General features: G+C 43.7%; 3 protein-coding genes across 15 annotated transcripts in view; 2 read left to right on the forward strand and 1 right to left on the reverse strand.

The window, feature by feature from the left end:
• The first annotated feature begins 34,950 nt into the window (after nucleotides 1-34,950).
• Nucleotides 34,951-121,340, forward strand: PMFBP1 (polyamine modulated factor 1 binding protein 1). 7 transcript variants are annotated; one of them, XM_058441163.1, is made up of 24 exons: nucleotides 34,951-34,997; nucleotides 53,429-53,551; nucleotides 61,330-61,477; nucleotides 62,038-62,131; nucleotides 64,129-64,200; nucleotides 70,472-70,621; nucleotides 81,032-81,280; nucleotides 84,949-85,170; nucleotides 95,180-95,350; nucleotides 96,362-96,472; nucleotides 98,963-99,089; nucleotides 99,177-99,334; nucleotides 102,805-103,048; nucleotides 105,062-105,251; nucleotides 105,421-105,565; nucleotides 106,543-106,710; nucleotides 106,976-107,113; nucleotides 111,260-111,424; nucleotides 111,987-112,154; nucleotides 112,454-112,621; nucleotides 113,745-113,848; nucleotides 114,407-114,481; nucleotides 117,302-117,540; nucleotides 118,034-118,278. In XM_058441163.1, the coding sequence occupies exons 5-24, from the start codon at nucleotides 64,189-64,191 to the stop codon at nucleotides 118,048-118,050; spliced, it is 3,021 nt and encodes a 1,006-aa protein (XP_058297146.1). In that variant the 5' UTR covers nucleotides 34,951-34,997; nucleotides 53,429-53,551; nucleotides 61,330-61,477; nucleotides 62,038-62,131; nucleotides 64,129-64,188; the 3' UTR covers nucleotides 118,051-118,278. The 7 variants fall into 7 exon arrangements, 5 of the variants coding, with proteins under 5 accessions (XP_058297146.1, XP_058297148.1, XP_058297149.1 ...); XM_058441165.1 differs by lacking the exon at nucleotides 34,951-34,997 and adding an exon at nucleotides 42,039-42,109 and having other exon boundaries at nucleotides 53,488-53,551; XR_009214241.1 differs by lacking the exons at nucleotides 34,951-34,997; nucleotides 53,429-53,551; nucleotides 61,330-61,477; nucleotides 62,038-62,131 and adding exons at nucleotides 63,565-63,665; nucleotides 120,347-121,340 and having other exon boundaries at nucleotides 118,034-118,102.
• A 3,080-nt stretch (nucleotides 121,341-124,420) lies between these two features.
• Nucleotides 124,421-143,533, reverse strand: DHX38 (DEAH-box helicase 38). Of its 3 annotated transcripts, XM_058441167.1 has the most exons (28): nucleotides 143,278-143,533; nucleotides 140,874-141,215; nucleotides 140,347-140,534; nucleotides 139,575-139,679; nucleotides 138,573-138,720; nucleotides 138,320-138,438; nucleotides 138,086-138,162; nucleotides 137,489-137,644; nucleotides 136,778-136,939; nucleotides 136,179-136,286; nucleotides 135,757-135,869; nucleotides 134,166-134,303; nucleotides 133,589-133,775; nucleotides 133,246-133,431; nucleotides 132,751-132,891; nucleotides 132,241-132,351; nucleotides 132,030-132,146; nucleotides 131,754-131,861; nucleotides 131,262-131,374; nucleotides 129,820-130,028; nucleotides 129,569-129,723; nucleotides 128,985-129,140; nucleotides 128,760-128,894; nucleotides 128,440-128,565; nucleotides 127,853-127,948; nucleotides 126,291-126,412; nucleotides 124,812-124,928; nucleotides 124,431-124,716 (listed from the first exon to the last, which is right to left on the reverse strand). In XM_058441167.1, the coding sequence occupies exons 2-27, from the start codon at nucleotides 141,194-141,196 to the stop codon at nucleotides 124,844-124,846; spliced, it is 3,684 nt and encodes a 1,227-aa protein (XP_058297150.1). In that variant the 5' UTR covers nucleotides 141,197-141,215; nucleotides 143,278-143,533; the 3' UTR covers nucleotides 124,431-124,716; nucleotides 124,812-124,843. The 3 variants fall into 3 exon arrangements, with proteins under 3 accessions (XP_032013687.1, XP_058297150.1, XP_032013688.1); XM_032157796.2 differs by having other exon boundaries at nucleotides 124,421-124,928; XM_032157797.2 differs by lacking the exon at nucleotides 128,440-128,565 and having other exon boundaries at nucleotides 124,431-124,928.
• TXNL4B (thioredoxin like 4B) overlaps nucleotides 142,892-144,179 on the forward strand; it is a 67,166-nt gene continuing 65,878 nt past the window's right edge. For 3 of the 5 annotated variants that reach the window (XM_032157805.2, XM_032157806.2, XM_058441170.1), the window contains exon 1: nucleotides 143,696-143,965. The gene's annotated coding sequence lies outside the window, so the exon portion shown is untranslated. The other 2 variants (XM_032157807.2, XM_058441169.1) reach the window with 2 other exon arrangements.

Here is a 144,179-nt window from a genome sequence, read left to right on the forward strand (position 1 = left end):
TATTTATCCTCTTCGTGCACTATATCCATTTTCTTATTTCTAAAGTTACTACTAACCATTATTTCACCACTGGCTATAATGAGAAACAGCCCATGACAGTCATGTTAAATATGTCTTCTAATGGGGTTTCAAGCCACAGTATGAGGACAGCTTATCTGTAAACAAGATTTTAAGTGATAAGAAATAAATACCTCTGTTCATTCTTTCTTTTGACTATCCCTGCTTTACCAACATTTCTTAGCCTTTTTAACCTAAAACAATAGTGGGTCTGAGAAGCTGAGATCTTCCTTCTGATGTTTAAGCACAGACTATGCATGTCTTTTCCAGAGAGAGACAGCTGCCCTTGTATTTAGAATAAGGATAGCAAGAAGCCTGCATATAGCTTGTGCTTGACAGATATTTATTGTTAAGCAAAACCTGCCCCATCACTAGAGTTTCTATCACTGTGGCTATCAGCCTCTCAAATCAGACATCATGATAATTGATTGAGATCTGAAAGGCATGGAGGGACATTCTTTATAGTTGATTGAAAAATCCATCACTAAACAATACAGTGAACATTATAGTCACAGCTTATGTATTCTCTAATGAGGGCTTTTAATCCACGCAACCATTGTTTTTCCAGAGATTGACTTGGAGCTCACTAGTTTGATAGGTATTTTCTCATGAAATGGTGTCAGCTTGGCCTGACCAGAGATTGAAGTTCTCCAAGACCCAAATAGCCAAAATGTTTCCATCTTTGAAGGAAAAATCCAAGAATATCAGTTGACAAATTGGTGTCTTCCCAAAAGTATATCTTTGTGAGGAAAATTTTTCCCACCTATCTTTAATAAATGCTTTAAAACAGTGCTATTCAAAGTGAGGTCCATGGACCAGTTTGTTACTGGTTTGTAATAAAATAAATACAAAAATTAAGAATGAGCACTTAGAAAATTTTGCAGCAGTGTGACAGAGTAATTCTATATCTGTGCAATCCTCATCATTAAATACAGGCCTTGTGTTTTATATTTCTTTGATATTTTATTTTTTAAGATTAACTTTATTGTGTTTTACAAAAATATTAGTCCATAATGTTTGGATATGTTTTAAAAATTGATCTTTAGCACACACAGTTTGAGAATCACTAATCTAAAATACCATGTCTCATCTCTACTTGTTTGCTAGTCATATTTGCCTTATTCCAATTTTCAGGCTTCATTCCATTTTATACTCACTGCCATTTTCTCTAAACATGCGAAACTTAGACTGTTTTCCCTTTAACCTTCAGGCAATGGATGTGTCAAAGGTTTGAGGCACTGGTAGCTTCATCTAAAGCCCCTCATATTTGGGGTTCATTGTGGTCATGAAACTGAAAAAGCCTCCTTTTAGAGACTGTAGTAATGTATTTGTCATTTTGAGAGGAGAAAAGTTTGTTCCTGTTGGTTGTGACTTTGACTCCTGGAATTATCAAGCTATAATAGGCTTTCAGAAATGATCCTCTGCCTGCCACATTCACAAAGACCATGTGGCCCTCAAGACACTGGAGAACTTCACCTTAATCCTCTGTGCCCTTCCAGTGCTACCCCAACATCATCTCTGCACAATCCAATCAATGTCGGTTCTCCATGAGTATTATTTAAAGTGAACTGATATATCATTCATTGTTATATTTCATTTGATTCTCAAGCCAAGCAGTCAACCTGTCTCCAGGAGAACTATGTTTAACTGATTATGTCTTAACCTATGACATCATATTTTTTAAAGAACACGATTTGAAGACATTGATATCTATTGCCGTTTACAGCTCTTTTTCATCCAGATTGATTATATGCTTATGACAGGAATGTAAGTGATGGAATGGAGGGAGCAAGACCAGAATCAGGGAGACCAGTTGGGAGGTCACTGTGTTAATCCAGGCAAGAAATAACGAAGAGCTGATCCAGGGTAGCAACAGTTGAGGAGGAGAAGGGATGGGTGTGAATGATATCTAGGTGTTAGAACATCAGCATTTGGTGACTAATTAGATGTGGGGGTGAGAAGAGGGAAGTGTTGATCATGACTCCCAAGTTTTTGGCTTGGGGTAACAAAATGGGTGGTGATGATATGGGAAATTACAGCAGGAAGAGCAAATTTGGACAGAAATAGTTGGGAGTGGGGATGGATCCAGCTTTGAGCAGGCTGAGTTTGCCATACCTGGACCATCTAGGCAGTTGGATAGATAAGTCAACTCAGGAGAAAGTTCTGGGCTAGAGATTTGGATTTTTGAAGTCATGGGCATATAAGTAATTAAAACCATAGGATTGAGTGTAATAATTTAAAGTGTCTTAGAGTCATCTCAACCTATTCAATTTCCCTTTAAATGTAAGATTTTTATAGTTGTGATTTCTCTATCTTCCATGTGACAAAATGGGATAACCTGGTTTTATCCTAATGGTTTGTGTATGAACACTATGGGATCTTACGAAAAGGGAAGACAATCAGAGAGGTCAGTTTAAATATTTCCTAAACTTGGAACTCTATTATCCTAGTGCCTAGCTCTCCTCCTTACCAGTTAGTAAAAGCACACAAATGAATGTGTTAGGATTCTACGTGTGTTGGCCCATTTGATTCAACTCAGTCATCACATGCTCCCCTACGAGATATTGTTAAACCCATTTACAGATTTGAAAATAGGTTCAGAGAAATTACATGGATGGAAAATGACTAAAGTCACCAGCCTTCAGCAGTGTGTACCTCCAGCCCTCTGGTAATATGTGCTGCTGGACAGTAACATTTTCTAGGGCCTTACTTTGTACTGGTCACCCCAAGCACTGGTACCTCTGTTTAGCTCAACTAAATAGGCACCGCAAAAAAAAATAGCCAAATTTTATGGTTCAAAAATTGGCTTCTTTAGCTGCATTCCCAAACACAAATAGCAAACCCTAACGGACACAGGAGAAACAGTTGTCTTTCAACTAAATGTCTTATAATTTTCTGCAATAAATCTTACCAAGAGTGCATCAAGAAGCCTAGACAAAGGACATGAACAGACACTTCTCAGAAGAAGGCATACACACAGGCAACAAGCATACGAAAAAATACTCAATGTCACTAATCATTAGAGAAAGGCAAATCTAAATCACAATGAGATACCATCTCACACCAGTCAGAATGCCTATTATTAAAAAGAAAAAAGAAAAAAAAACATATTGATGAGGTTCTGGAGAAAAAGGAATGCTTATGCACTGCTGTGGGAATGTAAATTAGTTCAGCCCTTGTGGAAAGCAGTTTGGCAATTTCTCAAAGAACTTAAAACAGAACTACTGTTGAACCCAGCAATCTCATTACTGGTTACATACCCAAAGGAATATAAATTGTTCTACCATAAAGACACATGCACACATACGTTCATGACAGCACTATTCACAATAGCAAAGATATGCAATCAACCTAAATGCCCATCAACGGTGGACTGGATTTTAAAAAGTGTGGTACATATATACCATGGAATATTATGCAGCCATAAATAAGAATAAGATAGTATACTTTACAGCAACATGGATGGAGCTAGAAGTCATTATCCTAAGCAAACTAACACAGGAACAGAAAACTAAATACTGCATGTTCTCACTTATAAGTGAGAGCTAAACACTGAAAACACATGGACATAAAGCAAGGAACAATAGACATTGGGCTTACTTGAGGCTAAAGGGTAGGAAGAGAATGAGGATCAGAAACTACCTATGGGGTGCTGTGCTTATTACAGGTGATGAAATAATCTGTACACCAAACCCCTGTGCTACCCAGTTTACTCATGTAACAATCCTGCACATGTACCCTTGAACCTAAAATAAAGTTGGAAAGTAAAAAAAAAAAAAAGAAAGAAAGAAAAAGAAATATATAAAAAGTATACAAGAAAAATATTGTACTCATCTATAGAGAAGTAAGGAAAAAAATATACAAGAAAGAAAAGAAGACTAAAAGTGGTCATCCTTTTGACCCAGTAATCTGCTTCTGCAAAACTGTCCTAAAGAAATAATCAGAGAGGCACCCCAAATTTATTCAAAAGTTTGTAGATTTAACAAATAGTTTTGGTGAGCATTTAGCAGTACCAGACGTTATGCTGGGGACTGGGAATACAGCTGTCAATGAGATACAGTCTCTGTCCTGTAAGAGCTCACAGTTCAGCTCTGTGTTCCCCACAGTGATGGAGAACTTGACCAAGTATCCTGGAAACAGGGGAGAAGAGTGTCTCAGCAGCCTGGAGCAGGGATGGCTTCCTGGGTGAAGTGATGTGCAGATGGAGTTCGTTGTAGGTGTTAGTTAGCCTTGGGAAGATGGGAGTTAAGGACATTCCAGGCAAAAGCAACAACATAACAAAATCATAAGAGAATAAACTGCATCGGGGTCTTTCAGGAACGAGCAGTTTGGAGGTATCATACACCATACTCAGAACCTTCCTTTTACCCAGTCGGCCAAAGTTCCTCCCAGTGTGTTCAGAGTAGCCTTAGCATTCCTCAGAAATGCTTTAGGGGCCTATGTCAACGACGGTGGGAGAAGGGCTGGGAATTGGTCCAGGCTCTGAACCCCACCCCTGCCACAACCCAAGATGCCTGGGAAGTTTTCCTTAAGATGTTTAACAAAAGGCTTCCACTTCTGAAAAGAAAGTTTGAAAACCTTTGATGGGGAGCTACAGATTTCAAGCACAGGAGTAAGCATAACAGATACACATTTCAGGTAGGTTACCCTGGTGGCTACGGGGAAGATATTTCACTTGGTGTTTAGGTGTTTACTTATAACTGGAAATAACCTAAATGTCCAGTAATAAGAATGTGATAAAATAATAACAGTATATAGCCAAGTGCTTACTGTGTGGGGGCACAATGCTAAGCACATATATATGGCACATCATTTAACCTTGATAGAAACCACATGTGGTGAATATTATCAATATTTTGCAGATGTGAGGACTGAGGCTTAATGAGGATAAGTAGCTGGTTTTGCATCACCTAGCTGTTGGGGGCGGGGGTTGGAATTCTATCCCACGTCTCTCTGACTCTTAAGGGCATACCATTCTGCCTTCTGAGCGATGATAAATCCACATGGAAGAATGTTATACAGCCCTTTGAAATCATATTTTCAAAGACTTTAATAATATGGGGAAATATCAATAGAATAATGTCAATTTTTTTAACTCAAGTACAAAAATATATATGGAATCATCCCAATTTTATTAATCATGCTAAAATGTTAAAAATATTTATCACTAGGTGATGAACTGTAGGTAGTTTTAATTTTCTTTCTTACACTTTTCTTCCAAATGTTCTAGAATAAGCATGTGTCCCTTTAATCATTGGAAGCATAACAAAAAGTTACAAAAAGGATTCAAGGTGAATTGCTGTCATCAGTCATTCTCACCCTAGACTCAAGAGGAAGGATCAGCTCTTTAACACATCTCTCAGAATAACAGTGCAGACTATCCTGTGTGCAAAATGTAAGGGAAATCAGCATGCTAATTATTAGCCATATAACCTTGAAGTTAACGTCTCTGAATCTCAGTTTCTTTTCCTATTAAATGAGGACATTAAGCTAAGTAGTCTTTACAATTCCTAAAAACACTAAATTTTATAGGCTTTTTTTTTTTTTACTAATGAAATCAGGCAGAGGGGCATAAAAGAAATATATTAAATTCTTCTTGGTTTAGTTACATTTTCATGAGCATTTAGGGAGGGTGAGTTTTTTATTAGATCTCAGCTATTTGGTAATATGGTAATATGCTCAGATGCATTTGACATCCAAGCAATGCCAGGTACTTTTCTCATCTCATCTTCACTAAAACCTTTTTAGGTGAGCATTATTATCCTCATTTCTGCTGATGGAGATCAAGGGGTTAAGGAACTTACAAAAGGTCTCTCATGACATGTCTTGGTGAGATTGAAATCCAAATGCTTCTTTGTGAATCTCTAGAATATTGTTAGTTCAGATATGGAATTGTTGTTTGTTTGTTTGTTTTATCATTTCAACCACCTTATGTACCGGGTACCAAATAAAATACAGTTTCTGCCCTCAAATATTTTTTTGTTCTAAGAGAGAGACAAAATTCTTACAAAGAAACAATTCTGAAATTAAAATTAAAAACGGTATATAATGGGGACAAATGGAAGCTTTTGGCAATGTGTCTGTATCCTTTAGTGAGAAGCAAATAAAAGGACATTATTATAAAATTGCAAATGGGGGCAGAAACAGTCACTTGTCATTAGTGTCAGGGTCATTTTAATGAAAATTAACCCTGGAAATGCTTGACTAAGCAGTGGAAGCCTACGCACCACTTGGACCTTGACAGAACCAGGGCAGTTAAATCTTTCCTACCTGCACATGAGCTTAAGAGAATAAATCAGTCCAAAGCTGCTGGCCATGCTAATTGCTCTAATTATTATCACTGGAAAGGCTAGATAATACCTATGAGGTATTGAAAGATAACCACAGCCCAGAATAATCTAGTAACTAAAGAATTCCCAGAGGAATACTCAGACACTGCTCACAAAGCCTGGGCCAGTTGGATTGGATAATAAAGCATACAAATATGTAGCTTGACAGAGAGGATGGATTCCACAGCATAGGGTGTAGTCTTCAGCTGGGGATGACCATGTTCAGTGGGAATAAAGCGCTCATAGGAAGAATTGGGTAGGGAATCTCAGAAAGTAGTGTTTGGTATCTTAGAGACGCTTTGGCTTCTGAAGACTGTTGCTCAGTGTGTGTGTGTATGCGTGTGTGTGTGTGTATGTGTGTGTGTCTGTGCGTATGCATGCATGTGTGTGTGCGTGTACATGCACATGTGATGTCAGGTATAAGAATTAACGGATTTTTCATCTGTGACCTAGATTGGTTTCTTCAAATGTGACTACACACCTAGCATCTATGGGCCATGTGAAAAGGATTATATCTAAATAAGAGCTTCTAGGATTTTGTGAGGCTTTATTATTTATTATTATTATTATTATTATTATTATTATTAGAGACAGTCTCACTCTGTCATCCCGGCTGGAGTGGAGTGACATGATCATAGCTCACTGTAACCTTGAACTCCCAGGTTCAAGTGATCCTCCCACCTCAGCCTCCTGAGTAGCTGAGACTATAGGCATGCATCACCACACCTGGCTAGTTTTTTGTCTTGTTTTGTTTTTGTAGAGACCCCGTGTAAAGACATGGGGTCTCGCTATGTTACCCAGGCTGATCTTGAATTTCTGGGCTCAAGTGATCCTCCCGCCTTGGCCTCCCTAAGTGCTGGGATTATAGGCATAAGCCACTGTGCCAGGCCAGTGGGGTCTATTGACTTCTTAATTTCCCTGCTGTTCTGAGATAAAAGAGTGACCTAAGGTGGTAAGCCTGACCTCGGAGACTAAGTGAAACAGGCATCTTGTGCATGACCAGCACGGATGTGCCTTCTGTGCATTATTTGGGGTGTGGGGAGAGCACACGGTTTCTCCTGCTCAGACATTGTTTCTCTGATAGGCTCTTCTTTCAGGTGGTTAAAGAAGTAACTATTCTGAAGTGTTCTAGTTCTTTGAGGAATGCTGATGTATGGATAAAGTATGGTGGGGCAAAGAACACTGGACCAGAAGTTGGGGAGTGGCCTCAGCTCCACCACTGTGTCTCACTGGTAAATTCATCTACAGGTACCATTAATTCTTCATTATTAAGACAGAACTACATGCTTGTTTATATAAGTAACTCAGAACAAAAAATGTGTCAAAACACATAAAGTTTATTGTTAGTAGAGTATAACTAAATTTAAGAAGCCCTTACTATGTGCAAAGTACAGATTCTGTGTGGGATACAAACAAGGCCTGGTTCGTATCTTTAGGGATCCTGGAATCTTGGGAGGTGACAGCCCAGTGCACGTATTGCAACCAATTGAGGTGTAAGAGACAATATGATAGTTGCTATAAGCAAGTTGATTCAGTCACTCAACAAGTATTCGCAGGCACTGTGTGAACTCTAAAAGCAAATTACTGCTCTCTGAGGCAGGCGAGGCAAGGTCACAGAAGCTTTATGGAACTGAGCATTTGGGCTGGTCTTTGAAGAAGAAGTTAAAATTTGTCAGGCAGAGCAGAAGGGAGGCAGGTGTGACAAAGATCATGTGGGAGTCAAAGGCATGGGAAAGTATAGGGTGTGCTTGGGAAATAGTGAGTGGTTGGGTTGGGCAAGAATCAAAAATGTGTAATTAGAAAAGGAGGAGATGGGGAGAGATATGCCTGAAAAGATCAATTGTGGCCAGATTCCAAGTGGCGACGTTGAGAAGCTTGAACTTTATTCTGTAGACATCAAAGTCTTGGGGCACAGAAGTCACGTGGTTTCATCTATGCTATAAGACAATCTGGCAGTCAACAGAGTAGAGGAGGAGAGACTGGAGGAGGGAAACTCAGGAAGAGGCTCTCGCAAGAGCTCAGACAAGAAAGAGCCAAACTAGGGTGGAGTGGGATGGAAAAGAGAGATGGATGTAGAAGACATGGAGAATGAAGAATCCACAGAACATGACACCGATTTGGACATGAGGCCAAGGAGAGGACAGAGTTGCTGATGAAACTTCTCAAGTATTGCCATCAGCAGCCCAGCCCTGGACAAATTTTTGAAATAGGTTGGCTTTATTTTTTGTTGCTTCGGAGAGCTCAGTGCAGTACCTCTCTTCTGCAGGCCAAGGTCATGTCTGTTTACTTCCTTTCCACTGTCAAATCTGTCATCTGGAAAGGGTGTGAAATTCATCCTGAAGGTAAGAATTTACAATGCTATCCTTCCCAAGTATTTGCCCTTCAGTAGATCTCTGGCCTTTAAGGTATAGATAGGAACCTTTAAGAAGGAAATTTCTCTTCTTAGCTAGTCATTTTCCAATGTGTTTCTCTTCATGTATTACATTCCTTTCAATATAAGCTTGAAGTTTCAGAAGGTAAGTCCTGTAGCCCCATCCTCTGATAGGTTCCTGGTGCCTGTGACCATGCAGCAGCCCTCCTTTGTCATGTCTACTAGTTTTTGTCCTTTTCCTGTTCAGGGTACTCTACTCAGCAGCTCTAGCTTGCTGGCCCTTACTTGTGATTTGGGCAGGTGACCTGCTACCTAGGAAGTCTTTTATTCTCATGCTTCATATATTTCAAACTTTGCCTTGGTCCAGTGTGGTATTCAAAACACTGAATAATTTTACAGCCCAGCCACTGACTTGTCATGAGGAACACTGAGAACACTAACTGTAAACAACTGTTAGGGCCACATCAGAACAGCCAGCCGAGTATCCACTTGGATATTGGCATCTTCTGGGTTACGACAGCCTTGCAATTAAGGATGAACCAACAGACCTATAATCGGGAACTATACCCAGTCTTTTAAAAACGAGATTAAAACAAAATGAAAAATAAAATGCAATCCACTGCACTGTCACTGAATTTCCAAAGATTAGTAATGCCAGTCCACTAATACTGATCCACAACTGTCTCCTAGGCAAGGCAGGAAAGAGCCATGGAAATTCGGTGCTGTGAGACACTCCCTCAACTTTAACCTTTCTTCCTTGTGCAGGGTGGGACTTTCTTTCCCCAGTGCCTTTGAGATGTCCTGGAGAACAGGAAGCAAAACTTCTCCCCGGTTCTTGCCCTGCCACATCCCAATCCCATGCACAGCCTGGGGCAGCATATTCATGACCCAGTGAGGCTGTGTGTTATGACAAGCTGGCTAGCCTTTTATTAATACCCAAGATTATTCAGTCCCCTTTTTATTTGAAAGAGCCAAATAATTTTAAATACCACCCATAAGACTGCAGTTGTCCCCAGAAATGGAATTCTGATTGAATTCCTACTGCTCCTTTAACAGTCAACTTAAATGTCACCTTTAAATAATAACTGCTGACATTTACCCAGAGCTTACTCTAAGCCAGGCACTTTGCTAAGGGCTTCTCATGGATTTCTCATTTCATCCTCAAAAAAGAAAAAAAACAAAAACAAAAAACTCCAAGGTAAGTACTAGTACTATCCCCATTTTACAGATGTGGAAACTGAGAGGTTAAATAACTTACCCAGCATCTCATAGCTGGTAAGTGGGAGAGTCAGCAGTCTAACATCTGGGTCCTCAGCCCCGTTACATAGCAGGTATTCAACAAATGACCAGAGGGATGGGCACAGTCTTTGTTTCCCTTTGTGCTGTGTTCTCTACAGTGGCCCTCACATTTTCAGTGACTTAACCAGCACCTGTCTTCCCAAACTCAGCAAGGCCACTGCTGTATCCCCCCAGACCTGATACCATGCTTGGCATATTGCAAGCATGCAATAAAATATTTGTGGAAATAAGAGATAGAAGGAGGAATGAGGGAAGAACAAAAAGCCTTTCTAGTTTGAGGCTTGGAAAATACAGTGACCTGAAATGAACTTTGGAATGAAAAGAAGCTGAGGGCTGCACTGGTCTTAGGTTTAACATGCCAGGGTTATGCCAGGCATGGTGGTGAGTGCCTTTAACCCAGCTACTTGAGAAGCTGAGGCAGGAAGGTCCCTTGAGACCAGGAATTCAAGACCAGTCTGAGCAACATAGCAAGATCCAGACTCAAAAAAACCCCAACCAAACCAAAAAACCCTACCAGGATTGCAACCCCAACTCTGCCACTTACTGGCCACACGACTCCCATGCATATTGCTTTACTTGGAGCTTCAGTTTCCACATCTTGTAAAATGGTTTTCTTTTTTGGAGTTACGAAAATTAAATGAGATGACGCATATACCTGAGCCCAGCAAAGTCCCTGCTACTCAATAACTGCTGTTAAGTGAGAGATACAGGGAAGAGGTTGGCATATTTCACCTCATATAGAGGAACATGTAGTCATCACTGATATATGAAATATGCAAGAGACCAGTAACTGTTTCGAGTGATTCAACCAAATGACTATATGTCTAAACATTAAAGTATGACATATGAAGTATCAGGAACATCAATTTTATGTCTCAATGCCAGCTTTACTGAGATGTGTAACTGTTTATATTTATAATGCAAATATATTGCACGATTCCTGGTCAGAAGAATTTAAACATCTGTTCTTTTCTCTCCCGCTTCCTCCTTCCCAAGAGTAGGTACTCCTTCCCCACACTCTCCCTCCAGCACCCTTCATCTGCCTGCCACTTTTCAAAGACAAGCTCCTCAGAATGAAATCTCTGCTGTCTTTGTTTTCCTGGTTTCCATTTTGTATCCTAAAATATTCACTCCAAGTTCCGCTTGACAGACGTCCCTAATCTAATCTCCACATCTGCTTTCTAATTTTCACAGTCAGGATAAAACAAATAGGTTGGAGTTAATTGCCGGAGCAGCAGGCCGGAGCGCTGAGCTGTGATTTATGAGCTAAGTGCAGGCGCTCTGCAACGCATTTTTCTTAATTTATTTTTAATGAGTCTCTCAATTAATTTTCTTGGAAACATCTTAATGATGTTGGAGGCGGGTGTTAATGAGGTCTGTACCAGCTCCTAATTTTGCATATTTTAAAGTGCCTAATGTCATCATGCACCCTTTCTTTCCATTTTAAGAAGAGATGTTGGGGGTGGCAAGGAGCGAGGATTATTGTTGAATGGAGAATTTTCACTCTTCGTGCCTCAGTCTTTGCTTAACCTTTCAGACTTTATGGGCTTTTGGTGTTCTCAGCGCAATCACATGCCCCCTGCTCTCCTTCCCCACCCTTGCTCTCTCTAGGTTCACTTAGGCTAAGAAGCTGCAGCAGGAAAGGGAGGGAAAAGGCACAATCCTCAGGAAACTGAGAGTTCTGTGAAGCAGTCAGTGGCCCTAGTGAAGATGTCCAGGGGGTACTTTTGCTAGGTTGATCGACCTTTCCCAAAGTAGAGAGTGATTAGGGAAAAATGCAACTGGAAGAAACAACTCGAGGGATGTGTTCTTACCATCTGGCCATTTGTTCAGAGCCCTGGGTCCCCTCAATGTGTCTGCAGAGCCTGGGGCACCAGATCCACAGGACTGCAGCACTGTCCACCTTGCATCCTGCAAGGCCTGGAGAAAAATGCCTGAGTACTCTCTCTGAGCCCTCTCTCATACCTCCTGTCTCCACTAAGTCTTCATCATTCTTCATTCTGTGTTTGCTCGTTGGAGCTCATTTTCCTGATTAAATAGTCATTAAATGTTTATATAGAAAATCTAGGAAATGCAAAAGAATTTATCAAATGGGGAAAACCAAGCTCTACTGCTTAAAGGCAACCTCTATTCAAATTATGGTATGTTTCCTTCTAGACATTTTTTTCCTATTCATGGGCTTTTGGTTTTTATTTTATGCATTTGTGATGATACTGAATATCCTTTTTTCCATTTAACATTATAACATTAGATAACATACTTCCTTCAAACATTGTTTTTAATGGCTGTTTAATATTCCATCTAGCAGATTTGTCATAATTTACTAAACCACTCCACTGTAGTTGGGCATCTAAACTAATTCTCAAACTGTTATTGCAAATACTTTGTGATGAACATCTTTGTACCAAAAGCTTTTTAAAAAAAATTAGAAATTAGTTTCTTTGCAATAACCTGAGGAATTATTGATTTAAAGAGTATAATTCTTTTTAAGGCTCTTGATATATATTTCCAAGTTACTTTTCAAAGAGTTATGCCAGTTGATTTCCAACTGCCATACATGAGTGTGTCTGTTTCTTCGATCTTGTGATAGTATGGAGTATTACACAATTGTATAAAACGTTTGCTAAGCTGGCATTTTAAGTGTATTTATTTAATTTCTCCACAAGTCCCCTCTTTGAGTAATGTTTCAGTTAAACTGACGGCTGTTTTTGCTAAAGAACTTTCTAGGCCATGAACCCTAACATGGCCAAGACCTGGATTCTTTGGTGCATAGCAGAGTCTAAACAAATGTGTGTTATATTGACTTATCCACAAAATAGAAAATTGAGGACATTATCTCTCCTTTGACTTCCCTGCTTTCCTCTGTGAAGGCTCTCTGCCCTCACTGCCCTTCTGTTGATAATTCCAAACCTGTATCTCATCCCTCTTCTTTTTCTGGAATGCCAGCCTCAAATTTCATACCATCTGGGTGTCCCACCTCCACCTGGATCTGCCAGTGACCTGTCCGGCTCAGCATTTCCAAAACTGAGTACACATCTCCTCACTCATGTTTTCCATCTGGAGCAAACAAGCCCTCCCGCCCACATTGAGCAGCTCCCATAGGCACCAGACATCAGTCTTCTGCCGGGCCCTGTCCTCACAGGCCCCCGACACATGCACATTCAGTCAGTGAGCAAGTCCTGTGGATATACCTGTCCACACCCTCCTGGGTACCTCTTTCCTCCCATCCCTGCAGTCCTGCTTCAGACCCATCTCTCACCTACACTAGTGCAGAAGTTGTCTCCCCGCTGTCTTCTGCCTGCTGTCTTTCCCTATGTGCCTTAGCCCTTCACAGTGCCGGGGCACTGTCTTTCTAACACGAGTAAAAAGCCCTACAGCGATTCTCTCCTCCTTGAATAAAGAATACAGATCACAATCCTCAGTAATATGTCATGGTGACTACAGTTCACAACAATATGTTGTATATTTGAAAATTGCTGAGTCAATTTTAAGTGTTCTCACCACAAAAAAATAAGTATGTGAAGTAATGTATATGTTAAATAACTTGATTTAGCCACTCCTTAATTTTAGCCACAAGGTATACATGTCTCAAAACATCATGTTATATATCATAAATTGATAGTTTTTACTTAATTTAAAATACTTAATTACTTAATTAATTTTTTAAAAATCCACAGTACGTGACGAGGGGCTTTCATACCATTTGTCCCCTCGTGTATTACACATTTTTCAAACATGCCATGCCCTTTGTTGGGGTTACTTCCTAAGCCTGCGATGCCCTTTTTCCCATACTCCATAGAACAATTGCATGCAACCTTTTCCCTGAAGGTTTATTTACCACTGTGGTTTCAACACACCTGGAATATATTTTACACATGGTGGATACCTAGTGAACTTTGGTGAATGAGCGTAGGGATAAGGCATCTGTAGAAATGTGTGTCCTTCAAAGCTGTTACCCACTGTACTTTCTGGAATGTTTTGCACACGAGGTTAGAAGTTGATGTTTGAAATTTTAAAGAGTTTTTCTACTTGAGGATTAGATGTTTATATTTAAAATGTTTAAGTATTAGGCCGGGTGTGGTGGCTCACACCTGTAATCCCAGCACTTTGGGAGGCCGAGGCAGGTGGATCATTTGAGGTCAGGAGTTCAAGACTAGCTTGGCCAACATGGTGAGACCCCCCTGTCTCTACTAAAAATACAAAAATTAGCCAGCGTGGTGGCTGTAATCCCAGCTACTCAGGAGGCTGAGGTAGGAGAATTGCTTGAACCCAGGAGGTGGAGGTTGCAGTGAGCCAAGACCACACCACTGCACTCCAGCCTGGACAACAGAGTGAGACTTGGTCTCAAAAAAAAAAAAAAAAAAAGAAAAGGAAAAAAAAAGCTTAAGTATTAAGAATCCTTCAATCTAGGAAAAATAGTTTTTGAAGGCATTTCTGTTTTCTGGTAGATTCCAGTGATTTTTTTGCTGGACATTTGTTAATTTCCATTAAAGGATCTATTGAGTGTCTCCCACTAATTCCTTGTGCTTAGTGTAAGTATTGTCATAAGGTTCCCTGAGAAAAGAGCACAGATTTTAGCTTTAGGTGCTAATTGGTTCAAATAAGATTCTGTATCCAGATGCAGACCTAAATATCTAGTAGTCTTAGAGTTCAAACAGGATCTTTCAAGCATTATCTTAAAGCTAAAGGATTTTTTTTAAAGCCTCTGACCAAGAGCAACAATTCCATTACAACCGTGTGAGTCTGGCCTTTGGCCTAAACATTTGTCAAATAAATTAATACACTACAAGTGAAACTCTAACATCAGAGGCATTGTTTTGGAGGTATTTTTAAGCCCTGGATTTACACAGAGATCATCAATGGAAGAAAGCAAGATGGGAAGGCAAGGATAATATCAATGGTTTTAGATATTAGGTTGGAAATGACTGGCTTTGGATCTGATACATAGCATTACTATTATTTCTAGTATTGACCATTATGTTTTAGAGTTTTTAAAATAGTGTCATTAAATTCCTTGTTTTATTTTTAATTTTTAAAATTTTCTAGCAAAATATATTGTCATAATAGATTTTGCTGTGACAAATAACCTATTAAAGTCCTGATAGGTTTTGCTATAACAACCTCAAATTTCAGAGACTTAACATGACAAAAGTTTATTTCTTGCTCACACCAAGTTTAAGGTAGACAATTTTAGTAGGATGGCATTTCCGGGCCTCTCCCTGGTGACCCAGGGATCCAGGCTCTGCTTTCCCCTATGGCAATCTTGGTGCCTTCTGCTGGATCCTCTGTGGTGCGCTGGCCAGTGAGTGAAGGGAGAGTTTATGAAGGGCTATCCTGCAGACCTCAGGGGCCAGCCATGGAAGTGGCATACTTCATCTTAGTGGTATGCCAGAGCTCACTCATTACAACTCTCAAGAGTCACTTGTTAAATTTTGCAAGCTGGTTTTGAAACATAGGCATTATTACAAATTAAATTATATAAATATACATTAAGTAAAAAAATTAAATGAAAAACAAAGGTAATAGAGTTTGAGTATCCCTTATCTGAAATGATTGGGACCAGAAGTGTTTCAGATTTCAGATTTTTTTCAAATTTTGGAATTTTTGCATATGCATCAGGAAATATCTTGAGGAGTGGGCCCAAGTCTAAACATGAATTTATTCCTTTATGTTTCCTATATACCCTATACACATAGCCTGGACGTAATTTTATATAATAATTTTAGTAATTTTGTGCATGAAACAAAGCTCGTGTACATTGAACTATCAGAAAGCAAAGGTGTCACTATCTTGGCCACCCATGTGGACAGTCTGTGGTTGTTTGGCGTCATCATCATTCCTGACTCTGACTTTGTATGCTATTGATAAACAATTGTTGTCTTGCATTCATGCACACACAAGTACTTGACAGTAAAAAATAGGACGTACCACTAATTCTGTGAAAAAATAATGTGTTCAGGGTAACTAAGCAGAATAGTAGCATCCCCAGAATACCTGCATCAGCTCTGAAGCAACAGCAGCAACCAACAATGGCAGGCTTTCCACCTCCACCTATGGTGCTGTGTTTTGATTACAAGGTTACCATGCAGAGTATTTTTTTTTTTTAGGTGAGAAGAAACATCAGAAGTACTTAAGGTACCAGGAAATGTTTCCTATAGGGATGAGGAGGCATTCTGCTGGCTTTTTGAAATGTTTCCTCCAGAGTCATCTGCCTCATTAACAGGGGTTTTTGTCTTAGAAGTCTGTCTTTGACTTTATAAACTGACATGATTTCTTGTTCTGTTATGAATGTACGCTGCTTTAAGTGCTTCAAGAAGCCTATCACACATTTTCACCATGTTGTCTCTAAGCACTTTTTCTGCAGTGTTAACAATGTCATCTTGTCTGGGCACAGTGGCTGAAGCCTGTAATCCCAGCACTTTGGGAAGCTAAGGCAGGTGGATCACTTGAGGTCAGGAGTTCGAGACCAGCCTGGCCAACATGGTGAAACCCCATCTCTATTAAAAATACAAAAATTAGCCAAGTGTGGGGGTGTGCACCTGTAGTCCCAGCTACTCAGGAGGCTGAGGCAGGAGAACTGCTTGAACCCAGGAAGCGGAGGTTGTAGTTCAAATTGTGCCACTCCGTTCCAGCTTCGGTGACAGAGCGAGACTCTATCTCAAAAAAAAAAAAAAAAAACCCACAACAATGTCATATTCAACACTGTGCACCTGTGTTTTAACTGCAACCCATCAAATCAGGTCAGGTGTGGAATTTTCTACTTGTGGCACCATGTCTGTGCTCAAAAAGTTTCAGATTGTGGAGCATTTTGGATTTCAGATTTTCAAATTAAGGATGCTCAACCTGTGACTATTCAAGCGTCATCATTTCCTATTCTACTACATTCAGCTATTATCTACACTTGAGATTATTTAGGCCACTTGTATGGATAAGCAGGAAATACTATATAGCAGTAGCTACTGTGCATTTCTTCCTGACCCCATGTTTGGAGGCATCATATTGATAGTTTGAAATCGACCATGGCGGGGATATTTATACCATGGAAACAGGCAAACACTATAAATCAGCGCTTGACTTACTGTTCTGTTGATTTTCTAGAGACGTTTTGTTTTGTTTTGTTTTGTTTTGTTTTGTTTTGTTTTGGAGACGAACTTTCGCTCTTGTTGCCCAGGCTGATCTTGGCTCACTGCAACCTCTACCTCCCGGATTCAAGCAATTCTCCTGCCTCAGCCTCCCGAGTAGCTGGGATTACAGGTGCACACCACCACACTCGGCTAATTTTTTGTATTTTAAGTAGAGATTGGGTTTCATCATGTTGGCCAGGCTGGTCTTGAACTCTTGATATCAGGTGATCCACCCGTCTTGGCTTCCCAAAGTGTTAGGATTACAGACGTGAGCCACCATACCTGGCCTAGAGACTTTTAAAAGTTATGAAGTAGTGTTAATCCAGATTAACTAAAAGCATGTTGTGTCTGTAGCCATTACATTCTGAATAGCACAAAATATTGAGAGAATATCCTTTCAGTGTTTGAAAACTGTTAACCGATTCAGCAAAGAAGTTACCCACATTACTGATGAAGAAGTAAATTGTGACATACATTAAAATCAACAAAAGCATTCTGAGAGAATCAATCAGCTATATGGAAATTACAACAGAGTACAGTGTATTTTAAAATGTAATTATAGTTAATCACAAATAACTTGCTATGCAACCCTTATATTAGCAAATTTATCATAAATTCAACTACATATGCATATGTTTTTTCTGGAGGGCCAATTGTTAAACCCTTACCGGCATACCCTTTCCTCTTCTTATGCTTCATTGGCCAGAACTCAATCATGTGGTTTCACCTAGATGCACTGACTGGAGAGCAATTAGATTAGCTGTGCGTCCAAGAAAGAGAGAACCATATATAGGACACACTCATCTCTCCTCAGGGAAGACAACACGAAGTCCTATCCAGTCACTTCATTCCAGCTGAGTCCGGGATCTCTGGATGATGCAAAGATCTGTCATATGACTCTTCTTGGCATGGCACCCAATGAACTAAAAGAAGTTATCTTTCCTCCCTTTCTTGCTTCACTGCTACTTATACTGTAGTGAAGCAAGCTGCCTGCAATAATTGCAATTACAAATTCCCTGTCAGAAAAAGAACCAAAAGGGCGTACACTGAAGCCAGTCACTCTTAACAAATGCTGGAATCCTATGGGGCGGATCTCTGCTTGTTTCTCTGGGCCTTTGTCATTTATGCTCTACTGGTAGCAGTAAGTTTTTTCAACCCTTTGACTCTGCAAATGTCTGGACTCTTTGTATTCCCATTTATTTCTGTTTACAAACGTGCTAATTCTCTCCTGAGTTTATCTCCTTAATAGCTTAGCAAAGGCTGCCAATAAAAACCAACACACATTACTAATAGTCTGCTTTCTAGACTCCTTCTCTAGAGCTGCCAGCTTGAGCGGAGACCTTATATCTAGTGTGTTACCACAGGTGACAGTTTTACCACTGCATACTCTGGGCCTTTTCTTTCGATCTGCTGCTGATGGTGTCCTTGTCACTTACTGCCTGACCATTAAACCAATGCCACATATTTTTGGTTTTTATTAGGGCGTTGTTTCACTTCCATTTCTGTATTAATCAAATAGGACAGGCTAAGCTGTGATGACAAAGAAATTCTAGCAGCTTAACACAATAAAATCATTTCTGCCTAATGGAAAGTTCATCCAGATTCTTGTCATAGGGCAACTCTCCTCTAAGTAATGATTCTGGGATAAAGGATTCTTCCACCCAGTAGTTCCATGTCCCCTGGGGTTTCCTCAGAGCCCTCAACACTCAGCTGACCAACAAGCAAAGAAAGAGCAAGGAGGCCCATATGGTGTACTTTAGGGGCCGGGCCTGGGAGGGGTATATCCCACTTCCATCCCATGGGCCATTGGCCATGACTCAGTCACATGATCCCACTTACATGCAAGATAGCATATGTGCTTTTGTAGTGTAGAAAGAAGAGAAAGGAAGAAGAGAGAGATTGGTGAACAGTAGCATCTATATACACCCAAAGGGGGTAAAGGTAGTATATTTATCCTCTTCCTGACGAAAACAAAGATCTTAAAATGCCTGAACTTCCCTCCTGACTTCTTCCACCCATCTTCCCTATTAGGATTTTCTAGTATTGTAGTTTCCCCAACCTTTTGTATGAGCCAAATGAGAGTTTTTTGTTGTTGTTGGATGAGTGAGTGGTTAGTTTTTGTGTGTTTTTACAGGGAGTACTTATTTAGCCAACATGTTTCACCTACTTTGTTCACTGTTGCCTCCTGTGTCCTCTTCTCTTCTGGTATAACTTGCCTTCTTGAAACTATTTCCTCTATTCATTCTTTCTGCAAGGGTCTAAGACAAGTAAACTCTTCATCTTTATATGTCTGGAAATGCCTTATACAACCTCACTTTTGAATTATTATTTAGTTGGGTATAAAATTCAAGATTGTCAATTATTTTCCCTAAGAATTTTGAAGGTTGTTCTATTATCTTCTGATATGATTATTCTGACAAAAGTTAGCTGTCAGACTAATAGCTATTCCTTTGTAAACAATCTTGTTTTTTTTTTTTTTCTCTCTGTCTCTGGAAACATTTATTACCTTACCTTTCTGTTCTTCACTACACTGTGTCTAGGTCTGGATTTCTTTCTCTTTGTTTTGTCACGTTTGGGACTCTGTATGCTTCTTTAATTTAAGGGCTCATGTCCTCCTTCAATTTTGGAACTTCTATTTTCTCAAATATTGGTTCTTCTCCAGTCTCTCGGTTTTCTTTTTCTGGAATTTCTATTAGACATGCATTGGCAGGTTTCATTCTGGGATTTCTCATTACTTCTCTTTCACATTGTACATTTTCCTCACTGTATAGTATTTTTTATTATTTCCTTTGGTCTCTCTTCCAGTTTGCTCATTCTCACTTCAGCCATGTCTAATCTTTTTCACCCACCACTGAAGGTATATCTCAAGGACTGATTTTTATTTCTGGAATTTATAAATTTTTTTCAATGTATATTGGGCCTTACTTTTTTATGATGCCCTAATCTTACCTTAAGTTTTCCATTCCTTTCATTATCTTTTTGAACCTTTTACATACATTGCTAAAGTCCCTTTTATATTCCTCTAATTTCCGTGAGTTCTTTGATATTTCTCCCTTTTGATGTACCTGCTGACATCTCTTATAATGTTGGATTTATTTCTGTGTTTTGTCACATTGTCAGTTAGCCTATTTTGCTAGAAGTTATCTTCTGTGGGGTCCTACACATGCTCTGTATTGTGAATGTGTCTTTATTATGCATTTCCATCATTATGATGGGAACTCTGCAGGATTCAAACATTCCAGACCAATTTTTATGACAGTTCCTAGACACTGAATTTCCATAAAGCGTGATTAGTAATGGAATTTGGCCTCACATACATTAGGAATACTAATTTCTCATCTTTCCTTCTACCCTGTGCCTGGAACAGGCAGCCCATCAGTGCTGCATCCTGAAGCTGACAGAGTTCTTCTGACTGCACCAACTTTTCACTGTTTGCAGAGAGACTCCTAGGTTCCTCTCAGCACCCCCAGATGGATCAAATCCCAGGCCTTAAGGCACATATGGTTTCTGGTTACTTCCATGAGCCATATGACATCATGTGCTGTGAATTATCTTTATTTCTGACTCCTAGAATGTTAATTTTCTTGATTTAAGTTTTGCCTATGTATGCAATATTTAAATTTATATTTATTTTTGCATTTCTTTGTGTTTGCATGTCAGTCTAGATGGTCAAGTTGACATCAAAGTAATATACCCAAAATTAGATATTCAAATAGTATCAAAAACTTATAATGGGCTGGGCGCTGTGGCTCACGCCTGTAATCCCAGCACTTTGGGAAGCTGGGCGGGTGGATCACAAGGTCAGGGGATTGAGACCATCCTGGCTAACATGGTGAAACCCCGTCTCTACTAAAAATACCAAAAATTAGCCGGGTGTGGTGGTGGGCACCTGTAGTCCCAGTTACTCGGGAGGCTGAGGCAGGAGAATGGCGTGAACCCGGGAGGCAGAGCTTGCGATGAGCAGAGATTGTGCCACTGCACTCCAGCCTGGGTGACAGAGCAAGACTCCATCTCAAAAAAAACAAAAAACAAAAAACAAAAAAACTTATGATGAAAAACAAGAGACTCCTTTCTACCTGTCCCCCATGTACTGTCCTAGTTCTGCTCCACAAGGGCAACCACTTTCAACTCTTCTAGCTGTTTTTTCTGATAGTTACCTCCACACTTATGCACAACATATTTAAACTGGTAATTTTTTTGCAATGTTAGAAATTGTTCAGTGACTGCATATTATGATAAATGAGAACATAATTATCTCATTCCACCTATCACTCCTTGTTTCGGTTATATATTCAATATTTACAACAGGATGATCATGTTAATACTGTTCACTGTGGAGCCAAGTAGTGAACTATGATTGCATTTTCTTTCCAGTGCAACTTTGGAATTTTCTGTAAGTTTCCATTTGCTGTTTATGTGTAAAATTTGCTACCGACTAATCCTTGATCTCTTCCCCAAAAGATTCCATCATACCAGTTTTTGCTCAACTTTTTTGTATTAGTTATCTATCACTGTGTGACAAATTATCCCTAAAACGTTGCAGCTTAAAACAGTGGGCATTTATTATCTTACAATTTCTGTGGGAAAAGAATCAGACTTGGATTAGCTGGGTCCTCTAACTCAGGATGTCTCACAAGGATGCGATTAAGGTGTCAGCTAGGACTGTAGTCCTCTCAAGGTTCAACTGGGAGAAGATCTACTTCCAAGCCCACTCCAGTGATTGTTGGCAGGATTAGTTCCTCACAGGCTTTAGCTAGGCCCTCCCTTGGTTTCTTGTCACATGAGCCTCTCCACAGGGCAGCTCACAACCTGACAGCTGGCTTCATCAGAGCAAACAAGTGAGAGAGCAGGATGGAAGCCAGAGTCTTTTTAAACCCTCATGTTGGAAGGAACACCCTATCACTTTTATCATATTCTGTGTATTAGAAGCAAGTCACTAGGTCCAGCTCAAGAGGAGGGGATTATAGAAGAAAGGACTACGGGGAGTCTGAGATCACTAGAAGTCTCTTTAGACGATGCCTACCACACCCTTTCCCCACCCCCCGGGGCTCTTGCTCTAATCTGGACCAGTTAATCTCTAGTGAGAGAGTTTCCTTCACCACTTTCTTAAGTCGATGTCTGTTTCCTGGACCCCATGGTCTCCTTTCTTGGTTTACTCTCTCTTATTTTAGGAGAGCACATCTATAGCAAGTGCTGTCAACTAAAGATACTGTGAAGATAAATGTTCTAAGTCTTTGCAAGTCTGAAATGTCTTTATATTGATGTTCCCTAACATTTGGTTAGATATAAAATTCAAGGGTAAAAATTACTTTCCATCAGAATGGGTAAGGTGTTGCTCCATTTTCTTCTAGCATCAAATGCAGCTATTAAGATGTCTGATTTTTCATTCCTCTCTAAGTGACCGGTTTTTATACCCCCGGAAACTTTCAGGATCTTTTTTTTAACCCCAGATGTTCTGAAATTTTACAGTGATATTAATTGAGTTAAGGCTCAGTCTTCATTTATTGTGCTGGATACCCATTCACCTTTTCAGTCTGAGATTCATGTCCTTACATTTTGGGAATTGTTCTTGTATATTTTCTTTGATAATTTCCTGTGTCCACTTATCTCTTCTCTTTTTCTAGAATTCCTATCTGTTGGATGTTGGACTTGCTAGAACAGGAGCAAGCAAGTTTTTTGGCAAAGGGCCAGAGGGTAAACGTTTTAGGCTTGGTGAGCCACATGTGGTCTGTCACATCTTCTTCCTTTTTTTTGTTTCAATACAACCCGTTACAAATTTTAAAAGCACTCATAGCTTAAAGAACATATAAAAACAGGCCACAGGCTGGATTTGGCACATGTACCATTCATTGCCAACCTCTTCTAGATAGGTTTATCCTCTATATATCTTACCCATTCTCTCTTATTTTCTATTACATCTTGCTATAATTTCTGTGGGAGATTTTCTTGAAGATGTGGTAGGCATCGTCTAAAGAGACTTCTAGTGATCTCAGACTCCCCGTAGTCCTTTCTTCTATAATCCCCTCCTCTCGAGCTGGACCTAGTGACTTGCTTCTAATAAATAAAATATGATAAAAGTGATAGGGTGTTCCTTCCAATATGAGGGTTTAAAAAGACTCTGGCTTCCATCCTGCTTTCTCGCTTGCTTCCTATTTTCTATTATATCTTGCTATAATTTCTGGGAGATTTTCTTGATGTTACCTTCCAACTATTTTACCACTTTTTTTTTATTTTAGAAAAAAAATTTTTTTGATACAAGGTCTCACTGTCTTGCCCAGACTGAAGTGCAGTGGCAGGATCTCAGCTCACTGCAACCTCTGCCTCCCAGGCTCAAGCAGTCCTCCCACTTCAGTCTCTCTAGTAGCTGGGACTACAGGGGCACACCACCACACCCAGCTAATTTTTTTGTATTTTTTGTAGAAACAAAGTTTCACCACATCGTGTACACTGTTCTCGAACTCTTGAGCTCAAGCAATCTAACTACCTTCAGCCTCCCAAATTGCTGGGATTACAGGCATGAGCCATACACCGGGCCCTAGAAATTCTATTTTTAAATTCTAAGAATTCTTTCTTATTCTCCAATTGTTCCCTTTGCATAACATCTTCTCAAATCTCTCTAAAGATATGAACTAGAAGGTTTTTTTTCTTTTTTAAGTTTATTTCCTGTTCTCTGCATTATTTCTCTTTCTATTTTTGTTTGCTTTCATTCAGAGGTTTTCCTCAAAAATCCTTGCCAGTCACTGTATTTAAATGTGAGATTCTAAACAGGGAGCATTTTCTTTGGGAGTGGGAGCAGGGCTTGCCAACTAACAGGCTTCACTTTAAGGTTATTAAGTAGAGAATGTTCGTATGGGGAAGTTTAGTCCTTAGGGCCATCTAGTTTATTCAGAGAAGAAACTTCTGGTTTTCTGCCTGGAGGACAGATGCCTTGCCTCTGGTGTTCTGTGCACTGAGACTGGGAGGTGGGAGGAAGGCCAACTGTTCTGGTCACTGATTTTTATCCAAGCCTTTTGACCATATCACACTCACCACACACATACCTAAGCCCCCAAGCTCCAAGTCTAGTTTGTTTCATAAGACCTAAGTCCCTATGTTGCCATAGGGCCTGACGAAGATAACTTCTCTGAAAGCACCCAGCACACCCTTAAGTGCATTGTAGAATCTCTTTTCCTTCACCTTCCCTTTACTAATCTGTCCTCTAAGGTGATAAAACCATCCCTTGCCACCCTTCACCAACTGTTAAAGAACTTACCTAGCAAAGAATCCACTTGGCAGGGGCCTATTTCTAGCCCCTTCTGGCATATGGTAGATCTTGGTAATCTTGGGCTACAAAAGAGTCAGCTACTGGATCATTTTAGTAAAGGTGGCCATGAGACTAACTTAATGTGTCATTTGTCCTGAGAACCCCTGGCTAGCATCACTCTTACTGTACTAGGGAAGACTTCACCTCCTCAACACCCTATTTTGCTTTGAGTCAACCAGTGGTGACCCAGTAGCCATGGGAGTGAAATTGCCCCCGGTTTCCTCATAGCCTGTCAGTCTCTATGAAATCAGAGAAAGCTGACAAATTGATTCTTTTTTGTCCCTGCCCAAATGTGGCAGCTGTTTAATTTCAATTAGCAAAGCTTGAAAAAGAATATTATGCCAGGAGTAATTAAAGTAGGAGGGAGTTCCTTGCTCACCTGCACTCCATCCTCCTAATTGGGTATCTAAGGTGTCCCCCAGCAGGACTGTGAAGTTTGGGTTCTGGGGAATTCTGGTACCTGGAGCTTTGATGTTGCTCTCTCTTCAAACAAGTGACAGGACAGGAAGCACAAGCCTCCAGGAAGGATTCATTTAACTTTTTAAAGTCTGAAAATTAGCTGTACAGATCAGACTTGTCTACACCAAAATGCCAACTTGTTCACTTCAAGCCCTTGTTTTGCTCTCTATAAGTCATCTGTCTGCTTTCAAAGCTCCTCCTCCTCTCCTGCTGGGGAAGGCCAACTCCTTTCTCCTTTATCAAACAAGTATTTGTTCTGGTTGACACATTCAAATCTTTTCCAACAAGTGAAGCAACCCCCTACCTGTAACTTCCTAAGTTTCACTGCATCTGTCAGAGTCCCAGGAGGAAACAGAATTCACTCCTAATGGTACAGATGGATGGAATTTAAGGAAGGGGCTACTGACAGAGGAATAGACAGGGGTATGAGAACAAGCAAGGAAAAGTACCCAGAGACTAACAACACCAGGAAGCTGTTACTACCCGTAGGGTGAAAGGAACAATGGAAGGACCAAAGCCAGTGAGAGCTGGGGGAATGCCCAGCAGTGGCTATAGTCATAGAAGGATGTGACCTTCCCAGAGAGGCTGAAGCAGGGTAAGAACAGGGAAGACATGCCCTGCTGCCTTTCCATCTTCTGCATGTGCCTCCCATGGCCAAATAGCCAGGAGAGTTCATTGTCACTTCTCCTGTATGGGTCTTGTATCCCAGCTTGTGTGTGGTCAACCTGAAGGTCAATATTATGTCTTGTATTTGTTCTGTATCTCATGGGGCTTAAACTAATACTGAGCGCATGGGTGCTTAATAAATGCTCTGGTTAGATTATTTGAGTATAATTTGTTATTATATTTTAGAAAAAATCGAGAAGATAGATGTCTCCATATATTGTATTTTACATATATTATGATGACAATGTATATTTAAGAATATGATATACAGATATACACATATACAGATAATGCATGCATAATATATACAGATAATATCATATATACAGATATCTATATACAAAATGATATATAGATAACTATATATGATAACAATATATAATAACTGAAAATATATGTGCAGTATCATTGTAAATTAATAAGTGGATCTCAACTGGAAATACAGAGATGACCTTTAAAATAAAAGTAAGAAAACAGTGAAATCAGTGAGAAATGACAGCTAATGGGCATGTTTGGCAGCAACTTACATATCATGCAAAGCCAACCTACCTGGGATGCTTGGAGTAGAGATACAGGCATGCTATGCATGTCACTTTCTGGAAACAAGCACTATTTGAGGGCTATTTGTATGCTCTTCTTTAAGAGACTAAGTGATGGAAGATATGGGGTTTCCAGGAAGAGGGCACCAGGGCTGAGTGCCCAGGCCCGCTGGCTATGTGGGATCGGTCTAAGAGTGGAGATGTGTGGAGAAAAGGGAGCCACACTGGTGAAACATGAAACTAGGATTCTAGCAAACAGTTTGCAAGCTCAAAAAGGATTTCATCACTCTTTACACTTAACATTCTGTAGAGTCTCAAGTCCTCCATTGTGATCATTGCACTGATCAGATGGGGACCAACGCAAGGACATGTCACTTGCCTCAGCCAACTTACCACCTGCCCCAGCTGACACAACTGCAGGTTCTTTAGCTCCTTTCTGACCCATCTCGCACCAATGCCTGAAAGGTGTACTTCCCTGTATTTCTTTTAAGTAAACACTAAGGTGGTCAAGACGCTGACAGGAAACATCCATTCTTCTGCATCAATGTTGAAAAGCCACGAATCACACAGAAAAATTAACTTTGATAATATCTTTGTAAGTGGCATGCATCTTTATCCACAGCACACTTTAGATCATGAACTGGATTATTCCTTTGCCTCAGAGCCCTTCTGAGCCACCTGCTTCTGCCAATAGTTGGAATGCCTGCCAAAAATGCAAACTACTTTAAAGTTACCTTTGGGAAAATATAATTAGAATGGAAAATTATATATTCAATTTAATAACCTGGGGGAAAAGGAATGACAGAACAAATGTCTACATGGATTAGCATAAAAGCATCAAGTCAGAAGGTCTCTTTTATCATGTAAAGAAATGTTGGTTAACTCTGCTGCCCATTCAGATTAGTCTGTGATTTTTCTGCTTCTTTTGGCTGACAGCATTCTCAAGTGGGTGTCTTCCTGCATCCTTTTCCCTACCACACATTTCTTCATTAGCCTTCAACAAGCTAACTTCATGGCACTGTGGTGATGAATTTTATGTATCAGCTTGATTGGACTACAGGGTGCCCAGACATTTGGCCACACATTATCTTGGGTGTGTGTATGAGGGTGTTTGTGGATGAGTTTAGCATTTGAATTGGCGGACTGAGTAAAGCAGATTGTCCTCCCTATTGTGAGTGGGCCTCACCCTATCAGTTGAAGGCCAAAAATTCAGACCAAAAAGGCCAAGAGGGAGCTTCTCCTGCCTGGCTATCTGAGCTGGGACATTGGCTTTTTCTGACCTTTGAGTGTGAACTGAAACATTGGCTCTTCTTAGGTCCTAAGCCCACTAGCTTTTGGACTGAAATTTGTACTATGCTCAGGCATTTGGACTCTCACTGGAATTACACATTGACTCTCCTGGGTCTCCTTCTTGCTGACTGTAGATCTTGGGACTTAGCCTTCATTAATGTGAGCCAATTTCTTATGATACATTTCTTTATATATGTATATGCGTGTGTATATCAATATGCACACACACGTGCACACACACACACACACACACACACACATGCCCTACTGGTTCTCTTTCTCTGGAGAACCTGGACTGTACTCTCAAATGTCACCAGTGGTTTTCCTGCCAGGCTCTATGAGAGGCTCTCCACCTTCACCCTTGTTGATGCTGGAGTTACCTCTTAGTTCTCAGCCCTCCTCTCACAACCTCCTCTAATTCTCAATGCTGCAATTTCCATTTCTCTACTAAACCACAAGCTTGAGTTACTCTCTGTGTCCCAGCACAAGATCTCCTACTACCTATTAGCCTTGCAACTTAGTGCCCCTATCTCTCCTAAAATTCAATGGGTCTGAATCTCGTTTCTCTCAAAACCATCCCTTTTTCTTCTTGATTCTCTTGCTTCTGGCTGAAAACCTCCATGTCTGCTTCGCCCACCCCAGGATCCAATTAATCACAAGCCCTGTGGCTTTTCCTTTCATTTCTGAGGCCATCACCATCTTTTCATTCCCTCTCCTTCAACCCTAGCCCAGCCTCCTCCTTACGTGCAGCAGCCTTCTCATTGGCCTCTCCATCTTCCATCTCCCTTCACCCTGCTCTCTGCACTGTCAGCCTGATTGTAGCAGAACATTCGTTCATCCCATCTGTTTCTGCTTGAAAATCTCCAGTGACTCAGTGCCAAGCCCATACTTCTTTACTGAACCTCTAAGCCTCTCTACCATCGACCCGCCATTCCAGGGTGGCTACCAAGACAAAATGGAGCTCTAGGCCATTGGAGCCACAGGGCTGCCTTCCTCAGAAAGCTTGTATTCCTTCCAACTCTGAAACATATAGTAATGGGAAGGACTCATCTTTTCTAATTTAAAATCCCCTTTCTACAGGCATATTTTTAAAATGTTGAGATCACATGCACTCTGGGTGAAAACATGATTCACATGAAGTTCACTATAAAACTTTTAGGGAGGTAAGCATTTCCTAGCCTCCTTTGCTATTGTTACTTTTAGCTACGGCAATCATTGCCACGTTGAGTTCAGCTAAAAGCAGTGCGCCAGAAAGCGATGATTAACAGTGTGGACTCTCAAACCAAACTACCTGGATTTGAATCCCAGCTATACCACATATAGGCAATATGGCCTTGGGCAAGTCAGTTAACCTCCTGGGGCCTTAGCTCCATCATCTGCAATATGGAACTAACAATAATCACACCCATGGACTGTTGTGAGTTTCCCAGAAAGTGGTTAGATCAATGTAAGTGTGCATTACAAAGGCTGTATGCATTTCAGTGCATTGTTCCTGATGGTGAACTGCCAGCAGTATCAGAATTGACTTATCTGTGGAGCTGCTCTCCTGGAATGCTGATGTCATGGCCATGAGTGAGCATCCCAGTGGTTCCTCCAAATCTTGGCTCACCTACAAAAGTTGTAAAGAGGTGCAGGTCACAGAGGCTCCTGACCAGAAGGTGCCTTTTGTTCTATTTGTCAAACGTTCTATGAGGACTGTCACAGGCATGATCTCATTTCAACTTCTCACCAACCCATAAAATGAAACAGAGGCTCAGAAAGACCAAGAAATTTGCCCAAGGCTCACAGCTAGAATGTGAGCCCAGATCTACCTGTACATTTTAACTCGTGCCTCTGCTTCTGTCCTGTCTCTGCCAGGCCTTCCCAAGTCACTCTCACTCACTTCCCAGACCCCTGGCCCATTTCCCAATAGCAAACAATTATCTAGTCAGGACATTCATTCATTTTCAGTGGGCCCTACGTGAAGCAAAACAAAGCAGTGAGGTTTCTTTCTGGCTCTCTCTGTGTGTGTTTGTTGTATTTGGAGCTTCCACTTTCATAGATGGTGACCCTAGAGCAGTAGAACAGGAAGAGACAGAGGCCCTCAGAACACTTGATGCTTCTAGAACGTACCTGCTTAGGTTATGCCAAGGGCATCAAGGGTGATGGGCAGGGCTGAATTCTGTGGATAAAAATATGAGTGCGCAGCAGAGTGGACCAAAGTGTGGTTGATGATCTCCAAGAACTCTATGAAAGAGATGACTATAAACAAAAGGGCCCTGCATGTGTGCTCTAGGAATCTCATGAAAGGAGGCCGCTCTGCAGCCAGGTGACCACATATGTGCACTAAGTGTGTGTGCCGTGCTCTGTCTTTGCATCATTATCCTAGTTCTGTCCTGGCATCATACCCTTTTGTATGTGTATGGAGAGCTAGCAAAGTGGCCAGGCCTGGAATGTGTTGGGGTCACCCTACCCACAGCAATCCAGGATGCTCACAGGGGTTGTTTGCATTCTTGCTGTCCAGCTGCAATTGGACACACACGTGGTTGCTGTAGGAGATGCCACAGAGCGGGACAGATGTCCTCATGAGAAACTCATTATGCTCTCCAAAAGGAGCTATCCATTCAGGGACAATCGGTAGCAGGAGGCTGCTCAACACAAGGCGAACTGCCCTTCTAGCGACATGCTGCCTCATGCTGCCACAGCACCACACCAACACTTAAGCGCTTTGGAGTGCAAGAAGCAGGCAGATCGCTTTTAGAAATTAGGGAAAAGAGTTTTTGAGCTACTCACCTGTTTTTAAAGCCTCCCCATGAAGCTTCCACATCTCTGTCTTTCTCCTGCACTGTAAGGCCCTGGTCCTGGGCCAGAAAGTCAGAGTCACAACCTAGACACACTGAGGATGGCATCCAGAGTGTCCTGGCCTGTCATCCTGTCCATGGCAGAATGAGTAGTTAGTACATAGGACCTGTGTGCCCGCCAGGCTAGGATGTGATTTGATGGCGCACTGTCCTATATGGCAGCCAGTAACCACAGTGGCTGCTTGGATTTAAATTAATTCAAATTAAATAAAATTTAAAATTCCATTCCTCAGTCACACTAGCCACATTTCAAATGCTCAATAGTCACCCGTGGCTAGGGCTACCTCACTGGACAGATAGAACATCTCCATCATCACAGAAAGTTTTGTTGGGTGGTGCTGCTACTCCAGTGCCATCATTTAAACTGGCATGAGGTCTTTGAAAGGCCCCCAAAATCCACGTGGAGGAAAATGAAAAATGATATATCATTTTTCTACCTGTACATCCTTTCCTCCGCTCATTCATTCGTGTCAGGAATGTCATCGTGTACCTGAATACACAAGGCACACCAGGGTTGACATTCTCAGGACCTGCCAAAATGATCCAGACTCTGCTCCTGCTCTTAAAGGACTGACCTTTTGGTTCAGGGGATAAATGTGCACAATGGCCAGGTGTGGTGGCTCACGCCTGTAATCCCAGCACTTTGGGAGGCCAACGCAGGCAGATTGCTTGAGCCCAGGAGTTTTGAGACCAGCCTGGGCAACATAGTAAAACCCTATCTCCACAAAAAACACACAAAAAACTAGCAAGGTGCGGTGGTGCACGCCCCATCTCTAAAAATAAAGTAAAAGTATTCCCAGCAACTCAAAAGGCTGAGGCAGAAGAATCACTTGAGCCCACGATGTTGAGGCCGCAGTGAGCCAAGATCCTGCCACTGCACTCCAGCCTGGGCAACAGAGCAAGACCCTGTCTCAAAAAAAAAAAATGTGCATGAGTAACAATAACACAAGAAGAAAGTGATCATTTCATCATAAGAGAAGTATGCTGAGTGCTCACAGAGTTCAGATAAGAAAAATCTGCTTCCAGCTTGGGAAAAGGAGTAGCTTTCAAAGGAGAAACGTAGAAGTGGAAGAAAAACTATCCCAAGCAGCAGGAAGGACATGAGCATGGCACAGAGGCAGACAGGGTCATCCCTGGCAGAATGGTGGCTCTCCTCCCTGGGAACATCCAGCCTGAGGCTGAGGAAGGACCCCTGCTGACTGACTGATTACCTCAGTGCACCCTGCTCAGCAGTGGGGGATTAATGTCCTAGCCCAATTGCCCTCTGTTTTGATTAAGGGTCAGTTGTAAGGAAGTCGTAGGAAGTTCACTCTAGCAAGTGAAAGAAGGGTATTAAATGACTTACAAAATTACCAGGAGGGCTGAAGAAACAGACGCTAGATTGAGATTTCAGGAGTGGCTTGAACACCAGGGCACCGAGGAAACTGCCGCCTCGTTGGTGATCAGGAAGCCACCAAGATCAGGAAGTGATATAATTAGAAAGTGGCCACCATCCGTACTTGCCACAGAAGACCCTGACACAACCATGATGGTGCTGCCAGAGAAACAGCAGCCCCAGAAAACATGAGCTCTGACTCACTTCCCCTTCCACATTTCATCTGGGCACATCTGACTGACAGAACTTAAATCACATGCAGAGACCCAGGGACAAATGCATCTGAAAAATAGAAAAGAATATGGAAAACAATGGTTGCTAGTTTTCCAGACTCCAAAGTATAGGAAGGAACATTGGAAAATTGGAAATCCATTTCACCTCCAACCTGCCACACCCTCCTACCCACCAGTGGTGGGGGATTAAGTGACCAGACATACTCCAGGGTGATTAGAGCAACTTTCAAAGGTGAGAAACTGAGATATTTTCTGCTAAAAGCAGAAATCAGGAGACAACACTCATATAAGTGCATTAACAAGAAAGAAAAGTAGAAAATATTTGAAGGAGACTGGGTGCCATTTATAAACCAAAGGTTCCAGAACTGGGCAACCTCTTTGTTTCAATGCAGCCACTGTGATTCCTAGCTTTTTGCAAAGAACTGCAAGAATCAGCAGGGTTTTACAACACCCTAGCCAGCCACACACTGTAGGACTGAGGGAGGCCACGGGTAGGGTGAATTTCCAAGTCTGAAAAATACCAGGGAAGCCAAAGAAACAGACACTAGGTTGAGTTTGCAGGAGTGACTCTGAAAGTTGGCACCCAGCTCTTGGTTTTGTTTGTCATATCAGTCCCTGCTGAGGAAAGCAAACAGCAGGTAACTGTAGAACACACCTGTCTATAGCAGCTGTTTGATGTTAGTAGGCTTTGATTGTCAACCGAGCAATTTGCTTAGGATTTGGAAACAAAGGAAGGAGATTGTCAAAAGCCCGAGGAGCAGGTGACATGCAGCATGCCTATGTGCTCCCAGCAGTCAGGAGGAGGATGCGTGAGCGAGAGATTGGCACCAGAGATAGTGCAGTTTGGGGAAGTGACAGCCTCCTACAGGGCAATAATGGGAACTCTGCAATAATGTGCCAACTTCCTATCTCAATGAATTGTTGATGTCAGCAGAGACCACACTACAGGCAAACGAGTCTAACCAGGGTCGGGGTGGGACCTAGGGAGGAAAATTGCTCAATTCTTAGTATGGTTAGAGAAAAACATCAGGGCCAGGTGCAGTGGCTCACACCTGTAATCCCAGCACATTGGGAGGCCAAGGAGGAAGGATGGCTTGAGCCCAGGTGTTCAAGACCAGCCTGGGCAACAACATAGCAAGACCCCATCTCTAAAAACAAAATAAAATTTTAAAAAGAGATACATCAGTGAGGAGTCCAGGAAGGATGCCAGCCGGAATGATTTATAGGTGATAGTGACTAATCTAGAGTCTATTGTGACTGAGAAGTGAATCAACCCTGCTGATTCTTGCAGTTCTTTAGACACTGAGGAGTGTCTAAACCGACCTGTCCTTTAAGATCCAGCTCCAGTCCCAAGTCGACTCATTCACTCACTGATTCATTCATTCAAGGGTTTCTACTCAGCACCTTTTGTGTACAAGATATACAATGAACCATGCTAGTCATGGTGTCCACAAGGAGATGAATGAAAGTAATTTCTCTCTAATATGATGATAAATGAATGAATAAATAACTCTAGTACAAGGTAGCAGGTAAAATAAAGTAATGTGAAAATTCCAGGATGGGACAGTTACTTCAGTTTGGTGGAGGAAAATGAGAAGGATCTGGGAGGCCTTCCTGGAGGAGGAAGTGGTCTTGGTGAAGGCCTCGTGGAATTTGTCGGTTTTCAATATATCTGATATTTTCATTTATATCTGACTTAAATAATGAGCTTTGAAAGTATTTTTTAGTGAATCAAGATAATGTATATAAAGAAAGGTGTTTAACCATATAGTGGGTAATTAATCAATATTAGCCCTTTTCTGGGATGGAAATGGGCCCATAGGGAAAGGTAAATGTTGTGGTTGAATATAAGCGGGAAATGCACTGCAATGCCTTGATCCGCTTCAATGTTAAAGGATTGTGATTGGCAGCTTTGCTGGAGTTCTTTGTTACTTGTTTTGGAGCCAGGCCCTTCTGTAACCTGGGAAAGTGTTCCTCATCGTATTCTGGAGAATTACTCTGAGCATCTCTATTTGTTTCTAACTATGATATTCAGAGGAGGCATACAGGATTTTAACTGAATTGAAAACAAGACGTAATGTGGGAAGTACTGGAGATATAATAACTGTTGGGAATGACGAAAATGTATAATGAAAATGTGGACATAGTTCCTGTAACTTTTGCACCTCTCAAACTCCAATTGAAATTTAAATCCAAAATGCATTATTCTGAGGATAATTGTTCAGCATAAAATTATGAACTCAAATTAGTATCTCATCACCCTCTCAAAGGAAAGCCTGAGAACCAAGGACATAGAACCAAATTTTAGCTTTCCCATCAGACCCCTCCAGGTCAGTGTTAAAGCATTGCTGGGGGACGGGGGAAGAGCTGGGAAAGCAATGGTGTGGTCACACATTATGCATCTGCACTAGTCTTGAGAGCTCTGCAAATCTGTCCTATAGGTGGTATGGGGACAAGGAGTTATTCAGGCTGCGAAACAATAAATGGAGAAACATTAAGTGGACAGTTGATCAGGCAGAGAGTCATAACCAGGCTAAAGCACCCAGGGACCCCCCCACGGCCAGTCCCTATGGATGTCACCAGCAGCATACACAGCAGGCAACTCCCTTTCTCCCCTGGCAGCACTGGACCAGGTGTCCTAAGATCTAGATCCTGTCCTTACTCTGTGTGATTCTATTCTAACCCCAACCTTTCTAGATCCAAATTTTCTCATCTTTAAAATGCACCCACCTACATCACAGGGTTGCTATGCAGTTGAAATAAGGTAATAGTTATGAAAGTACTTTGAAAAGCTATAAGAATTGTAATAATGTTATTCCTTGACTATAGATTAACGAACATAATAAAATTGCTATTGCAGATATTAGCATAATAGCACAGACTGTCCTTCCCTTTAATGAAATTCATCAGGAATAAAATGCTCCTGCTTTTTCCTGACATTCTCTCACCGTCTTTCCTCTGTAGGAGGCTATGAGGCTCAGTGTTCTCCAGAAATGTACCTCTGTGTGCAGAAATGTTCCAGAAGGCCACACTGTCTACAGGGCCATTGCTTCACTGCAGATTAGATGTCCTCCCAGAACCTTCCAGGGCACTAATTGCCTACACAGCTCTGGTAAGAGGATCAGCAAGTATTTTAGACTAGTAAGTGTGGAAATTCTGCTCCAGTATAAATCAAACCAATTTTGATTAGAAAATATAATCTGTTTCATGAACAGCTGGACAGTTTACTCTGCCAGTTAAAGGACAGTACTTCCCCCATCCTAGCCAGAGGGAGCTTGCGCTGGGTTGAAGTCCCTGATAGGAGTCAGAGGGCTGGCTCTACCTGAGGTCACCCTGTTCCCCTGCTCTGTGGACAGGTGACAGTGGAGTGAGCCTGTTTGGCAAAGGCCCCTCAGAGGCTCCATCCCAGCAGGGCAGGCATAGAGCCTTGTGTGCTACCAACAGCTTGCCATGTAGTTTTCTCCCTGCAGATCCAAATGTCACACTCAAACTGCTGATATAAAATTCACTGCAACGCTTCCCTTCATTTCCTCTCGGGCTGCTTTTCACTCACAGGCTCTATGAAGATTTCCGTAGTTACCAAGCTCTCTATGTAGAGTATAGTTCTGACCACCAGCGGCCCCATCCTAATTCCACGCTGCCATTCCCTGTCTTCTTGACTTCTCTCCACGTTTCCTGTTCCAGTGCAGCATTAGAACAATGGCTTGGAACTAGCTGAGTAAGTGATTTGCAACTACATTCCCCCCTCTATCACTAGAGGAACCGACCTGCTAAAGGAAGTCACTGCAGAAACTACCCTTTTTTTCTGAAAAGGCCTTTCCAATAATCTCCCTACATTTTTTTTTTTTTTTTTTTTTTTGAGACAGAGTCTTGCTCCGTCTCCCAGGCTGGAGTGCAATGGCATGATCTCGGCTCCCTGCAATGCCACCTCCCGGGTTCAAGCGATTCTCCTGCCTCAGCCTCCCAAGTAGCTGGGACTCCAGGAGTGCACCACTATGCCCAGCTAATTTTTGTATTTTTAGTAGAGACAGGATTTCACCATGTTAGCCAGGCTGGTCTTGAACTCCTGACCTCAGGCCATCCGCCCACCTCGGCCTCCCAAAGTACTAGGATTACAGGCATGAGCCACCGCACCCAGCCACATTTTTAATGTTCCTTTTGCATGATCTTCAACATAGACTTTCTGAGGACTGGGCTCTGCATTGTCTTCGTTTAGCTCTTCAAGCAGTCTTACGTCTTCTTAAAAGTGACATTCATAAAGCAGGGTGGTCACTGAAAGGCTAGGGCCATGCAAAGGCTGTCAGCCACGGAAGATGCTGCCCCCTGCATCAGAACACAGGCGGACTGCTGACAACACCTGAACCGACGGGAGAGGTGACCTTGGGTTGGAAACAAAGGGCTAAGCCCGGTAAGCTTGCTTCCTAGTTCCCTGCAACAACACAGCCACTCACCCTAGGCAGCGCAAGAGCACAGGAAACAAAGCCTCATTTGGCATCTCTGATATCATCTTTGGAAGTGAATAAGACAAATAACTTAAAAGGGGCAGGGGAGATCGATGACGCTGCTAACTTGAGACTGTCCATATGAGAGGTTCTGATTTATCAGCCTTCATAGAAGCTGATAAGCTCTTGAAACGAGTGTTCTGTGATCGGCGGCCGTACCTCCTGGTAGTCTGTGTTGCTCTCCTGGTTGGGGTGGGCGGGGGTGGGGGGATGTGACTGTGACAGGGACTGAAAATACACACTGTGATTCCATCATTCACTGATCCATGGGTTTGCCTTATTATGATGGGGCTGTTAATTTTGTCAACCCCAGGTATAGCCCAAAGCTGTTGAGAATTATATTTCAGCACAGGTTTGGGGTGGGGGGAAAAAAACTACTACTAAAAGTAGAGAGCTGTCATTTTTTAATTGGTATTATTATGAAAGCTATGTTGCTTGCATTAGCAGACGGAGCCAGAGAAACCATGCAGCCATTCGGAAAGGAGGAGGGCAGCTCTCCCCAGGGCAGGGGGATGTGCAGGATCCAGCAGGGAGAGGGACGCTATTATTAAAAATACGAATAAGAAAATAGAGCTGTAAACTGGGTGAGTAGCCCTGCTGAATATTGGTGCTGAACAGTGTCTGAGCACTGGCTGGGGCTGCCTGAGTAAGATTAAAATCTGCAGGGAAATTTTGTTCCTTAGCACTGGCAGAAATTAGGAATAAATTCAATTGCATTCTGCACAATAGCTGGAAGCGATTGAGGTTAAGTGGCCTCGCTCTCTGATGTGTTAGTATTACTGAGCACTCTCTGCTCACGTGACTTGGTGTGATCTGCTCTTGGAACACGTTGCCATGGCAACTGATGATTTCTATTACAGTACATTCAAGTTCACATTCTAGGCCTGTCATACGTTTGGAAATTTCCAGTTAAAATATTTATTTATGAAAAAGGCAAAAAGAAAAGAAAAGCCACCCCCAGACTCTTTCAGGGATAGCAAACAAAAAGATGCCCCCAACGAAGAATGATTTATCCGACAACAAGAAGGGAATGCTGCGTTTTCACTCAGCTGTTGCCACTAAACAAAAAATGTCCCATGGGGTGGCCAACTTTGTCAGGGAGGGGACAAGTTGGAAGCTTAGCTGCTGTGGTTTGGTGTGCAGATGTGATGTCGCACTGGATGCAGAATGACAGAAGTAGCCCTAAAAACCTGCAGATCAGAGTCTCCATTTGACCCTCTGAGGCACATTGCTCCAATTTCAGCTTCTCGCTAAGGTTCTGCACTTTATCTTAGTCAATCCTCAGCAGGGAAAGAGCTGCAGTCTCTCCTCAGCCACAAAGAAGGTGTGGAGGGAGCCGTCACTGGGTGGGTCAATATTCTGGGGTCCCTGGGGATTCCAAGGCTGACCCCAGTGGAGGAGGAGGGCAGCCGGGGACATAACGCGGCAGACTGCTCTCTCGAGGAAGCCATAACCTTGCCCATGACAGAGTTCCATGTGGCTTTCTCTGTACTCCTCCCAGACACTGCCCATGGAGCCCCGGGGACCCCCAGCCCTTTTAGGAAGACTACTATTTAAGTGTGTATATGCCCGCTGGCTTCTCCCTGGAGAAAGACAGCCAAAGGTTAAACTAAACCTTTCCTGAGAAAGAAAGCATTATTTCTTGACCATGCATGATGCAGGGTTGCTAACAAGGCCTCCTGGCTTCTCGTACTTTTTTCCCTTAGTCAAGCACATTAAATATGTTAATAAAAGATTCCCCAATGCTTTCTCTATCAGAAGCTTCCAGGTGGCTGCAATGACCATAGGTGCCCAATTACCTGGTGAGGGCATCCCATGACTCACAGATGGTTCTTTCTCTAGCTATTAAAATCTCCATGGTCTTCTTTTGCATTGTGGCTTGTGCTGAGTCTGATTTGACTCACACAATGGTTCGTAGCTGGAACCCACTTTGTACAAAGGGGCAGTGTTTCCTGGACTTGCTTGATCATTAGAGTCACTGGGCTGCTTCTTTAAAATACATATTCCCAGGGGGACCTCAGACCTACTGAGTCAGAGTCTCCAGGGCAGAGACCTGGGAATCTGTATTCTTATAATCAAGCAAATGTAAGTCGCACTGCACTTGGATTGTAGAGCCTATCAGCAATATTAGGTCTATCTTTCAAAAATTGTCTTGCTGACATACTCCTAATGTCTCTCTATAAGGCATTGGGCCAGGGGTCTTCTGGGAAATTCCTAACCATTATTGGTGCAGAATGGGATGAGAGACTGGGCAATATTAAAGAGTAGATTGATGGTTGTGGTCCGGAGATTCCCCAGTGGAGGCACGGATGAATTCAGTCCCGTTAATATGAATGTATTCTCTATGCAACCAAATAGTCATCCCATGTGTAAGAAAATAACTTCTTCAACTCAAATTAACCAATGTGCCTACCCAGCTGCTCCACAACAGGAGTGCCGTGCATGTAGAACAGATACCACTCTTTGGAGTGTGAGTGAAATGGTGGGGTTAGATTTTTAGTCCCACTCAGCAGCTTTTCCTATGAGGATTTACAAGACAGGTGTTATGTTTACTGATGGCTAACTGCACATGTGAGGCTGGGGGAGGCAGCGTCAAAGATGGCAGTGTTAAAGACAGAAATCTGGCCAGGGAAGTGCCGGTTCTGTACTACAGAGAAGACACCAAGCACAGAAGAAGCCCCTGTACCCTGTACTCTATTTGTCTAACACAAATGAGTGTTGCCCGGACACCCAACCCTTTGAAGGAATTCTAGGTAAAGACTTTGGTGTCAGTATCATTTGTATTGATCTTTCTCCCATATTTGGGAGCAGGAGGTGGGGTTGCTGAACTTTCAGTTCTTCTGTGGATCCAAAAGAGCATTCATGTAAGGTGAACTCAGGGGCACCTGCAGAAATTAGAGCAACCAGGGTTAGTTTCTGAATCAGTTCAAGAGTTTTTGAAAACTCCTTCTCTCTCTCTCTTTCTCTGTCTGTCTCTCTCTCTCTCTCTGTCACACACACACACACATTCTGTAAGCTCTGAGAGAGAGAGAGAGAGATTTAACACACTTACAGTCTTTCCCAGAGTCCAGAATCATGAATACAGAAATGACTTTTTCAGATTCTGGAGTGGATTGCAGACCTGCAGGCCCTACTCAGCCAAGGAATGGCAGGACCCCCAGCCCAGGACGCCCTGGCCAAGCCTAGCTCAGGCTGCAGCCTTTGTGTGGGACAGCAGCATCACCTAGTGCTGCTGAGGTTTAAGTACAAGCTTTTCCCTGAGAACGTTCCAATGTGCTCAAACTGTATAACAAGATCAATTATCCACAGTAATGAATGAGAGTAGTAGTATTTACAGCAATCCCAAACTGGAGATAACATCCAGGTCTGTTTTTTACTTAACTTGGAAGGTATTCAGTGACTATGTAGCATTTGAGTTTTCCATAAAGTAACATAAAAGAGTGTATGGCTGAGCTCATGCAGGCAGGATGGATGGGGGAGGCAGGAGGGGTTAGCAAGGTTAAAGCGGGGCTGGGTTCTTGTGTCAGTTCAGGTCCTTCAAGAAGCAGATGCTGAGATGGCGTTAGAAGTGCAAGAGATTTAGTGAAAGATAAAGGGGAGAGGGAGCAGAAGCGGGCAGGGAGAGCCATCAGACTTCAGTGCAGGTCTGACATCTGTGAAAAGGAGAGGGGGAAGGAAGGAAGATGAGGTAGGAGGAGCCTCAGACTGCAGTGCGGCTCGGAGAACAGCTTGACCAGCCCAACAGGACAATCTGGTGCAAAGATCACCTATTGAGGAGTCCTGCATTGGCCAGAAAACATGGGCCCTAGTGCCATTGCTGCACCCAGTCATTGGCCGGAAGCTGCCCTGGAGACATTGACAGCTGGAGGCTGTCCACGAAGTGCACTCCCTGGGGCAAGTTCTCTGTCAAGGGAGACCTGAACAGCAAGCCTCCATGGCTGCTGCAGATTGTAGGGAAGCTGTCTCAAATCACATACTTACCTGCAGATCCCCAGGTCCACAAACTGACAAAAACGGAATGAAGGAACACTATGGATTGATGCATCTAAATTGATGAGTGTAAAATCTAGCACTTGTTCTCATACCATTAACTAATGTAAGCTAGAAAGAGGAACTCCTGAGCAGCCTTTATTAAGCATGGATTTTTAAACAGCAAGTGGCCTGCCTTCTGAGGTGTGTTCTCTGCCCAGGAAACCAAGTTCAATGTCAACAACCTGGAACACCAACAGTGCCTTAGCTTCTTTGTCAAGGATGGATTTGGGTCTGAAAATGTCTATATCCTGCCCAAAGCATGAACAGTGACCTCACATCTCTACTGATTCTCTCCCTCCCATGAATAGTCTTTGATACTATTGACCACAAGATAACACTGCCCAGATGATATGACCTGATTTCCGTATTTAAAAACATTAAGGAACTTGCTCAAGCTCAAAGATTTTCAGAAATCCAATTTGGGTGAATTAAGAAATGCAGATAGCACTACAGGCAAGGGCACAAAGTTTTCAAATCACAGTTAAGCCACAAAGGCCCAGGATGCCTTGAATAAAAAATGCAATGAATCGCTTGACAAAGAATCTTGAAAAGATCTAAGGGTGGAAGAAAGCCCACTACAGAAATAGAGAAACGATGAGGAAGAGCCAAAAAAAAAAGAATGTGCAACTCTTTCTAAGGCTTATGGAGGAAAGAAAGATAAGAGCAGCTGCAGAGAAAGCAGAATGAGTTTTTAAACTGGTCTTTAACAAGAAAAATAAAGGGAGCATAGATAATTAGGAAGTAATGAAGACTTTTAAATATAGATGTTGAAATAAACCAGGTAAGGGAATACTTGAAAACATGGGACAATATGTAAATCAGCCAGTCCAGAGAATGCACATTCCCCAGCCTTAAGAGAATTAGGTAATGAACTTGCTGAACTATTGACCATTGTTTTCAAAGGCTCCAAGAGACCAGGGGACTATAAAATGAAAATATTTGACCAGTCTTTTACCAAATTAAAAAAAAAAAAAGCAGCCTTGATAATTACCATACCTGCCACTATAGACTCTTCCACCTCATGGGGAGGTTGTAATGACAAATGGAACTAGAAATATTAACCCACCCTGTGGAAAACTTGGGGAGGTGTGCTTAGCTAGCAGTGGTACGTGTGCGCCATGCTGATGGACTAGAGCCGGGCACATATGATTGGGGTAATACAGATGTTTGAATTTTTGTTCAATAGAATGCATTTGGGGGTTGTGTAATTGTGTTTCTTTTTTTTTTCCCCACACTGATATAAAGTCAGTTTGCATCCCCAGAGAGCACAGCAAGGGAGAAAAGGTCTTCATGGTAGGTGTCAATCTATGATTTTAAATTTTCCATCCACAGATGGATAATGGACTATACTATAGGTCACATAGAAAATCTCCAAGCTCTCTCTTTAATAAATAGACTAGTACAAGCTATTTTTCATTTTCACAAAATAATACATTAGTCTTCTAGAAAGACAAAAAATACAGATAAGCAATAATGATAATCACCCAAAATCTTGTCCCTGTTTATACAATTTGGTGTTTTTGCATTCACAGTTTTTTTCATACATATAAATTTATTTATTTATTTATTTATTTTTAGAGACAGAATCTCACTGTGTCACTCAGGCTGGAGTGCAGTGGCACCATCATGGCTCACTGCAGCCTCAAACTCATGGGCTCAAGCAATCCTCTCACCTCAGCCTCTTGAGCAGGTAGGACTAGAGGCGTACACCACTACACCGAGTAATTTTTTTTAAATTTTATTGTAGAGACAGAATCTCACTCTGTTGCCCAGGCTGGTCTCAAAGTCCTGGCCTCAAGTGATCCTCCCACTGCAGCCTCCCATAGTGCTGGGATTACAGGCGCAACCTACCATGCTGGCCAGAAGTTATTTCTATAAAAATTAGAGGGTCCTCCATATAGGATGGTCCATATAACTGTTGTTATTATATAATTGTTATGTATTATATAGCTGCTTTTTTCCCACTCAATGTAACATGCACATTCTTTCATCATTTTAAATCACTGCATATTTAACAAATAACTTTTGGACTGTGTCTTCTTCTTTTTTTTTTTTTTTTTTTGAGACAGAGTCTCCCTCTGTCACCCAGGCTGGAGTGCAGTGGCAGGATCTCAGCTCACTGCAACTTTCGCCTCCCAAGTTCAAGCGATTTCCCTGCCTCAGCCTCTTGAGTAGCTGGGACTACAGGCGTGTGACACCACACCTGGCTAATTTTTTGTATTTTGGTAGAGACGGGGTTTCACCATATTGGCCAGGATGGTCTCGATCTCCTGACGTGGGATGGTCTTGATCTCCTGATCTGCCTGCCTCAGCCTCCCAAAGTGCTGAGATTACAGGCACAAGCCACCACACCCGGCCCTACAGTTAACATCCTTAAACAAACATCTTTGCATACTTACTCTATTCTTCCCTTAGAATAAAATCCTGTAAGGGGTATTGCTTGGCCCATTGTATTTTTTTAAGGACTTTAATTCCATCGATATTGCTAAATTACTTTCAAGAAAAAAAGGCAATTAACACTCTACAAACAATACATGAAACTGTCAGTTCCCTTCTATGTGCACCAACTAGATTTAATAACATTTAAAATTTTTCAGTACAATAACATATTTAGCATCCTATAACAGTTGAATTGGGATCATTAGGTGAAACAAAATACCTGAAGAAATGTGTGTGTTTTCTAAAGTGACATTAAACTATTTGAGGGAATTCTGTCTCTCTCTCCTCTCAAATGTGTGTCTCTTCTTCCCTCCCTCCTTCCATCTCTTTCTTTCTTTCTCCTTCCCTCTCTCCTCTTAGGAGGATACATATGTGATAAAAGTATTTTTTTAATCACAGGTAAATAATAAACACAAGATTCAGGATGGTGGAGAGAGGCAGGGGTCAGAGGAATGCCACAAGGAGAAACACTTAGAAGCCACATATTGGTAATGTTTCAGCTTGCAGGGGATCACACACACACATTTGATCATTCTGCTTCATAGCTTATGTATATGCTGTAAGCATCTGAATATATTAGCTACAGAGTGGGGATTATGCATTGCACACTCAGTAGTTAGCAAATTTCATTTTTCAATATGTAAAATCGTGTTCTCATGTCCCCAAAGAGTGGAAGCATTTTTTCACTGCTAAAACCAGACCCGATACTTTACTAGCTGGGTGCCTGCCAGGACGGAGCCTCTCCAGAGGATTCCAGAATTCCCCAGAGAGGTGGCTGTGCCCTCATACCTCAAGTGGAGAACTCCTCCCTGCTGGAGAGCCAGGGATGGAGAAAAATGAACCAGAACGTACAATAGATACAACTTCTCGAGGAATTACCTAAGGCTCAGGGCTATGACCTTACCCATTCTCATGTACGTTTTCGAAAATAGATCCCCAATTCTGGTAAACTATTCAGAGAAAATAGCCTATTTTTAAAGGAGAGCTCCTAAATAGTTAAATCATTTTGCTTAAGCAATGAGCCAAGTCGCTTCTAATGAGGTTGTAGCATTACTGGAAATAAGATATATATAAATAAATAGTCAATACATTGCTCCAATAAATCACTTGAAAAATATTCCCGAATGTACTAAATGTGTTTTTAGTGGCATGTGCCTGACCTTTCTGGAAGAAGAAAGATAATGCTAGAACATTTTGAGAATAAACATTTATCCAAATTAGTAGGCAAGACACTAGTAAAATTGTTTTACATTTTCTTAACACCTTTAACTATACCCTATGCTTCCAAAACAATTTATTTTTCCTACCTTTAATAAAATACAGAATCTGTCTGTAAAGTAGCAGGAATATAGGAGCAGAAAGTTTTTTGATGAGCCAATGAGAAATCCTATAATGGCCCTATTACCTCAAGGCCTCGGGCAGGATGGATGGATGTGTTTGCAACACTTCCTGAAATGACTTGCAGGCCATAAAATTTTCATTTTTTATGACTGTATTTCCAAGTGTTTTAAAATCAGTGCCATGTTCTTTTTTCATCATATTCACAATAAAAATGTAAATAAGACCCATTTATTCATTCAACAAACACACGAAGAACCTTCTCTTTGCCTGGTACTCAGTTAAGGAAGCATAGGTCTTCCCTCAAAGTCCTCACTATCTAAGATGTCCTATAAAGCTTCCTGTATTAAATCTGCAACTGAACCTTTTAATGTTTTGCTTCACTGCCTGGAAGAAATAATAATTACATTGTGCCCCAAAGAGTGTGTGCTCAGATTGAGGTGTGCCAGAGAGAAGTTCTGAGTCTCAGTCTTCTTCATCTGGTCTGCCTCCCCAACCCCACCTCTCTCTCACCTCTGCAACTCTCTGTTCTCCCGCCTGCCTCTGACCCTAAGCTAGGCTCACTCTCTTCCCTTCCATCCCATTTCACTCCCTCTCTGTCTCTCCCTTTCCCTTTCTTTTCTCTCTCTCCCCTCTTCCCTTTATTATAAAACTTCTAGAAAGACATTCACACCACTCTCTCCTCCCATCAGTTCTTCATCAGTAAGTGTAACTGCAGTCCTCTGTTCTACCCACCATGTGTTCACTAAGGTCAGAAGCAAAATTGCCTTTGCAAAGATTATGATAGTGAGAGAAATCAAGCATGGCTGAATCCATCTTGCCTCTAGCTTCACGGGCTGGCTGTCCACACTCATTCCTGGGTATAGGCCAAGTTAACCATGGGAGGAATTTTGTTTATGGTTTAACTTTGAAGCAAGAATGATAATAGTCCATCCCTAAAACTAACCCCCTCCTTGCTCAGAGACTGAATAAAACTAACGAAAGGTAAGGAGATTATGATTATGGGAGGGGCCTGAATTCTACTTAAAATGTAGGCATAATTTCTATAATACCTTACTGCTTAGGAGTCATGTAGCCAAAGGTCACAAGATTTGTGACTTCCCCAATTGCTCCTATAGATAACATTGCTCGTGTAGAACCTAAGATTGGTTTTTTGAGATGTTTTTTCAGACTTTTGCATTGTAGCAACTGACTGACTGCCTGCCAAGACCCTTGACTCATGACTCAACCAGTCCCATGACCCTCACCCAGAGGCAGACTCAGCACACAAGGACCATTTTCCACACCCCTATGATTTTATCCTCAGCTAATCAGCAGCACCCATTCCCTAGCCTCCTACCCACCAAATTATCCATTAAAAACCCTACCCTCTGAGTTATCGGGGAGACTGATTTAAGTAATGTGTCTTCCATGTGACTAGCTTAGCATTAATTAAACTCTTTCTTTACTGCAATACCGTGGTCTCAGTGAATTGGTCTTATCTTTGCAGCAGGCAGGAAAAACCCTTGGGCAATTACAGCAGAGGCTTCTAATCTCCAAAAGAATGGCTTGGTTTTCCTCATCTTACTTGAACTTCTGTAGCAGCTGACACTGTGGACTCTGCCATAATTTATCTTCCTTCTCCTCTTTGGAGAGGCCCCTCCTCTGGTTTTCCTTCTGTGGGCTCCTTCTCAGCCCTCTTTGCCAGTTCCCTTTCACTGCCCATTCCTCCAAGATTGGCGCTCACACCCCAGACAGCATCTCTTCTTATCCCACTGCTCTGACCACTGGATTTCTCCTTGTGGGCCACACGTGGTCACACATCAGTGCCCTTGAACAAGCTAGTCCATTCATCTTCCAGGGACTGGGTTAAAGGGATGGCAGCATGTGGTGGCTGAGGTCATGGACTCTGGAGCAAGACGGTGTGAGTTCAAATCCTCGTTCTGCATTGATGAGCTGTGTAGCCTTGGGAACATTACTTAACCTCTCTGTGCCTTAGTTTCCTCAACTGTAGAATGAAAATAATAATAGTGTCTGCCTCTGGAGGTTATTGGGAGAATTAATGAGTTAATATTTGTAAAGTCCATAGCATGGTGCCTGGCACATCCTAAGTACTGTGTATTTGTTCAAAAAAAAAAAAAAACAGTCAACACTAAAAGTATTTTCCAAATGCCCAAGCTTTTATAGTCATCTCCTACCAACCGTTTGTCACCATGTGTTAGGCTTTTCAGATAAGTGCCTCCCCAGGGCACTCTGCACTCCCTTGGTCAGGGACCCTGTCCTAGTCACCTCTAAATCCTAGCCTGGCACAAGGCAGGTCTCTGAAAATGTTTGCTAAATGAGCAGGAGGTCATAACAGATGGGTTTTCGATGGCCGTCGAGCTTAATAGCAAATTTGGGAGTATGGGCATAGTGTTTTCTTGGGAAGTATTTTGGCAGGGGTGGGGTTGAGGTAATGTTAGGCACCAGCGCTTTCCATTCCCACAACTTCTTCAGACCAGTAAACTGATCAGCTGACAGGAGCCATAATCATGCCAAGCCCAGTTAATCCACACCAGAATGGCACACACTGTACCTTTCTGTATCCCATCAGTTGAGTTTTATTTTCCGTCCTTCATACCTGTTTCCTTCTCTGTGTGTACTTTATGAGCTTTATATGTAAAGCATGAAAAATCCAATAAAACATGAAAACCACAAGTCAACAGTGCTTTGTTCAAGAATATTCCTATTAATCAAGAAACTTTCCCAAGTAATGCGCTCAATCCACCCACCAGGTGCCAGGTGGCAATAGGCACTTAGGGAGAGAGTTAGGGAGCACGTAAGAGAGAAGAACTGTGCCCCCTGGCCTTGGGAAGCTCTCAGTGCTATCTATGATTAGAATACACCATCCCCTTCCTAGGAAAGCATCTTTAGAAATCAAAGGTGTTCATAACCCACTAATGCATCCATACCTTTAATTAGCCCGATCGAGCATATAACTTGGAAAAATCTCTCACCTCTTTTGCTCCTTTCAACTGATTTCTGAACACTTCATTTTCTAGTAAGCTTTCACTACATAACAAGCAGTAATGAAATGACCAATATTAACCCATTGTTATATTAAACAAAGTACATCATTGGCTGATGGCATCCTATAGTCTTGGGGTTTGAAATGGATTCTATCCTATGATGAAAACATTTGGTATTTGCCTAATGAGACCATTCTTGTACCTACAAAGGAAAAGAGACATTGTATTAAAACATTTCATGTTAACGACAGCATGTTCAGCACTTTCTGCTCACAGCCACATCTGTGGGTGAGGCAGGTTTCTCGATATTAAATGCTGCAGTTGGGCCCATATTCTTAGCGAGATGTCTGATTGGCTACTCCCCAAATATAACTTAAATTGGCTTAAAATAGAATAATCACATGCTAACCCGGTAGCATTAGCAACTCTATTAACAGCCAATTTCACATCCACACCAGAGGGAGTAAAAGGTAATTTGCTCATTATCAACACCCTCCGGCAGTGGGAGGAAATGACTGTTCATCAGAAAGTATTTTCCAACATAACAATAGCAGTGCCCATATGTAACCACCTCACTCTCCCTTCCCTTCCACGACTTGAACACCGAAGAACCGCTATAGGAAAAAGACTTTGCAATATAAACAGGTTCGATATAAGAAGTCTCACCACTCCCCCTCCAAAATCAGCCCTACCATCATATCACCTTTGCTCTTTAGGGTTACAAGTGAAATGTTTGGCAAATCACCCTACAGGGTACAGGGTGGATCCCAGTATAATATTATATAATATCATGTAGACATTGTCTAGACCAAAAAGCTTCCCCATCCCTATGACTTGACTAGTACCCCAGACAGCTTTAACCCAATGAGTTGAATGTGGACAGCTCTTGCAGCCCACTGTAACCAAATCTATAATCTGCAGACTTATCTAAGGATGGAAGATACTGGACCATTCAAAATTGTGGTATTGTCCTAATGATTATTTTAAATCTCATCCGCTATCAATCTTTATTTAGTAAATGTTTCTTCAGAAGTTAAGTTTCTTTGTTTGCTTGCTTTTATTATTTAATAAAATATATTTTTATTTTTTTTGAGACAGAGTCTCACTCTGTCACCCAGCCTGGAGTGCAGTGGTGTGATCTTAGCTCATTGCAACCTCCACCTCCCAGATTCAAGTGACTCCCCTGCCTCAGCCTCCTGAGTAGCTGGGATTACAGGCATACGCCACCATGCCCAGCTAAGTTTTGTATTTTTAGTAGAGATGGGGTTTTGCCATGTTGGCCAGGCTTGTCTCGAACCCTTGACCTCAGGTGATCTGCCCACTGAGGCCTGCCAGAGTGCTGGGATTACAGATGTGAGCCACCTCGCCCAGCCTGTTTGCTTGCTTTTAATTGCTGCTTAATAAACTTCTGTAAATGTGTTTATATATTTGAATATAATATACTATTACAGTGACAAATTAAAGAAATAGATTTCACACCTGTCACTGTGCTCAACTGGCTATTTTTATTTGAAAAGAGTCATCTCCTAACTCCTGTCTAGCTTTCTAGGCCTTCTGCTCTGCTTCCTATCTGTGTCTATTCGGTCTCCCACACACAGAGGTCAGGCTAATGTACACGAAGCAATTGTTGATGTGTCTCTCCCCAGCTCGAAAACCTTCATGGCTCCCTGTTGCCTTTAGATACATTTCAGACTCTGAATTCTAGCATCTACAGCTCTTCCCATCCCAGCCTCTCCTTCTCTTCCAGCTTCAGCTTGAAATTTCATTTCTCCTCAACATCTTAGAATATAGCCCATCTTCATCTGTCAGAATCAAAAGTAGGATCAAATGCAGCTATCTCCATAAAATCTTTCTTGATTATTTGAATAGAAAGTGATCCATTGCACCTCTGAATAGCAGAAGCCATTTGGAACATTCTGCAACTTCAAAGTAGATTACGGGGGATCTTCTTCCAGAACTTGAAAATGAGAGAAAGGTTATTCTGGGAGGTACCCAGCGTCACCTTAGAGAGACAGGATAAATCTCAGATTTGCAAAACTTGACTGGACCAGAGTAGTCTATGTAAGAAAGAGCTTATCAATCTCATGATGCAGACAGGGGGAACATATAGTCCCAGAGGGAATGATGGGTGGACCCCTCCTAGCTCTGTCCAGGAGAGAGGGAGCCTTAGCCAACAGACTGATTGTATCAGCCCCAAGATCTTTGCTATCTAAGATAGTTACAAGATGCTGTCCTAGTCAGTTATAATTCAATGTCAGATTATTTCAGTATCCCTTACTTCTGATTCTGTCACCCAAAACTCTCTTTGGCTTCTCATATTGGTCTACCTCTAGAGAGAGTGTGTGCTGGCCATGTGGACTAAAAGTATTCCAATTCTCATGACAGTGATCTCTTACTGTAAATTAGTTACTTTGGCTCTTCATTCTTTCAATAAATATTACTGATCATCTACTATATGCCAGTTATTTCTCTACTCACTTCAGATAAGATGGTGAACAAAAATTTACAATCCCTTGATCTATGGAGTTTGCAGTCTAGAGGGAGATACACACAAGTATGCCCACAATTCTAATATAGTGTGAGGACTGCCCTGGTGGGGACATTCAGATCAGGAAGGGAGCATGTGCTTGGAGGAAGAACCCAAGCTTGGGGATTCAGAGAAGGCTTTGTAGAGGAAATGATATTTACCCTGAGTTCTGAGTTAACCCAAAGATGATGGGAGGAGAGAAATGGAATGATGCACACAGCCGTAGCACAAGCAGAATGGTCCAAGGACTGGGTGTGTGTCCAAGAAACTGAACATAGTTCACTAGAGCTCTGGCGGGAAACATAAAGAAGGGCAGGGAGGAGGGTCAGAAAACAGGACACAAGGCTGTGCGCGGTGGCTCATGCCTATAATCCCAGCACTTTGGGAGGCCAAGCTGGGTGGATCACTTGAGGTCAGGAGTTCAAAACCAGCCTAGGCAACATGGTGAAGCCCCGTATCTACTAAAAATACAAAAATTAGCCAAGCATGATGGTGCACAGCCATAATCCCAGCTACTCAGGAGGCTGAGGCAGGAGAATCACTTGAACCTGGGAGGCAGAGGTTGCAGTGAGCTGAGATTGCACCACTGCACTCCAGCCTAGGTGACACAGCGAGACTCCATCTCAAAAAAAAAAAAAGAAAGAAAGAAAAGAAAATAGGACACAGATCAAGAAAGGCCTCCTAAACCGTTTAAGAGTCTGTACTTTACCTTGAGAGCAATGGATAATTATTAAAAGGCTTTAGGCAAGCAAATGACATGATCATATCTCTAGTTGTTGGAGGAGTGGGCAGTAGTATTGGGGTTGAGGAGAAGAGGACCAATATAGAAGATTAATTGGGAAGATCCAATAGGCAGGACATGGTAAGTGATGGGATGAAGGGTCTGGGAGTTGAAGTGAGTGAGAGAGAAAGACAAAGAAGAATCAAGATGGTGCTTAGATTTCTGGGCTGGAACAAATGAAGTAGATGGCAGTGCCTTCCACTGATGCAGTATATAGTAGTGGTTAAGAACAAATTCCAGAGTTGGGCTACTTGGGTTTGAATTCCACCTTTACCACATGTTACTCTGTGATCTTGGGCAAGTTTATTCACATCTCCGTGCCTTGGTTTCTCATTTACAATAAAAATAACCACAGAACCCCTAGGGCTGTTATGCAGATTACATAAGTTAATAGTGAAGTGCTTGAAATTGTGCCTCTCCTTCTCACACAATAAATGTTATGTAAGTTTGTTACATACCTTAAAAAGGTGATATCAGAGGAGAAGCAGGTTTGGAGTAGAGGCTTACGGATTTAGTGTTGGAGAGACTGAATTGCGGAAGCCTGTGGATCAGTGGAGCACACCTGTGTAGAAGGCAGTTGTTATCCAGATCTGGAGCTCCAGATGGAGAGCTGTGCTGGAGATGTTATTGTAGGAACAACCTGATATGGATGATAACTGAAATCTGACAAGAGAGAACAAGACCAGGGAGGATGTAGAGTGAGAATGGGGAGGACGAGACCAGGAAGACCAGGAAGAACCTGGGACCATTTCAGGAATGGCCAGAAGGAGAGGACTTGCCAAGGAAGCGAAGGAGCCATCAGAAGAGCAGGAGGAAATCTGGGAGAGAGTCTCAGAAACCAAGGACAGAAAGCATTTCTAGAAGGAGAAAGTGCTTCTAGAAAATATTTCTAGAGGTAGCCCCTGATGTCAAGTTTGTGAGATACAATAAGGACCAGAAAGGGCCCCCTGGAGTTGACAACCAAAACTTTGACTTTGGCCATTCAGAGTTGCTGCCACCAGGGTAGGGGTGACAAGGTGAATATGGGGAAAGGGGGATAGAGGAAATATCAAGAGGCAGCAAATGCGAACAATTCATCCATGAAGATGAGAAGTGAGGGGCAGAGAGGAGAGAGAAGATGGTAGCTGGAGGAGGGCAGGAGAGGATTTTTTCCCCAGTATAATAGAAGATACTTGCTCATAGGTAACTACTCTTACGGGTTTAGTTGGGTTGCCTCCACCCCAATTCATGTTAAAATCCTGACCCCCAGAACCTGAGAATGTGAGCTTATTTGGAAACAGCATCATTGCAGATGTAATTAGTTAAGATGAAGTCAACCTGGAATAGGGTGGCCCCCTAATCCAATATGACTGGTGTCCTTATAAAAGGGAAATCTGGAGACAGAGATGCACATAGGGAGAACACCGTGTAAAGATGAAGGCAGAGACTGGGATGATGAGTGTAGAAGCCAAGGAGCACCAAAGATGGCCAGCAACCTGCCAGAAGCTAGCAGAGAGACATGGAACCAATTCTCATCACAGCCCTTAGAGGGAACCAACCCCACCAACACCTTGATCTTGGACTCCCAGCCTCCGGAGCCACCTAGAGTGTGGTATTTTGTTACAGTAGCCCTAGGCAACTAATATGCCTGCAAATGAGACTTCCTGTTATTTACCTTATAAACTAAGATCCCATCAAGAAGCAGATGGCATGCTCGAGCTGAGTAATTTGTGGACTACTTCATAGAGGGACTAGGCATAAAGGTGTGGCCATGGTATAAGGAAGCTACAAGGTGGCATGCAGTGCCCAGGTGTAGTAAGGGTAGGCCTTGACCACCTCCAAGCCTCAGGGGCCAGGGGAGGGAGCAGACCTGAAATGGAGAGTGGAGAAGGCCCCAAGACCCTCTGGGGACCTGGCAGGAAGAATCTGAGGACCCACTCCCCTCCCCCACTGACCTTCCTGCTGATGTTCCACACTGGTCAACCAAGCAGGGGCCAGAAAGCAGAGGGCAAGAGAGCTGGTTGATGCAGCTCATGGGGCACAGAGCGGAGGGGAGAGAGGCAGAGAGTATGTGAGGGGCAAAGGAAAACCCAGCCCAACTCCTTATCACATTTTGAAACCAACAGGACTGTTACATATTCAAATGTTGAAACGTTAGCATGGTAATAAGAAGAACCACTGGAGAGGGAGAGGCTACAGCACAAGGTAGCTCATTATAGGGCACCGGTATTTTTGGAGTTACACTTCTCATGGTACATTTCTGCTTCACCCGATGCATACTGGGTTCTCAGCACTTTTGAATTAATAAGTAAGTTCATATTTATAGTCTCTGTTTCTCCTTTCATCTTTGGAATTAATCATTGAGAGAGACATTTCCTTCTATCCCCTAACCTCTTGGCCTTTTTTTTTTTTTTTTTTTTTTTTGAGAAGGAGTTTCACTCTGTTGCTCAGGCTGGAGTGCAGTGCCATGCTCTCAGCTCACTGCAACCTCTGCCTCCCAGGCTCAAGTGATTCTCGTGCCTCAGCCTCTCAAGTAGCTAGGATTACAGGTGTGTGCTACCATGCCTGGCTCACTTTTGTATTTTTAGTAGAGATAGCGTTTTGCCATGTTGTCCAGGCTGGTCTTGAACTTGTGAGTTCAAAGCCATTTGCCCACATTGGCCTCCCAAAGTGCTGGGATTACAGGTGTAAGCCACCTCTTGACTTTTGAAGTGACTGAGGTGCACCTCTCTTCTAGAATACCTGTGAGATAAGCCAGTGACCAGGAGAATAAGTCTGGTCTAAACTATGGGCTCATACGAAGCAAAGTGACTCCATGAGAAGCTTCTAAACCAAGCTTGTCTAATCCGCGGCCCATGGGCTACATGCAGCCCAAGACAGCTTCGAATGTGGCCCAACAGAAATTCATAAATTTTCTTAAATCATTAGGTGATTTTTTTGTGATTTTTTTTTTTTTAGCTCATCAGCTATCATTAGTGTATTTTACATGTGGCCCAAGACAATTCTTCTTCTTCCAGTGTGGCCCAGGGAAGCCAAAAGACTGGACACCCTGTAAACAGAAATGTAAACACAGCACAATCGGTAAGAATCATTTCTTTTATCTGTGATTATAAACACTTATTTAACTAAACCTACTACAAAGACTATATTATCTAAACTAATACATGTTGGCATGATATCTTCTTATATGCTTCTATGCTAGATTCAGCCAATGCTTTATTTTATAACGAATATAATCAATTCATTAAGGAAGTCAGCACCATACTCATTGATAAGAATAACAAGTCTTTTATAATGAAGGACGATGTTCACATATTCATCGCAGTTCACCTTTGGGTTTTGCAACCTGAATAATTTTTTAATCCCACAAGGAAGGGCTAGCTTCATGATAGTCTTTTGAGTCCCTGGATTGGGACTCAATGTTTGAGTTGACTCTCAGATGTTTGAAAAGTGGTCAATAGTATAGGGAGAAAACTTGTGAAGCAATGAGAAAAAGCCATAGATAGCTAAGAACTTTTTTAAAAGTAAAAATAAAAGAGGCAAAAGGCAAAATGGAAACAAAGTGTGCAGTATCCCAAGGTCCAAAATGTCTTCCAATAAAATACTCTTCTGTGATGGCCCATAATCCTTATCGAGAATTTAATTTAATTAAAAAAAATTTTTTTTTTGAGATGAAGTCTTGCTCTGTCACCAGGCTTGAGGGCATGGCTCGATCTGGGCTCACGGCAACCTCTGCCTCCTGAGTTCAAGCGATTCTCCTGCCTCAGCCTCCTGAGTAGCTGGGATTACAGGCGCACGCCACCACGTCCAGCTAATTTTTGTATTTTTAGTAGAGATGGGGTTTCACCATGTTGGCCAGAATGGTCTCGATCTCTTGACCTCGTGATCCGCCCGCCTTGGCCTCCCAAAGTGCTGGGATTATAGGCGTGAGCCACCGCACCTGGTGAGTATTTAATTTTTTTTTAAAAGTCACACCCAAATGCTGCAGTGCACAGGAATCTTTTCATTTCTTCCACTATTTTTGGGGAGAGACATTCCCTTTGAAGGCTCCTGGTTACCGGGACCATGGGAGCACTGGGGTGTCCTCCCTCATTGCCACTTGTGCAGTTGATGTGCTCTTAGTTACAAAGCACCAGACTGCTGCTGCCTTCAGTCAATCTGTTTAGCCAAAGGCCTCTGATTTGTTCACATTTACTACAACACATACAGAGGGCTGGAGAATTTTTTTTTTTTTTTTTTTTTTTTACTATTGATCTGGTGCTTTAAGAGGGGAAAAAATCTCCTTGGCTGTCTAAACACTATCGATCCCTGCTTGGGAGTCGCAGCAGAAGTGTAGAAAGGGCGTGGATGAATTGAAATTTCATTTCCGACAACTTGTTCCTGTTATTTTTACCCTTTTGGATGGGGAGAAACACGTTGCTGCGGCTTCAGTCAATGTGGTCGATAGCTCCACTGAGAAACTCAACACGGCTTCTGCCAGAGATTTGGCAATGAGACATGATGTTGGATTAAAGTGTATGAAACTGAAGGATGCTTATGAAAAGTATGAGGTCTTAACACCAGTGGAGGCAGAACAAGTGGCTCTGGGCTCACTACGATCTACAAGAGCTGTGGCTTTGCAGAAAATCAGGATTGTGGAGACTAACAACAGTCCCATGTAGGAAGGGCCCAGAGTATGCACCAGAAGCCTCCCTGGCCTCTAAGTGCCTTGCTTCCTACTCTTAGCTGGCTTTCTGCAGCAACCATGGGAAAGGTACCCTCTAGCAAAGCTACATTTCAGCCCTCAAAGAAGACCATGATGTTGAGCCCTTACAGGAGGTTGCTTATGTACTGTGCGGGAAAGGACCCATGTAGAAACTGGAGCTGCAGGCCTTCAGGGAACTAGTGGACAGACTGGGCATGCAAGGATAGGTATCTGCAGCCAGTGGTTTTGGGAAGCTCCCCCACCCCTTGAACACACCAAGTAGGAGATGTGGTTTGGTGCCAGCAGCACCAGCTTTGTTCTTTTATTAGATGTTCAAAGAATACAGGAGAGAACCAGGCTCCTTCTTCCTAATGGCAACATCTGGCATTTATGTAGCTAGGCACCTTTGATCCTTAAGGATCCCAAAGCACTTTACAACCTGCTGTAGTGCTAATGGCCATAGCAACGATCGTACAGTAAACATGGCCAAATATTCCCCGTACTGGTTCTCTCCTCTCGATTCTGCAGTATACACACAGTTTTTCCTTCTGGAAGGAAAGATTCCAGTTTGGATCTGAAACGTCTCTTTTGTTTGTCATTTTTTGCTAAGTTTGTTCAGGACTGCCTTTTTTTTTTTTTTTTAACAAAAATACTTCACAATCATTTCTTAATAAACAGTACTTAATTTACATTTTCAATTATCTTATAAGCCCATTTCTGCCCCTCATCCTCATCCCTCCCACTCTAGAGAAAGATAGAAATGTTCTTCTCTCTTGGGAGTCAAGAATCTGCATTGCGGATGAGGTTGCAAATTCAGACACAATAAACAGAATTAAGAAAAACTGAGCTGGCGTTTGACAGAAATTGTAAAATGACACTCAGAAATGTTGCTCTTGTGGAAATTACTGATATTAAAATATAAATCAGTGTCTTGTGTTTCCCATAGCACCAGGGGCTCTATTAGGTTATGCAGTTTGATTGCTGAGCTGAACCTAAGAGACTTGGCAGTTCAGAGCTGAAGTTATCACAAAGCATTTAACCCTTCTCCTGCTGGAGAGCAGGCACCTCTGAGAATGCCAATTGATAATATCGCCCTCAAAAGGCCTTGACTATTTTGTTGAGTCCTTTGAAACCTGGGAGAAGGTAGAGGAGGGCTGGGTTGGGGAGAGAAGATAAAGGAATTTGGAAAATCTTTTCTTAAGACAAGAGTCTTGTTGCATAGTACCAGCCCAGGGCAACTCAAGAAGCAGAGTCTGTGTTGGAGAGTTTATGTTGGAGAGGGCAAAGAAAAAATGCCCATTAAAAATGTCTGAATATTACCCCATTACATTATTTATTTAATCCCCATAACGATCCTGTAAGGTAGGTATTACTGTTCCAGTTGCTTCCAAATGGGGAAATTGAGACTCAGAGAAGTTAACCTGAGTCAAAATGTGAGCCCTGACTCCATGAAGAAGTGGCTGAGGCAGTGAAAAGGATAAGATGAACCTGGAGCATCTTGTACCCGAAAGTAAGGATGTGCTTAAGAATGGGTATTGTTGAAAGGGCTCAGGAACCAAACTGAAAGAGCTCCCATTGGCCAAAGCTGGAAAATTTGAGCGACAAAATAAGTAACAGTATTAGATTATAGCTCATATAATAGATATCCATGAGTTCATAGTGATGTAAACGATACATTAATTAAATGGGTGAGAAAGAGCAGCTCTTTCTTACAGAAGAGTTCCAGTGAATAAATGTAGAAGAAATAAAGGAAAAAGAAGACCCTCATTAGAATACTACTGTAATAATTATTACAAATGAGATCCACCTTGCTAAAGATAGCAGGTGACAGTTTGAAGAAAAACAGGATATTTGTATACTCTTAAAATATCTCCCTTAATATATTTATTAATTATAATGGGGAAAAATAATAACTTTATAGTAGATAAACCCAGTAGACACCAGCATAACCAAGTGACCAAGGTCAACATCATCAGGGATAAGATGCATTGATATCATGTATCCCCTAACATGATACACTAAGAAGGTATATGACACACTTGCCCAAAATGCATAGCCTCAATCTCAGCACAGAGAAACATCAGGTACTTTGGGAGGCCAAAGCAGCCAGATTGCTCGAGCTCAGGAGTTTGAGACTAGCCTTGGCAACGTGGTGAAACCCTGTCTCTACAAAAAAGTATAAAAATTAGCCAGGCGTGGTGGTGAGTGCCTGTAGTCCCAGCTACTTGGGAGGCTGAGGTGGGAGGATTGCTTGAGCCTGGGAAGTCGAGGCTGCAGTGAGCTGTGTTCACACCACTGCACTCCAGCCTGGGCAACAAAGTAAGACTCTTTCTCAAAAAGAAAAAAAAAATCAGGCAAATTCAAATCGAGGGGCATTCTATGAAATAACTTTCCAGTACTGTTTAAAAGTGTCCAAGTCATGGAAGACAAGGAAAGACTGAGGAACTATCATAGATTAGTGGAGTCTAAAGATATAAAACAACTAAATGCAATGTGGAATACTGAGTCAGATCCTAGAACAGAAAAAGGACATTAGTGAAAAAACTGGTGACATCCTAACAAAGTATGTAGTTTTGTTCATAGTTTTGGACCCATGTTAATTTCTTACTTTTGATCATCGTATCATCATGTAAGATGTTAATATCGGGGAAACTGGGGAAAGGGTATACAGGAACTCTCTGTACTATTTTTGCAACTTTTCTGGAAATCTAAAATTATTTCAAAAAGGTCTGTGTGTTCCTGTTCTTTCACCAGAATAGATCACTTCTACCTTTGGGGAGAGACAAAGCAAATCACAAACAACCATAATAAAGGCAGATCATTGTGTTAAAAGAGGTATAGGAAAAGGGCTGTAAGGGGGGAAGGGTACACACCTGGCAAGGCTGCTGTGAGGATTAGCTCTGTTATTTTATGTTCAGAACACTGCCTGGCACATAGTAGCTGCCATACAAGAGTTAATATGACATGGAGTTTAGGGAAGTTGAAAGAAATGGCAATTGGGTTGGGTCTTGAAGATGTGTGACTTTTGACAGGCAGAAAGAATATATCTCATAAAGAAAGAAAGAGCAACCAAGTGAGAGAATTTTCTCCATGTCAGTCAGTGATAATGGCAACAAAGACTAGGTGGACTGTGTACTTCAAAATGGGAAATTTTCCAAAATGGCATGGGAGTAATGGTGGTGGCAGTAGGAAGGCTGAGATGTTCTTCTCCCCCTGACCCTGGCTCTTTCTACTCCATACAGCAAGTGGAGAAGGAGAAAGTGAACACAAAGAACTGATATCTCAAGAGAAAACCAAGGCAAATCGAGAAAGGGAAGGGGCATTTGAGGAACATATCTGTGGAATCACCGAAGAGCTGGTCCACAATGAAACAGGGGTTCCAAAATGTAGACTATAAGCAACTAGTGGAGGTGCTAGAAATGGTGAGTGAATTGTAAAGCAAGATCTCTGAGAGTAACTTAAATAAGGGTGTTTTGTCAGTGTCAGCTTGCATTAGATTCAGGTGTGTGAAACAGAAAAATTAAAAACAAAATCATTACTTAAGCAAGATAGAAATTGCTCTTTCTATCCAGGGCTGGCAATGGTAGTTCCATAGCATTAAGGCCTCATGTTCCAGATGGCTGGTGGAACATCAGGCATTAAATCAGCATTGCAAGCCATTAGAAAGGTGGGAAGAACAAAGAGCTGTGCACTACTTCTCTTTCAGAAGATTTCATGGAAGTCCCCACAATACTTCCTTTTATGTCTCATTGACCAAAACTTAGACACATAATCATACCTAGCTCAAGAGAGGCTAGGAGATAGAGTCCTTTAGATGAGTGCATGCACATCCCAGTAAAATGAGCATCTGTTACTAAGGAAAACAAAGAGTATGGATGTTGGAACAAACAACAAACAGCCTCTGTGAAAGGTAGCAAAGAAGAGAGCCAGGGGGAGACGTTTTCACCTAGGACAGTGAGTCTCATAAATCCTGGATTCCTTCTTCTGCTCCTCCTGGCCCCTGATTTCTTCTGTCATTCAAAAGCCTCTTTCTGGGGAGACCCAACTAGCCCTACTTTCTCTCCAGAAGAACTCCAGTCCTGGAATTGGACTATGGCTCAGTCAGTGACATTGGTGTCAGGTTCCTATTCACTGTTACTCTTCAGAACCCCAAACCCTGGCAAAACCATTCTCCAACATCATCTCCTCATACCATCTCCCCCTACCAGTTATGCCCTGCACTACCAGGGATTTTCTCCTTTAGAACCGGGTTTGGATTCAAAAAGGTGAACTCTCTGCATGCCAAGCCTCTGCACGCCAAGCCTCTGCACATTGGCTCCAATCATACATTCTGGGTAGAGATAATTTAGTATACAATAAGTATCCCTGTCTGTTCATGGGGCTCACTTATTTTAAAAAATAGAGAAAATGTTTAGCTCCCTCTCATTGTTTCAATAATTAAGAGCTCTAAGATTCATCACACTTTTTTTCATTGGTAGGAGGTAGAACATTGGAGAAAAATCTAAAGCCCAGCATAAGTAAAGGAAAGACTTATGGCTTAGTATAGCTAAGCCTAAGTTAGTTTGTATTATCCCACTAAGATAGCTTTGATTTTAAACCAAAAAAGCATCTCTTTCCTTGAAAACCCAGAAACATGTTTTAGATTAGGAAAAACAGACCCTTGATATTCTTCCATCCAGGCCATGAAGGAAAAGGAATAGTCAGTGTTCCTTAGAGCGACAAGGTTGCTGTAAGGCCAGGAGTCAACCATATACCCAGGCAGTTACCAGTTCCTTGGGGAGGGAGTCAAAATTAGCAATCTGTGATTACGGCATTTGTGTAACCTAATGTGGGCAGGTGGTATGTGAAGTACTAACTGATGTGTTTCACATCCTGGCCTGCTAAAACTGCATTTCAGAGAACTTGTTCACTTATGCCCCTTTTCCTTCCTCTCTCCAAAACCACACAAAGACCCTTTGAGTTAGGAAAGAGGAGGAATAGGGTAACTGGAACATAAGCAGGAGAATTAGACCCTGGTGAGATCTATGAGATGGGGCAGAAGGGAGGGAAAACAATAGATTCCCACATAGGTTTAGCAATCCAAGGGCAGAGGGACTTTTGATCAAAACCAGGAAAGTGAGCATCCTGTCCTCTTTTTCTCAATACCTTTCAAGTTAAAAGATAGAATGCTGATAGGACAGGTCTAAGAGACAGTCTGAAACTATTCTCATATGGTATGTGTGTATGTATGTGTGGTGTGTGTGTGCATGTTTTTGTGTCTTCATGGGAAACGGGAGGAACATCTTCAAAGGATGAGGAAGGGCCAGGCGACCCAAAGCCCTTAGGATGAGGAAGACACAGGATATAAGGTGATATGGTTTGGCTGTGTCATCTTGAATTGTAATCCCACAATCCCCATGTGTTGTGATAGATGCTGGTGGGAGGTAATTGAATCATGGGATGTTTTCCCCCATGCTGTTGTCGTGATAGTGAATGAGTTCTCGTGAGATCTGATGGTTTTATAAGCATCTGGCATTTCCCATGCTGGCACTCACTCTCTCTCCTGCTGCCTTGTGATGAGGTGCTGTCTGCCATGATTTTAAGTTTCCTGAGGCCTCCCCAGCCATGCAGAACTGTGAGTCAATTAAACCTCTTTTCTTTATAAATTACCGAGGTTCGGGTATTTCCATATAGCAATGTGAGAACAGACTAATACTAGTACATGTGGCCTACTGACCAGAACAATGATACCTCGGCATACTCTAGCTGGGAGAGATGCCCATGACCATGGACCACAAGCTTCCCCTGGTGCCAGGATCCAAACTGGGACCTCAAAATCTTAGGCAGACTCTGGAGAGGCCTTAAAGAGGTTGAGAGAATCATGAACTGTGAGGGAATCATGAACTGATTCATTTTTAACCTGAAAGTCATGGTGCTTTCTCAGAAATAACTAAGATTATGTTTTCTGCCATTTGGTGAAAATGGGGCTAAACAAAAACACTGAGTAATAGAAAGAGTTACTTTCTCTTTTTGCACACCTAACTTGATACTTGCTACCTTAGTCACCCATTAGAGGTGTGGTGTTAGGTGTTTCTTGGGAATCTGCAAGGTACTCTGAGAGTGGACTGAGGGAAGGCACCAAACATCACTAGAAGCTCTGACCAAGTTTTTGTTTACACTACAATCATTTTTTTAGGCACAGCTGTCACCAAGAGAAGGCCTACTTTGAAAAGCAGATGGCAGGAGTTTTGAATACAAGAAAGGAGTTGCCTGGGCAGATGGCAGCAGACAAGGCATGAAGAAATTAAGGTCTCAACAGAGACGCAGGAGGCAGAACGGAATATGTAAGAACAAGGGTTCGAGAAGAGAGAGACATGAGCAAAGTCCTGGCTTCAGAGAGTCAGTAGCCGGGGATCTGGTAGAGAGTCCCTCCCTCTGGGATGAGCCCTTCCTCCACAAAATATCTGTCCAGCCATACTCCTCAGTCAGACAGCACTGTGAAAGTTCACATGGGATTTCATAAAGCCTGTGGGGCTCCCCCAAAGCACTCTTCCCTATCCATCTGGCAAACATTACTGTCAAATGTATCAAAAACTTACCATATAACACTTCCAGTTTTTTCATCATAAGCCCTTCCAAACTGCCCGCTGCTATTGTTAATGACTCGAGATTCTGACGTCTCCTTCATGGAACAAACTCCAGCTCTCTTTTTTTCTTCCTACTTACCTTACTTAGTAAATTTCAGTATATTTTCATGCAAGCGTTAGAACCTATGCCTTCTACTTTTCCTTCGAAATGCTCTTGGCTCTTGCAACTACAGCTGTGTAACTCCATAGTGGATGAAACCATCATAATCTAGAAAATCATTTTTCTGTCTTTTGGACAAGATTTCATTTGATTTCAGAATCATCTCCTGACGATCCAGTGGGCTTGCCTGCAAAGAAGTATGATTCTCAAGGATACATTTGTTCCATTACAACTTTTTGTATGATACTTGGGTGAGTTCATAGTTCCTCCTAAAGAAAGGTGTCCATCGTGGTAGAGCACTGAATCAGTGAACTTTAAAGCTAGGAAAGACTTCTAAAGGCCGTTTATTATAGCTTCCTAGTTTACAGCAGCAGAAATGAAGGCTCAGAGATATGAAGGCCTTTCCAAAGGCCACTCCTCCAGTGAGGTGCTGAACCAGGTTTAGAAGCTTGGTGGCCTAGAACCCTGTTGAGTGTTCTTTTATGCCACGCTATTTTTAATCTTCTTGCTTGACTAGTGTGGAAGTCATTTGTGATGTTCGCCAGTACAGGCATACCTCGTGTTACTGCTCTTCACTTTACTGTGCTTCACAGATACTGTTAACAAATTGAACGTTTATAGCAATCCTGCATCAAGCAAGTCTATTGGCGCCATTTTTCCAACAGCATGTGCTCCCTTGTGTCCACATCAGCATTTTTTTTAGCAACAAAGTATTTTTAATTAAGTTATGCACCTTATTTTCTTAGACATAATACTATTGCACACTTAGTAGACCACAGGATAGTGTAATCATAAGTTTTCTATGCACTGAGAAACCAAGAAATTTGTGTGACTTGCCTCATTGTAATATTCGCTTTATTTTGGTGGTCAGAAACCAAACCCGCAATCTCTCTGACATATGCCTATATTTCTTTGAGGAGGTAATGAAGAAGTTAGGCATGGCCATGTGACTTGTTTTGGCTAATGAAATGTGAGCAGAAGCAAAGTGTTTCACTTCCACTTTAAGAACCAGTAGGTGATTCACCAAGTTCCCTTTCTGCTACCATGGCAACAGGCAACATACTAGATAATAGAAGTTCACCAGCTGAGGACTACGAGGATATTGAGGACAATGTGGAGCAGAGCCCCAGCTGACTCATAAAGGACATGTAGATGAGTAAAAAATAAACCTTCACGGTTGTAAGCCACTGAGACTTGGGGGTTGTTTGTTACTACACCATCACCTAGCCTGTCCCCACCAGGTGAGCCTGAGCCACACCTCCATTCCCATGATGCACCTCTGTGCATGAAGACTTCAGAGGGTACCCAATGCAGGAAATCAGAATTCAGCTCCATAAAACGTTCCAGATTCCACATATAACCAACATTCTTTCTTCCTCTTGGCTTATATTAGGGATAGGGGATGTGGTTTATTACAAAGGATGAGTATTTTGATAGCTTCTCATTCCTCAAACTATTCCTCAGGTAAGTTCCTGGTGGAAATACCTCTATTCTTAGGGTTAAAAACAGAATGAATGAGATGATTTTAATAAGCTCAGTGCATTATGACCTCAAATGCATCATCCTGTACTTACAGGCACATATACATGCAAAGATCTTTGGTTTCCTGGGAGGCTTTCTAGCTAGATAAGTCTCAGCACTTCACATGTTTCCTAACTTTATGAGCATCAACATTATGGCAAGCTGATGCTTCAAAAACATCACATGATCAGATATTTCATATGAATAGTTACAAAATTAATGGAAGCTCCTCATAGAGTAGTAAGACAGCCTCTGTGACCCTGGGTAAGTCACTTAGCCTCTCTGGGCCTCAGTTTCCTTATCTTTAAATGAGGATAGTCGTAGTCCCTGCCTCCCAGGGTTCATGTAAGAATGAAATTAGGTCATGCACATCATGTCTGGTTCATAATAAGTACATAATATTAGCTATATCTGAGCCATAGAGTACATAGAAATCTAAAAAGTAAACTCGATTCAGACTTTTTGCTTTCCAAGAAGGGTAAATTCAGGAACTGTTTGGTTCACCAAGTAGTGGTTTTCTGGAAAAGATGTAAAACCATGGTCCTGCCATCTGGAGGTTTTAACACCCTTTTGAAAACACAAACAGATGGGTAAGCAAGTGGGTATTGCTAACAGTTCAGGAAAATTTTCCAAACCTCTTGCTGAGGGCATAGATCCAGCTGGGAAAATCTTTAAAGGGCAGAGGCTCATTTATACTTTTTCCATCTTAAATACTTGGATTTTTCAGGTTTATAACAAGGCGCAGAAAATACTAAAGGTTAAAGGAGAATTGAGAGCTGCCAAGGAAATGAAAGATGAGGTAAGGCTCCTAACTCCTCTACATGCGTGGAGTTGAATATTCATTACAAGGGACTTTTTTCATGTTTTATGATTCAAAATTCCAGTAATAAACATCACAAAATATCATGGACAGAGGTGGGCAGCAGAGCATCGTGTTTAAGAGCCCAGACTCCAGCTGGGTGGGTCTGGGTCCATATCTACCAGCAGTATGATACTGAGTTTGTTGCCTACTCTAAGTTTCCTTTGCCTTATCTAGAAAATATGAATTATGATCACCTACTCCAAGTTTCCTTTGCCGTATCTAGAAAATATGAATGATGATCACCGATTCCAAAGACTTGGTATGAGGATTAGCAAAGGTAGTGCATGTAGAAAGCACTTAATCGATATTAACTATTGTTGCTAACATTCTGTCTTTATCTGGAATGATATGAAAATGGAGTGTCTGATTAGTTTAATATTTTGGTCAAACTGTGTTTATGGGGCCAGGCGCAGTGACTCAAACCTGTAATCCCAGCACTTTGGGAGGCCAAGGCAGGAGGATCGCTTGAGCCCAAGAGTTTAAGACCAGCCTGGGCAACATGGTAAGACCCCTGTCTCTACAAAAATTAAAAAAAATTAGCCAGGTGTGGTGGCATGCTCTTTTGGTCCCAGCCACTCAGGAGGCTGAGGCAAGTGGATCACCTGAGCCTGGCAGGTTGAAGCTTCAGTGAGCCATGATCACACCAGTGCATTCCAGCCAGGGCGACAAAGACCCTGTCTCAAAAACAACAACAGCAGCAAACTATGTTTATGTATGCCCTACCTTGTTCCAGAAAGGATTTAAGGGGACTGTTTTGATGAGTAAAGGATTGTCCCACGTACCATATGCTTTTTAACAGACCTCTTACCAAGAGGTGAGCATATTCTGAAACAGGCAGTCCACTCCTTTCCTGCTGCATTACTGGAGCCATACAGAACTTGATACCAGTTCTGTGGGGAACAAGGATCTGGTATGGATTTTCTAGAAGGCTCTTCCTTCATTTAATTTATATCTTTGGAGCACCTTCAATGTGCCAGGCATTCATTGTTCTAGGAGCTGGGAATAAAGCAGTGAACAAAATAGACAAAGATCTCTACTCTCATGGAGCTTACCTTCTTAGTAGAATAATTTCTCAAATGATATGATAGTGAAAAGTCTGTGAAAATTGCCCAGGTGCCAATAAAAATCAGCCCACGTTCCATAGGTGGCTGATCTCTACCATATGTCATATGTACGTATCCTAGACTGTATACTTACAGGGTGTGCCAATTTTGTTTTTATGGCAAACACTAATCTAGCCTTCCACGATATGTGTCAGACAGTGTTCTAAGTACACTGTATTTACCAATGCATTTAATCCTCGCAACAACCTTAAGAAAACCATAATTATCTCTATATTATACATGAGGAAATGTAGGCACAGAAGTTAAATAACTTGTGCTTGAATACACAGCTGATAAGGGGATCTCTCAGATATCTTTTTTAATTTGTTAATCTAAGTGTGCGTGTGTGTGTGTGTGTGTTTAGCCTTCTTACATTTCATAATGTTTTCTTTATTTTTAAAATCTTTTTTATTATACTTTAAGTTCTGGGATACTTGTGCAGAATGTGCAGGTTTGTTACATAAGTATACACCAATTTTTAAAGAATTTAGAACACCATAAAATATAGTCACTCTTCAGTATATGCACATAATTGGTTCTAAATTTTTGTTCGCAGGCAAAACCTTGTATAAGTACCCATTAATTTCATTCATAAGTAATGCAAAAACTGTAATATTTCTATAAATGGGAAAGTCAACTTGGGAATCAAGTCAGTAATATCAATAATAGTGTTTAAAATTACTGTAGACAACTGTAAACTCTACTATTACACAAGTGAAATGTAAAAATTCCTGAATCAACGTTAGTTTTTAAGGTTTCATGATTCTTAAGGCATAACTCTCACCATAAATTGAATGGTTGTGATATAAGTGGTGGTTAAAAGTGGTTTCCCATTGATTATTGAAGATTTATCCTCATCCTCAGACAAATAAGATAATATCCCAAAGATGATGACCTTTATGGTGTTACTGGTTGAATCCAAAATTACTCGGATTTTCATGTTGGAATGCCAAATCCCTGGGAATGCTGCCATTTTGAGTCTTTGCAATGCTCTTGGGCTCTGAAAATGCTACTGAATCACGAGCTTCAATTTAACATTAGCTTCCCCCAAGAAGAAGCTTGAGACTGTTAATACTTGGAAACCTAGAACAAAATGTCTTCTCCTATTTTGAAATACATGTTTGAGATACCATGCTTTTTGACAAAAGACCCATTTAATCAATACAGAAAATTTGCTTCAGTAAATAACCTATTTTCCAATAGTTATCATGAATATGGTAGCAACTGCAGTATCAGCACTCATCATTTTGCCTGTGGGTTGATAGCTGCTGCTGCTGTCATATGTTTCAAAGCGGAGTGACCATGTTCCAACCTTATATAAGAGAAACCGGGTATCTAAGTACATGACTCAGGTAAACGAAAACTCACCTAGCAGTGGAGATTTGTGATTTCAGCCATTGTTAATGACTTCAGATCCAGGACAAGATCAGATGGTGCCTGAGGGTCAACATTATGACTCTCAGTTCATCTCATGCCCCAGTAATGGTTACAGAGCCATGATTGATGAAATGTCAGATTAAATCTATCCCTATTGCATGTTGACACTCAAAAGGCATCTGCCTGGAATTTAGCCTTCATAAAGTAGATAGGATTATAGTTTACAGCTAATATCTGTGAGATACTAGCAAGAAATTAGGTTCACTGAGACCCCAGAAACATTGGCTTTTCTGGGGTTCTGAGGTGAGCACAGCCTTTTCTAATAACTTCCTATAATTAAAAATCGAACATCATTCTGGAAATCACCTGATCACTCTCCTAGCATTTTTACTCCTTTTCTGATGCATCAAAACCTCTTTATAATTTGGTCTTCAGGAGTGAATGGTTAAGTTTTGTTTCAAAAGTAAATTTCACTTGACATCCATCAAAACATATTTGTTATTTAACTGGTTTAAGGAATATTCAAAGAAAGATGATTTATTCCAAACCTTGTTTCATGAATGAAGACATTTTCTCAGAGACTCTGAGCCAATGCTAAATGTACAAATTAGATAAGATCATCTATATTGAAGATACAATTCTGAACTTCTGGTGGTGCAAAAGAATTGGGCTGTCAGGTCTTCTACTCAGAGGACATCCAAAACTGGAGGGAGAAAGGATATTTTTATTGGCCTAAGAGACAGCACTTAACTTTTAATTTAGAGAGACTCAAGTGTGTATCATTGGTATTTTGTTAGTGAGCCTTCAGTGTGCTAGTCTCCACGGGGAACAATCTGGTGTCAGGGTCCCTGCCTTAAGAAGCATATATTCAGCACCAAGGCAAGAGTATAGGGTATTTGGCTCTCCTGTGGAGGAGGCATCTTGTTGCCACCTAACCTGCTCATAGATGCCAAAGAAAGACAGTCCTGTGGTCAGAGTGGAGAGGCTCCTTAGGGTCCCACTTCCTGGAGAGGCTCCATACCCTATTCCCAGTGTGGTAACCACAGGAAAGGGATCCAAAGCACCAGAATCAAACTACCACTCTTTATCGAGTTATGGATTTTGTTTCCAAGTTAGAAAACAGTGTCTGTACACCATTTTTTAAGGCCACTCTACACATATTCTCTTAAGAGAGTCCCCGGTAATTGTCTTAATGGTAATTACACGCTTGGGGCAGTTGACATCCACTGTTATTTTTCTGGAAGTGAGGAACGAAGGATAGGAGCAAGAGAGGAGGAGGGAGAGTTTTGAGATAATGAAATCCTTTTAATGACAGAGCCATGCCATTAACCTAATTAAACTGTAAAGTGGTTAAAAAAAAAAGTCCAGGTACTAAATGGAAATGAAGAAATAAATCAGCGGAGACAGCAACAGTTCTGGGAAACCTTCTGAATTCCGAATACTCTGACATTGCAATGTCCAATTCTCGCCGTTGTCCTCTGGCCCCCCTCGGCCTTGTGCAGGGGTCCTTTAAACTGACCTGTCCAGTAAGATTTGATTTACGATGTCCATATCAGGTCTCCAGTTCCTCTGGGAATGTGTGTTATGCAGCTCATATATTTCAAAAGACAGGCCAGTCAGTCGGATATGATGGCAGAGCACTGGCTACAGGGTCAGGAAGAATGTGCTCTCCTGGCCCTACTGCTAACCAGATGTGAGACCTTGGGCACCGTGGCTTAGATCCCTTCACTATTTCCATGCACCTATCCCCTGCCTACTATGCACTTTTGCAGCTGTAACTCTCTTAGAAGAATTGCCTTTAGATTATTGAAGTCACTTTGCCTACAGGGGCAGAGAGCTGGAAGTTCTTAGGAGCTTATAACCCATGGGGTGGCCATTGGCCATTGGCTGGCTGATGCTGAGTTTGACAGCCCAGCTTTCATTGACACCAATCAAGACAGAATCTAAGATGTAGCTCATATTTCAGAGTTTCCTGTATGAGCAGGCTAAAATTACTGACCACAGGACTCTCTGAAAATGTACCTATACTTGGTTTTTACCCCTTCCCTGTCCTGCTTCCCCCTCTTCCATGCTGGTTTTTCTTGGGAGTGTTTCTTTAATAGATGCCATGAATCCTCACTTAAGAACCCTCTCAGTAATCTAACCTAAGAGATAGGTACTGTATTAGCCCATTTTCACACTGCTATAAAGAGCTACTGGAGACTGAGTAATTTATCAGGAAAAGCGGTTTAACTGACTCACAGTTCCACATAGCTGGGGAGGCCTCAGGAAACTTACAATCATAGCCGAAGGCAAAGGGGAAGCAAGGCACATCTTACATGGCAGCAGGAGGGAGAGAGAGAGGGGAAGTGCCACACTTTTAAACTATCAGATCTCGTAAGAACTCACTCACTATTACAAGAACAGCATGGGAGAAACCACCCCCATGACCCAATCACCTCCCACCAGGTCCCTCCCTCAACACGTGGGGATTACAATTTGAGATGAGGTTTGGTTGGGGACACAGAGCCAAACTATGTATTTACCATGAAGGAGCCAGCCTCAGTTCCTAGATTTAAAACTCAGCAACAGTAACATCTGTGCTCACAACTGTTGTAGAAAGCCGGCGCAGTGACAGAACTGAAGCACTACACAGGTTCACACAGGACTTCTTCCATCTTCCTTTTCACACCATTGCCACCCACAACTCTGGGAGTGGAGGTGGCATCCTGGTGTGATAAAGCCCCACCCTCCTACAATAGCTCTGCACCTGCACCCCCACCCAAGTTACTATGCCCCACACATTCTATTTATATCTCAATCACTACTTTCCACCCCCATCTAGCAACAATTAGCTAATTCTTTTCACTCATAATCAAAGACAGAAATCTTACACCACCAGCCCAGGGATTTCACTTTTGTTCCCATTGTGAATGCCTCTAAAGAAAAGCACTGGGTTGGCCAGGCACGATGGCTCATGCCTGTAATCCCAGCACTTTGGGAGGCCAAGGTGGGCAGATCACGAGGTCAGGAGATCGACACCATCCTGGCTAACACGGTGAAGCCCTGTCTCTACTAAAAATACAAAATTTAGCCGGGCGTAGTGGCAGGTGCCTGTAGTCCCAACTACTCGGGAGGCTGAGGCAGGAGAATGGTTTAAGTAAACCCAGGAAGCGGAGCTTGCAGTGAGCCTAGATTGCACCGCTGCCCTCCAGCCTGGGCAATAGAGCGAGACTCCATCTCAAAAGAAAGAAAAGAAAAGAAAAGCTCTGGGTTTATAGGTGAGGGAGATCTTTTGGTCTAGTGGGTAGAAGAGAAAGGTAAGAGACTTCAGAATCCCATATCAAGCCCATCATGGATTCACTATACTTGTCTTGACAAGTTCATTTGACATCTCAATATGTTCATCAGTGGCAGAGCCATTAATATTTATAGACAGTCCACTAGGTGCCTAGAATTATTCTAGGCACTGGCTTCCTCTTGAAAAACAGGGGAATTGTCTGTTGTGCACCCCCAACAGTGTGGTGAAGATTAATTAATATAAATCAGTAATTATCTGAATAATGCAGAGCGCTCAGACACCTGGCAACTGGAAACTGTGTAAATGTTACACAGGATGAGTAATAACAGCTAACGGCTGATGGACAAATTTCCAGCAAATTTCAAGTCTCTGTCAACCTGTTAAGTGAATGAAAGCAGCACTTTCTTGATAGCTTATAATTGATGCTTTTGTTTTTCTGGCTGCCTAGGCGGGGGAGAGAGACAGAGAAGTGAGCAGCCTGAACAGCAAGCTGTTAAGCCTGCTTGACATCAAGAATCTGCACGATGTCTGCAAGAGACAGAGGAAGACCTTGCAGGACAATCAGCTCTGCGTGGAGGAGGCAATGAACAGCAGCCACGTAAGGGACTTGGCAGCAGCCGCTCACCCCTGCTCCCTTGACTTCTGCCTCTGCTCCCTTGGGCGGGAATAATAGAAAGTTCTTCCACTGTTCATTCAAGAGTACTTATTAAGCAAGCAATGAGAGAGAATTAAGAGAATTAAACACGCACACCGCAACACGCATACACATGGAAAATACCAGTCCTGCTTTCAGGACTTTTCCATCTATCTCCAAGGTCATGTACATCCTAGGCACAATGTTTTCCTTATCTGGCCTTTCACACCTGTATTTACAGCTCATTGCCCTGAAAATATCAGATCATAGTGATACAAGGGGAGCAGCATCTGCTGTGGATCTCAGACAAACTTCTAAGTCAACCATGAAAATAAAAACCATCACACCTGCTCTAAGGTATCAGTGTCCATTGGGGTAGCAAGGGATCTTTATTGCTGCACTTGTGTCTCACTGCCTGCAACCTTTTCTTCTGGATGCAGGAACCTGATCATAGGACAAGCTCAGGTTCTCAAGAGTTAATGCCCCTAGAAGCAACCCTCAAGCAATGTCAGATGGGGAGATGGTAGATTACATCTCCCACCTTCCTTTCTCCCTAATCAGAGGTAACCCGAGGCATGCTGTCTCACAGACTTCCTCAATGGACCTGAGCCCAGTTGCTCACAGTGGTACCTGACTTGATGACACACCTTTTTTTTTTTAACCCAATGTTGTTTTTGTTGTTGTTGTTGTTGTTGTTGTTGTTGTTGTTACATGAGTAAGTTCTTTAGTGGTGATTTGTGAGATTTTGGTGCACCCATCACCCAAGCAGTATACACTGAACCCAATTTGTAGTCTTTTATCCCTCACCCCCCCACCCTTTCCCCAGAGTCCGCAAAGTTCATTGTTTCACTCTTATGCCTTTGCATCCTCATAGCTTAGCTCTCACTTATAAGTAAGAATATATGATGTTTGGTTTCCCATTCCTGAGTTACTTCACTTAGAATAATAGTCTCCAATTCCATCCAGGTTGCTGTGAATGCCGTTAATTCATTCCTTTTTATGGCTGAGTAGTATTCCATTGTATATATATACCACATGCGAAAATATGGAACCAGTCAAATGCCCGTCAACCAATGAGTGGACACACTTTTTATCTGCTTCCTTCCCTTCCTTGTTTCAGTCTCCCACTCCCCAACCAGAGTTTCCTAAGACCACCTCCCACATCAACTACTACTTGACCATCAGTTCCTTGTCACAGAGCCTGCTTTCAGGGGTGCCCAAGTCAAGACACTCAGTAGCACTGATCCTACACATGTGTGAACATGCAGACCTCCTGGCATGAGCATCTTTCTTGAGACTGATTTTCAACTAATACTTATGTAGAGTCTAGGCTGTTCATCAGCTGAGGTAATTTCATTTTAGCCTGAGGTTTGCTTTCTTTGGAAGCTCTAAATCTAAGGTCTTTAAGTCAGTCTCTAAATTTATCCACATAAGCTGGGGAGCCAGCTGGGAGATATTTTCCCACAGCTCCCTAACACTTTGGGTTTCCAAGAATTCTTTACTTGCGGTCTTCATTTCCATTTAGTGACTTGAGTTCTCGGTAAACATAAAGAAGGTCCTAGCTGCACAGACCTGTTGCTGGACACCCAAATTTAGCCTCTGGGAGGCTGTGAAGCCGCCACTGTGTTCTTCACTGTTTGTGGTCAAGGATCTGGCCTCTTTTCATTGCATCTATTAGAGTTCTCCCAGGACTTACCGCCTCACTGTTGAAACTACAAATTGTTCCTCTGCACTGCCCTAAAAATACTACCAACAAAGCATTTCTACTTCATTTCTTGTAAGCATTGCTTTCCTCAGGAAGTCACAAATAGAGAAAAATCCACTGGTTTCCTAAATGGATCTCAGGAAGAAGATTATCATAATTTACTTCTTTCTAAATATTAACATTTTAGGATATTTTCACCATTGCTGTCATGAGTTTACTTATTCCCCCAGTCAGGAAAAGCCATGTGGCTTATAAAGGTACTTGGCAACTTGGAAGGAGAAAGGCATTAAATTGCATTTTATCATTCTAATTGCCCAGAAGAAGTTCTAACAGCTTGAAACAAGCTTTAAAGCGGGCTCTTTTTTCCCCTAGCACTTAGTGCAGAATTTAAATAGCAGACTACGCATACAAATACACAATTAGATGTAGACTTACACTCATCGGCTCGGAAAATCCCTTTAAGATCTGCCTTCCACATGGAAGTGTAATATGGGAACAAAAGGGAAACCAAGACTTTCTGAAATTCTGACTACTCTCTAACAAGGAGCTGGGGAAACAAGCAGGAGGTCATAGTTTACAACCACAATTATGCAAGAAGATTAAAATGTTACATTAGATGTTATGTATAACAAAAGGAGCGGCAGGGAAGGGGCAAGTGATAGAAAAGAAAATGGCATGACCTTGCAAATCAAAACTACGTTATGCTCCCAATCCCAGGAACAGAGCAGGAAATAGGGTGAAGCAAATGAGGGGGCTAAGGTGCAAAATTCATGGGCACAAGCTCTTCAGGTGCCAACCTGCATGTGCTCCACCCTGAGACTGAGTGCCTCCTTAAATTTGCACCTCACTTGCCTCGCTGTAGTCCTGGCCCTGCCCAGGAATCAAAAGAGCATCTCAAAGTGAAAGGAGAAAAGAACAACAGAGATATCATAATAAAATGATCAAACCAGAAAAGAAAGGGCCTTTTGAGCAATTTTCCCAGGCTCCATTCCCTGATGGTGGCATAGGGTGCATGCCCTGAGATTCAGTAGAGTTCAGAGTGCCAAACTCATCTTTGAAGTGTACAGAGGACACTATTTTTAGCATAAAACTATATAAGGCAAGTTTGATTCCTGCGGATAAAAGTAATTTGTTGAAGATGTAAAGATTAGTAGAATCTTGATGGGCATTATTACACAGTATCGTTTTGAATCATTGGGAATGAAAACAATATTTCACTGAATCTTCTAAATGCAATGTGAAATCCTGGATTGGATATTGGAACAGAAAAAACCACATTAGTGGAAAAACTGGTGAAATCCAATATAGTATAGTTCATAGTAATCTTCCAACATTAATTTCTTAGTTTAGACAGATGTACCCAGTTATTTAAGAAGTTAACCTTAGGGAAAGCTGTATGAAGAACATATGGGAACTCTCTGGGCTACTTTTGCAATTTTTCTGTAAATCAAAAATTATTCTAAAATACTTTTTTTAAAGTGAATCTCAGGCAAGCAGAAGTCACTAGTGAGAAGAATGTCTGCATCAGAAAGATGCATCTAAAATTAATTCATGTCACTTAAACATACAGTTCTATGCTCTACTAGTACAAGGAAGTACAAGAAATGCAATTTGTAGAAGACATAAAAAATAACAGATAAGTCTGGGCGCGGTGGCTCATGCCTGTAATCCCAGCACTTTGGGAGGCTGAGGCGGGTGGATCACCTGAGGTCAGGAGTTTGACACCAGCCTGGCCAACATGATGAACCCCATCTCTACTAAAAATACAAAAATTAGCCAGGCTTGGTAGCAGGCGCCTATAATCCCAGCTACTTGGGAGGCTGAGGCAAGAGAATTGCTTGAATCCAGGGGACAGAGGTTGCAGTGAGCTGAGATCATGCCACTTCACTCCAGCCTCGGCAACAGAGTGAGACGCCATCTCAAATTAAAAAAAAAAAAAAAAAGTAACAGATAAACCCATCCAGTGATATAAGGCTAAACTAGAGTTCAAAGGAAATATCTCACTTACCTCAAAGATAGGAAAAGAAGTTCATGACAATGACGGAAAAAGTGAGTTAGTCCTCATCTGTGCTAATGGTTGCTGCTGCTACCTTGTGAACAAGGAGAAACTGATTCAAAAGCCAAATAACCCCTCATGCAATTCAGCTCAAAGTTTGAAAACTTCCTAGATTGTTCTATGGACCTCAACACCAAGAATACATATCACAAATTTAATAGATCATGCTGTATCAAAAGGTCAAATATGAAGCACTTAGAATTTTTCAACTATACAAATGTATTCTCTGGGTTCTGCTATGGCCTGGACAGTGTTAACTTCCTTTTTCTATTGTGGGTTTTGGTCCTCTCCCCAGAAAATTAATTCAGTTTGATGTATCCAAGTCTTAAGTTTCTCAATAAAGAAAAAAAATCTCCAATAAAAAAAGATAGTGAGACTTTTTGTTCTTAAATGAAAAAAAAAATCATTAGGGATTCGGTTATCAGAACAATGCCAACCTAGTCAGCGCAAACTAGAACAGGGAATAAAATGGTTAAAAACTATTTTGAAAAGCCAGCTTTAGGCAAATCAGCAGGGCTTGATGACATACTTCGAAGAGTACTTAAGGAATTGGCAGGTGTTATTACATAGCTGCTAGTGATTATTTTTGAGAACTCAAAAGGATAAAGAAAGTCCCTGTAGACTGAAAAAGGGTAAATGAAGTGCTCATCTTTTTAAAAAGGGAAAAAGGACAATCCCAGTAATTATAGACCTGTCAGCTTAACTTCAATACAAGGAAAATACAGAACTTAACATCAATCAATTAGCATCAACTTGAAAAGCATAAAGTATTGGGTGGAAACCAACGTGACTTTTCAAAAGGCAAATCGTGCCAGGCCAATTAATTTCCTTCTGTGATCAAGTGGCCACATAGGCAAGGAAGGAGCAATAGCTATAATCTCTTTGACCATAAGTAGGGCTGAAAGGTTGACTAAATATGGGAACAGGTTCCTATGGACAGCCAGCAGTCCCCATCTTTTCAAGCAGCTGAGACCTGGATAGAAATCCAGCTGAGAAACCTGGTAGACCAGATGGCCTCCAGAATCACATGTCACTCCAGATGGTCATTTTAAGAACTAGTCTTACCTCTGTAAAATCATTTCCAACGTGCTTATTTTCGTCAGATCTCAGTTTAAAAGTCATAGAAGACTCTAATAAAATATCTGTGTCTTCATTAGGGAAAAAGTTTTTTAAAAAAAAAAAAAAAGACAAAGAAGTAATAGGAAATAAGTTGGTGCCTTTGTGATACTGCTCTTCAGCACATTTGTAAGTGAAATGTAGGCTTCATCCATAGTGTGTCTTTTTCTATTCCTTTAGAATTTAGAAGAATAAACTTTTGAATGCATAAGGATAAATAAGTAGAAATTTAATAGGTCTCAAATAAGTCTAGGCATTTCTCCAAGTCTTTGAAATTTGATTCCTCTAAACCCATTGATGTCTATAGTGTGCAAATGTTTAAAATTCCTATCCAAAGAACTCTAGTTTCTCTGCAGATAGAAGCAGTCCTTGGATCTTTATAACCAGGCAAATTAGGTTGGGTCCTATATTTATCCTGTACTGGAAGAGTTGCATAAAATCTCATCATCTGGCTAGCCCATCATGTTGCCTCAGACCAAAATTAAACCCAGAAGATCCAAGATGACCTCTGGGGAAGATAAAGCATTGACATTTCACCAGTATCCCTGCCAGGCTGCTAAGCTTTATACACATCATTTAGAAAAAGGCATTTATTTCCCATTGGAAGATTTAAGGCCAAAGAGCAATTCTGAGCACACCTAAGTATAGATGGGGGTACCGGGTACTAGAGGGGAAGCCCTAAAGAGAGAGAGAGTTTGACTTCTTTTAAAAGAAGAGCATTTCTCTCATTCTTCTGGGCAGTGAAGAAAAAATAGGGACGTGGAAGGAAAGAGAAGCAAAGAATGAAGGAGACCACGGTTAGTTTTCAGCAGGGTCATACACACTCAGCAGTGGACAGATGCTTACGAAGCCAAAAGAAAAAGGATTTTGGCAAAATCTGATAAGGATATTTTTTGAGACAGTGTCTTGCTCTGTTGCCCAGGCTGAGGTGCAGTGGTGTGATCATAGCTCACTGAAGCCTGAAACTCCAGGGCTCAAGTGATTCTCTCGCCTCAGCCTCCCAAGTAGCTGGGACTACAGGCACATGCCAACATGCATGGCTAATTTTTTTATTTTTTATAGAGATAGTGGTCTCGCTATGTTGCCCAGGCTGGTCTTGAACTCCTCATCTCAAGCCATTCACCCACTTTGGCCTCCCAAAGTGCTGGGATTATAGGGATGAGCCACCATGCCTGGCCTGATAAGAATTTTATTGATTTATACTAAAATAAGCCCTTCTGAATTAACCCTACCACAGGATGTTCACTCCTTTGCATTAATTCTGTCCACCTTAAGTACTTATTTGTGATCATGTTTTTTTCCAGGTAGCTCCCCACCCTCCTAACTTACTGTGTAAGCAGGAGGACTCAGGCTCTTCAGAAGCCGCTCTATCCATGTATGTGCATGTACACACACATACATGAGCACACCACACACGCTACTCCCAACTCTCTTCTCTCCAAACCTCATTCACAGATGAGTTGTGAGAATAGCAGTGTTTTTATCTTGAAAAGAATGAAAGCCCTTAACAACAATATTTAATATAATTACTGGCAATTATAGCTACACAGAGTAAATACAAAATTTAGCTTTGTTCAACTTAGAACAACTTAGAAAAGAGGTCTCATCAACTTTCCTCCAGCCACATATACTGGCGTGTCTTTGCCTGGGATTTCTTTTGCCTGGTGACCATAGTGGGTCCATTTTCTCTGTCTGTCTTCTCAATTCTGAGGCACTTAGGATGAGACACTTCCAAGAGAGCCTGGAAAGGGTCATTTGGATTGCACTGACACAATCAGCTATCATCTTTCTGGTTCTGGACTGGGTTGAGCCTCCTTTACCTTCTCTGTGCTGCCACCACCACTCTCAGTAGAGTTTTTTTGTCTTTCAGGTCCCAGCTCTTACTGAATTAATCTCATTAAAATTCCATCCCCCCAGTTACTCAGACCAAAACCCTGGCATCATCTGTTATGGATGACCATCATGTCCCACCATCTAACCTGTAACCCAGCAGCAAATCCTATGTCCTGTCATTTCAAGATACATCTAGAACCCAACCACTTCTCCCACCCTCCATTGCTACCATCTTGGTCCACGCCATCATCCTTTGTCTGGATTATTGCAGTAGCCTCCTATCTGGTCTTTCTGTCTTTGCCTGCCTAGAGTTGATTTCCAATAAACAGCCAGTGTGTTCTTCATAAAAGCTCAGGGAAATCATGTTGCTCCTCTGCTCAGTACCCTCCAAAGGCCTTTCATCTCCCCAAAAGAAGTTAAAGTCTCGAGAATGGCTATACGATCCTAAAGACCTCACCTCCTTTTCCTATCTCACTCCATCAGGCACAACTTTCCCCCTTACTGTCTCTGCTCCAGCCAGAAAAAAAAAGTGGCTGCAACCCCTGGGGCTCCTCAAATACCACCAGGCATGCTTCCACCTCCAAGGCCATCTCTCCCTGGAGCATTCCAGATGCCTTCTTTTGCCTCCTTCAAGTTTTGGTTCAAATGTCAGCTTCTCAATTTGGTCCTCCATGCAAACATTTAATTCAAAAATGTAACCTCTTCCATCCTGGCATTCCTCATCTTCCTCCCGTTTCACTCTGCCCTATTGCATTTTGTCCTTCTAATACACTACATATATACTTGCTTAGTTTTCTCTCTCCCCGTATTGGATGCAAACTCCACAAAGTCGGGATTTTGTCTGGTTTTTTTTTTTTTTTTTTTTGAGACGGAGTCTCGCTGTGTCACCCAGGCTGGAGTGCAGTGGTGCGATCTCAGCTCACTGCAAGCTCTGCCTCCCAGGTTCACGCCATTCTTCTGCCTCAACCTCCCAAGTAGCTGGGACTACAGGCGCCCGCCACCATGCCCGGCTAATTTTTTTTTGTATTTTTAGTAGAGACGGTGTTTCACCGTGTTAGCCAAGATGGTCTCGATCTCCTGACCTCGTGATGTGCCCGCCTTGGCCTCCCAAAGTGCTGGTATTACAGGCGTGAGCCACCGCCCCCAGCCAATTTTGTCTGTTTTATGTACTGCTATATCCCCATTACCTAGTGTAGTGCTTGATATAGTAGGTGTACCACATCATTTGCTGAGCACATTAATTAAATGAAAATATCATACCCACACAAAGGCTAATATGGTTAATGTTCATAGCAGCAGTATTCGTAATTGCCAAAAACTGAAACGACCCAAATATCCATCAACTGGTGAACAGGTAAACCAAATACGGTATATTTATACAATGGAATACTATCCAGCAATAAAAAGGAATCAAATACTGATTTTTTTTTTTTTTTTTTTTTTTTTCTGAGACAGAGTCTCACTCTGTCACCCAGGCTGGAGTGCAGTGGCGCGATCTTAGCTCAATGCAAGCTCTACCTCCCGGGTTCATGCCATTCTCCTGCCTCAGCCTCCTGAGTAGCTGGGACTACAGGTGCCTGCCACCACGCCTGGTTAATTTTTTGTATTTTTAGTAGAGACAGGGTTTCACTGTGTTAGCCAGGATGGTCTCAATCTCCTGACCTCATGATTCACCCACCTCAGCCTCCCAAAGTGCTGGGATTACAGGCGTGAGCCACTGCGGCCGGCCTCCAATACTGATTCTTGCTGCAACCTAGGTGAACCTCAAAAACATTATGCAGCCAGGCACAGTGGCTCACACCTGTAATCTCAGCACTTTGGGAGGTCAAGGCGGGCAGATCACATGAGCTTAGGAGTTCGAGACCAACTTGGCCAGCATGGCAAAACCTCATCTCTACTAAAAATACAAAAATTAGCTGGGTGTGGTGGCACACACCTGTAATCCCAGCTGCTCAGGAGGCTGAGGCATGAGAATTGCTTGAACTGGGGAGGTGGAGGTTGCAGCGAGCCAAGATCACACCATTACACTCCAGCCTGGGTGACAGAGCGAGACTCTGTCTCAAAATATACATATGCTAAATTAAAGAAGCCAGAAAATGACATATTATACAGTTCCATATGTGAAACGTCTAGAAAAGGCAGAAAATCCGTAGAGGCAGAAAGCAGATTTGTGGTTGCCTGGAGCTGGAGGAAGGAGCAGGAGTGACTGAAAATGGGCATGAGGAAATGTGGGGGGTTGAGAGAAATGTTCTAAAACTGGATTGTAATGATGGTCACACAATTCTATAAGTTTATTACAAGTCATTGAGTTGCACACTTAACAATGGTTGCATTTCATGATATGCAAAGTATACCTCAATAAATCTGTTTTCAAAAAGTTAATTTAAAAATTTGAAAGCCACTGTATTAGAAGTACTCTGTTAATGAGGCCAAGGCCACAAGCTCAACCCCTCAGGAGCCAATGAGATTGCTTGGACTCTATTTTCATTTCTTTCATTCAATACATAGATACGTATGAATCTCTAATCTAGGCCCCATAATAGCGAACATGGCCCTGCCCTCCAGGAGTTTATAATCTAATTAGAAGTTAAAATGCACAGAAATAATTACAGACAGAATACAGAATAGCGCATTAAGGACATGCTAGCAAAGTCTGTGGTACTGGTGCAAAGACAGCTTTGCAGGGAAAAAACAGGAAGGAGAGCAGGATTTAAACAGAATCTTAAAGAATGAGTAGGAGGAAAATAAGCAGGGTTGGATGCTAAGGACTGCCCACAGGCTACCCTCTTTATCCACCTTTCCCTCACATGTCATTGTCATAAGGGATGCTGGAAAATATAGGAAATATAGAAGCATCAGCAACTCAGGGATGTGTCCTACCAGCAGAATACCTGGTAAAACATAGGTGCTTAGCCTGTGTCTGTTGAATGAATGAATGAATGAATGAATGAATGAATGAATGAAAATGTAGGATGAGACTAGCAGCATTTCAGGTAGATTGTGGATTAGCAAGAAGAGATCCCACCACACACACACATATACACACATACACACACACATACACACACACACACACACATACACACATACACACACACACACACACAGAGTCAGCATCCGCAAGGTCACATCTTCCTTCAGGAGAAGGAGACAGAGTCAGTGCCCAGATGTACCTGAACAATATCTCTGGCTCTCATTTTTCAGCATTTCAAAATCCCCAAGAATTCACCCTTGACTCATGGCAGTGCTCCTTTACCCAGGTGTTTTTAATACCAAATTTAGTCCAAGAACCATGGCCAGAAATCCATTTCCTTCCAAGTCACTAGTGTTATCTTTATATGGGAAGGCAACACCTCAGCATATTATTACACATATCTCCCTAGGTCCTTTATGTGTATATTTTTTCTTGTGACCTAAATAATAAGATTTTTGTGGATAAGAACCATTTTCTTTCTTCTATTGGATTCTTCTTACTGAGTGGGAATACTAAGTGATACATTTCCTTGTGAATAGAGTGAAATGTTTAATAAGATCTCTGTAGATGAAAAGATAAAAAGATGGATAGATGGATGTGAATGATTGAACAAATGAAAAAAAATCCTGGAATGAATACATCGTTAGTGATGATCTAAAGCCTTTTCTGTATATCCTGTCTCTGTGGTAGAACAAGAAGCAAGCACAGGCATTAGCATTCGAGGAGTCAGAGGTGGAATTTGGGTCCAGTAAACAGTGTCATCTGAGACAACTCCAGCAACTGAAGAAAAAATTGCTGACCCTTCAACAAGAACTGGAGTTTCGCACAGAGGAGTTGCAGACTTCTTACTGTTCTCTCTGCCAGTATCAGTCCATCCTAGAGAAGCAGACTTCCGACCTGGTTCTTCTGCACCATCACTGCAAACTGAAAGAAGATGAGGTATAGACAGATTAACCATGGAAATAACCCACATTCTTAGGTACCTGCAGAAATCAGACCAAGCCCACTAGAAAGCAGACGCTGGACTTAGGAGAGCTTTGCAACATCCCAAGCAGGTTTTATAAACCTTCCCACTTTAATTCTTGATCTTTTTGAAGCTGAGCAGAAGGAAACTAAACTGAATGGCACAACTCCGTGAGAGCGTCAGTATTCATGCATGTGGAATATGTGGAGTGCGTGTGCAGGTGTGTGTGTGTGTGTGTGTGTGTGTGTATAAGTCCATCTTCTCCATTCTATTAGCATTGCAATTTAAATGCAAAAGACTGTAGATCTCTGAGGGTTATAAAAGAGGTATAAGGTCCATTAAATCCACCATTTTTAGAAAAATAAAGTCTTGATAATATATAAATTCCTGGCACCTGTACACTAGATAAGATAACCAGACATTGAGTGGGAGTCAATCATTGAGAGTACCAGGTAATTTTTTCAGACTGGAGTTTTAGACCATATAGACTTCACTTAAGTATATTCAGGACATTAATTCCCATTCATGTTCCAGGGTGGTATTTTCTAAGCCAAAGAGTAGCACCCCTGTAGAGTCCCAAGTAAATTACAAGGATCCAAAGCTGCAGCACTAAAACCACTTGAGCAGTGATAGCACTAGCTGCAGTAAACTGTGGGTTCTAAGTGATGGGACAGACACACTCTTCCATCCTGGGGTTTCCCCTGGCATTTTCTTTCTTTAGATTTAAAGATAAAATTTCAAGAAGTTAGGTTCTGTTGGAAGGACGGAGAAGAAAAAAAAATTTCAAAGAGCGTTTTGGATGCTGCTGTTGCTTAAGGACTAACGTCAAGGACTTTAGGAAGGACCTTAAAGACCGTAGACTTGCCGGGCGCGGTGGCTCACGCTTGTAATCCCAGCACTTTGGGAGGCCGAGGCGGGCAGATCACGAGGTCAGGAGATCGAGACCACGGTGAAACCCCGTCTCTACTAAAAATACAAAAAATTAGCCGGGCGTGGTGGCGGGCGCCTGTAGTCTCAGCTACTTGGAGAGGCTGAGGCAGGAGAATGGCCTGAACCCAGGAGGTGGAGCTTGCAGTGAGCCGAGATTGCGCCACTGCACTCCAGCCTGGGCGACAGAGCAAGACTCCGTCTCAAAAAAAAAAAAAAAAAAAGACCGTAGACTTTTTAAAAAGGGAATATTGTCACCTAGTGAAAATCTGCTGAAAAGAATTGAGAGTGAGAGGAACAGAGAAAGGTTATTCTAATCCTACAAATATAATCTGTGACTAAGCCTGTGCAGAAACACATAGTTTTAAAAAGATAGCACAGGGCTGTTTTAAAACTTACTGGTTCACTACAACTTAAACAAAAGGGTCCAGCCTGGATAAAGCGACCCTGAATGAGTTGGGATTCTATTTAGCAGCATATAACAGAAAATAAATAAGCTAGTTGATTTCCGTGTCATATTTTAAAAGGTCAGAGACAGGTGGTCTGTTGCTGTTATGGCAACTGCGTGTGTCATCAGGTCTAAGGGTCTATCCTTGGGTTCCACCAGCATCAGCTCAGGGCTTCCATTCTCTAAGTCACCTGAGGTGCCTGCTGGAGCTTCAACCATCACATCCTTTTTTGTTGTTGTTGTTGTCGTTGTTTTTGTTGAGACGAAGTCTCACTCTGTCGCCCAGGCCGGGGTGCTTTGGCCCGATCTTGGCTCACTGCAACCTCCGCCTCCCAAGTTCAAGTGACTCTCCTGCCACAGCGTCCTGAGTAGCTGGGATTACAGGCACGCACCACCACACCCGGCTAATTTTTGTATTTTTAGTAGAGACGGGGTTTCACCATGTTGGCCAGGCTGGTCTTGAACTCCTGACCTCAGGTGATCCGCCCATCTTGGCCTCCCGAAGTGCTGGGATTACAGGCTTGAGTCACCATACCTGGCCACATCCTTGTTCCAAATAATCCAGATAAATGGGCAGAGGACCAGGTGACAAGGGTGGAAGGGAAAGGCATACTCCCCTCCTTTTAAGGACACTTTCCAGAAGCTACAACAGCCTCACTTAAATATCCCTGGCCAGAATCAGTCACGTGGCAACAGCTAGTTTCTAGGAAGCCTAGGAAATGTGGTGTTTTAGGAGGTGCATTGCTGCCCCCAGTAGAGTCAAGGTTCTATTATTAAGGAAGAGCGGGAGAATACATACAGGACTCGGCAAATAACACTCACTGTCAAAGATCCCAAACCGAGAAAGCATTGAGAAAATTATTTTAGACATTCTGCCAAGTTCCCCCAATGTCTTGTTGCACAGCCTCATCAAACTTCTGTCTAAGGTTGGGTTCACTCAACAGCAGACCCTAGAACAAGGATATGAATTCAAGTAACTAATTCTGGAAGTGATTCCTGCATGCACATGAGCAAGTGAGTCAAAGAAGGACCGGAAGCCCATAAAGGACATTGGTATTGAGTAGACTGCTTGCTTGGTCCCTCTGGGGAACTCTGGGAGATAGTGTAGAACATGCCTCAGAGTGAACCCACCAACATACCCCCAGTCATTGGTTGAGGGCTGCCCCTGAGGGCGTTAACTCCCCAGCACTTCTAACCTACCCTGTCTTGCCTCTCTGGTTGAATGGGCTCCTGGTATCAGAGAAGCCCTCAGGCAAAGTTGAATATGCTTGCAGTGGGAATGGGGTTAACTTGCAAAGAAATAGCAAGTGCCCAGGGGATATGGGCTGGCCACTGACAGCTTCGGTTACAAATATTTGGATATAAAATATTCCTATCCTCTTCTCCTTACATAGTAGACACCTTACACAAAGTTATCCTTTCCTAAGAAGAATCTCAAATGACAGGCAGCAAGTATAATGAGCTTAAACTAATGGAACATGTTCTATCAGCATTCTACATTAGATTATTTAAACTAATATAAAGCCATCCTTGATGACTCTTCTGCTGTTAACTCCTTCAACACATCAAATTAGAGCCATACAATTTAGCACACTCAACTACCTACAGCTGTTTATTCATTTTAAAACTTACGTCCCCAAGATTGTGAAAGTTTTAAACTCTTTGAGGGGTGAGCATATGTCTAATATGTATATATCCCCTCTGCACTTAACACAATGCTCATGAGCTTTCAATAAATATCTGTCAGTTGGTTGACTAATTGCTTGATGAGGAAGAAAATAAATCTAAACAAGGATTGTGCAAATCCCAGAGGAACTTTGGGTCATGTTCCCCACCTATCTCTTGGGAACTTTCCTGACATAGTCCTGTGTGCAGGAGGAAGCCTACATTTTCTAAGTTCAACCTCTAGAGAATGCCTGGGAAGGAAAAAATACCAGCATTTCAAGCCCTTGAAAAACAGAGCTATACAAATTCATTCCTATTAATCAACTAGCAAGTATTTATTGAGTTCCTGCCACATGCCGGGCAGAATGGGAAATGGATATGGTCCTGCCTTGAAGGAGCTTAACTAGGGCCACCTTTTTTTATTTCCAATCATTAACATCTTGATATTACATACTGTAGCTTTTAGATCTGTGCAGCCTCTCTTCTGTTCATCTGGTTTTCTGATTTAGATACAAGACTTCTCTGCAGGGAATCTTACAACCGCATCCTTTCCTCATTACGTGCTTCCATGGGCTCAATGTGGATTTATTCCTACACCTACAGGTGATTCTCTATGAGGAGGAAATGGGAAATCACAACGAGAACACAGGGGAGAAGCTCCATTTGGCACAGGAGCAACTCGCCTTGGCCTGGGACAAGATCGCCTTCCTAGAGAGGAGCTTAAACCTCTACAGGGATAAATACCAGTCTTCCCTGAGCAACATCGAGTTACTAGAATGCCAAGTGAAGATGTTGCAGGGGGAGCTCGGCGGGATCATGGGTCAGGTAGGACTTAAGCCAGGCCATTCAATCCAGGCAAGTGGACGTGCTCCCAGGTGGTCCCCTCAGACAGTCCCAGCCTACTCCACTGGAAACCGAAACCTTTACCCAGATGTCACTTCCTGCCCTTGATTTTGTAGCCCTCAACTTTTGAACCTCCAGCTTTCACATATCCTATAAGATCACTTCTTCACAATTTTGAGGCTCTTTAATTAATATAAAGAGCCACCACTTCAAATAAGGCCAAAAGAGAATTACCAAATAAGCTCCAGCCCCGCAGTTCCCTGTGGGGTTGGCTGAGCCTTTGTTGAGATTGCATCACAGCTCATCTCCCTCTGCCCAACCCTGCTTCCTTCCTCTCCCTTTCACAGGTGTTAATACCAACTGCTCTCCCTAACAATGTCCAATCTTTTGTTAGTTCTCATGGGGGTCCGGCAGGGGGCTCTGCTAGGCCACAGGACTCATGCAAACCACAACTTCAGGATCAAATAGGAGGAAAAAGCTATGAAACATGGGAAAGAAAAGTCAAAACACCTGATTTGTTTCTTTTTTCTTTTAACTGCTGCTTTTAATTACACAAGTAATACAATTATTATAGGCTCTCTAGACAGAAGTACGGAGATTAAATATGAAAGTCTGCCTTCAACCTCTTCCCCATCATTCTCCTCCTCTTCTTAGGTAATTACTTGAATCATGTGTTGAGAATCCTCTCGGGGCTTGTGCTATATACAGTTACATACATAAATGGGCAGGTGGTTATTTTTACCTAAGTGGTTATCAATGTGGTTTTAAAACTTACTTTCAAAATGCACTTTTTTTTTTTTTTTTTGAGACAGTGGTGCAATCTCGGCTCACTGAGGCCTCCATCTCCCAGGTTCAAGTGATTCTCCTGACTCAGCCTCCAGAGTATCTGGGACTACAGTCACGCGCCGCCATGCCCAGTCAGTTTTTGTATTTGTAGTAGAGACATGGTTTCGCCATGTTAGTCAGGCTGGTCTCGAACTCCTGACCTCATGTGATCCACCCACCTCAGCCTCCCAAAGTGCTAGGATTACAGGTGTGAGCCACCGTGCCTAGCCTAAAATGCACATCTTAACAATTTATTTTACTTACTACCTTGTATTCTGTAGTAGGGATGTACTACCTATTGACCTGTTTTTTCCTCTTTTTTACAAACGAGCTGTAACTTCCTTATTTCTTTTGGATAATTCTTGAAGTGTGATTGCTGGATCAAAGGATATGCTTATTTTTGTTTTTTAAAGATACTTCTAAATTATATACCAAAAAGGTTCTACCAGTTTACACTTTTACCAGCAATAATTAAGAGAGTGTATTTCCCCACACCCATCCACACTGCACATTTTCATTCTTTTAAAGCTGTGCTAAATGCTGATGGGTAGGGAGATAACGTTTACTGGTTACAATTTTCATTTCCTTAGTTCTAATCGTTGCAGGTTGGGTTCCCCAGGAAGCCAACTCTAAGACAGAGTAGCGTGCAGGACGTTTTTAGGGAGAGCTCTTGGTATTAACACCAGTGAAAGGAAGGAGAGGAAAGCAAGGTTGGGCGAAGGAAGAAGTCGAGCTGCGACGTAGTCTCAACAAAGGCCTCAGCCAACCCCACAGAGCTGGATGAACCTTCAGAGCCTTGCTAAATTGAAGGGAAGGGAGCTGGCCTTTAAGCCTCCATGTCATCATCAGTTATGAGACGTGGGCCCCATAGGGAGAGGTGCTTGGCCTTGGGCAAAGCAGTTTTCTTCAGCCTACACAATCCCTCAAAAGGGCAATTAAGTCCTTCATTGCCAAAGGGGATCTGGAAGGCCCAGCACAGTCTCCACCACGCTTATGAAGGATTGAGCACTATTCATAAGCATATTGGTCATATGGATTTCTGTTTTATGCATTACTTGTTAACTCATTTTTTTACTGGGTTTTTAGTCTTTTTTTGTATTGGTATATAGGAGCTTCTTAATATATTACAGGCAATAATGCTTCATTACATATGTGGCAAATATTTTCTCCCAGTCTGTAACTTTTCGTTTTACTTTATTAATGGTATTTTTCACCATACAAAAGATTTTAACTTTTTTTATTTTTTATTATTATACTTTAAGTTCTGGGGCACATGTGCACAACGTGCAGGTTTGTTACATAGGTAAACATGTGCCATGTTGGTTTGCTGCACCCATCAACTTGTCATTCACATTAGGTATTTCTCCTAATGCTATCCCTCCTCCAGCCTCCCACTACCCGACAGGCCCCCGTGTGTGATGTTCCCTGCCCTGCATCCATGTGTTTTCATTGTTCAACTCCCACTTATGAGTGAGAACATGCGGTGTTTGGTTTTCTCTTCTTGTGTTACTTTGCCAAGAATGATGGTTTCCAGTTTCATCTATGTCCCTGCAAAGGACATGAACTCTTATGGCTGCATAGTATTCCGTGGTGTATATGTGCCACATTTTCTTTATCTGGTCTACGCTGATGGGCATTTGGGTTGGTTCCAAGACTTTGCTATTGTGAACAGTGTGGCAGTAAACATACGTGTGCCTGTGTCTTTACCGTAGAATGATTTATAATCCTTTGGGTATATACCCAGTAATGGAATTGCTGGGTCAAATGGCATTTCTAGTTCCAGATCCTTGAGGAATCACCACACTGTCTTCCACAATGGTTGAACTAATTTACACTCCCACCAGCAGTGTAAAAGTGTTCCTATTTCTCTACATCCTCTCCAGCATCTGTTGTTTCCTGACTTTTTAATGATCACCATTCTAACTGGCATGAGATGGTATCTCATTGTGGTTTTGATTTGCACTTCTCTAATGACCAGTGATGATGAACTTTTTTTCATATCTTTCTTGGCTGCATAAATGTCTTCTTTTGAGAAGTGTCTGTTCATATCCTTTGCCCGTTTTTTGATGGGGTTGTTTTTTTCTTGTAAATTTGTTTAAGTTCTTTGTAGATTCTGGATATTAGCCCTTTGTCAGATGGATAGTTTGCAAACATTTTCTCCCAATCTGTAGGTTGCCTGTTCACTCCGCTGATAGTTTCTTTTGCTGTGCAGAAGCTCTTTAGTTTAATGAGATCCCATTTGTCTATTTTGGCTTTAGTTGCCATTGCTTTTGGTGTTTTAGTCATGAAGTCTTTGCCCGTGCCTATGTCCTGAATGGTATTGCCTGGGTTTTCTTCTAGGGTTTATATGGTTTTAGGTCTTACATTTAAGTCTTTAATCCATCTTGAGTTAATTTTTGTATAAGGTGTAAGGAAGGGATCCAGTTTCAGCTTTCTGCATATGGCTAGCCAGTTTTCCCAGCACCATTTATTAAATAGGGAATCCTTTCCCCATTGGTTGCTTTTGTCAGGTTTGTCAAAGATCAGAGGGTTGTAGATGTCTGGTGTTATTTCTGAGGCCTCTGTTCTGTTCCATTGGTCTATATATCTGTTTTGGTACCAGTACCATGCTGTTTTGGTTACTGTAGCCTTGTAATATAGTTTGAAGTCAGGTAGCATGATGCCTCCAGCTTTGTTCTTTTGGCTTAGGATTGTCTTGACTATGCAGGCTCTTTTTTGGTTCCATATAAAATTTAAAGTAGTTTTTTCCAATTCTGTGAAGAAACTCAGTGGTAGCTTTATGGGGATAGCATTGAATCTATAAATTACTTTGGGCAGTATGGCCATTTTCATGATATTGATTCTTCCTATCCATGAGCATGGAATGTTCTTCTATTTGTTTGTGTCCTCTTTTATTTCCTTAACAGTAGTTTGTACTTCTCCTTGAAGAGGTCCTTCACATCCCTTGTAAGTTGGATTCCTAGGTATTTTATTCTCTTTGTAGCAATTGTGAATGGGAGTTCACTCATGATTTGGCTCTCTGTTTGTCTGTTAATGATGTGTAGGAATGCTTGTGATTTTTGCACATTGATTTTGTATCCTGAGACTTTGCTGAAGTTGTTTATCAGCTTAAGGAGATTTGGGGTTGAGACGATGGGGTTTTCTAAATATACCATCATGTCATCTGCAAACAGAGATAATTTGACTTCCTCTTTTCCTAATTGTATACCCTTTATTTCTTTCTCTTGCCTGATTGCCCTGGCCAGAACTTCCAATACTATACTGAATAGGAGTGGTGAGAGGGCATCCTTGTCTTGTGCTGGGTTTCAAAGGGAATGCTTCCAGTTTTTGCCCGTTCAGTATGATATTGGCTGTGGGTTTGTCATAAATAGCTCTTATTATTTTGAGATACGTTCCATCAATACCTATTTTATTGAGAGATTTTAGCATGAAGCGCTGTTGAATTTTGTCGAAGGCCTTTTCTGCATCTATTGAGGTAGTAATGTGGTTTTTGTCATTGGTTCTGTTTATGTGATGGGTTACGTTTATTGATTTGTGTGTGTTGAACCACCCTTGCATCCCGAAGATGAAGCCGACTTGATCATGGTAGATAAGCTTTTTGATGTGCTGCTGGATTCAGTTTGCCAGTATTTTACTGAGGATTTTCACATCAATGTTCATCAGGGATATTGGTCTAAAATTCTCTTTTTTTGTTGTGTCTCTGCCAGGTTTTGGTATCAGGATGATGCTGGCCTCTTAAAATGAGTTAGGGAGGATTCCCTCTTTTTCTATTGATTGGAATAGTTTCAGAAGGAATGGTACCAGCTCCTCTTTGTACCTCTTGTAGAATTCAGTTGTGAATCTGTCTGGTCCTGAACTTTTTTGGTTGACAGGCTATTAATTATTGCCTCAACTTCAGAACCTGTTATTGGTCTATTCAGAGATTCAACTTCTTCCTGGTTTAGTCTTGGGAGGGTGTATGTGTCCAGGAATTTATCCATTTCTTCTAGATTTTCTAGTTTATTTGCATAGAGGTGTTTATAGTATTCTCTGATGGTAGTTTGTATTTCTGTGGGATCGGTGGTGATGTCCCCTTTATCATTTTTTATTGTATCTATTTGATTCTTCTCTCTTTTCTTCTTTATTAGTCTGGCTAGCAGTCTATCTATTTTGTTGATCTTTTCAAAAATCCAGCTCCTGGATTCATTGATTTTTTGAAGGGTTTTTCTGTCTCTATCTCTTTCAGTTCTGCTCTGATCTTAGTTATTTCTTGTCTTCTGCTAGCTTTTGAATTTGTTTGCTCTTACTTCTCTAGTTCTTTTAATTGTGATGTTAGGGTGCCGATTTTAGATCTTTCTTGCTTTCTCTTGTGGGATTTAGTGCTATAAATTTCCCTCTACACACTGCTTTAAATGTGTCCCAGAGATTCCGGTATGCTGTGTCTTTGTTCTCATTGGTTTCAAAGAACATCTTTATTTCTGCCTTCATTTCATTACTTACCCAGTAGTCATTCGGGAGCAGGTTGTTCAGTTTCCATGCAGTTGTGCGGTTTTGAGTGAGTTTCTTAATCCTGAGTTCTAATTTGATTTCACTGTGTTCTGAGAGACAGTTTGTTGTGATTTCTGTTCTTTTACATTTGCTGAGGAGTGTTTTACTTCCAATTATGTGATCAATTTTAGAATAAGTGCGATGTGGTGCTGAGAAGAATGTATATTCTGTTGATTTGGGGTGGAGAGTTCTGTAGATGTCTATTAGGTCCGCTTGGTGCAGAGCTGAGCTCAAGTCCTGGATATCCTTGTTAATTTTCTGTCTCGTTGATCTGTCTAATATTGACAGTGGAGTGTTAAAGTCTCCCATTATTATTGTGTGGGAATCTAAGTCTCCTTGTAGGTCTCTAAGAACTTGCTTTATGAATCTGGGTGCTCCTCTATTGGGTGCATATATATTTAGGATAGTTAGCTCTTCTTGTTGCATTGATCACTTTACCATTACGTAATGCCAGAAGATTTTAATTTTTATGGAGTTGAATCTGTCAGTCCTTTATAAATTCTAGGTTTTATGTCTTGCTTAGAAAGGCCTTCACTACCTTCAGGATTATAAAAGTTTATTGTATATTTTCTTTAGCACTTTTATAATTTTGCATTTTTATGTTTTTATCTTTAGTCCATCTGGAATATATATTTTATATGTATAATGACATAAGGCTCTAATTTTATTATTTAAATGGATATCCAGTGGCCTCAAAACCATTTATTGAACATCCTAAGCCTTCCACACTTGTTCAGGTACTAGCTCACAGACCAATGCTTCTGTACAGGAGACCTTCTCTGGACTCTGTATTCTTTTTATCTTTCTGCCAGTTCCTGTGCCAGTGTCAAGAGTTTTTTAGTGACTTTAACTGGTAGCTTGTTTTAATAGATCCTGTTAGGACAGGTCCTCCTTCACTCTCCTACACTTTCTATTTTTTCTTGGCCATTTTTTAATTTCTTCTCTTAATGAAATTTAGATTTATGTTGACTGACTTTCAAATTATGTACTAATTTGGGGGAAATTAGCATGCCCTATGGAATATGACATATTTTTACTTTTATGCGTGTGTCCTTCAGTAAGATTTTGTACTTTTCTCTGTAGATCTCACATATTTCTTGCTATGTTTATTCCTAGATATATTTCAGTTGTTATTGGTTTTATAAATGGGATCTTTTATACATTTAATTTTATCAATTTTTTTTTTTTTTTTGAGATGGAGTTTCGCTCTTGTTGCCCAGGCTGGAGTGCAATGGTGCAATCTCGGCTCACTGCAACCTCCGCCTCCCAGGTTCAAGCGATTCTCCTGCCTCAGCCTCCCGAGTAGCTGGGATTTCAGGCATGCACCACCAGGCCTGGCTAATTTTGTATTTTTAGTAGAGACGGGTGTTTCTCCATGTTGGTCAGGTTGGCCTCGAACTCCTGACCTCAGGTGATCTGCCTACCTTGGCCTCCCAAAGTGCTGGGATTACAGGCATGAGCCACCACGCCCAGCCAATTTTTTTTGTTTCTGAGTTGGAGTCTCACTCTGTCACCCAGTCTAGAGAGCAATGAGGCAATCTCTGCTCACTGCAACCTCCACCTCCTGGGTTCAAGCAATTCTTCTGCCTCAGCCTTCCAAGTAGCTGGGACTACAGGCATGTGCCACCATAGACAGCTAATTTTTGTTATTTTTGCAGAGACAGGGTTTCACCATGTTGGCCAGGCTGGTCTTGAACTCCTGACCTCAAGTGATCTGCCCACCTCAGCCTCCCAAAGTGCTGGGATTACAGGTGTGAGCCACTACACCCAGCCTAATTGTATTATTACTGATGTATAGGAAAACTTCTCTCTTATCCTGCCACCTTACTGAGCTCTCTTGCCAGATTTTCACTTGGCTGTCTTGGATTTTCCTAAATTGCTTTCCCTTTCAAAATTTACACAACTTATTTTCCACCTTATCATATTGACCAACATCTCTAGAGCAAAGTGGAATTGTAGCCTCTTTGCCTTGCTCCTCACTTTAAAGGAAGTAATTCTAGTATTTCGCTATTAAGTATAATGCTTGTTCTTGGCTTCTTTTCAATATCCTTTCTCAAATTGTAAGTATGACTGTCTATATTTAGCTTATCAAGAATTGTTATTAGGAATGAATGTTAAATTTTATCAGATGTTTTTATTAGCATCTATCCATCAATGAAGCACATTACATGAATAGATTTTCATATATAGAACAATCTTTATGTTCCCAGAATAAACCCTACCTGATCATAATATATTATTAATAACTTTAATGAACTTTACTAAATTTGTTAAAAGTTAATTTTTTTCATCTATTTTCAGAAATGAGATTAATTTGATGGCCTAAATTTTTGTGCTTTCCTCGCATATTGGTGTCTGGATTATGCCATCCTAATATAATGAGCTGGAAAGCTTTTTACCTTCTTTTAAATCTCTGGAACTGTTTATATAACATAGGAAATATCTATTTCTTTAATATTACAAATAAACCCAACTGTTTCTCATTACTGTGCTCGGCAGTCCCTTCACCTCTTCTGCATTCTTGGAGTTTTCCCTTTGCTGTAAATAATTCCTTCTTAATTCTTTCAGAAACAATTGCGGGTGGCACGATTTCTCAATATTTCCATGTCTGAGCAAGGTTTATTTTGTCATCATCCTTGAATGCTAGTTTGGCTGGATATACAAGCTTTCAAAAGCATCTTCCCTTAAGTCTTCAAAGATACTGCTGCATTTCCTTGTACCACCCAGTATTAGAGATGCATTGTTAGATGTCAATGTGTTTCTCATTTTTCGTAGACTACCTATTTTATCTCTTTGAACACTGGAGGTTTTTAGGCTCGGGGTGTTAAGCCATTCAACATTTCACTAACCCTTTTAGTCTGAAGATCTACATTTTTCCTCACTTCAGAGAATATTTCTCCTATTCCTTCTAAATTAATTTCCATTTTTCATCCCATAGTATTAAGAAGATATGTAGATATCTTCTTCCTTGTTAGCTTTTCTGTTATGTTTTCCAGTCATTTGCCCCTATAGACTCTGCATTATCTACATGAACATTATTTACAGTCAATTTTAGATTTCTGCCTGGCCTTCCTGCAGCTTGCTCGCAGAAGGCTTTCATGCTCACTGAACATGAAGTATTCCCAACTTTGCCTGAAAAAGCCCAGTTAGGGAGACAAGTTTAATGGGGAAAGGATCTACCATCTAAACTAGAACGCTTTGCTTTTTTTTTTTTTCACCGTGTATATCAGTTTACCCCCTTATGATTGTGAACCAATAAGAGGGCAGTAACCTTCATGCATGATTTCAAACGATCTAGGGAAAGACATTTAAAACAAACATGGTTCAAGGAAAATAGCCATACTCATGTTGATGACAGTGTTAGGTGTTAATTTCTTTGAAGGACAATAGTACAATATCCAATTTTAAATATGGTCTGGGAGTCCTACTTCTATGAATTTAATTTACACAATTACCAGAATAAATACTCAAAGATTTATGTACAAAAGTATTTATTTCAGCTTTGTTTCAGAAAAAAAAAATATGGAAACAATCTATATTCTCATCAGTAGGAAACCAGACCAGTCAACACATTTAAAAGCAATTTAAAAGAACAAGATAGAAGCACATGTACGAGCATTGATAAATCTCTAACACATCTTGCTGAGTAAAAAAAATTTTTTATGTTTTAAAAAGCCAACATAATTTATATTGTACAGATTCATTTATATTATGTAAATATAGTATAAAGTTCTAGAATATGCACAGACTGTCATCTCTGGAAAGTAGAGAGATAATGAAATTAGAAGTGATGGTCGAAGAAAAATTCAGATCTGCCTGTAGTGTTACAATGTTTTAGAGAGACAATATGAATATAATTACTTGTGTAATTTGAAATTAATTTTAAAAGAGAAGTAAGATAGATCAACAAGTAACAATATGAAAACTATCTTAAATAAATTATCAAGTGAAAACACAATGTTTAAATACTGTATAAAACACTCATTTGTCCACCGGGTGTGGTAGCTCATGCCTGTAATCCCAGCACTTTGGGAGACTGAGGCGGGTGAATCACCCGAGGTTAGCAGTTTGAGACCTGCCTGGCCAACATGGTGAAACCTTGTCTCTACTAAAAATACAAAAAAATTAGCCCGGCATGGTGGCGCATGCCTGTAATTCTAGCTATTTGGGAGGCTGAGGCAGGAGAATCGCTTGAACCTGGAAGGCAGAGGTTGCAGTGAGCCAGGATAGTGCCACTGCACTCCAGCCTGGGCGACAGAGTGAGACTCCATCTCAAAAAGAAAAAAACAAAAAGACTCATTTGTGTAAGAAAAAAAGTTATTTTTATGCAAATATGCATAAAATATTCCTGAATGATATGCAAAAAGCTGGTAACATGGATTGTCATCAAAAAGGACACCTGAGTCATAGTTAGGATGGAGGAAGACTCATCTTTCAGTGTCTTCTCTTGTGAACCATTTGGACTTTTTACCATGTATATGCACTAGTTAATATTTTTTATTTTGTTAAGGAAACCATGATTTCCATATATGAACATATACCTTTAGAATATAGGTCTAGAGATTTTCCATGCTCATGGAATTCTGAAATAACTCACAAACTGTAAGCAAAACCAACCCATTATTTTTAAATCTCTCAGGAGCCTGAGAACAACGGTGATCATTCAACGGTACGGATATACACTTCTCCTTGCATGATTCAAGAGCATCAGGAGACCCTGAAACGACTGTCTGAATTCTGGCAAAAGGTCTCTCAACAGGATGATCTCATTCAAGAACTTCGAAATAAGCTGGCCTGCAGTAATGCTTTGGTAAGTGCCTTCTTCTAGAACATGTCTCTGGGAGACCCTCAATCAAGACATGGGGAGAGAAAGGAGGGAAAAAGAGTCACCTAAATTAATCTTTTTCACCAAGAATCCTCAAATGTCTGATATATACTTGCCGCCCCACTTTGTTCATATTCTCCATGGTAATGCTTCTCCCCACCCACATAGTTTGAGATTCTAAAGAATCTTAAAATCTCTCACACAGCAACCTAAATGCCTAACAGTGGGGAAATGGTTAAAGAGATTAAGAGAAAGAATTAAAGAGATATCCCTATTGTGGAATAATATGCAGCCAGTAAAAAGGACTAAGCACATCTGTAAGAGCTGCATGGAAGGCGCTTTGTGACTTATTGTCAAGAATAAGTTGCAGAATTCCATGTATAGTTCAGTGCGACTTTTGTTTTATCTCTAATGATAATACCAATACATAAGTACAAACTGAATTTTCAATACCGTCCTCTCCCTTAGTGGAAGTGAGAGAGGGGAGAATAAGTGAAGAGGGGGTTTCACTTTTCCATGTTTTGGTCTTATTTGAATTATTTTCCACAAATTCAAAAAAGCATAAAATTAAAACCAAAATTTCATGTTTTTTATTTTTTGAAAAAAATTACACACACAATCACACACTCCATAAGGAACTTCCTTCTTTAATTCTCAAACTTTGTATCCTGTCCTCTGATAGAGTAGGTATATGTCTCCATCACAGCCCCTGAAGAACCTTCTTCTGCCTCATCAAATGGACCAAACAGAGGTTTAGGAGAGAGTCCAAGGGTGGGCATTGATGAACTTGAGACAGATCACATATGCCTTAGAGAACCTTGATGTAAGATGGGGAGCTTAATTCCTTCTCCCTACCTACCCCACAGGGAATGCCTGATGAATTGTATAATTCTGCAACAAACTTACGCTGCAGAAAGGAACACTCTGAAATAATAGTCATGGTAACAAGCACATTCCATTGATCATCCAGCATAACTGATCTAAGCTTATTTGCAGGTTCTGGAGCGTGAAAAGACTTTGATAAAACTACAAGCCGATTTTGCTTCCTATACAGCCACCCACAGATACCCTCCTAGCTCCTCAGAAGAGTGTGAAGACATCAAAAAGGTAGGAGAAATTTGCTGATCTGTGCCTACTGGGATCGGGCTGAGCTGGGTTTGATTCTGGGCTTTCCTACTTATTTTTTATTTTCATATGATAGTTTATATTTTATTTTATATCTGTGCGAGCTTGGTTGGCCCTGCCACAAGGATACTGTGTATAATGTATGCCAAACCCAAAAGACAGGCAGCATTCAATTTTGGAATTGCACCTGTCTCTTAACCCACTTCTAACAGTACACCTAAACAAGACAATACTTCTGTTGCCTTGCCAGATTCAAAAGGACCATCTAGCCTGCTAATGTCTGGCTGGAGTTGAAAAGTAGCTAATTTATGAAAGATTATTAATCCAAATTTATTCCCCCTGCTTTTTTTTTTTGAGAACTCTGTGTTTGCAAAATTCAAAGCAGTATCAAAAGTTGATTCTAATAATAAATACACAGTTAAACCATGTAAACAAATAGCAAGAATTGAGTGGCGAGGTGTGGTGGCTCATGCCAGTAACCCCAGAATTTTGGGAGGCCAAGGCGAGCAGATCACTTGAAGTCAGGAGTTAAAGACCCACCTGGCCAACTTGGTGAAACCCCATCTCTACTAAAAATATGAAAATTAGCCAAGTGTGGTGGCGGGTGCCTGTAGTCCCAGCTACTAGGGAGGCTGAGGCAGGAGAATCACTTGAACCCAGGAGGTCGAGGTTGCAGTGATCTGAGATCGCGCCACTGCACTCCAGCCTGGGCCACAGAATGAGACTCCATCTCTAAATAAATAAATAAATAAATAAATAAATAAATAAATAAATAAATAAATAAAAGTTGGTGAACCAGAAGTTAAAACATGGCCAGGTGTCCTCTTAGGTGAGGTCCTGTTAAGTCAGCCATGACTGAATTTGGTACCTGGCAAAGCCAGCCACAGGAGGCCATGCTGGGCAGGTGCTGGCATGCCTGCATGCCCCAAGCCTGATGCTGAAATGGAGGCAAAGTGGTGTGGCAGAGGGAGTAAACAACACATGTCAGCTCCCCAAGGGGTTCTCTAGTGGGGGAGGAGGAGACACTCCACTTTCCAGGACTTTCCAATCCCAGAAAGTTGGTTGAACAAGGGATCAATATTGAACTTTGTAGTTCTTCCTTGGACATCTGTCAATATTTATTTTAAAGATCAGTTCCATGTTATTCACATCCTGACCTAGAGCAAAAATCTCATAAGACTCCATTTTTTTAGTGATACAAACTTCCCCAGGAAGCAGAATACACCTTCCCCCACCGCATTATGTTTCCTTTCCAAAGCCCTTATGCTCCCTGGGGCTCCATTAGGAACGAGAGACCCACGCCAGCTTTTTCCAGCAGGCCTCTCCTCCCCTCGGCCAGTGTGGCACAGTGTGGGGCTTTGAGTCCCTGCAGTGCCCACTCCTGGGTCCTGCAGTGGCTGCCCTGAATCTCTCCAGCTGTCACCTCCTGGCTTCCTGCTGCTGCCCTCCCTCCTAGCAGCTCTGAAATCACACAAATAACTCTCCCCAACATCCCTAATGCCCAGACAACAAATTGCTCCTTCCCAGCCACATGCTCCTGCCTTCTCTTGGTGAAGAAGGCATCCCCTCTCCTTCAGGGTAGAAGCCAAAAGTCTTGCAGAAGTAACCCAAGCCCCAGGTGATGTGACCACCCATCTCCTCACCTCATCTCCTCCAGCTCTCCCCATTGCCTGCTCCGTGCCAGCCACACTTGCCTCCTCCATGTTCCCTCCACAGGCCTTGTCTCTGGCTAGTCTCCCCGCCTGAAAGCTCACCTCCAGCAAGTCTCAGCTGAGAGGCCACCTTCGCAGGGAGGCCAGCCCATCCTCCTACTTAAAATTGCAACATGTGCCTCCCCCGCCCATGCCCCTCCATTCCCCTTCGCTTTTCTGTTTCCCCCATAGCACTTATCCACTGTTAACATTTTCTATAAGTCACTACTTATTATGCTCTTCATCTCACCCCACTAGGTCGGCTCTGTGGGGACAAGGATTTGTCTGTGTCTTTTGCTCCACATTATTTGCTTTGAAAATATTAATGGAGCCATGCCCAGCACCCAGGACAGTGCCGGGCACACAGTAGATTCTCCATAAACAACTGTCTGTCTCAGGGAGGAAGGGATACAGGGATGGCTGCTTTTATGTGTATTCCGTGTGAGCCTGAGAAGTCTGCAATATCCTTTTGTTTTATTCTCTTTTTTTAAAAAAATTAATTGGGATACAATGGACAAATTATAAAATTCACCATTGGTTTTTAGTATATTCACAAGGTTGGGCAATCATCACCACTACCTAATTCCAGAACATTTGTGTCACCCCAGAAGAAACTCTGTACCCATTAGCAGTCACTCCGCACACCCATCCCCTGGCCCCCAGCAACCATTACTCTACTACTCTGTCCCTACTTACTGTTGAGCGTGGACGCTGGGCATTTTAGAAAGCACTCTCCATTCTCTCTCATCTCCTCATCCTGCCCTGTTCTTCCGTCTGCCAGATACTGAAGCACTTGCAGGAGCAGAAAGACAGCCAGTGCCTGCATGTGGAGGAGTCCCAGAACCTGGTGAAGGATCTGCACATGGAACTAGAGGCCGTGTCAGAACAGAAGAAAAACATCATGAAGGGTAAACCGGGGCTGCAGGCTGTGGCAGGGGAGCCAGAAGGAAGCCTAACTCTCCCCTGAGCATAGACTCTGTCCCGCCCCATGGTAGACATGATGAAGCTGGAGCTGGACCTGCACGGACTGCGGGAGGAGACATCTGCCCACATTGAGAGGAAGGATAAGGACATCGCCATCCTGCAGTGTCGGCTGCAGGAGCTGCAGCTGGAGTTCACCGAGACCCAAAAGCTCGCTTTGAAGAAAGACAAGGTAAAGTGAGGAACTCTGGTTGGGGTTCCCAGTGGGGCAGGTGTGAGGCCATGCCCTGGCATGAACCGGTTCTGCCTTCACCCACCATGATTGCTTTGGGAGCCTCAACACAAGCACAGTGAGACAGTGGCTCTTCAGGCCCAGGCGCAACTCTAAGCACTTCTTTGGTATTTCTCATCATACATAATAAATGAATCTGATTATGCAGGGACCAAAACAGAGGCACTGACTCTTCCCAAGCCCCGCAAGGTAGCAAGAGCATTTGGGACACGCTTACTTGCATTGTTCCCTTATACTCTTTTTATGCTTGATAGTGGAAGGAAATGATATAAAATAATAGATAGCCTTACTAAGAATTTCAAGTGAATTTCACTTTTAAAATTACAAATATCGGCCTGGGCATGGTGGCTCACGCCTGTAATCCCAGCACTTTAAGAGGCCGAGGTGGGGAGATCTCTTGAGCCCAGGAGTTTGAGACCAGCCTGGGTAACATGATGAGACCCTGTCTCTACAAAAAATACAAAAATTATCTGGGCATGGTGGTGTGCGCTTGTAGTCCCAGCTACTTGGGAGGCTCAAGTCACAGGATCACATGAGCCCCTTGAGCCCAGGAGGTGGAGGTTGTAGTGAGTCGTGATCATGCCATGCACTCCAGCCTGGACACTAGAATGAGACCCTGTGTCAAAAAAAAAAAAAAAAAAAAAACAGGAAAAAAAAACAAAAAAACATAAAAATTACAAATGTCTTATGAATATGTATATAGGCAGTTTGAAAATATTAATGGAGCTGTGCCATAAAAGAACTGTTACTGCCAACATAAATCAAGTTCTTGGAAAAGCCTAGAAATGGAACCAAGAACAGAAAGATTGTGAAACCAATGCAAGCTTTTGTAATCAGTACTATTCCGACTCTGAACTTCCGTCAGAGCTATTAAAAATAATCCAGCTGAGGGCCGGGTGCGGTGACCCACAATTGCAATCCCAGCACTTTGGGAGGCCGAGGTGGGTGGATCACTTGAGGTCAGGAGTTCAAGACCAGCCTGACCAACAGGGTGAAACCCCGTCTCTACTAAAATAAATAAATAAATAAATAAATAAATAAATAAATAAATAAATAAATAAAATAAAATAAAATAAACACAAAATTAGCCGGGCATGGTGGTACACAGCTGTAATCCCAGCTACTTGGGAGGCTGAGGCAGGAGAATGGCTTGAAGCCAGGAGGGGAGGTTGCAGTGAGCCAAGATTGCACCACTGCACTCCAGACTGGGCAACAAGAGCAAAACTCTGTCTCAAATAATAATCATCATCATCATCACCATCCAGCTGACAGACTGGCTAGTCATGAAAACCTCCTGTTTCAAGGCACAGAGGAGATATGCCCGTCAAAACACAGGCATTTGGAGAGATGATGACAAGGCACGGAGTCTGGGTAAACAGCTTTGAGTCATTCGTATATTCACTCCACAAATATTTTTGAGCCCTAAGATATGCCAAGCACCATCCGAGTCACTAAGAATATCACAAAACCTGCAACATGCCTCCTCTCATGGAGCTTGCACTCCTGTGTGCGGAGACAGCCGGTAAACAAAATTAATATATAATACTGATATACCCAAGTCAGACACTGATAAATCCCTCCAACAGCTTGGTGGCAGTTTTACACAGGGTGATCAGAGAAGTCCTTTCTGATAAGGTGACATTCAGGCAGAGATCTGAATGAAGTGAGGGAGCCACCCAGGTAGAGGTCTGGAGGGAGAATTTTCCAGGCAGAGGGAATAGCAAATGCAAAGGCCCTGAGGTGGGGTCTGCTTGGAGTGTTCCAGGAGCTCAGCGAAGGCAGAGAGTGGTGGGGGTGGCAAGGGGTGAGGTCAGACAAGTAGCCTAGGACAAGACCATGGGGTGATTGTAAGGACTCCCTCCTTTTTCTAAGAGATGGAAGACAGTGGAGGGTTTTGAGCTGAGGCGAAAGATCTGACTTGCACTTTTAAGATCCCCCTCTCTAGCTGGGTGCAGTGGCTCCATGCCTGTGATCTCAGAACTTTGGGAGGCCAAGGTAGGAGGATCACTTGAGCCCAGGATCTGAGACCAGCCTGGGCAACATGGCAAGACCCCATCTCTGCAAAAAAAAAAATGTTTAAACTAGCTGAGTGTGGTGGCACACCCCTGTAGTCCCAGCTACTCAGGATGTTAGCAGTAGTAGTTATCCATATGGGTCTGTAGCAACCTCAGATCTTGCCTCCTCAGAAGAAAGAATTTGACCAAGGGGCAGAAGGCAGAAGGAGAGACTGAGGCAAGTTTTAGAGCAGGCAGGAGTGAACGTTTTTTAAAAGCCTTAGAGCAGTAATGAAAGGATACACTTGGAAGAGGGCCAAGCAGGCGACTTGAGAGACCAAATGTGCCGTTTGACCTCTTAGGGTTTTCTTACTGCAACCTCCCAGGTTCAATCAATTCTCCTGCCTCAGCCTCCCAAGTAGTTGGGATTACAGGGGCCCGCCACCATGCCCGGCTAATATTTGTATTTTAGTAGAGACAGCGTTTCACCACGTTGGCCAGGCTGGTCTCTAACTCCCGACTTCAAGTGATCCACCTGCCTCGGCCTGCATACTTCTGGGGTCCTGCATTACTTCTCACCACTCTCCCAATTCCTGAGACCTTACCCAGGAATCGGCTGATCACCATTTCAGGTGTTTTCTATCTATTAGGACCCTGCCTTTCCCTGGCACCGGCCGTGACCAATTATTACTTTAGAGTGACAATTAACAACCTCCTGACCATCACCTGATGGTCGCCCGACAACCCTGGTGTATGTGGCAGGGGAGCCCTCTCCTGTCCTGCTCACACCTGACTAGCTACCTGCTGTAACAGGGAGGCTGAGGTGGGAGGATCACCTATAGCCTAGGAGGTTATAGCTGCATTGAGCTACGATCATGCCACTGCACTCCAGCCTGAGCAACAGAGTGAGACTACCTCAAAAACTAAAACTAAACTAAGATAATAAAATGCCGGGCATGGTGGCTCAGACCTGTAATCCCAACACTTTGGGAGGCCAAGGCAGGTGCATCACTTAAAGTCAGGAGTTTGAGACCAGCCTGGCCAACATGGTGAAACCCTGTCTCTACTAAAAATACAAATATTCGCCAGGCGCGGTGGGGGACACCTGTAATCCCAACTACTTGGGAGGCTGAGGCAGGAAAATGGCTTGAACACAGGAGGTTGCAGTGAGCCAAGATCATGCCATTGCACTCCAGCCTCAAAAACAATAACAATAATAATAATAAAGACTCTCTCTCTCTCTCTCTCGACTGCCTGGAGAATAGCCTGAGGGAAACAGGAGTGGAGGCAGGGAGATTCGTGCAATGTCCAGGCAGGGGATGCCAGTGGCTTGGATGAGGGCTTGAGACAACCTTTCATTGCTTTCACCCACCGCTGCTCAGACCTTTCCCAGCATTTGCATTTTGCTGTCTTCAGTTCCTCCAAGAGAAAGATGAGATGCTGCACGAGCTGGAGAAGAAACTGACACAGGTTCAGAACAGCCTCCTGAAAAAGGAGAAGGAGCTGGAGAAGCAGCAGTGCATGGCCACAGAACTCAAAATGACAGTCAAGGAGGCTAAGCAGGACAAGTCCAAGGAGGTGGAGTGCAAGGCCCTGCAGGCTGAGGTCCAGAAGCTGAAGAACAGTCTGGAAGAGGCCAAGCAGCAGCAGAGGCTGGCTGGTGAGGCCCCTGCAGGTGCTGTCCCCACCACACTTTTCTGTGGGGCTAGAGCAGCCACCTTCTCTCTCCCAGTGGCCACTTCCCCTCGCCCTCCTCCAGTGTCTCACTGCAGACCTTCTCAGGGCCTCATCCTATACCTCACAGCAGTGGCCACTGCCCTCTTGAATTCCTTTACCCACTCCCGAGCTCACCTGCCCTCTGTAGTCACCCACCCACCATTCTCCCAGCAGTCTTGCCTGAAGACCCTGGCCCTTCCTGGCCACAGGGAGGCAGGGCTCTGTCCTTTGCACCACATTCCTCTCCATCTTCTCCAGGCCCTCATCACACAATTCGCTTCACCTTTCCCTGGCTTTTTATTCCCTTTCTCCTTTTTGCCCCCAAATACATTCTTTTCTGTGCAGCTTGCACTGTGGATGATGTCCTTGTCCCTCCACAGAGCCTGCTTTCTCAGAGGTCACCAATAACTTCTTGCCTTGGGTACAGGGTTTCTCTGGGGGTGATGAAAATGCTCTGGCATTAGATATTGGTGATGGTTGCATGACTTTGTGATTATCCAAAAAAACACTGAATTGTATACTTTTAAAGGGTGAATTTGCCAGGCACGGTGGCTCACGCCTATAACCCAGCACTTTTGGAGGCCAAGGTGGGCAGATCACTTGAGCCCAGGAGTTCAAGACCAGCCCGGGCAACATGGCAAAACTTTGTCTCTACAAAACATACACAAATTAGCCAGGCGTGGTGATGGGCACCTGTAGTCCCAGCTACTTGGGAGGCTGAGGTGGGAGGATCACTTGAGCCTGAGAGGTCAAGGTTGCAGTGAGCTGAGATTACACCAGTGCACTCCAGACTGGGCAATAGAGTGAGACTCTGTCTCATAAAAAGTGGGGGGGAGGGGCTAAATTTATGTTATATGAATTACTTATCAATTTATAAGATAAGATCCAAGCTTGGCTTCCTTCCTCACCCTCCTTTAATGCTGTGTTCCTTGATGCTGTTGGCTACTTATGCCTCAAAGTTTGTTTCTCAGCTTTGGAGACATCACGGGTCCGTCTTTCTCCCACAAACCTCCCCGTTGTTCTCTTTTCTCTCCTGCTCTGACTGTAGTCATCTAGAGACTCTCTTCCCCTTCTTACTCGTTCCTCAGTGAGCTCCCTCCTCTGTGTAGCTCCCTTTCTCTACAGGTAACTCCAAAACTTCAAGCCCCAGCTCTAACTTTGTAGCTGCCTTCCCCTCATACCCAGTGGAGGCAAAGGCGTGGGCTAGAAGGATATTGCTGGAAGTTTTTCTCTATTCTAATGTATTCCAATTTTCCTGAAGCAGTTTTTCTTTTATGTCAGATTCCTGCTCAAGAACCCACTAAACCACATCTAAGCATTTCTCTTAGGCTTCCAAAGTCCTCCAAAGCCCCCCTCATCCATCCACTTACTCAACTCTATCGCCCACCATTCCTCCTCACTTCCCTTTCCAGTCAAACTGATGTCTTCTACCCTTCTCCCACACACCTTCCCCATTCTCCTCAACAGGCATCTGCTCTAACAATCCCCGCCCCTGGAATTCCCTTCCTCCCACTTCTTTTTCTACATCTCAGCTTCTGTTCCTCCACTCATCCATCTCCAAGCGTTCTAACCCATGTGGATCTCTCTTCCTGAGCCTAGTTGGTGTGAGTTTAACATGACAGTGTTCTCTAGGATGGTGGGCTGGTAAGCCTCCCTCAGGAGCCTCTAAACTCCAGGAGGGTCAGGATTTGTCCCCAGTGACAATGAGTCGCACAGGAGTTACTGATGAATTTCTACCAATTTGTTTAATTTTAGTCCAGAAGGTGTCCACATCTGAGACAAAGACAGATAATTTAATAGAGCTCTTTAGGACTGATCGTGAAATGGAGAGAAATGAGGACAGACTGGGAATTGAAGTAGGGCACAAAATGAAAGGAAAAACTCTTCAGCCAGGCTGATAAGAGTGTGATCTTCATACACCCTCCCTTCTCACATGGCCATCTCCCTGCTTCTGCAGCTCAGCAAGCAGCCCAGTGCAAAGAAGAGGCTGCGCTGGCAGGCTGTCACCTGGAGGACACCCAGAGGAAACTGCAGAATGGCCTCCTCCTGGACAAGCAGAAGGCAGACACCATCCAGGAACTACAGAGAGAACTTCAGACGCTACAGAAGGAGTCCTCGATGGCTGAGAAGGAACAAACCTCCAACAGGTGCCCAGGCTCACCTCCAGAGAGAGGTTCTGTCCCTCTTGAGCCAGCCGGGCCCTCTCTGGGCAGCTGCCCAGGCGTGGGAGAGCAAGGACTTCCCATTGGGTCAGCTCCACAATCTGCCCACATGGGCACTGAAGTCTGTCCTCCTGTGGCTGTTATTTTGCTTTAGAAAACGGGTGGAGGAGCTGTCATCAGAACTCTCTGAAGCCCTGAGGAAGCTTGAAAATTCAGACAAGGAGAAGAGGCAGCTTCAGAAGACAGTGGCTGAGCAGGATATGAAAATGAATGACATGCTTGATCGTATCCAGCACCAGGTATGATGGGCAGGCAGATGGCCCATTCAAGCGCTTGCTCTGCTTAAGATAAAACACATGCCAGGAGCAGTGGCTCACACCTGTAATCCCAGCTCTTTGTGAGGCCAAGGCAAGCAGATCACTTGAGCCCAGGGGTTCCAGACCAGCCTGGGCAACATAGCAAGACCCTGCATTACAAAAAAAAAAAAAATAATACAAACACGATCAGGGCATAATGGCACATGCCTGTAGCCCCAGCTACTTGGGAGGATGAGGTGAGAGGATCCCTTAAGGCTGGGAGATTGAGGCTTCAGTGAGCTGTGATCGCACCACTGCACTACAGCCTAGGTGACAGAGTGAGACCCTGTCTCAAAAAAAAGAAGATTAAATATATCCGTCATTATTTGGGAAGATGTCACCACCAATCCATGCAAATTAACTGACCAGAATTGTGTTAGTATGCTAAGCCAGCCACTCAGCACCAGCTCCCATTACCAGTAAGAAGCATTTTCAGTGGTTAACCTTAAAATTAATCAAACGACAATGTTGTTCTTTCTAGGATTCAAAAGCTATTCTTATCAATTTATTTATTTTTTAAGTAGTGCCCAGCAGCAGGAGATAATTGTCAGTCAATTTAAAGTCTTTGGTCTCTGAGTTACTCTTTTTGTGCTCTTCTAAGATTTTTTAAACTTCATTCAAAAAGGTTTTTGATAAAGATTTGGAATCTTCCTAATCTTTGGGAAGAATTGGTGAGAAAGTGGGAGAGAAAGCTGGTGCTTAGGAATTGGATCAATAAATAAAATAAATTGGTATACCTGAATGAACAAAGAAAAAATGTTACAGGTGTTAGAGGAAACCTTTTATTTTACATATGCTATATAACTAAGGAATTGTCTTCTTCTTCATCTCAGCCATGCCCTGTGTGCAATTGTCTGTATTTTTCCCCCAAATATAATATAGTCTAAGACAGTCTTTCAGCTCAGTCTTTATTTTTTCAGCACAGGGAGCAAGGCTCTATCAAATGCAAGTTAGAAGAAGATCTTCAGAAGGCCACAAAGCTTCTGGAGTACAAACGGGAGCAGTTGAAGAAGAGCAAAGACCATGAGAAGCTGATGGAGGAAGAACTTGAAGCTTTGCGGCAGGAATTTAAAAAGAAAGACAAGACTGTGAGTGGGAGAATCCCAGGAGAGCTGGGTCAGGAATCCAGAGCGGGACATGACCCCACCTGGGCCTGGGGGGATGCAGAGGCCCTGGATGCTAAGAGCTTAGGAAAGGGGACTGTGGGAAAGGCCAGCGAGGAGGGGAGCGAGAAGGCCTGAGCTCCCGCAGGATGGAGATAGAGCTGGGGGAGAGAGAGGGTGAAGTGGGGCTTTTATAGTTACCTGAGATTAACACCTCTTTGCTGTGTTTTGTTCTTTAATGAGGGAACAGTTGAAAGAGAATTCCAGAAAGTTGGAGGAAGAAAATGAGAATCTCCGAGCAGAGCTACAGTGTTGTTCTACACAACTGGAATCCTTTCTCAACAAATACAACACCAGCCAGCAAGTCATCCAAGGCTTTAATAAAGAGGTGAGTAGATAGGAACCCCAAGGGAGTGAGGAATTTGAGCCCTGTGACCCTTGACCTGAAATCTGTACCCACCTCCCCTCCACACAGAAATGCAGCTAACTGCTCAGCCAACTGCGGATCCCAGGCCACCTGCAACTCTACTTCCCTCCCCATTGGCACCTGGTTGCTGAGCCAGAGAAATGTTTCTTCCATATTTGGAAGGTCTCATCTCATATCTGGTGGAGCCCCAAGCTATTTGGGCTTTGGCATCAAGTCTTCCAATGTTACATTTTAGACCAGAGTTGAGTGAATCCATTTTGGGGGGCAATTTGCTAGGGAACACTTCCAAAACTTATCACAAAGCCCAAAAAGGAGATGAAAGGGGGGACAGTTATTTTTCATTACACAAGTAAAAATGACAGAAAGGAGTAAATAGCATCTGACATATGCTAAGCACTGTGCTTGAATTCAGTCATCATTTATTTATCATCCACTTAAGCTCTTTACATGGCTTCCATCTGCTTTACTGCCAAAAAGAGAGACATGATAGAGGAAAGAAAGATGGTGGGCCAAAGTCACTGACCAGCAAGTGATGGGATGAACCACTATTTGAACCTGAATTATCCAGCTCTAACACCTGTTCCCTTTCTCCCTCATCATAAGCAGCCATACTTTCTCCAGCTAAATCCATTCCATCTTTCTGGGTAAGAGAAAAATATAACACCTTGGTAGATGGTCTCTTGGGCTACAAATGAAAGGCCAAGCAGCCCTTGTTCCCTCATAATAAAAAAATAAATCTTAAAGTAGTATGACTTTTCTAAGTGTAAAAATAGCACTGGCCAGTAGAACTTGCTGCCTTTCTGTGATGATGGAAAAGTTGTATGTCTGAGCTGCCAGTACTACATGTGGCCATTGAGTGATTAGAATATGGCCTAGTATAACTGAGGAACTGAATTTGTAAATGTAATTAATGTTAAGCTTGTTTAAATGTAAATAGCCTCATGTGGCTAGTGGCTACTATATTATACAGCATAGGCCTAAGCCACTGATGTTCTCAGCGTTGTCCTCCAGAGATAATAATCTCTCCTTGAGTGTGATCCAGAGTTGAAGTCTGAGTCACTGAGATCCCTAAGGAACCTCCATGAATATATGGGATACTCAGATTCCTACGTGTTTAGTATGGACCTGTTGTCATATTTGCCAAAGCTAAGGGATTTGTGTGTGTGTGTGTGTGTGTGTGTGTGTGTGTGTGTGTGTGTATAAGCATCTTCAACTTTTAAAAAGCATACTTCACATATGGAAAACTTAATTAATTGAAACAGCCATTAGAAAGAAGCTTCTATTTTTTTTTCTAGAATGCACTTCCATTCATTAATATTCCATATTTTAATTTTAAAACTTTCTATCTGAAGCCAAGGCAATATACCTTGATATCTTTTTCATCTCTTTGATTCTAGAATATTTCCACAGTATTTTATAAATTAATTACTTTCAATAATAGGAAAGCTCATTTATTTTTTACATATTCAGTCTGTATTTGGACATTTTATTGAACTCACTTATAAGTTGTAATTGTTTTTTAGTTACTTCTCATGGATTTTTTTAAGTAGATGATTATATTATTTGTAAGCAACAACAACAACAAGGAATACTGCAATAAATATTGCAAGTATTCCTTGCAATATTTATATTTACTTAATTTTTCTTGCCTTATTGCATTGGACAGTACCTACAGTTTGATGTTCAACAGCAGCAGTGTTAGCAGGCATTTTTTTCTGGATCTTAACTTAAAGGAATGCCTCCTTTTTAGTATGATGTTCCCTGTAGTCTTCTTGTTGCTGCCTTTAGCAGGTTTTTTTCAGTTCCACATTACTAAGAGTTTTATTAATATGGATGTTGAATTTTATCAAATGCTTTTTAAAAAAAACTATTAGATGATTATATCATCCTTCTTAACTCACTTCCCATTTAGAACGAAAAAAAGTGCAGCTCCTGCTAGTGCAGTATTCTTGGGGAAAATGGGAAATAAGTTAAATAAATAATGTGGTGAATAAAATTAAGTAATTGATCCTGATTTGGGCCTACCCTTGCATTCCTAGTATGAGTCCTGATTGTGCATCATGTCTCATTCTTTTAATATAACATTTGGCACATTCTAAGAAGTGAAATAAGGTCAGTATGATAGGAATGCATTGATCAAGGGAGATATTGGTATAGAATGAGATTAGAAAGGAAGCAGAGACAGACGTTATGGCCTCTGTTAAGAAATCTGGGGTTTTATTCTAAAAGCAACAGAAAGCCATTGATGGATTTCCTCAAAGGGACAGGGGAAGTGATTTGATCTAAGTTTTCAAAATATAACTTTGACTACTGTGTGGAAATGGATTGGAGGGAGTGGTAGGTATGGAAGTGAAGAGACTATTTAGGAAGCTATTGCTGTCCAGGCTAGAGTGGTATCAGTGAAGAAGGAAGGGAGCAAATTCAGGATGTGTTTTGGAGGTCTAGCTGGAATTGACCAGTCTGGCTGATGGAATGAATGTGAGAGAAAGTGAGGAATCAATAATGACTTCATGAAATTCACCTATAAAACCATCTAGACCTAATACCATTGACAGCAGAGAGAGTAGGTCTTTGGTTAGAACTTTTACTAGAACTTCTTGGTTCTATAATTTACATATGTCTATATGTAGATTTTTAGAATCTTTCTCCAAGCTAAACCACTCATGTTAGCAAAAATTTTTAAAGCTTCCATTTTAGCTTCTAGCTTCACTGTAATTTTTTTTCACCATCGTCAGTTTTAGTGTCTTACCTTTATACTGGCATTTCTCAGTTCAGCCATCACTTACCAAGCACTGACAGTGAATTATAGTTTCTCCAGTGATTCCTCCAGTTTACTGGGCAGACCCTGCTGACTCCATGTTTTTCAGAAGTCCCCAGAAAAGATGCACTTCTGTTTTCAGAAGACCAAATTATTTCATCTTTAGGAATAGTTTCACCACCAGGGCACGTAAAATGTAGAGTCAGAAGTCCAATCTACCACTTTTCATCTCACTAATTCCCAGGGCCAAAGGTACTCAAAATTCTATCTGAGAAAGTAGTAAACTTGCAGCACTGAACAGTTACTGGAGATAAAACAAGAAAACCCAAAAGAATGTGTTTCTGTGTTCATGGCCACTTTCAGATGCAGTTGTGCTAGCATACCAAAGAATACAAGTCAGGCATATGAATTTCTGAGGTCTCCCTCCGGCTTCCAGACTCAGAAGCAGATCTCTGTCCTGTACTTAAAGTATATAAGAAGGCTAGTTTCTCTGTGTGTCTATGACAATAACTCATAGTCGTATAGTAAAACAAAGCCCTTTTTACACATATCACCTCATTCGATCATCATAAAAACTCCATGAAACAGTTAAAATGATTTCAATTTGTGGAAGCAGAAACTGAGGCCGGAGAAATAAGTAAATGATAGAACCTGGACCTCAACCCAGATTTTTCTGACTCCAGATCTCAACTTCCTTTTAACTATACCATGAATACTCATTACGAAGTTGAAAACAGACTTCAGTTTTTAAACACACTTCTACCAGAACTACATGTTGATCAATTGATCCCTAACTCCAAAAATGCAATATTTCACGTGACAGAACAAAGACCATTTTTGAGCATTTCCTGAACCTCTGTCATGCGCCATGCCCTGAATTACAGTAATGGGGAAACAGCAGGAAACAAAACACAGGAACAGTCCTGCTTTCATGGTACATCAAGTCTAGTGAATTACATCAGGAACTAAGTGAGGCATAAAACACAAAGGAAACGTTGTTATCATGTCCACTAACCTCAAATCGGATTCCAGGTCTTTATCAAAGGCTGCAGAGTATGTGAAAGGGACTTTTTTGTGTACTTGGCATATCATGCCCCAGCACCGCTGGTACTCCTGGTGTTTGAGGGAAATGCAAACTAGAAAGGGAAATGTGGCTGGGGGTGCAAAAGAGCCTGGAAAGACAGCTCTACCTTTTACAGCGGTGAAGTGAAGATGTGAGTGTTAACACGGACTCTGCAGGTTGCTGCAGACAGGAGAGAGCCTAGCTCTTGTTCATTTCCTGTAGGCACAGAGAATGCCTCTATGACCCTGAGCTGGCACCCTGACAGTTCTGCTCTCCCTCCTTAAAGATAGCCCTTCAGAAGGAGTCCTTAATGAGCCTGCAGGCCCAGCTGGACAAAGCTCTGCAGAAGGAGAAGCACTATCTCCAGACCACCATCACCAAAGAAGCCTATGATGCATTATCCCGGAAGTCAGCCGCCTGCCAGGATGACCTGACAGCAGCCCTCGAGAAGGTGAGGCCACACCCTCTAGTCTCCAGGGCTCTTTTCAGGCAAGGAAATGTCAAGGTAGCAGGAGAGGCACAGGAGCCAATTTCCTGCCTATTAACTGTCAATGGGGCCGTCTCAAACCCTTGTGTGGGCTGGGATGTCTGTGCAGAGAAGGCCTGCTTCCTCTCTGTGAGGCTTGGAGTTGGGTGGAGGGCAGAGGAAGAGGACAAAGATCAAAACCAAATCTAGCAAGCCTTTCTGCCCATGGGTGACTCGGGGGCAAGGTTTTCCCAAAGTCTGGATTGTCGGGGAAATTCATGCCCCATCCTGTGCTGATCATGGCTGGCCCATCAATTCATGGGGTTGGAAAGAGAAGAAATGGAGGGAGTGGGTAGGGAGAAGAAAGCACGGTGCAGAAAACCAACCACTGCCATTTCCCACCCCTCTCTGGGAGACTAGGCAAGGTGACCGTCTGTGTCACCCTGGGCAGAGGACAGGAAGGGACTGGAACCCTCCTCCATTCAGGACTCAGCAGAGAGGGTCAAAGGCTCTGACAGCCATTCGTCCTCTTTGTCTTTTCCGGAAGCTCAATCATGTGACCTCAGAGACAAAGAGCCTGCAGCAAAGCTTGACACAGACCCAAGAGAAGAAAGCTCAGCTGGAAAAGGAAATCATTGCTTATGAGGAAAGGATGAAAAAGCTCAATACGGAATTAAGAAAACTGCGGGGCTTCCACCAGGAGAGTGAGCTGGAGGTGAGGAGCTGCCAGGGGCTTGGGCTGCCTTCCTGGTAGGGGTCCACAAGGTCATCTCTTGCATCCAGAATTAGTTAGCACTAAGCCATTACCTTGGGGTGATAGGTTCCCTCCACTTTCTTGGCTCCCTGAACTTCAGCGACAGCAAAGATCGGAGCATGGGTACCCTCTGCTGGCCGCTGGGAAGAAAATACCCCCAACACGTCTGCCAAGGCCCAGGAAGCACCCTCTGGCCTTGTGGGTCCTGGGGTCAGGGAGGCCAGCTGGAGTCCCCCTCCTCACTTTGCTCTCCTGAGTAGGTGCACACCTTCGACAAGAAGCTAGAGGAGATGAGCTGCCAGGTGCTGCAGTGGCAGAAGCAACACCAGAATGACCTCAAGATGCTGGCAGCCAAAGACAAGCAGCTCAGGGAGTTCCAGGAGGAGATGGCCGCCCTGAAAGAGAACCTCCTTGAGGATGATGAGGAGGTGGGCATGCGTCGGCTTCTGCGTGCCTCCTCTCAGTGCCTCCAGGCACATCCTATGACCACCCAAATGCCAGACAGCCCTTGGTGGGGGTGGGAGAGCCTGGAAGCAAAGGAAAGTTCACCCCCACCATTTAGCACAAAGCAAGGGCCACAGCTGCTGGTTCAACCCACCTGTGTTCTTGTGGCTTTGTTGATAGATACTGAGCAGAGCGAAGGCCCCATTCTAGAGAAGAGACTGTCAGGTACACCAGCTACCCCTGACCTAGTCCACTGGGTGCCCTTCCAGAGTACATCCTGACACTTTTGGCAGCCCTGGACCCTACAGTAGAATGGGCTAAGTGACCTTCTGGGCTTGTCCAAGGCCCACCGCCCTGAGCAGTGAAGTTCATGGCAGGAGGCCACTGGACAGCTCAGGTGGCCACTGGGCCTTTGCTCAAATTACAAAGAAGGCATCTTAGGCCAGGCACAGTGGCTCACGCCTGCAATCCCTACACTTTGGGAGGCCAAGACAGGAGGATCGCTTGAGTCCAGGAGTTTGAGACCAGCCTGGGCAACATAGCAAGACCTCATCTCTACAATAAGTTTAAATGTTAGCTGGGCATGGTGGCCTATGCCTGTGGTCCCAGCTACTCGGCAGGCTGAGTGGGAGGATAGCTTGAGCCGGGGGGAGGTTAAGCTGCTGTGAGCTGTGATCACACCACTGTACTCCAGCCTGAATGACAGAGCAAGACTGTCAAAAAAAAAAAGAAGAGAGAGAGAAAAAGAAGGCATCTCTTCCTCTTCCTCCAGATGTTTTTCTTCCATCTGTTAGAAAATTGGCTTAGCATACTTCTTTTTTAGGAGTCACTTTAATGACTTCACACTGAAAACCGTGATTATAAGTGTACAAATCTACGTGTCTCTGCCATAAATGGTGCCTTCTCAGAGATGTCACCTTTGTGTGAGATGCCACCAGCACAAGCCAGAGGGGGAGGCCTAGTGGCAACTCCACAACTCTGGCCTCGGGTTGGACAGCAGAGTCAAGTTTTCTTTTCCCAGGAAGATAGAAGAGGCCTGACTCGGAAGGAGGGGTGACAGACCTGTGCTCCCACTTCTGACAGTCTCGTTTTCTTCTTGTACCCAAGCCCTGCTGCCTGCCCCAGCGGTCTGTGCCCAAAGACACCTGTAGGCTCTACCGAGAGAACGATCAGATTATGACCAACTTGGAGCAATGGACAAAACAGCAGAAGTGAGTATGGGAGGAAAAAGGAAGGCAGAGTCCGAGGCCTGGACTGAGCCGAGGAGCCACATGGGTGCCAAAGATTAGTCACACACACCCCTGCACTCCTGGAAAACAGATCCAGTCTCAGCCCACACCCAAGGGATGGAAATAAGATGGAGAGGAGGGCTCAACCCTTCAGGTAGGCCTGGAAAGCCCTCTGCTGACCTGGAAACAGCGGCGGCAAGAAGGAAGGGGTGCTTTGCTCAGCAACAAGAAGGAAGGGGGACATTGGCTCAGATGTCCTCCTCCCATCCCGGGATCCAGCTTCACTGCCTGGCCGACTTGAACTCCTTCCCTTGAACTCACCTGGGGCTCACAGGGATTTTGCATAGGAGTTGAGTTCAGAGAGTCCTCTGAATTCCCAGGTGCTAGGAAGGCCCTAGCTCTGGGGACAGGGTGATGCATGGGGGACCTGGGATGCAGCAGCAGTCTTGCTGAGAACCAAGCATCCCATTCAGCCAGCTGCACCCTTGCTCATGGGAGGCTGGCGACTGGCTGCTCTTTTCTCCTGTGATTTTATTACAGGGTCGCCGATGAGAAACTAGAAAACAAGCTCCAAGAGCAGGTGAAATACATCGCCAAGCTGAGTGGTGAAAAGGAGTAAGTCATCTTACACCACCCTGGCTGCTTCCTGGGAGATGACAAGAAGGGTCAGCAGGGAGCCAGGGCTGGCTTTAGCCCTTGATAGGGGGATCAGCCCAGGAAAGGCCTGGTGCTTTGGAAAGACCCCCAGGTCCCGAATCTGCATCTATGTGACCTTGGGCATATCACCTGACCTCTCAGGGCGTTAGTTCTCTCACCAAAAATCCAAAGGGAGTTTAGTAGTCTTTTTGCTCCTTCCTGCTCTCATGGTTCTCAGAGGTCAAGGGTGCTAAGCAGGGAACAGGCACTGAAAGGCAGACTGAATTAGTTAGGGCAGGGGCTGACATGTTCTAACAGATCCCAAGTGAAGGAACAAACAAGGAACATCTCTTCATGAAATCATCAGGTGAGCAGGCCAGGTTGGAGAAGCCCTTCTCTTCCACCTGGTCATCTGGGGGCCTGTGGTCTTGCTTCCCCTCATGGTCAAAGCTGGGTCCACTAAGACGGAGGTATGTGAGGATTGTTACCAGTTTGAGAATGGAGGTGAAGGTATGAAGGTCTAAAACTGAGATTTTGGAGGTGGCAAAGTAACAAGTAACAACAAGCCTTAGGACAGTGCTTCCCAACCTTTTCTCAGGGAACACTTAGAAAACGACCATGCCTTACGTAACACCATGGATATTATGCAGCTATCAAAAAGAATGAGGTCATGTCTTTGTGGGAATATGGATGGAGCTAGAGGCTATTATCCTTAGCAAACTGACACAGGAATAGAAAACCAAGTACCACATGTTCTCACTTGTAAGTGGGAGCTAAATGATGAGAACTTATGAACATAAAGAAGGAAACAACAGACACTGGGATCTGTCTGAGGGTGGAGGGTGGGAGGAGGGAGAGGAGCAGAAAAGATAACAATTGGGTACTGGGCTTAATTCCTGGGTGATGAAATAATATGTACAACAAACTCCTGTGACATGAGTTTACTGATGTAACATGTACCCCTGAACCTAAAATAAAAGTGAAAATAAAATAAAAGTGAAAAAGAAAATGACCACAGTTTAGGATCACTTGAGGCCAGGAGTTTAAGACTAGCCTGGGCAACAGCAGGGCCCTGTCTCTACAAAAAATTTAAAAATTAGCCTAACTAGGCATGGTGGTGCACACGTACAATCCCAGCTAATTGGGAGGCTGGGTGGGAGGATTGCTTGAGCCCAAGAGGTTGAGGCTGCGGTGACCTATGTTCACACCACTGTACTCTGGCCTGGGTGACAGAATGAGACCCCGTCTCTAAAAAAGGATAAAAGTAACCACATTTGTTTGGCATACTTGTGACAAAGCTGACCAAGCAGTGGCTGCCTCAGAGCCTGCCCCCAAGGGCTGCGGACATCTCCGAACACCTGGAATCCATTCGTGGCACCCCAGGTGGAAAGCCCTATTCTAGGCTTTGGTCTTAGGTACATGGCTGAGTTGAAGAGAAGGATGAGACCTTTGGAATAGGGAGGCCAATGAATTGAGAAGCCAGGATGTGGATGAGCTGTATGGGATATTGAAGGCTTTGGGGACGCTGACAGGAGGGAGCCAGAGAGCCAGGGAAGGAGGGCACTTCTGAGACCCCCTCTCCAGACCCAGCAGCACTGGGAGTGAGGGGCTACTGGGTGGGGGAAGAGGCGTCCTTAAGGTTGGCCAGCTTTGTAGAGAGCAAAAGGGTAGAGCATATGCCCAGAGAAGAGGTTGAGGATGAATTCTCTACTTGATTTCCTCTAGAAAAGACCACGAAACTTTTTACTAGGGTGTAACTAAAAGAAAAGTTGTCAGATTCTGAAGGTAACAGATAACTTCAGTCTTTGTCTTCTATTGTGCCAAGTCCAGGAAGTTCTCTTTCACAAAGAACTCACTCTTGAGCTTTCCTATTCTTATTTGAAAGAAAACCATCTTTTAATGATGATAGTAGCTCAACTAATACATATTATTTGCTGTGCGTGAGGTACTAAGTGTTGACACATACAAGCTCATTTCATCTTCATAAGACCTCCTGCATTCAGTATAGTCATGATCCCCATTTATGGATGAGGAAAGAGAGGACCTGGGAAACTAAGTAACTTGCCCTTGGTCTCAAAACTAATAAGTGGCAGAGTCACAATTCCAACGTGGGAAGTCTGGTTTCAGAGCCCACTTTCACCTACTGCCCTTAACATTAGTTTGGAGACACACAACAGTGATAATAAAAGTTGCCATTTATTGAGCCACAGGGAATGCGCTAAATTATCTTTCCCCTCCTCTACATGGCAACCTCCATTTCCTCATCTGTAAAATGGGATAAGTAACTTACCCAAGTTCTTGACAGAGCTGGGATCTCCTGTGCTCCCGACTCTTCAGCGAAGGGAAGCGGAGAGAACGCGGGCTTTGGCATTGGTGCTGGGTGAGAGTGTTTCCAAGGCACGGCCATGAGAACCCGATGACACATGCTCACAGTTGTCGCAACCAGCCTTCTGGCTCTTCAAGTCAAATTTCTATCATTTATCAAACCAGATCCTCGTATGAATCCCATCAGTCAGGCCAGGCCTGACTGTCCCCGTCTGACAGATAAGAAAACAGGCCCAGAGCTGGCAGAGTTGGGCAGAAGTACCAGCTCCTGGTCCACTTGGACCCCAGGCCTGGGCTTCTTTCACAGGACACACATAGGCCTCCATTTCTACAGAGCATGTGTAACAGGCCAGCTCTGAACAGACCTGGGCGTCTATGCTGTCTTACCTGTGACACCTTTGTCTGTCCTTTCTAGCAGGGAACCAAGCAGAGCCAGCAGCCCCACACAACCTGTCCTTCCTCTCCTTCCCACAGCCACCTCCACAATGTAATCGCCCACCTGCATCAGGAAAACAAGAAGCTGAAGAAGGAGATAGAAGAGAAGAAGACGAAAGCTGAGAACACAAGGCTATGCACCAAAGCCCTAGGCCTGAGCAGAACGGAGTCCACACAGAGGGAGAAAGTGTGCAGCGCCTTGGGCTGGAAGGGGTTGCCCCAGGATGTGGGTCAAAGAATGGACCTCACCAAGTACATCGGGATGCCTCACTGCCCGGGTATGTCTGCCATTTGTCAAAAAAAAAGTGTGATTTTTTTCTTTAAATCACTGGATTGAGAATTCAAGTAAGAAGAAAATAGGCCTTTTCTGACCTCAAGTCATTTTCTTAGCTAATTTGGACCAAAGATCATTGTTTTCACATCTGTAAAGGGAGGAGGCAAATTAAGACCCCTTCTGATCTAAGAACATCTGAAGCATACCCAAGTGCCTCACATCTCAGACCTGTCCCCTCCCCTGACCCAGGCCCATTTTTAGGGAACAGGTAGAAGTGGTATCTTCCTTCTATGTCTGGAAACCCTGTAAGAGCACCCCAGCCACCTACCCAGCCTGGGTCCACAGCCACCTTTCCTGCCACCTGTAAACTCCATGTTACCCCAGAGGCAAGAAGTCACCCTGCGGCAGAGCTGCCTGGCCATGCAGCCAGCCCTTGAGGAATCACCTCGTTAATTTCTCCTCCAATCAAAACTCTCATTTCCTCCCTGTTCCCTCAGGTTCCTCGTATTGCTAGAATCCACATCTAGCCCTGAGCAGCATTTCCACGCGTGTTTCTTCAGAGGACAGTGAGTTCCCAGCCCTCCCTCTATCTTGACCTGGATCAGCTCTTACAGGAATACATCACGGTCCCAGCCTATTTTGCAAGACACTAACTTTTATTGAGTTTTGTCCACTTCCTGCCACGGAGTGAGCTTTAGAACCGTACTACCATCTCCAGGCCCAAACTCTGAAATAAAGACATGAGCATGAGCACAGCAGTTGTGGTGAGCTCTTGGCGTCTTGCAGACATTTCTGCCCCACAATCCCCCAGCAACATGCTCATCCTGTTTTCTCTGGATTCTAAGAGATATTGCTCTCTTCCATATACGGGGAAGCCATAATCCCCAATGCAAGCTTCTGGATTTGTTTTTAAACCAACAAAAGTGATAAGTAGCTCCTTTTTTTTTTCTTTCCATTACTATCTGAAACTTAAAAAGAGAAAGTCTAAAAACTCCAAAAAGGAAGTAATCCTGAGACCCCAAAGAAAGGAAGAGCAGTAAGGGCTGTATTTTCCAAATGGGGGAGCAAGAGCACACCACCTGCCCCCACCCCACCACCGGACTCCACATTGCATTCCTCCTAACAATTTTATTTTCCTCCCCAGCCACCTCAATACAAGTGAAATTCCATTATGACAAACTCCAAGGACAGCTAATAGTTTATTCTGGTAGGATTTTGTTAAACTGAGTACATGTCTAGAATTTATATTTCTAGTCTATAGGAAGTGGAGACAACTCACTACTAGGGTAATATTAATATAAGAGAAAGAAATGAAAGATCTTACACTTCTGAGGGGGGCAGTAAAAGTGAAGGAAGAAACCCACTGGTTAGCAATGATTCTTCAATATTCTTCCTGGGTCTAATAAAGGCCAAGCAAATTCACTGCTAATAGGAACACTAACATGTTACATAGGATGCCCCTGACAGAACTTGGGAAGGGCAGTTCCAGAAATGCAGTGTGAGCTAGGAGTGACAGGCATCTCTGGTAGTTTCTGTTATGATAGTTGTTGTCTGTTTAAGCTCTTTGAACTATGTTCCCCCATGTGGTTTAGAATATGGGTTTGTTTTCTAGAGAAAACAAAGATTGAAAAGTCTAGTACTAATCTAGCCTGTGGCTTACTTTATTCAAACTAAAGTTCAATGCCATTAAAATCCCCAGCCTAGTCTACTAGAAAGAGATTTTATCTCTATAATTTACCAAAATATTTCATATATGTTGGCCAATCTCTGGTTTCTTTGAATGTTGTACATCTTTCCAAAGTTATCTTTCACTTCCTGTGGAGTGATTACACCAGAGCAAAGCAGGTAGTCAGTTATGGAGAGCTAATTGGTAGCAGAGCCAGAAAAACATCGACATATTACCCAGCCATCTGACTGTGACAGCCCAGCCAGGCAGAAGACCTGGCTGAGTACAGGGAATGAATTTAGAGAAGTGCAGTTTCTCTAAAGACAGGAGGAAGGGCAGGGAAACTGAGTGTTGCCTGCCTATAATTTGTTAAGAAATAACTAAGGAATTGAGTTCCTAAAAAGTAGTTCGAACAGCTGATATTCAAAAGAAATGGTTACAACAACACTCTTTTATGAATTTTTTTAAAAAGCATTCAAAAAATGAGGATTAGAAGGAAACTACCTCAGCATAATAAAACCACATATGAAAAACCCAGAACAAACATTGTACTCAATGGTGAAAGACTGAAAGCTTTTCCTCTAAGATCAGGAATAAGGCAAGAACACCTACTTTGCCACTTCTATTCAGCATCGTACTGGCAGTTCTAGCCAGAGCAATTAGGCAAGACAGAGAAATAAAAGGGATTCAAATTGGAAAGGAAGAAGTAAAACTATCTGTGTTCACAGATCTTATATGTAAAAAACCCTAAAGACTCTACAGACCACCCCCCCTCCCAAAAAAAAGCCTGGTAGAACTAATAATGAATTCAGCAAAGTAACAGGATACAAAGTCAACACACAAAAATGAGTTGCAGGTTTACATAACAACAATTAATAATCTGAAAAGGAAATTATAAAAATAATTTCATTTATAATAGCATCAAAAATAAACAAATACCTGGGAATTAACCAAGGCAGTAAAAGACTTGTACAATGAAAACTGTAAAACATTACTGAGAGAAATTAAAGAAGACATAAACAGAAACACATCCCATGTTCATGGATTGAAAGACTTAATATTAAGATGTCAATATACACAAAGTGATCTACGGATTCAATGTAATCTCTGTCAAAATCTCAATTTTTTTTTTTTTTTTTTGCAGAAATAGGAAAACTCAACCTAAAACTCACATGGAATCTTAAGGGATCCCAACAGCCAAAACAGTCTCAAAAAAGAAGAACAAAGCTGAAGAACTTGCTGATTTCAAAACTTACTACAAACCTACAGTAATCAAAATAGTGTGGTACTGCCATATAAATCAAAAGACAGACATACAAACCAATGGAATAGACTAGAAAGAATCCCAGAAATAAACCCTCACATATATGGTCAAATAATTTTGACAAGGATGCCAAGACTATGAAATGGGGAAAGGAAAGTTTTTGTTTTTGTTTTCCAACAAATGGTGCTGGGAAAACTGAATATTTGCATGCAAAAGAATAAAGCTGTGCCCTTACCTAATACCTTATACAAAAATTAACTCAAAATGGATCAAAGACCTAAATGTAGCCACTAAAACTATAAAACTCATAGAAGAAAACATAGAACAAACCTTTCATGGCACTGGATTTGGCAGTGATTAGTTCACCAAAGGCACAGGCACCAAAAGAAATAATAGACAAATTAGACATCATGAAACTTTTAAAATTTTGTGCATCAAAAGCAATATCAACAGAGTAAAAAGGCAACCCACAGGAGAAAATATTTCCAAATCATATCTCTGATGTTACATATCCAGAATATATAGAGAACTCCTAAAACTCAAGAAACAAACAACCCAGTTCAAAAATGGGCAGAGCACATGCCAAAGAATGAAACTGGACCCCTATCTTTCACCATATACAAAAATTAACTCCAGATGGATTAAAGATTTAAATGCAAGACCTCAAACTATAGAAATCGTTATCGCCTGTAATCCCAGCACTTTGGGAGGCTGAGGCGGGCGGATCACGAGGACAGGAGATCAAGACCATCCTGGCTAACACGGTGAAACCCCATCTCTACTAAAAAAAGGAAAAAAAAATTAGCCGGGCATGGTGGTGGGCACCTGTAGTCCCAGCTACTAGGGAGGCTGAGGCAGGAGAATGGCATGAACCCGGGAGGCAGAGCTTGCATTGAGCAGAGATCGTGCCACTGCACTCCAGCCTGGCGACAGAGTGAGACTAGTACTCAAAAAAAAAAAAAAAAATTTGTTATCAGGCCAGGTGTGGTGGCTCACACCTGTAATCCCAGCACTTTGGGAGGCCAAGGCAAGTGGATCAAAAAGTCAACAGATCGAGACCATCCTGGCCAACATAGTGAAACCCCAACTCTACTAAAAATACAAAAATTAGCTGGGCGTGGTGGCACGCATCTGTAGTCCCAGCTACTTGGGAGGCTGAGGCAGGAGAATGGCTTAAACCCAGGAGGCGGAGGTTGCAGTGAGCCGAGATCAAACCACTGCACTCCAGCCTGGCAACAGAGCAAGACTCCGTCTCAAAAAAAAAAAAAGAAAGAAATCGTTCTCGACATCAGCTTTGGCCAAGAATTTTTGGCTAAGTCAGCAAAAACAATTGCAACAAAAACAAAAATTGGTAGGAGGGACCTAATAAACTAAAGAGCTTCTACACAGCAAAAGAAACTATCAGCAGAATAAACAATCTACAGAGTGGGAGAAAATAGTCACAAACTACGCAGCTGACAAAGGCCTAATATCTAGAATCTATAAGGAACTTAAACAAATCAAGCAAAAAACAACCCCATTAAAAAAATGGGCAAAGGACATGAACAGACACTTCTCAAAAGAAGACATACAAGCAGCCAACAAATATATGAAAAAATGCTCATGATCACTAATCACCAGAGAAATGCAAATCAAAACCACAATGAAATACTATCTCACACTGGTCAGAATGGCTATTACTAAAAAGTCGAAAAATAATAACAGATGCTGGCAAGGCTGGTGAGAAAAGGCAACACTTATATACTGCTGGTGAGAATGTAAATTAGTTCAGCCGCTGTGAAAAAAGGTTTAAACATTTCTCAAAGAACTTAAAATCGACCTACCATTTGACCCAGCAATCCCATGAGTAGGCATATACCCAGAGGAAAATACATCATTCTACCAAAAAGACACATGCACTCGCATTGTCATCGCTGCACTATTCACAACAGCAAAGACATGGAATCAACCTAGGTGCCCAGCAATGGTGGACTGGATAAAGGAAATGTGGGGTACTACGCAGCCATAGAAAAGAATGAAATCATGTCCCTTGCAACAACATGGATGCAGCTGGAGGCCATAATCCTAAGCTAATTCCTGCAGGAACAGAAAATCAAATACCACCTTTTCTCACTTATAAGTGGAAGCTAAACATTGAGCACACAGGGACATAAATATAGGAACAATAAACACCGTGGACTACTTGGTTGGGAGGAGTAGAGAGAGGGAAATGGGTTGAAAAAATACCTGTTGGGTACTATGCTTACTACCTGGGTGATGGGATCCATACCCCAAACCTCCACATCACACAGTATACCCATATAATGAACCTGCACATGTACCCTCAGTATCTAAAATAAAAGTTGAAATTTAAAAATTTTTAAAAGTTACCAATGCAAAAAAAAAAGGGAAGAGGACTTGAGACATTTCTTCCAAGAAAATAAACAAATGGCCAGTAATAAGCACATGAAAAGATGCTCAACACCACTAATTACTAGGGAAATGCAAATCAAAACTGCAATGAGACACCAGCCATTAGGATGGTTACACTAAAAAAAAAATACAATAACAAGGGTCAGCCAGACTCAGGAGTCCACAACGGGGCCATGGTGCTAGAGACCATGCTGTTGTCATAGGTATGCTTTTGTACCTCTAGAAAAACAATCAGTTGCCATCTGAAGAAAAGACAGTGAGAATCAGAGTATTAAAGCTGGAAGGAACTTTAAGGAAGATCTGAATGGAAAGGGTCTGTAATTTAAAAAAACACTGGAAACACAGGAAGAGACAGAGCCTTGAGCTGAAGCTCCAGTACCGTGGCAGATTCAGGGGGAGCTGCTGTGGGCAGGGGACCCCTCCATTCCTCTTGTAGCACCCACATGTACCAAGTATCCTTCACCAGGTGTTCCTTGCTTGTAAGTAAGAAGGTTGAGTTGGACTCATTGTTTTAATAGCCTCTCTGACCTTATTTTTTTTATCTAAGGGATTTAGTGAGTTTGTGACCAAGGTCACAGCTTATTAATAATGTTAACTAGAACCTCAATCTTTTTCCTACTCCATTGCCTGAGTCTGTAAATAGGTCACACATCAGCCAACTTCTAGTCTTCCAACCTAGGGCCAAGATTAGAAGGCTTCCTAGGCAAAGTGCTGGCAGCCGTCTCTTCGCTACGGAGCCCTGAGAAGCCCATTTCCACCTGCATTCCCCCAAGGAAGCTAGAGGGAAGAATGGAGGCAGAGGTGGTAGCTGGTGCTGGCTGGCAAAGCCAGGCCTCTAAGCTCACCCACAAAATTGACTTACATTTTAACATTTATTGAGTTATAACATGGAAATGCAAATCGCAGGAACAGAGGGAGAAAGGGATCAGAACAGCACAGCAGGCCACGCACCACAGGGCTCACGCCGGCACTGGCCTGGCATCAAGGTGCTTCCGAGCCCCAATCCTGTCTGTGACTCAACCCCAACACAGAACCTGCCAACCAGCACACCTGGCAGAAGCCCAGCCTGGAGGAATCACAGCATACAGACCATGGTTAGTGGAAAGGGCCAAACACCCAAAAAGCCATCTCAGCAGACTTAAGAGACTGCTTAAAAAGAGAAAAGACTGGTGATTCTGGTGTAAGGGTCACCTTTTACGTGAAAATCAATAAGCAACATTTTATACCGTTTTTCAGTCAATGGACAACCCTGACCCTCTTCCATCCAGAGCAATCACATGGACCTCTTTCAAGCAGCCAAACCACCCCGGGGAAGGCTGGAGCGGACTCCTGCTCACTTCCCTCCCACGACCTGGCCATCAAGGCAGACCTGCCAGTGCCCCCCAGCCTCAGGAGCAGCTGGGCACCCTCAGAGCTTGGGCTGCCTTGTGCAGAAATAAGGGCGGAGTTCCAGGACAACCCATGCAAGGGAAGTCAGGGCAGGCTTCTGCACCCCCTACCTTTATTACATGATTTAAGAGGGTGAAGGAAAAAGACATGCAGTCATGTTTTACAAATAATAAATTTATTTCCAAATCCTGAATTATAACCAAATTACAATTCCCTTTAGGTCTTTTTTGCTGCTTTACACAAGGATTAAAAAAGACATAGCCACAGCCAAGTCACACATACACCAAGTGTCCTGAGCCAGTTTATTTAGATGCGATGGGTCCAGCCACCTCCCGCTGCCCCGGCAGCATCTCGGATACTCTGCAGCCCAGCTCCCGCCATGCCACGACGCTCCTGCATGGAAGAATTCCACCTCCTCTGCCACAGAGTCTGGTCCAGCAGGAACTGCCCTGGGGGGCCGTGATATGCACAGATGAAAGTCCTCAGATGAAAGGGCTTTGTCCGCAGCCTCAGGGCTCCCGCCAGAGGGCTCAGGACCCAATACCTGCTGCCATCCTCTCTAGGGACAGCCTCAGCTCACAGACCAAAGCGGGCTGGCGTGCGGCGAGGGGTCATGGGCTCCCCTTGTTCTTTCCGGCCTGGAGTGTAGATCTTCGTAGACCTGGAGACACAGCAGGAGGGATCAGGAAACACCGTGCCCTCACCCCCAGCAGGGAGGGCAGGAGGATGCAGAGCTCCAGGACTTACTGTTCCTAACCCATGGTGGGGAGCTCTGGGGCCGAGGGATCTCCTCCCCGGCACATTCTCACTCCCCTGCCGTCCCCATGTTCGACTGGCGATGTAATCAAGGAAGCTCACTCATTCCAATATGCTTTATATCGGATTTTAACAACTCCTCCCACAGTCCCTAGGGGAGCTACAAAAGCGGCTTCCCTCCACCTCACTGCCGCCACTCCAACTGTGTAGCAGCCTGCCTTTGTCCCCAGTGCCTGGGAGGCAACTCTAAACCCTTGGAATTTCCCAAGTGACTGGAGTGTCTACTATTCATGGGGGCCCCTCAGCCCTCGTTTGAGAGATTATGCTAATGAGGTGACACTTGGTGAACCCCTTGAGTTTATCCAACAACATGACTCAAGGCGGGCTGGCCTCTCTGCCCCGGGGTTAGCACTGGTGCTCTGAGGCTCCTCTGAGCCTCACCTCTGGGGAGGAGGGGGCACTGGAGGCTGAGCTCTACCACATGACAATGATTCAGTCATTCATGCCTAAGTAACAGAACCTCGATGATAAGAACTCTGGACACTGAAGTTCAGGTGAGCTTCCTGGATGGCAATAACCTGTCATACTGTCATGCATCAGTGTGCCACGGGGGGACGTGGTCCTGAGGACAAACGAGGCTTCGCATTTGAGACCCTCCTAGACCTTGCTCTATGCATCTCTCCTTTTGGCTGGTTCTAATTTGTACCTTTTTGGTATAATAAAGCTATAATGGTAAGTACAGCACTCTCTGGAGTTCTGGAAGTCATTCTAGTAAACATTGAACCTGCAGGGGTACACAGGGATCCCCAGATTTGTAGAGGGTTGGCTGGAAGTAAGGATGGTGTCCACAACTGCAGCTGGCATCTGAAGTGAGGGCGGTCTCACGGAGGACTGTGCCTGCGACCTGTCAAGTCTGGCCTAACTCCAGGGACCAGCACAGACACAGAAGCCCAAGGCGCACTTCTCACCACTGCACTGTGGTTTCCAACCCCCTCGCTTGTGAGACCTGTCCTGCTACTCCAGGCTGCCTCAGGCCCTGAATCCCTAACAATGACCGGGAGTTGCAGGTATACTGTCGCTACTTTAAAGCTGTCGGGAACTCCTCCCACACATCCATGTGACCACCCAATGCACAAGCAACTTCTGTCACCAGTTTGCCTTCACACATGCACCTTCCCATAAATCCTGACCCTGCATCGGGGCCTGGTCTCTGGCAGCCTCCTGGGATAGGTGCCACCCCAGCCAGAGTCCCAAGGCTGGAGCTCACCTGACACTGCCCAGGGGGCTGCGCTTCTCCTGCTCCTGCCGCCGGGCTCGCAGCTGCTCCTCGGCCAGTGCCATCTCCTCCTCCATGGCAGAGGCTTCCTCTTTGGCCCGACGACGGTTCTCCTATTGAAGAGGGACAGACCTGGCTGAGCCTACTGGGGACCACTAAGGAAGGAGGCCTCATCGGCACCCAAGTCCGTGCCACAAACCAGGTGCTGCATCCACCAGGCCAGTGCTCCACATGGCTGCCTGCCCCAGTACCAAAGCTGCCTTCTCTTCTGCAGCTGAGGCCTGCTTTTTTCACTGACTCAAGATACTGGACAATCAGTCCTAACTCAGTCATCCCTCAGTCCAGGAAGTACTTACATTTCCTTCTTTTTTGAAAAATCAAGTTCACAACTATGCCAGGAAGTACAGAAAAACAGGAAAGATGTTACCTGCTGGCTGCAACAGACAGGCATAAGATGCAGGGGAGCCTGGTGTGGGGAGCATTATGCTACGAAAAGGGGTAAGCCAAAGCCCAGCACCATTTTGCAACCCTAAATATGGATCTAGGCGATGGCCATCAACAGACACTAAAACCTCAAGATGGAGGAGCAATGGAAACCTGTCAGGGAAGGGGCGGGCTGCCACCACTGGGGCCCCTCATCCATCCTCCCATCAGCAAAGCTGGGGCCACCAGACCTCACACGCCTCCTGAAGGCATCTAAGAGGAGGTTCACAGCGCCACATGCAGGCATCCCTGCCACACGCAGCTCAGCCGGGATCTAATCGAGCGGTTGGACTCATCACCAGCTTACAGCAAGTGCACGAAACACAGGCACAGGTTAAGCACCACTGTGAGCAAGCAATGAGGCAAATACATCAGATGGACTATTCGACAGGACAAATGACCTGGCTGCTCCAATACATCAATATCATGAAAAAAAGCGTGGGGTGGAGCCTGTTCTAGAATGAAACAGTTAACACACATAAGCAGTTGCAATGCCTGGATCCTAATTCAAGCAAATCGACCGTAAGAAGTTATCTTTGAGATAAATGGAGAAATCCAAATGCAGACTGGAGACTTAGGTGACATTAAGTATTCATTTTTTTATGAGTGATAACGGCACAGAGGTTATATTTAAAATTTTAAGTCCTTTTAGTCAGAGACACATACTCAAGTATTTATGGATGAATAATATATGAGATAAGCTTTAAAATATTCCAGAAAAAAAAATGGATGTGTGTGGAGTGGGGTAGGAATAGTGAAATTGAACAAATGTTGACAATTATAGAGGCAAGGCAACAAATTCATGGTGGCCTGTTGTACGTTTTTCCCACTTCCATGAATATTTGGACTTTTCAATAATGAGTTTTTTGGTTTTGTTTTTAAAGGCTCAGCCTACCAAACAACTGGAGTGGGTGGTGGGGAATCAGACAGACCCAGCCTGCTGGATCACAGCCTTTATGTTTGCAGAGAGAAGTAAGTGGGTTGGATGACCACAAGTCTTCAACACCAAGTGGAGGGAACATCGACCCCATAGGCAAACAGCACCCCCGCGGAGAGCACAGAACCCTCACCTGCCGTGACTTGCCCGCCTGTTTCACACTATAGAACATGGGGCCCAGCTCCGCCAGCCACTCCCCGTCCACAGCGGTCACGCACTGCATGTACTCCTGCGGGCAGAAGGGCAGGGAGGCGAGGGTCACAGGAGGGCCAATGTCCCTCCCAGAGTGGTTCCACAATTAGGAGCCACATGGGAAGGGCCCAATCCCTGACCCTGCAAGGCTCAAAAAAGGAAAGGAAAAATCCCAGATACTCCCATCCAAACTCCTCCACACTTGAGAAAATGCCCCCTAGTATCTAAGAGAAAAGGCCCAACCCCTCCAAAAATCCTTCTAATGACACCAAGAGGGGCTGCTCATCCCAAGCAGCAAGTGGGGAACAATCGTGCCCACGCGGCTGAGGTCACTGCAGTCTAGAGGTCAACCCTGTGCAGAGCTTCCCCAAGTCCCCAAATGAAAACCAACCTCACACGCCCCCGCAAAGCAATGCATGTGGCCTCAAGGCTCCCAGGCTAAAAGCTCATGCCAGAAGGCAGTGAAGGGTTTCAAAACCTGGCCAGGCAGAGGGCCTGCGTTATGCAAGCGCCTTGGAAAAGACTCACCTTGGTGGTCATGACCAACTCGTGATACACTATGTAATCTGGGGTATAGCCCATTCCAAAAAGGGAGCTGGTGGGGTGCAAGTGGCAGGGCATCCCTGTGCGGATGTTCACGTACTCCCCGATTCCCTAGGGAGGAGACACAACAGGCAGCCACATCAGGAAAACACCACCCATTTGGGCAGCGACCCCATCCCTTAACACTGTCTTGACACAGCCTTTGGGGGAAGCCTAGATCTGTAGAACCACACCAGGAGAAAGGAAGAACTTTGCCCTTATACAGGTATCAGGATGGGAGGGGCCCACTGGGCCCCTGGGCTCACCTTGAGCTTGGCTGCTTGGTGGAAATAGGCAGCACAGATGCACTTCCTGACAATGTCCCAGTCAGTGCCACACGAGGCCAGGCTCATCCGCTGCTGCACCATGATGTCCTTGAGTTGAGCTCGCACCTCCCGGACCTAGGGCAGGACACGGAGCCACCAGGAGGGAGCCCTCCTTCCCTCTCGACCCTCCGCTCATCCCAACATCCTGCTCATCCACCACCCTACCTTCCGCATGGCCTTAGCATGGATGAAATGATCGTTACACCAGATGGTGGAGTAATTATTGTTCTTCCACTGCAGGTAGACATTCAGGTAGGTCAAATGATCGCTCTCAGGAACAGCGAACTTCTCCCGGATTTGATCACTCTCCTCCTCTCGACCCTAGGAAGGGAAAAAGAACCTTCACTCTAAGTACAGGGGGGTCCAGGCCCACTCAGCACATCCCAGAGGTTCTAACACTACCACCTACCCACACATAGAGCTTCAAACATGTCAATAGGTTGCCCTGACAATTTGAGAAAAATTAAAATAATTTTTAAAAAGGTCTACTGTAAAACATAAGGGCTCAAGAGCAACCATACTAGAAGATAAAACATGCTCTTGCAAATTTCCAAAGCATTCCCTGAGAACCACTGGCCCAGCCCTTCCTTCCCCTACCCCAACCTGCTTAACCGAGAACAGCAAAATCATTCTTCAGAAACTCTGATTCCGCCCTCTGTTCCATTTCAGTAATACAGAGAGAAGCCATTCCCCTCCCCAACACTTCCTCGAGCCCTCCGGGGAGAGAGGGGAGCCGGCTGCTGCCCCACCTTGGGCCTGTAGAAGATGGCTGGGACCGAGAGCATGGAGACGATGAGCAGGATCTCGGAGCTGCAGCCCATGTCACAGGACACGATGAGCATCTTGGACAGGGCAGGGTCCAGCGGGAACTCCACCATCAGCCGCCCGGTAGAGGTCAGACCACCTAGGAGAGATGAGCAAACCCGGATATTTGACGGGACAGTAGAGGGAAGAAGGAAGTCAAGTACCAGCACCCATGAGGCTCCCGGGGCCGCCTCACCTGTGTTGTCCAGGGCCCCGAGGATCCAGAGCTGATACATAGAGTTGAGCATGTTGTCCTCCGGGGGCGGGTCCATGAAGTGGAACTGCAGCAGGTCCTGCACCCCGAGGGACTTGAGCAGCAGCACCACGTTGGCCAGGTTGGTCCTCTGGATCTCGGGCACCGTGGTGGTCAGGAGCTCATTCTTGTAGGCGCTCTGGGTGTAGAGCCTGCCGGGGAGAAGACCCCATCCTCTCACCACAAGGAAACCCAACAGCAGCCAGTACAGATGAAATCCCACAGGGAGGGAGGAAATTCTCATTTCTTCTCCCCACCCACTACTTCAGTGAATCACTGACTTCCACCTATTCAGAACTCCAATCTGCCAATTTAGCCCTTCTTCTGGAGCCTCTTACATGTTTCATTTCTTTTTTTTTAGACAGAGTCTCACTCTGTTACCCAATCTCTGCCTCCTGGGTTCAAGCGATTCTCCTGCCTCAGCCTCCCGAGTAGCTGGGACTACAGGCACCCGCCACCACACCCAGCTGATTTTTGTATTTTTAGTAGAGATGGGGTTTCACCATATTGGCCAGGCTGGTCTCAAACTCCTGACCTTGTGATCTGCCCGCCTTGGCCTCCCAAAGTGCCGGGATTACAGGCATGAGCCACCACGCCCAGCCATCTGTTTCATTTCTAGAACCAATGGGCCTGGGACTAGAATCATGGCTGGGTTTTCTTTTCTTGATATTTTCCTATATTCACTAATGCTCTATAGTGAATACATTATTTTTTTTTTAATTGGAACAAAAAAAGGGGAGAGAGCCAGGCAGAGTGGCTCACACCTATAATGCCAAAAGTTTGGGAGGCCAAGACAGGAGAATCGCTTGAAGCCAGGAGTTCAGCCTGGGCAACATAGCAAGACCCCATCTCTACAAAATACGAACAAATTAGCCAGGTGTGGTGGTGCCTGCCTGCAATCTCAGCCCCTTGGGAGGCTGAGGTGGGAGGCTCACTTGAGTGCAGGAGATCAAGGCTGCAGTGAGCTGTGATTGCACCACCACACTCCAGCCTGGGTGACAGAGCAAGACTCTGTCTCTAATTGGGAAAAAAAAAAAAAAAAAAAAAAAAAAAGAAGGAAAACGGGGAAAGAGAACAATAGAATTAAAAAAGAACCAATGGCATCATTTGTCCAGACCTACCCTCTGAAGGGAGGCAGGCTGTAATTACCTGCATGTGCACCTACATCCATGTAGGTTGGCCTCAGACCTCAGAGATCCCTGGAAAGCCACTCCTTCCTTCCACTCAGTAGCACAGGATGAAAGGACTAACAAGTGGCAGCCCTGCCAGCAGCTTCCAGCCTTGGGGACCAGCTCTAGGGCCAGCATCCTGCCCGCCCCCGCCCGGGCTCCGCGCTCAGCAACCCCAGCGCTGCCCCGGAAAGCAGGCTAGCACAGGGCTCCTACCTGAAACACTGACCTGGGCCCGTCCTGCCGGCTCGCCCTGACCGCTGGTTGGCATTGGCCTGGCTAATGGGATAGATCTGCAGAGCATCCATGCCAATCCTGGGGTTGAAGACCTAGGAGGGGACGAAAAAGAGCTGACAACGGACAGAGTGAGGGGAAAGTGGAAGTAGGCCTGAGACAAAGGCAAGCCCGGTTGCTACACATGGCAGAGGAAGAGCCAGGAGCCTCTAGAAATGTTCTCATGAACACCTGAAGAACTCTTCCCCACAAACACCAGCTCTGTGAGCTCTACTGTTAAATCATCTACCTCATCGAGTATTACAAGGATTAAACGAACCAAGCACAGTGAGTCAATGTGAGCCTCCTAGCACCACCACCACTTCCACGCGCTCCCCGCATCCCAGGGCCAGAAGCAAGGCCCTGGCTTCCCACCCCGCAGCTAAGTTAGCTTCCGGTGAAGACCCAGGCCCTGCCTCCCGTGTCTTCTCTCACCTTTAATTTGCAATAACCAGAATCAATAACAAACATGATGCCATCAACAGTCAGAGACGTCTCGGCAATATTGGTGGCAACGATGCACTTCCGAACGCCATCTGGAGCCTAGAGCAGGACATACAGGGAGGGAAAAATGAGTCCCTCGACACAGGAAAGGCTCCACGAGGGGGAAAAGCCTACCTCCTAGCCCACCCCCTGCCGGGACAGTCACATCCACACTCGCTTCCTTTAGGGAACTCCAGGAGTCACTCCTGGACATTCCTGCTGTCACACCTTCTGGAAGATTTTGGCCTGGAGGTCAGAAGGCAGCTGAGAGTAGATGGGCAGCACAGCCAGGGCAGGCGCATTCTCCAGTTCCTCCAGATGCTCCACAATCTGGTCTGAGGTCACCTGAGAGCCCAGGGAGGAGCTGTGAGACACTGGAACCCTAACCTCTCATATGCAGGACACACCCGCTCATCACAGTCGTGACTAAGGCACGCACCTCAATGTCCTCTTGGCCAGGCATGAAGATAAGGATGTCTCCAGGGGCCCCCGACAGGTGCACCTGCAAGGACTGCTTCACTGCAGCCTCCACGTAATCCTCCTGTGGGGTCTGCAACAGCAGTGGGGACACAGTCAGAGGGAGATACTAGAAGTGCAGGCAGGCATCCCCTGGGAGCCCTGTGGCCCAGGCACTGCTCTGGGCTGGAGCCATGGACTTTGAGGGCCACCACACCTCCACACGGGCCTGACTGCAAGACCTCTACAGGAGAGCACAGTGCCTCCCTGGGCCCTGTACTTCAGCTTCAAAGAAACAATGAAACAAAACCTCACCCAGAGCAGAGTCCTTTGTCCCCGAGTCCCAGAGCTGCAGGCTGCCCCATTTGCCCCATGGTCCCCAAGAAATCTTCTCCAACCCAGTCCCCTATTCACCCTCCACCCTCCAGCCGGCTTCTCATCAGAGAAGTGCATGGCATGGAAGGGTCAGTTCGTAACATGGTGGCCTCAATACCTTGCTGAAGAGGATGTCAACAGGGAAGGTACGGCCAGGGATGTGGAAGATGGGGACATTCCCAAAAAAGGCAGCAAACTTCTCCGCATCCATCGTGGCTGATGTGACGATGAGCTTCAGGTCTGAGCGCCGAGCCACTACCTGAGAGAAGAGGCGGCTCAGAGGCCCCCGTGGTGGGGACCCTTGGCTCCTGTCCCCCAGTCCCATCAGCACCACCCCCGAGGAAACAGAAGCTAAAGCTGACAAATGGGCCTATTCGATTCTTACCAATCCTGAAGACTGAAGCAATGGAGCCACTGCCCAGAAAATCCCAAGCCACCCTCAGTGGAGCAAGAACAGCACAAACTACAACCCGTGTCTGAACTGCAACCAGAGGCCTCAGGAAACTCTGGCCTGCCAGAGACCCCCTCAGCCCACCTGGAGCACCGCACTAGCTACTGGTGGTGCGCTGGTCAACACCCCACACACAGAGAGACCAAACCACACAGCCCTCACCTCCCGGAGCAGCCCAAAGAGCACGTCAGTGTTGAGGGAGCGCTCGTGGGCCTCGTCCATGATGATGGCACTGTAGTGATCCAGGTCGGCTTCCCGGAGGGACTCTCGGAGCAGGATCCCGTCAGTCATGTATTTGATCAAGGTGTTCTCTGAAGTGCAGTCTTCAAAGCGGATGGCATAGCCCACCTGGAGGTCAGAGAGATGGCTCAGATGCCCTGGCCACTGGCTCACCACCAACACACCCCATACTGGGGTCCGAGTCTTAGCAGACCACACCCTTTAGCAAAAATGGGTGGAAGCTACTAGGGAATAACTACATGGCTCAGCCCCCACACCCACTCACCTCCTCGCCAAGGTTTCCCCCCATCTCTTCACTGACTCTCTTGGCCACTGACATGGCAGCTACACGCCGGGGCTGGGTACATCCAATCATCCCATAGTCCGTGTAACCATCTTCATGCAGGTACTGTGTCAGCTGAGTGGTCTTACCACTCCCCGTCTCCCCAACCACGATCACGATGCTGTTGTCTCTACAAGGACAAGCAGGCAAAGGGCTTATCAGCCGAAGTGGAAGGCCAACGCCCAGCCTCCGAAAAGACTCCGCTACTTCCTATCCCCATGACTAGCTATCCAGGGAACATGCCGGTTTAGAAGGGAGAATTTCACTGGGAAAACAGCCTTTTACTGAGATACCACCTGAAACATCTGGAATACGGTGAGGTTTAAACAGGTGAGCTAAAACAAAATGGTGCCATCCCGTTACTTTGTGCAGTGTACCCCAGGCATGAGGTCAGAGGAAAAAATTATTTCCCTTCTCCATTGGGTACAATGCACAAAAGAAAAAGAGGTCCTGGGTAAACATGGGAGACCAAGGGCACCCCTAATTTGACACTAGATTCTTGGGCCCCGGGTGAAGTTACCTGATAATAGTGAGCAGCTCCTGCTGCACTGCGAAGATGGGCAGGTACTGCCTCTGCTCCAGGATGGACTTCTTCTTTGCAAATTCACTGCTGGCTTCGCTCTTTTTCTTCATATGATCAGCAAACTTCTGCTCTGTCCTAGGAACACAGAGCAGCCTAAACACCCTGGATGGTGCCCCATGCTGTCCTTCCTGATTGGGTTACTGCCCTCCTTCCTACGCTCAGGAATGAGGACTTCGGCAAGAGTCTGAGACACCAAAGCAGCCAGGGAATCTGAGATGGTTCTAATCGGCCTCAGGACTGAAACTGCTACGTGAGAATCCATCATACACAACACACTCAACACCACAGGGTCCAACAGAGCTGAACATGGATCGGAGGAGTTACAGATCACCATGCTAGCAAACCCTCTAACCAAAACAGAGTGAGCAGAAGAGGAGTGGAAATCAATCTCCAGGTCACTAACTTGTAGAAAATACCCTCGGGCAATTTCAGCACAACACCTAAAGGGCTAAAATAGCCACACAGGCCTTGTGAGGAGGTAAGGGTGCAGAGACGGGACGTGGGTCAAACTTCCTCCCTCCTCTTGGCAAGACAGCAGGAAAGCATAGTCTGTAAGGTTTTGTTTTCAAAGAACTGTGAAAACAGCCCCACTAAACAGTAACTGGCAACCTCTACTGAAAGCTCTCAATGTCTGACACATGTACACACCCGAGACGCAGAGCACTGTCACTTCCTCAAGGCTGCCCGGCAAGAAGACACCAGTTCAGTGCTCCACACTGTCTACACACCCCTCCCCAACCCCTTCCCCAGAGACTTCCTGTCTGATCTGCCGCCCCATGCTCTGCTTAGCTTCCTATTTCTAATTTCACCCAGTCCCTCCTGGTCACCCAATAACTCATACCTAAGGAATTAAGTTAACTAGAGATGAATAAGGGCTGATCAATAGTACCAACTTCTCGTATGGACATTTCACACAGGATTGGAGAGAATTATTAACTCAGATGACCGTTCAGTAGAACGTGAGGGCATTTGAAGGATGAGGATCTTGAGGGACAGATAAGTCCAGCCACCTGCTCAATGCAGGAATCCCAACTCAGCATCTGCTTAGATGCCTCTATGAACAGAGAAGTCACTGGCCAATAAGATAACCCTTTCTATTTTGGAATCTCTTTTAAAAATAGTTCTTATAGTGAACTGAAATCTAAGGGACTAAAACCCAGCTGCCCATGCTGAACACGGGGGAGGCACTTCAGCAGAGTGGCTCTGATGTGAGATGGCCTGGGTCTGATCCTAACTCCCTCATTGACAAGCTGGGTGACCTCAGACAAGTTACTTAACCTCCCTGGGCCTCCTTCCTCTCCCAACACCAGCACCAGAGGAAGCAGTGGGGGGAGCAGGAATCACATATAGGAAAAGTGGAAGACAGTGAAGAGATCAGGAGGAAGGGACCGGAGAGAGCGGAAGACGCAGAGAGGTATGTAAGAGTCTCCCACTCAGGAGCCACAAGGTCAATGGGTTCTGCCGCGACTGCCCACGGACCCCCCATCTTTGGAGCAAGGCTGATCCGCTGCTGGCAGAGGCTGCCTACCTGTAGTCCACCTTCCCATCCTCCGTCACAGCTTTATCTGGCTCTTCCTCCTTCTTGACGCCCATTATATCTCCCAGTTTGGTCCCAGCCAGTTCCCAGTGTTTGTGCTGAGCCTGAAAAGGAAAAAGGTCAGCCTGCTCCATCCTGCCACATGACTGTGGGCAATGGAAAATCAATCCCAGGGGGATAGCAGGCTTCACCCCGCAGGTGGTAAACTCCCCCAGGGCGCTGGTGGCACCGAGCCATGCATTCCAATCCTCAAGCCTCCAGCTCTCCCAACACCAGGCCCCGCAGCTGTCGGGACCAAGGACTTGACAGAGGGGACTCCTACCTTCTATCTGTGGGCCTAGTAAGACTTTTGAAAAGAAGAAAAAAGAAAAAAATATGCATAAACTTCCCAGCCCCGGTGACAAGAAACCAACCTTCTTGCGCTCCTTCTGCTCCCTGTGCTTCCGCACTGTTTGGCTGCCTTTCCGAGCAATGATGGCCAGGTCAGAAGTGGCGTCCTTCACTGGAATCACCGGCTCCGGCTGCAGCAGTGGGGAGAAAGAGCAATGCCCATTAAAATCAGGAAGAAGGCCATTTTCATAAGAGTCCTACCTGTGAAAGGGACTGCTACCCTCTCATGGTACAGTGCTATTTTCTCCCTTCTCTTCTTTCTGTCTCCACATCAGGCCTTTTTTTTTTTTTTTGAGACAGAGTCTCGCTCTGTCACCCAGACTGGAGTGTAGTGGTGTGATCTCTGCTCACTGCAGCTGCTGCCTCCCAGGTTCAAGCAATTCTCGTGCGTCAGCCTCCCGAGTAGCTGAAACTACAGGTGCCTGCCACCATGCCCGGCTAATTTTTGTACTTTTGAGACGGGGTTTCATTATATTGCCCAGGCTGGCCTTGAACTCCTGGTCTCCAATGATCCACCCGCCTCAGCCTCCCAAAGTGCCGGGATGACAGGCATGAGCCACTGCACCTGGCCCACATCAGGTCTCTCTGAGCTGTCTTGTCCCTAGCCACAGAGGAGCCTCACCTGCTTGGTGAAGACAATGCGCCCATCCAGAAAGGGAGGCACCAGATTGTGCACCATCAGATGCACCTTGGCCGCGTTGTCCTCTTCAAAGTCCTCATCCACCTCCAGCCGATGGACCACCCCACTGGTAAGCATGCGGTTTGTCTCCCAGCGCTCGTTATCCTGTGAGGACACAATGGGAGCCACACTCAAATTTCCACCCCAAAGGTCGTCCTGAAAGGTTATGAGGTTAAGTCCACACATCAAGTCCTGACAGAAGGCCACTGGTAGCTGCAAAGATGTCACAGGCTTCTACCCACAGCTCCAAAGACAGAAGAGGTGCTGATCCCAAATCACCTGCAGGACTTTGTTCCAAGCAGCAGCACCTTTCATCTAAATCAGAACCTCTAGATGGACACACAAATGGCAAGTGTCCCTAGCCCACATCAGAGACACAAAGAACACAGACCACAGAGGCAGGTCCCAGTGCACCTGTTCCCATCAACAGTACTTCCCCTCAAGGAAGTACTGCAAAAGAGAGAAGTACGAGCCGGGGCTTTCCTTAAGCTACTAAAAGGCTCATCACCCACTCCTCTTCCACCTCCAGAGGATCTGGGCTTCTCGGCAATCAGGGGACAAGCTGTGCTGCCCTCACTTGGGCATAACCTGCTGTTTCCCCATGTGCTCTACCTCCAGCTCTGAATCTGCTCCAACTTCTGCATGCAGCCTCACCTCATTGATCTGTCTCCGCTGAGCTGAAATGCGCTTCTGCTTCTGTTTATGCAGGTGCTGCTCCCGCCTCCTCACGTAGTCCTCGGAGGAGTAGGCCAGCGGGTTGTGGAACTCGTCATAGCCCTCGTCCATCATGTACCAATCCCGATCGGCTTGCTGCAGGGCAGGAGGCGAAGCAAGGGAGTGAGGGACAGATGAAGTTTATGCACGAGACATGGCCAACAGAGGAGGGGATGCTCGGTAGGAAGTCACTACTGCAGTGGAGCTACCCTTGTGAGGGATGCAGGAGAGGCCTTCCTGCAGTCACGTGCCATCTGGAGGAGAACCACAGTGGGAGACTACACAGGACTGGAGGGCAGCCCGTCACGACAGCACTTCTTAGATTTGCCACATGGTGGCACCAACACATAACAGAACAGTTAGGTCAGCATACTGCAGTGAGTGACAGGGTTCACCATGCCACCTATGCCTCTGCAAAGAGACTCCAGAGTGCTGGGGCTAAACAGGGCTCAGGTGTACCTTCATCAAAGCTAGAGGGTCACCCATCTACGGACAGCCACCAGCCTCGATCAGCCCCTCAGAGGTATAAAGCTTTACCCTCTGGTCATCCTCCCACTGCTGCCGCTCCTCCTCCGTGTCAAATGAAATTCCTTCTTCGCCCTCCTCACGTCTTCCTGGAGGAGCACAGGGAGCAGGTCAGTCCATGCCTGGCCTATCCCCAGCGGCCCCAGACAGATCTGCAGGGCCATGCAGCTCCAGAAGGGCAGCCCCTGCTCATCCTTGCTAGGGCAAGCAAGCCTGCTCTTCTCCCTCCTGCCCCACAGGCCTCACCTCGGCCCCTGGACAGACGCGGGGTGGACCCCAAGTGTCTTCTGTCATCGGCCCACTCGTTGTATTTGTAGGAGGGAGTTGGCAGAGGCGTGTCATCTGAGTACTTGCCCCTCACAGACCTGGGAACAGCAGCACCAGCATCACAAAACTGTCACTGAGCTAAGCCACATCCTCCTGGCCACCATCTGCTCTCCCTGCTGAGGCTCCTTACCGCCCACCCAACGAAACTGGGCTGCTCTGCCCGGAACATCACCTGTCTCGATCTCGAGTAGACAGCCGATGGCTCCGCTCAGAATCCCGATAGGAAGGCGTCGGAGAGGGCAATTCCCACTGTGAGCGCCTTGAGGAGCCATAGCCACTGTCCTCTTCCTCCCAGGTAGATCTTGAAGGGGTGGCTGCATCTGGGGCCACAAAAGACACATCCACAGGAAACATCTCACTTAACCATGACATGGCTCTAGAACCAGTTGCCAAAAGTCAATTCCCCAAATTTACTCCTTTTACTATTTCTAAACCTTGTACGTATCTATAATGGTTAAGATCGGGTTTGACAGTTTTTAAAGATATCTCAATTTTTAATAGTCCAGGATGTATTTTTCCTTTTTTTTTTGAGACGAAGTCTTGCTCTGTCGCCCAGGCTGGAGTGCAGTGGTATGATCTTGGCTCACTGCAACCTCCGCCTCCCGGGTACAAGTGATTCTCCTGCCTCAGCCTCCCGAATAGCTGGGATTATAGGTACCCGCCACCACCCCAGGCTAATTTTTGTATTTTTAGTAGGGATGGGGTTTCACCATGTTGGCCAGGCTGGTCTCGAACTCCTGACCTCAATATCTGCCTGCCTCAAGCCTCCCAAAGTGCTGGGATTACAGGTATGAGCCACTGCACCTAGCCAATGGTCCAGTTTTCATTCTGTGTTTATGACAACATTTTAAGGGACATTTACTTTATCTCTACAAACACACCCCTCTTGGATATAAATAGTTCTTTTTAATAAACACTTCTACTCCAGCTCCCTATTCTTTCCTGCCATTTGGAAAACTGGCCATTCAGCAAACCAGCCCCTCACCTTACGGGAGCATATCCACCCCAAATGCAGAGCTGTGTCCACCTGACTCAGAACCAACTATCCCAAGATGTTCATGGTAGAATCGGGAATTCTGACTCAAGGCCTCAGCAATCTCACTGAAGACGAGAGTCTCTCACTCTGCCTTTTATACACTTGAATCCTCACAAGCCACCAAAACAGTGAGTCTACCTTTAGGTCGATGTCGTGGGCTCTCGGGTTCATTTCTTCTGCTGCTACGCTCTGACCCTCCATCTCGCTCCGATCTGCTGCTGTGCCTACTTCTATCCCGCTCATCTATGAAGAGTCACACAAAGCTTAAAAACATGCATCCCACCCTAAGGTAAACCCATCTTCACCCTAGAGAAAGGGCAGGCTGCCCACTCACTCACAGGTGCAACCTGCACTGCTCGAATGTGATCCGGGGACTCCTGAAACTCACCTATGCCCATTCTCCCAAGGGGGAAATATAGTTACTGCCTAGAAAGTTTCAAACCCACAGTAACAGTTATTTTCCAGCAGGAATTCAAAAAATACTAGTGCGAGTTTACAGTGAATCATTTTTCTTAAAAGTTACAATTCTATCAGCTATAAAACTTAATACTGAGCAAGGACAGCATTGGATTTTTTTGTCTAGCTTTGTCCCATAGCACTGTCCTTTCTCTATCACCAGTACTATTAGAAACGCTGGTCTCTTATACATATTTACCCATTATCTCCTTTATCATCAATTTTGATAATAAAACGAAGACCACACACTCAAGGAGAGCAGCTATGTTACAGGCAACAGCTCTTTTCTTAAACTACTATTCCCAATCCCAACAGGGTCAAAACCACTCAGGCGGACATCATGCAAATGGGACTCCCTAACAAATGGGTGTTGCAAAAACTCCTGCAACAAGAAAAAGGCTGACATGTTTATTCAAATGCTAATGGACAACAGGAACTGTGCTGGACAGTTTACCTCTGTCCCTCTTGCGGTCATAGTCTCGATCCCGCGATTTCTCCTTCTTCCAATCCTTTTCTTCTTTGGACGAGGCATAGACACCATGTTCCCGCCGCTCCCGCTCTCTCTGCCGACTGCGTTCCCAAAACTCTTCGCTCACACCACCTGGATGGGATGGAGTCTCTACCCGAGCAGATCGATAATGTCTGAAACAGGGAGAGCAACTGGTAAAGGCCCCTCCATAGGAGAAAAACTGCCCCAAACCTTTGGCTGTCCAAACAAGTGATCTGTCCTTTTCCACTTTCTCTCCCTGGGACAGCAGGCTCACATATGGCAACAACCCAAGGCATTTCTAACCTCTACCATCTAGTCTTTAGTCACCTTTGTTTTTCCCCACAAATTCCTACCTACCTTCAATATTACACAATAATAATAAAATCATAAAGCTCTAAATCTCCAACAGGAAAACTGAGAGATAAACATGAGATGTTATTTTCCAGCCTCCATTCGCTTCCCTCTGGGCTAACCCATCCTAAGGCCTTTACCTGTCTTTCCGGGTATTTCGGCCAGCTTGGTCACCGCCCTCTTCCTCAGCATCCTTCTGGTCATCCTTGCTCTCTTCCCAGTCCTTGTAGGAGGAGATTTTGGACTTCTTCTTGTCCTCCCCATCGTCCTTCTCCTCTCGCTCTCTCCGTTTCAGGGAAGCTAGCAAGTCCAGTCCTAGTAATGAAGGGCGGGGAGCAGGGGCCTTGAAGACATGCTGCTCGCTGGCCGCACTTTTGGTCTTGCAAATAAGACCGCCAACCTGACAGTCCAGATCAGTGCCTTCCAATCGATGGATCGAGGCATCCTCACTGGTGTCCCCCATCACAGGATCTGGGATTTCTCTGGAAGGAAGGCAAACCATTTGGTACTAGAGAAGGCTCAGCTCCACTATATCCCAGAATAAATGCAGTTATGGTTATATTTAGGTGATTAACCTTCCCCATCTACCCCTAAGACCAGGACTACTTTTGCTGCCTCTAAGATCTTTCCATCAAGTCACTGACAATCTCCAAAGATCCTTCTATTCCAACCCCCAATAAACACCAAAATAGATACACACACACACACACACACACCCCATACATTCCTCCCCACCCCCTACAAAGATCCAAGAGGCAATAAAAGGCCTCACTAAGGGACACTTTCTAGAGCGTGATGTCAGCTGTAACAGGGGTGTAGGGAAAACACCACTAAATTTGAGTCAGAAACCTCAATTAGAAACCAGGCTCTTGACACTTTCTACCTGTATGATGGTAAGCAAATAACTTGATCTTTGTTTAGCCATAATTTCATATCTATTAAATGGAAGTAATTTTTACCTTATCTAATCCATGACGCTATTGTGAGAATCAAACAAAAAGAGTATGTGAAACCATAAAGAGTAGCTCTTTATGTAACCATAAGAGTTAACATAAATGTAACTGCTACATTATATTATTTGCTATCCTCCTATATACTGTTGGTCCCTCACCCATTTTTTACATGAGTTCTACCTCTTCCTCTCTTTAAACAACAGGTACAGCAGCATAGAGATGGGGCAGAAGGCTACCATCCATGTTCTCCATACTTTAGTGGCTTTTCTTCCCCTAGCTGCGTTTTACAGAAAACAATTTACTCACAGCAGCCAAAATCAGTGTAATAACAATCCATGTTCACCAAAAATATTTATGAGAAACACTAGGTTAGGAAAAGGTGTTAATGATAAGTATTTAAGTGGCTACAAGACTTCTGGCACTCAAGTTGGAACAAGCTCCTCTTTACCTCTCACTGCACATCTGCCACTCATCAACATATACCAGTTCTGGGTGCTTGGATAATTCTTCTCATTCCAACAAGTTAGCAAAGCAAAGGAGATGCCACCAGAATCCAAAACTGTTTACCAAACTCTAATTAAATGCACAGCTCTATAGAGTATTGCCAAACAGACTGGACACATAATATTACTGCAGAAACAAGAGTTACATTTTGAAAATGCCATCAGGCAGAACAGAAAAAAGAAAGCTGCATATTGGTGACATCCGTATGCATGTGAGGAAATCCACACAAGAAGGTAAAGATATACAGGCTCTGCTCAATAGTTGTCTAAACTAGGAAATGTACCCTGGACTGCCATTCTATGCAGGTTAGAGAACACTGGATGTGTTGTTGACTGCTGTAGCTCTGTCTAGCAAAATAAGCGTTTGATAAATTAAAAAATGAACTAATTTAAACTTATTAAAGGAGGACAGGAACCCAAACATTTCTGGAGACAGCAAGGGAAGATTCCAGCAACACAGGACAAGGAGTCAGCCATAGAGGACTTAATTAGCTGCTGAGAAGAACAAATAAGGAGCTAAAGAGCAAGATTCTTGAGAAGAATTAATGGCAAAGAAACTACAAGGCGTACGAGAAAGCCAGGGAAGAAAGAACCTGGATTCACTCATTCAACAATTACTCACTGAGGGCGTCCCTGAGCCAATTGCTGTTCTCGGCGATAGCAACAGAGAACAAGACAAAAATCCCCGCCCACCTGGAGCTGACATTCTAGTAGAAGAGGTCGCCCACCAGATCGCCTGGTATAAATAATACCGTGAGAGAGCAGAGGAAGGCACAAGGAGCCCTACTCGGGCTCGGTGACAGTCTGGGGTGGGTTAAAGCGGAGGCCTGGGAAAGGGAGCAAGGCCACTCCAGGCAGCATCCCTGGATCTCAGCGAGGCCGCTCCAGGCAGCAGGATTTGACCAGAGCAAGGAGGAAGGCCAAGGCGGGCAGGACGGATGCAGCATCCCTGAGGTGAGAAAGGCAAGGTGGGTGACAGGGACGACAGAGGAACTCCCCAAACTGGGGCCCGGACCTGAGCAGGATCCGCCGCCTGGAGCCGCCATGATTATAGAAGGGCAGGCCAGGAAGGAAGAAGGGACTCTCACCTCACCAAGCGCGACTCTTGGGACCTTTTTGTCCCGGATTCTGGGGCGCCGGCACTGCCACCCCTCGCTCAGACAGGCTCAAGGAGCCAAAATCCACACCTTGAAAGCGGCCATTATTGTCCCTTAATACCTTGCGCGGCCCCCTCTATCCGCCCAAAGCTACCATAGAGAGCAGCCTGGAACACGCCGATTCCTGGATCCAAGTGTGGAACCGAACGCGAACAGGCTCTCAAGGCCTCCTCCGGGGCCCTGATCAGAGACGCTTCCGAGTCTCCTTGTGACCAATCACTCTTAGTCCAAGAGACTACATCCCGCCTCTAGTCTGGGGGCAGGAAAAAGAGGGGGAAAAAGGTCGACCATCTTTAATACGGGCGGAGGTGACGCCTAGCTTCCGGTCAGAGCCGAGCAAGGTGGGCGGTGACTAGAAGCCCTTCTGTTTATTGGGCTGTTGAGCGGGGAACGACCGACGACCGGGAGTTTCTTTTCTGCGCTTGTGCATTTTCTATTGGGCTTCCTTCCCGCTAGCGGGGCCACGAGGGTTGCTAGGCAACAGCCCCTGGGTGACTTGGTCTTAGGGTCCTGTCCGGCTTGGGGCTGATGAAAGGAGCTGTCCGCGCCCAGGCTCTTCCGAGAAGTGGTTGCTGACAGCCACAAAGTGAAAGGGAGGGAGGCGGCGTGGACGAGTAAGGTAAGTGCTGGGGTCCCTAGCGCTTGTGGGACAGGAGCAGCGCAACACAGGTGACTTTAAATATATATATCGGATATTTTGGAAAATAGAGATGCGCGCCCCGCTGTAAATAAAAATCACCCATGCGTTCACACGCAGAACTGACGACTGATTTCCAGTTGTTTTTCTGGAATACATTGTAGTAAGGTTCTGTACAAAAGTGAGTTCAAACATT

The sequence above is a fragment of the Hylobates moloch genome, unplaced genomic scaffold, assembly GCF_009828535.3.
Source record: "Hylobates moloch isolate HMO894 unplaced genomic scaffold, HMol_V3 SCAFFOLD_6, whole genome shotgun sequence".
NCBI lineage: Eukaryota > Metazoa > Chordata > Mammalia > Primates > Hylobatidae > Hylobates > Hylobates moloch.

Excerpts from the sequence above, each read along its gene's own strand:
- DHX38 (XM_032157796.2), bottom strand. The coding sequence starts at position 141,196 with ATGGGGGACACCAGTGAGGATGCCTCGATCCATCGATTGGAAGGCACT. Across the intron at positions 131,375-131,753 it reads CTGGTTATTGCAAATTAAAG|GTCTTCAACCCCAGGATTGG; the intron begins GTGAGAGAAGAC and ends GTCCCCTCCTAG. Across the intron at positions 128,566-128,759 it reads ACCAAGCAGCCAAGCTCAAG|GGAATCGGGGAGTACGTGAA; the intron begins GTGAGCCCAGGG and ends TCTCCTCCCTAG.
- PMFBP1 (XM_058441163.1), top strand. Across the intron at positions 70,622-81,031 it reads AGGCAATGAACAGCAGCCAC|AACAAGAAGCAAGCACAGGC; the intron begins GTAAGGGACTTG and ends TCTCTGTGGTAG. Across the intron at positions 81,281-84,948 it reads GCAAACTGAAAGAAGATGAG|GTGATTCTCTATGAGGAGGA; the intron begins GTATAGACAGAT and ends CTACACCTACAG.